The following is a 105,324-nucleotide window of genomic DNA, read 5'->3' on the forward strand; positions in this document are numbered from 1 at the left end:
AGAGAGAGAGAGAGAGAGAGAGAGAGAGAGAGAGAGAGAGAGAGAGAGAGAGAGAGAGAGAGTGTGTTGTGAGGCAGCTAAGAGGTTATGGGACCTTCTCCTTATTTATTACTTGGCTCCACTACTTTGAGATTTTTCTACCTCACCCCAGGAAGTTCATAATTGGGAAAACCTCCACTTTCTGTAAGATCCCATCAGCCTTGGAATTCTGATCACTCTCATCATCACCTTCTATCCCTCTTATTAGAGGGTGGAATTATAAACTCCAAAAGTTCCCCAGCTAGACTGTAAACTCTTTGATAGGAAAGATTATTTTCATTTTTGTCTTTGTATCCCCAATACCTAGAATAATCTAGCACATAGTAGGTACTTGTAAATGCTAATTGGATAAGTGTATGCATGTACGTATGAATATGTACCTGTATAAATACATGCACATACCTCTCTGTGTATGGATATGAATTTGGATGAAATCCAGTTAGATACGATAAGCAGAACTTGCCTCTGAACCTGGAAGACTTGAATTTAAGTCTTGCCACTAACATATACTGGCTGTGTGACCTTGGGCAAGTCATTAAACTTTAGTATTACAAATGCTTTCCTAATATAAAATAAGATAATATTTGTAAAGCAATTTGAAAAACCTTAAAGTGCTATGTAAATGCTAGATATTATTACTGTGATTGTTATGAACAACAGGTAAATTAGTAGAGGGATTTTCTCACTAAAAGTTCTCTGTACCAAGAAAAGCATAAATTAAAATATACATTTAGGTTTATATATGCTTGTAAATGTGTGTATTGTGAGCATGCATCTATATGTACACATGTATAAATGTATACATATGTAAATGTATATGTGAGTGTACAGGGATCCATCTTTTTTTTTTTTTTTAAACCCTTACCTTCCATCTTAGAAGCAATACTAAGTATTGGCTCCAAGGCATAAGAGTGGTAAGGGCTAGGCAATGGGGGTTAAGTGACTTGCCCAGGGTCACACAGCTAGGAAGTATCTACCGTCATTTAAACCCAGGACCTCCCTTCTTGAGATCTAGTACTCTATGCACTGAGTCATTTAAGCTGCTCCTACATGTATGCAATTATGCCTATACATATGCATTTGTATGTTTGTATCTACTCAGGTATCCAGCACCATTGTCCTTAAGTCCTCACTCAGATCTAGGGCTTCATTGTTCCAGAATTCTATCCCTCTGGTCTTCTTCAGGAAGTCTTTTCCCAGCACAGCTGAATTCTAGTACTTCCCCTTTCTTATTCATTTCCTATTTATCCTGTTGATAGTTTGCTTGTACATATTTGTTTGCTTCTTGTTGCCCAGATTAGATTGTGAGCTCCGTAAGGGTAAGAGCTATTTTTTGCCTCTTTTTGTATCCCTAGAGTTTAGCACAATGCCTGACACATAGTAGGTGCTTAATAAATTATTCCAACCCTCCTTCCCATCAAACCTTGTCTGTACTATATTCCAGCTCCTTAGGGTAACCCTTATAAATTAACTTATGCTGGTGCTTTAAAGAGAATCTCTCTTCTAATGGGTCTCTCTTCCAGGGAATATTGGTGTGATACAATGCTTTAATACATAGAGGGTTTTCTCTAGTGGAAGGAATTTCAGACATTTGGGTGAGAAGAGACAAGTTGGGGTCAGGAAGGGCCTTTCTATGCTGCTAAGAGTATACCAGGGCGGAGCTTCTCTCCATCACCTTGACGCCTTCCTGCTTGTGTAAAGGGCCAGCCCAAGCTGGGAAGGTCAAGATGGAGAGAGGAAACCTGGTCCAGCCAGGCTATGTTTTCTTTACCTGCCTCTGTGCTGGGGGAGGCTCCTTACAGTCTAGTCAGGTAAACAGCAGCTACTGGTGGGAGTTCTCTTTCTCACTAGATTGTCTGACCCTCTCAGGGCCAAAACCAACACCAAGTAGATTCCGGAGGCATGAGTACCGCCCATGTCTGGGCTGCTCATCTTGGGCTGACTGGTTGGCTCTTGGCCTTTTCTCACTCTTTTTCTTTCCTCTTCAGTCTTTCTTTTCTTATTTTCACTCTCCTTTTATATTTATCTACCTCTCTTTCCTTATTCTCCTCCTCCTCCTCCTCCTCCTCCTCCTCCTCCTTCTTCTTCTCTCTCTCTCTCTCTCTCTCTCTCTCTCTCTCTCTCTCTCTCTCTCTCTCTCTCTNCTCTCTCTCTCTCTCTCTCTCTCTCTCTCTCTCTCTCTCTCTCTCTCGTTCTCTTTCTCTTTCTCTCTGATTCCCAACTCTGTTCATATGCCCTCCCAACAACCTTGTGAATAAAAGTTGGAAAGAAGGAAGATGGATGAAATGGGATAACTCCCCATTTTATAGACAGCTGATGTGGACTTGGGACATAGTTTACCTAAGACCACATATCATACAGAGTCAAAACACTGGCAAAGAGAGACAAAGAGAAAAGAAAATGAGGAACAAGATAGGGAAAAGAGAAGAAAGACTCAGAGAAATGGACAGAGAGACAAATGGTCAAACTAACAAGTCAACGAAATTCAACAAACATTTGCTGAGTATCTTCTACTGTGTGCTAGGCAGTGAGGTAGCAGATGGAGATATAAAGATTCAAATAAAATAGTTTCTGATCTCGGGATGCTAACATTATTTTGGACTTTCCCAGTCTACCTCTATTGGGACGACAGTAGGGAAGGCATCATAAATAAGTAGCTAGGTTAAGATGATCTATGAATATGATCAGAATATAATGATCCCCCCACCATCCTTGAGCTGATTAGACACATGCCCCGAGAAAACCAAATCATAGGATGTAATATCTTAACCCAGCGTCCTTTCATCCTGGGAAAGGATAATTTCTTCCAAACCCCAAGTTTCTTCAGATATGCCTATTTCGAGGGGTTCCTTGATCACGACGGAATACATGGAGGTGCTATCCCACTTAGAAAACATTCTTGAGCTCCATTGTACCTTTCTGAGATGGTTGGGGAAGACTCCAGGATTAGAATCCCAGCTTTGTACTTATCTATTTGGGAAATCTTGGGAAGAAGCTCTCGATTTTTACTCTAAACCTCAGTTTCCCCCACTGGAAAGAAGGCTGCTACTACTGATGCTACGTAGTCAACTGAGGAAATGCTTATATGGATAACAAGGCTAGGGAGGAAAGAGAGCAGCAGAGCAGTTCCATTATCCATTTCCACCCCTAAACGTCATTATGTCCTTCCGTGCCATAGCCAGTTTCTACTCAAGATCTAGGAATGGGGTGGAGTGATGGTTATTTCAGGTAACCTACCACCATCACCAAGGCTGCCTGCCAACCAATGCCTTTCAGTCTCCCCATCCAGTCATAGTGGGATGTGTGTATCTAGGGGCAGGAATAGGAGCTTCTGATGGGAAACATTCCTGCCCCCCCCCCATGACTCATAGATTCTCATTGTTTTCTCATCTCACAAGACCCCTTCCCCTTCCCACCCCCCAGGAGACAACTTTCATCAGTTCTTTTGTTTACTCTGTTAGGGGGGGGGACAATGTCCTTCCCTGACCTGCCCCCCACAACCCAGCTCTATCAATCCCAGGGGCTATAGACTTCCTTGCCAAGGACTGGAGTGGGGGGTGAGTGCGTGTGTGTGTTGGGGAGGGGGGGTAGGCATGGCCGGAAAGCCAGACTCAAAATAGCCCAGCCCTCTTCTCTTACTACCCAGGAACAAAACTGGTGGTTTAGGGTAGAGGAACATTGAGTAATGATCTATTCCTGCAAATAGGGGTCTCTTAGGAGATTACATCAAGGTACTCTCTCTTGGGGCCCCAGGAGCTGGAGGGGAGAGGTGTAGATGGGGTCAGGGCGTAGGATGGAAGTGATTAGTCCGCTCCTATATAAGCACTCGTTACCAGACCATTACCTTGACTGCTACAGTAACATCTCACCAGATTTCTTCTCTCTTCTCTCTTCTAATTCACTTTTCATATCAATACCCCTAGAACTTCCTTGGGGACTTGCCATTAAGTGCAAAAATATTCAGTAGCCCCCTAATGCCAATTCCAATTTCCTTACCCTGGTACCACACTACCTTTCCGTTTTATCCTGTATTAATGATAGCATTAATATAGTGCTTTAAGATTTGCATTTTCCAAATATTTTCTGATTTGATCCCCAGAACAACCCAGGGAGGTAGGTGTCATTTTAATCTGATTTCATAGATGAGGAAATGGAGGCAGAGGTTAAGTGACTTACCCCAAGGTCTCACAGGTCTTTCTGACTATCACTCAATTCATTTTTCCAACACACAACCCCTGACTGTTTTTCCCCATTCCACCCCCTCCACAGTCCAGTCAAACTGAATTACTCTCTGTTCCCAATGCATTCCCTGTAGGAAAGTGGATGTGCTTAAAGAGATTCCTTCTTGGAGAAAGACTATGGACTAGATAACCTTTAAGGTCTTTTATTTTAACACTTATCTTCTGTCTTAGAATCAATACTTTGTACTGGTTCTAAAGAAGAAAAGCAGCAAGGGCTAAAAAATGCAGTTAAGTGACTTGCCCAGAGTCACACTGGCAGGAAGTGTCTGAAGTCAAATTTGAACTCAGGATCTCCTCAGTTCAAGTCTGGCGCTCTATCCACTGAGCCACTTGGCTATTCCCAAAGTTTGAGCCAAGTCTTGAAGAAGAGAGATTTAGAGCTTAGAGTTGGAAGAAAATATTGAAAAACTCATCTAGACTCAGTTTCTTCTTTTATAAAGAAAAAGACCTGATGGAACTCCTTTATAACCGTTCTCTTCCTTAGACGAGTGAATTCATTTCTCAGCCTGAGGTTCATTTCTTTGGCTTTGAGGGGAGGGGATCAAGGGGTTGAGGAGAGAAGCAAGGGGGGTTTCAATGCCTCTTCCTCATCTGTCAACATAATGTATTCAAGGCCAGTGGGCAAAATGTCCATTTTTGTTATTCAGTTGTTTTCCAGTTATGTCCAACTCTTTGAGACCTCATTTGGGGTTTTCTTGGCAGAGATAACGGAGTGGTTTGCCATTTCCTTTTCTAGCTCATTTGACAAGATGAGGAAACTGAGGCCAACAGGGTTAGAGGACTTGCTCAGAATCACATGCCTAGAAAGTATCTGAGTCCAGATTTGAACTTGGGAAGACGAGTCTTCCTAACTCCAGGCCTGGCCCTCTAGTCACTGTGGCTCCACCTAGCTACCCTAAGCACTAAGACAGAAACTTGAACTGCATGGAACTGAATTTCTTGCCAACACCCAACAGAGAACTGGGAAGAGGCGGTGGAAGGAATTTAGGTCTAATGGAAGGAAGTTCTATTGACACAGCTGGGAATAAATATATAGAACTCACTACACCTCCAAAGACAACGTAAGATGAAAACAAACAAGGATAGAATCACAGACTGTCGGTCAGAACAGGGAGGGACCTTAGAACACAGACTGTTCAAACAGAGCGTTGAGTGTTAGGGCTGGAAGGGTTGTTAGAATACAGATCACAACAGAAACAACAGGAATGGTATTTAAGGATCATTTAGTGATCCCCTCATTTTACAACTTTGTTTCTTAGAATCCTTAACTTCCTTCAAAGCTCAGGTCAAGTTCCAGCTCTTACTTGAGGTCTTTCCTTGGCCCCCCTCAAATGCAGTGCCTTTTCTCAATCCTGAAATTACCTATTTTCTATTTGGTATTTTGGGTGCATGGGGTATGCTGAGAGGATTAATATTTCTGTTGCAAGAGATCGCAGAGCCCTTTTCAGGGCTCCTCATCGCCCTTTTCAGGGCTCCTCATCGCCCTTTGTTGTCCACTTGTCACCCAGATCTCACCTGTGGGTGCCTCCAAGAAGCTGATGAACTAAACCAAGTTAAAAGGCTTCAAACCCATCAGTTACTTAGGGAGATGTCAACCCCAGACATGTGAAGACTTTCTCTAGTAGAATGTGCAGATGAGAACAGTTTGTTCCAATGGCCATGAAGCTGGCTGAAGCAGATGCTATGGAGAACTTACAGCTTGATCAGACCTTGAGGATGCCAAGGTCATCCTCTGCATCCCAGGCCATTGCCAATTGTCTGGACTTTTGACTTGTCACCGGACTTGGATGACTCTGGATGAGAGAGTGAGGCTGAAGACTTTGTCCAACTCTGTCTCATTTAAATCTAATTCACTTACTGGAACAACCTCCAGGAATTGATGCAGAGTGAAAGGAGTAGAACCAGGAGAACCTGATACACAGAGACTGATATACAGTGGTAAAATCAAATGTAATGGACTTCTCTACTAGCAACAATGCAATGATCCAAGACAACTATGAGGGATCTATGAGAAAGAATGCTATCCACATTCAGAGGAAGAACTACAGGAGTGGAAACACAGAAGAAAAACAACTGCCTGATCACATGGGTGAATGGGGATATAATTAGGGATATTGACTCAAAATGAGCACCCTAGCACAAATATCAATAGTGTGGAAATAGGTCTTAATCAAGGATACATGTAAAAGCCAGTGGAATTGTGAGTTGGCTATGGGAGGGGGTGGGAGGAATAGAACATGAATCCTGTAACCATGGAAAAATGCTCTAAATTAATTAAAAAACAGTATTTAAAAATAAATAAATAAATCCAATTCACTTGAGAGTCAAGATATCACCTCATGATGTCATTGATCTTCTTGGAAATGAAGAACAACAATAACAACTTGGGATTTATTTTGTATTCAACTACATGTATATGTGTTGTTTCTCTGATAGCATATAAACTCCATGACAGCAGGGACTATTGAGTTTCTATTTTTCTACCTCTAATATCTGGCCAATGCCTGGCACATAGTAGGTGCTTTATAAAGGCTTGTTGATTGATGGGAAAATTGAAATCTTGAGGTAGAAAATGATTTGCCTGATAACACATAGCAAGTGAGGGGCTAGGACCCAAATCCCTGGATTTCCAGAATGGAATCAGGAGGTAAAGGATAAAATTCTTTGAAAAACAAAAGGGTTAACCCCTGTGTTTAGTGCTATAAAACCTCTCCACAATCTGGCAGATTATTGACCTACCTTGACCAGTAGCAACCGTCTTTGGAACGGGATTTGGAATCAAGTTACTGATGAGATTAAGAGGCCTCCCTTGATGTCACCAGGAAGCAGCTGATCTGAAATATGATCATTGGAAAGTAAGCTGTAACCTTATGAGCTGTGTCATATGAAAGTGAGGTATGCCGAAATGAGAAAGGGGGATGATAAACTGATAGGAGCAAACCGAAAAACTATAGTCTTTGGATCATGGGCCTGTTGTCCCCTCTCTCAATAATCCTACTTATTTTTAGGTTCACTTCATCTTTATCAACCACCCAGTCAAGATTCTGCTGACTTTTGGCTGACGTCTTCCAGGATGCTTTCCCTTCTTTCCTCAATGAGTTTAGTGCCTGAATCACAATTTTTCTTTCTTCTTTCACTCTTGCTCCAATACCGAGGGACTCAAGTATATGTGCCGGCACTCTCTCAAACACACTAACCTGACAGTTTCTCAATTTGTTCATTTCCCATGATCCCATTCCTCTACTCCTCCTTAGCAATAGAGATCTTGCCATTAGCCACAATGCACCACTTCCAACTTTGTGAACACCTAAATTCCTTTATCTGATCACAGTTTGTTTTCATTCCATTTCTCCCTTACAAACCCAAACCCTGTTGTTTGTCCTCACTGTGAGTTCTTGGTCATCATCACCCCTGCATAGGCTATTCTCTTTCTTTCCTCATCTTGACCCTTGGTAAACCAGTACAATTTTACATTGTCATCTTCTTTCATAGTCCCCTGCCTCTTGATGCTAATGGAGATTTTGCCTTGCTAAACTTTAATCCTGGATTATTCCCACGATCCTTAGCCTTTGTTCCTACTCACATGATGCTGGATGAAGATGGCAAAAATCACAACACTATGCTGACTGAGTCATTTTTTTATGTCAATTTTATTTATTTATTTATTAGGTTCTCAGATTTATTTATCCAATTCTAACCTCTCTCCTGATCTCTATTGTTGCATCTCTAACCTCTTGGACATCACAAACTGGATGGCAAGTTTTAGACATCTTCACTTCCATATATCTGAATCTGAATTCATTATCTTTTAACACAAACCCTCCCTACTTCCTGACATCTCTATCATTGTCTAGGATACCACCATCTTTTCAGTCACTTAGATCTCTCCTTACTTTAAGAGTCAAATTTATTTACAGAATCTCAACAGTGTCCTCACTGCAGCAAAGCAATTCTTTTATACTTCCCTGATTGCCTCATTATTCCACTCACTACACAGGTGGTTTCATCCCACCTCAAAGTTCCTGTGATTCCTTCCCTCCCCCAGCTTGTCTCATTGTTGTTCAGTTCAGTCATCTCCAACACGTTCCATAGCACACTAGTCCCTTCTAATCTCCACTAACTCTTAAAGTCCATCCAAGTTCATGTCCGTTGGTTTCCATGAATCCATCTATCTATCTCATCTTCTGCCATCCTCTTCTCATTTTGCCTTCAGTCTTTCCCAGCATCAGGGTCTTTTCTAGTGAGTCCTGTCTTATGTGGCCAGAGTATTTAAGCTTCAGTCTCAGTATTTGTCCTCCCAATTAAGACCCTCCCTTCTTACACCTAGGTATCATTCTTGACTCTTAAAAAAACAAACAAACAAGAAACCCTTACCTTCCATCTTAGAATCAATACTGTGTATTGGTTCCAAGGCAATAAGGGCTAGGCAATGGGGGTTAAGTGACTTGTCCAGGGTCACACAACTAGGAAATGTCCAAGACTAGATTTCTACCTCATATTTCACTGAAATAAAAATTGAGAACATTCCTCAACATCTTCCTCCTCCTCTCATTCTCATTTCTCACCACTCAGCTCCCATTTTACTGTTTTCTTCTTCAGGAGATTGCCCCCACTATCATCCCCATTTTCTTACTTCCTGTCTAATGGCTGCTTCATTACTGTCTATAAACCCAGTAATGTCTCCCCTCTACTCAAAAAAAACCCTCACTTCAACCCATCCAAGTAAGCTATCATTTTATATCTCTTCTTCCTTTTCTGGCTAAATTCCTTGAAAAGACTGTTTATAATGGAGATTCCTCTACTTCCTTTCCTCTGACTCCCTTCTTCACTCTGCAATTTGCTTCTCTACCTTAACACTTATTAGAAATTACTGGATGATCTCTTAACAGACAAATCTAACAACCTTTTCTTAGTCTTCATCCTTTTTGATTGCTCTACATCTGACACTGTAGATCACCCTCTCTTTGATACTCTCTTCTCCTTAGTGCTCTCTCCTGATTCTCCTCTTTCTTACTAGCCAATCCTCAGTCTCTCGTTTGCTAGATTTTCATCCAGGTCACACCTACTAACTAAGAATGTCATTCAATGCTCTATCCTGAATCTTTTTTTTCTCTCTCTATGCTATTTTCACTTGGTGATCTTATCAGCTCCCATGGATTCAATGAACATCTCTTGAAGATGATTCTCAGATTTATTTGTCCATTCCTAACCTCTAGCCTGACCTCCATTGTTGCATCTGTAACCTTTTAGCCATCGACAACTGGATGTTGAGTTTTAGACATCTCCAATTCCACGTATATGAATCTGAATTGGTTATCTTTCTCCACAAACTCTCTCTACTTCCTAACTTCCCTATCATTGTCAAGGATACCATCATCTTCTCAGTCACATAGATCTCCCCTCCTTACACCTAGGTTTTATCTTTGACTCTTTTTTTAAAAATCCCTACCTTCCATCTTAGAATCAACACTGTAGACTTAAAAAAAATAAACAAACCAAGAACCCTTACCTTCCATCATAGAATCATTAGAATATGTTGGTTCCAAGGCAGTAAGGGCTAAATAAGCAGGGTTAAGTGACTTGCCCAGAATCAAATAGCTAGGAAGTGTCTGAGACCAGATCTGAGACCAGGATCTCCTGACTCTAGGCTTGACTCTTAATCCACTGAGCCACCTAGGTGCCCTCCATCCATGACTCATTCTCTTTCTCTCCAATCAATTGTCAAGCCCTATCTTTCTGCCTTAGTGGCATCTCTTGCATACCCCCTTCTTTTCTTCTGCTACTGTTACCACTCTGGTACATATTCTCATCACCTCATATCTGGACTATTGCAACACCTTGCTGGTTGGTCTTCTTGCCTCAAGATTCTCCCTATTACAATCCATCCTTCATTAAGCTGTCAAAGAGATCTTCCTAAAGCATGAGTCTGAACATGTCACATTCTACCCTCTCCACCCTTCCTAGTCCATTCACTAAATTCCAGTAGCTCCCAATTCCTCCAGGATTAAATATAAAATCCTAGGCTTGGAATTTGAAACTTTTCATAGACTGGCTCCTTCCTATCTTTCCAGGCTTTGTATACTCCCTACTGCATCCCCCAACTCTGGGTTCCATTGACATTGACCTCCTTGCTCTTACTAAACAATACTTGACTCCTTTTCTTTTCTTGTTTTAACCCTTTACCTCCCATCTTAGAATCAATACTGTGTATTGGTTCCAAGTCAGAGGAGTGGTAAGAGCTCTGCAATGAAGGTTAAGTGACTTGCCCAGGGTCACACAGCTAAGAAATATCTGAGGTCACATTTGAACCCAGGATCTCTTGTCTCTAGGCCTGGATCTCTGTCCATTGAGCTGCCCCAAAACATTTTCACTAGTGGTTTCCCAAGCCTGAAATGCTTTCTCCTCATCTTTGACTTTTAGCTTCCTTTGCTTTCTTCAGGTTTCAGCTAAATTTCTACCATCTGAAAGAAGTCTTTTCTGATCCCCTTTAATTCTAGTGCCTTCCTTCTATTGATTATCTCCAATTAGTCCCGTTCATATCTTGTTTGGTGTCTCCCCAATTAGATCGTGAGCCCTTAAGAAAAGGAATTGTCTTTTGTCTTTCTTTGTATCCTTAAGTTCTTGCATTGTGTGGCATATAGTAAGCACTTAATAAATGCTAGTGGGGGGCAGCTAGGTGGCTCAGTGGATAAAGGGCCAGGCCTGGAGATAGAAGGTCTTGTATTCAAATATAATCTCAAATATTCAGACATCCTGAATTTAACTCAACTTGCCTAGCCCTTACCACTCTTCTGCCTCAGAACCGATGGTCTTGATTCTAAGATGGAATAGGAAGGGTTTAAAAAAAAATAAATGCTAGAGACTGTATGACTAGACTTGTTGGTTCCCTCCTCATAGATTTTTCTCTTCCAGATCTGGGTTCCTTAAAAGCTGACTTTACTTTGGGAGGGAATGCAAATTGTTCATTAATCCTTAAGAAAATCAGTTTACAAGTCTATTTAGGCTCTTATTTATTTAGGTTATCATTTTTAGTTTTAAATGTTTTTCAAACTATAGATCATTATGTGGAAACATAGATGGAATTAAAATGGCAAGAAAAAATAAAAAACAAACAAACAAACAAACAACAACAAAAAAAAAACTCATGGGATGCTTGTCAACTCCAGGAGGCAGGAAAGAAGAGGGGAGGGAGACAACAAGAATCATGTAAGCACGGGAAAATAAAAATAAATAAATAAATAAATAAAGAGCTCATGGGATCAGAGACAGATAGGTGGCTCAGAGGAAAAATAGCTAAAGTTGAGATAGGAGGTCCTAGATTCAAATCTGACCTCTGACACTTCCTAGCTATGTGACTCTGGGCCAGTCACTTGGCCCCAGTGGTCTAGTCCTTACAAGTTCTGCTTTGGAACTGATACCAGCATAAAGTCTGGGGAATAGCTGGGCCCCTTCCTCTCTGGAGTCTTTCCTTTATAATCCTATTCTGTCCTTAGTTCTATGAATGGGAACCTGATCTGGACTCCAAAGGCCCTGCCTAGTGATCATATCCCACCTCCTTCATCTTTCCAGAGGCCTTTTTTGGACTCCCATCTCCCCCCTGAAGTCCTTATCAGGAGAAGACTGGTACTGCAGATTGGACAGGGATATTAATGTGATTGCTTCTTTTGAGAGTTTGCTAACACCCACACACCCACACACAACTGGAAACCCCTGAACTGGGCTTTGGAGGGATACCCCTGGGAGAAGGGGAGGGAGTGGGGCCTAGCAAATGATTCATCTGATTTGCGACCAGCCCAGTGGAGTCAGCAGCTCGGGCCTACTCGACAGGTTTGAATGTGTAATTAGAACCAGTTCAAGTTAGTCTTTCCCAGACTTCCAAGTTTTCCCCAATGAGCACCTCACTGAGTTCTTCTTTCTTTCCCTCCTCCCTTCCTCTCTCTCTCTCTCCCTGCCCCAATCCGTTTTTATCTTTCTCTCTGACTTTGAGTTTTTTTGTTTTCATCTCTCTCTTATTCCTCGATTTCTCCCTGGTTCTTGTCTATTCCCACAGAAGTTCCTTTACAGAAAAAACCAAACCTGTTCATCAGATGAGGAGCTCCCTAGTGGTGACACCCGGGCCTCCTCGGTCCCCTGCTTTGCCAATAACTGGCATCCAGGAAAGGGTGTGAAGGGCCTAATAAATCAAAATTATTTTACAGGAAAGGGAAAGAAACTGACTTCTGAAATCCTTTCCATTTATATTATGGTAGTCATTGCATAGATTACTCACTTGGTTCTCCTTCAGCTCATGTAAGCCTTTTTGTTTCTCTGAATGATCATTTCTCGTGATGACAGGTTTCCATTATATTCCCAAACTCATCTGTTAGATTATCGATTGGTTTTCAAAGTATAGTTCTTTGCTATCATGAGTGTTGTTAAGAATGTTTATAGGGCTTTTCTATGTTTGATTTCATGGGGTATATGCCCCCTAGTAAGATCACTGGTTCAAAAGGGAATGGGGGCAGCTGGGTAGCTCAGTGGATTGAGTCAGGCCTAGAGGCAGGAGGTCCTGGGTTCAAACCCAGCCTCAGCCACTTCCCAGATGTGTGACCCCCATTGTCCACCCTTACCACTCTTCCACCTAGGAGCCAATACACAGAAGTTATGGGTTTAAAGATGTAGGGGAAAAAAAAGGGAATGAACATACTGAGTGGGGAGAGGGGAGGGTTAATATCTAGAAATGACTTTGATGGAAAACAAAAAGTATTAGTAAAACTGATTGTAAGGAAGAAAGAGAAAAAGAGAAAGGAGAGGGGGAGGGGAGGGAGTGAGAGAAGGGAAGGGAGGAAGAGAGAGGGAGGGGGGAAGGAGGGAGAGAAAGAAAAAGGGGGGGAGAGAGAGAGAGAGAGAGAGAGAGAGAGAGAGAGAGAGAATGACTTAATACATGAAATAACAATCCATGATTCCTATAATACTCTCATGGGAGGAAAAGAATTATGTCTGAGCAGGAGTGGTGAATAGATATTTCATATTAACCTTGGATCTGAGCAACTCAAAGTCCAGATCCTTTTGGTCAGCCAAGATGTGGTTTGGGCTTCCATGGTCCTTTTAACTGAAGTGTGCTTTTTTTTTTTTTAACCCTTACCTTCCATCTTAGAATCAATATTATATTGGTTCCAAGGCAGAAGAGTAATAAGGGCTAGACAATGGGGGTTAAGTGACTTATCCATGGTGCCACAGCTAGAGAAGTGTCTGAGGCCAGATTTGAAATTCAGGACTTCCTGTTTCTAGGCTTGGCTCTCCATCCACTGAGCCACNAGAGAGAGAAGGAGGGAGGGGGAGGGGGAAGGGTAGGGGAAGGGAGAGAGAGAGAGACTGAGTGTAGGTGAGGATAATTGCCATCAGGATAAGAGAGGTGGAGATATCCCCAGGTGTGCTCTCCTTCCCTCTCTGGAGGCAAGGACTGCAACTTGTTGTTTTCACTCTTACCCAAGAACTCAGCACCACCCAGGTAGGAGTAAGCACTCTCCATTTATTGGGTCACAAATAAGTGGGCATTATTCCATGGTTTCTTGGGGGAAAGCTTGTTTTCTTGCCTTTTGCCTGGTACAGTACCTGGCACACATTAGATGCTTAATACATTCTACTGAATTGAAACCCACTGGAGGCAAGGAGTCCCGAATCTCTGTCCAGACTCACAGTGTGATCATGGGCAGGTCATAACTTCCCACAACAGTTTCCTCATCTGCAAAATAGGATGACTCACCCTGAACTGATGCCATATCCTCCTAGCTGGTCTCCTGTTATCTAGTCTCCTCCTTTCCTAATCCATTCTGTGTTGCCAGATGATTTTTGGCAAGACACCACTTTGATTTGTTAGTGCTTCACTCAGGAACTAATAAGGGCACCCCTTGGCCTGTGGGATCAATTCTCAGTTCCCCTATTTGGGATTCCAGGATGCCCCATCACCTGGCTCCACCTCCCCATCCAACCTTATCCTCTACTAGTTCTCTGTACTCCCTGATCTCCCATTCAGCCCAATGCCATGGTCCTCTGAATACACCTCCTTAAAAACTTAGCTCACCTCTTCCAAAAAGTGGACAGCAGGATGCCTTCCTCTTCGATTCTCCAGAGACTGAGGCTGATGGAAAGCCCCTTAAGTACAAGGACTTCATTGTTGTCTTCATATCCCAAGCACCTCACACAATTGGTACTCATTAAGTGCTTGATGGTAGATCATACCTACCCTATTCCTAATGCACTGGCTATTTTTTAGTTATTCAGTCTTTTCAGTCATGTCTGCTTCTGTGAACCCATTTGGGGTTTTCTTGGCAAAGATATAGGAGTGATTTGCCATGCCTTTCTCCAGCTCATTTTACAGATGTGGACACTAAGGCAAATATGGTTAAATGCCGTGCCCAGGCTCACACAGATGGTACGTGTTTGAGACCAAACTTGAACTCAGAAATATGATGAATCTTCCTGAATACAAACCCAGTGGTGTAAATACTGGGCTACCTAGCTGCCTTTATTGTTTAGAGCCCAGCTCAAACAAGTAGCCTTTCCTGGTTTCCATAAGCCAGAAGTGATTTTGTACATCCTCGTGCATTTTCACATTTTATACATCCTTCCTGCTAAACCCAGATCCTGCTGAGGGTAGGGGCTGTCTCTTAATCACACAATATGTGCACAATTTCCCAAGTTAACATCTTGTCATGCCACATGTCTCCTATTTCATGCCCTAATTTTGCCTACCCTTGGTACCCAGGTCTCCCAGTTTCCCAGAATTCTTAACTCCCTCCAGAAGTCACCTTTCATCCTTGACTATAGGATCATATTCCTTCATCTTCCAACCTTCCCATCGGATCCCCCCCCCCCAAATGGCAAACACAAGGCTTAACTATCCATCTCATTTTTTTTATTGAAAAAATGTTAAAATAAATTACACTTGACATTGACTTTGCCAATATTTACATACAGTGTGTTCGATTCCAGGACAGTCAGTGATAGGCAAGGTGGGATCATCAAGTGAAGAAAATGTCATGAATATCAATCATATGAAAAGATGAGGACATTCCTTCCCATCCACCTCAAACACTTGGAGTGAGGTGCGGGTAGGTGTGGGGGTGCCATGCCAGGCTCCACAGAACAGGGAGCTTCTTGGCCATTCACCCCCATGATGGTTCACATTTCTATGGTGCTTTCAGGTTTACAAAAATCACATTCCTCACAACAACCCTGTGAGATAGGTAGTGCAACTATTAATAACCCCATTTTACAGATGAATACACTTGAGCTGCAGAGTACAAGTGACTTGCCCAGGATCACACAGAAGAGTTATGTGTTGAGGGCTGGGATTAAACCCATGTCTTCAGATTCTCAAGTCCACTTTTCCACTACAAGATGCTGCCTCTCCCACCACAGAAGGACACTCTCAGAGTGTTCAATCCAAGCCCCTCTGGGTCTTAGCATCTGCTGGTGAGCTGTGGGAAACTAGGTCTCTCTTCTTTCATCATCCAGTTGCCCGCAATGGATGCTTTCCCAACCCCTAGAAGCAATCAGCAGCTTTGTAGCAATGGGTTTGGCTGAGACAATCATCAACACAGTTTCAAATGGAGTTAAGAGCTAAAAGTTACCTGGCAGATAACCAGGGAGAGGAAGATAAAACTGAGGCGGCAGAGATGGCTCTAGAAAAGTGCTCTATGTACCACTCAATCCCCTAACATGTGATACTGGCTGAAGCCCTGAGCCATGGGGAAAGGAGGAGGGAGGGAGGGAGTGGTCCATTCAGTGCTTTCCATCTAAGATGGCTTAAGACTCACTGACTTATCAGATGGGTTCTTGGGGCAACCCAAACCTTTCCCCAGACCCCCTTACTTTTGGGATATGGATTAAGATGCCATCAGTAGCCAACCACAGACTCCACCTATATATACATTTTTAAAAACTGAAAAAAAACTTTGAAAATAATAATAAAAAAATAAAATAAAAACTATCCACAGAGAGCAGAACAGGTCTGCCCCAGGGAGACATTGCACAGAAGTGTCTTGTCCCCTTCTTTCCATCCCAAAACAAAAAGGGGAATAGTTTCCTTTACAATTTAATATTCTGGCCAGGTCCCCCCATTTTCCTTAAAAATCAGAACAAAAACAGCAGCTGGGGATTCTAGAGGTTAGGTTGTAGGAAGCACTTACCCAGCACACCCTTCCCAGGCCTATGTATATGCACACCTTACTATTTCCCAAATTGGAGCTAAGATCAATGGGAACTGTTGATGGGGTGATGTGGTAGGCAGCGGGGCCGGGAGACTTGAGCAGTGCTCATTGACCAACTTCTCATCAAATGCAGGTAAGGCATGATGTGGAAGATCATCAAAATCTTTGTTCTAGGTAAGGCCTGAAGGAAGCCAGTTTTAATGAGTTAGAAATCTCAGAGACAGGGGACAAGGGGGAAAAGATGAGGAAAGGCATGGTAGCATTCTGTTGTGGGCAGTTAAGTTTCAGGGGGCACATGGAGTGTATTTTGTTATCTAGAGACTTTATTTTAACCCAAGGAAACTGGATGGGTGGAATTCCTCTTCCCCCAACCATCCCCAAAGAGTTTTGGCTCATCTAGAGCCCATCTGTCTCCTGGCCCCACAACTAAATATTCATTGATTTGTTTCTGGGGTAGCTGAAAGGGAAAAGTCTTCAGGTACAAAGAGCTAAAGTTATGGCCCAAGGTCTTCCCCTTCCACTAGAAACCTCAAGCTTTGCTGTTCAGTTGTTTCACCCCATTTGGGGTTTTCTTGGCAAAAATACTGGAGGGGCTTTGCCATTTCTTCCTCCAGCTCATTTTATAAATGAATAAATGAGGTTAAGTGACTTGTGCAGGGTTACACAGCTTAGTAAGTGTCTGAGGCCAGATTTGAACTCAGGAAAATGAGTCTTCCTGACTCCAGGTTTGACATTCTGTCCATTGTGCTATCCAACTGTCCCAGAAACCTCAAGCTAGTCCAATTCAGACCTCCCAAACAAGAACTACCTGAAACAGGTCCTAATCCTCCATATATCCCCTGAAGCACACATTCAAGTCCTTAAGGGTAGGGGATAACCTCCCTTAGCCCATGAGAAGGACTTGTGTGTCAGAGATGGAGGGGGCAAGATGTAAAGTGGAGACACAGACCTGTCCCTCTCCTGATCACTGTCTCCAAAGGTGGAGGGCTGGGGTGGGGAGAAGACGAGGATAGATATGGCAAACTAATAGGATCATGGAGCTGAAATGGAATTTTTTGCCCAATGTCACCTAGGCATTAAGTGGCAAAAGCAGGATTCAAAAGCAAGTCTCCTGGACTCCAGATTCAGCCCATATCCCACTACTCCATACCGCTTCTCCTTGTAGGGGTAATCCAGAACAGGGCAAACTGTGGGGACCCTAGACCTCCCCCACAACCCCATTGTCAATGACTCCACAAAGGGCCCCTTTGGGGAAGGCTTGGTTTGAACTGTCTTTATAAAATGTGGGGAACAAGAGCTGGGGAGCCCATGGGTTGGGTCTGGACACCACTAGGAGTGTTTTGGTTTGGGTTCTGTATTATACATTCAACCTTTGTCTTCTCCAAACCCTTAACAGTCCTTATCTCATTAGAATAGGGTTTTTTAACCTGGAGTCTATGAACTTAAAAAATAAAAAATAAAACCCAACTATATATATATATAACTGTTTCAATAGTCTAATTGGCTTCTATTATAATCCTATGTGCAGGTATCCTTTCCACATGGAGACATCATCCCCATGGTTTTGATATATGGCAGGTTGGCATAAGAAATTAAATGGGAATTTGGGGAAAGTTTTGTGGAAGCCACAGATGGCATGTGAAGGCCTGCAGATAACAAAGAAAAAGTTTAGAAATTATATATTCTGTGACCAACCACTTAACCCAAACTTCACAAAAAGGCAATATTATCAATACCCCATAAAAAAAAAAAAAAAAAAAAGACTTCTCTGGTATGAAGAGGATCAAAAATTTTTATGTGAATATTCGAGACCATGGGGGTACTATGCCCCTAGCCCCCAACAATGTGGAAGGGATACCTGTATTTTATTTTATACATCTAGAAAGATAATTCTGAGGGGCAGGTAGGTGCCTCAGGGGATAGTCAGGCCTGGAGATGGGAAGTCCAGGGCTTCAATCTGGCCTCAGACATTTTCTAGCTGTGGGACCTTGGATAAGTCACTTAACCCCAATTGCCTAGCCCTTATGCCTCTTCTGTCTTGGAACCGATACCCAGTATCAATTCCAAGACAGAAGGTATGGGATTAAAAGGAAAAAAAAAATAATAAATCTGATAATAGGTCTACAGTTTTTAGTAGACTTCCCAAGGGATCCATGACACACAAAAAAAGTTAAGAACCCCTATGTGGGTAGAGGAGGAGAGGAGTGGTGGTGGGTGGTGGTAAAGAGGAGCTTGGGAAGAAGCAGCTTGGAACACATATACAGTTTTCCTAGCATCCTTTTATGCTTCACCCACACACATGCCATTTGCTCGCATACTGCCTTATCCCATTAACTGTCTCCTGTGTGTTCACCTGGGATCCCCAGGTTGACCCTAAATCATTTTGAGGAAAAGGACAAACGGTCTCCAGAGCACCGCTTTTCAGACTCACAGTCCTGTTGCTGGGCAACATAAACTTTCAGTCAATACTTGCTAAACTGAAGTTTCTCTTATATGAATCCTCCCAGGATGGGAGATCTTTCGACACCCCAAAACTTGACGCTTTTTTTTATAGGTTTGACCATCCAATGACCTTGTCTGGCTCCAGTATCCTCTGTACCCCACCAAAATTACAAATGTAGTAAAAACAAAAAAAAGTACAAAAACCAAAATCATCTTTCAGGAACCGAATCTCTTCCCAACTTCAGGAGCAAATCTTTCAGCCATCTCACCACTGGGCATATGGGAAAAAAACCAGTCCATTCTGAAGTTGGCAGGCAGCGAGGGGGGTCTGCACGGTGAGTGGTATCTGGCCAGAGGGTTGGGAGAACTAAGGTCCCCTTTTCTCTCCCAGTTCCAAGGTCCAGGAATCTCAGCCATCGCAGGATTCTCCCCGGAGGGGAGGGGAGGGGAAGGAAGAGGCCGTAGGATTTCTGGGATAGGGTGAGGGGCACAGGGGGGTGGGGGGTCTCACGTGCCTCTCGGGCTGTTGACTTTATTATATTCGTTCATCAGCTGTTCGTAAGGCACAGAGAGCTCAGATTCTGTGCTGGTAAAGGTGGAGTCGTCGGAGGATGGGAATTCCCCCAGGTTCAGGGGCATTTCTGCCTCCGCCTCCTCCCCTTCTCCTTGTTCTTCCCCTTCCTCCCCCGCTAAGTTGTCATCCAGAGAGGACTTGGACGTGTCCTCATCAGAGAGGCCCCCTTCCTCGTTCACGAAGGTGATGTTGGCATTCTCGAAGATGAGCGGGCGGCAGTCGCGGGCATCCCACGCTTCGCTCTCCTCCTCGCTGATGCGGTCCAGCTGGTTGACAAACACCGTGGAGGTGGTGTTGGTGCCGTCCCCCGGGGGTCCCTCCCCAGCTTCCCCGCTCGGAGCCCTGGACACGTGGCCTTTCAGCCTCAGCGTCTGGGACACCTCCTCGTAGCTGGGCACGCGGGTTTTGGTGTAGATGGCCAATGGGCCCACGGGGGCAGGTGGGAGGGCAGCCCTGCCGCCCTCGGGTCCCACCGCTCTGTCGCCACCTCCCCCACTCGTCTTCAGGCCCTTCTTTCCAATCTGCTTAATAAGGTCATTGTAGGTCTCCTCCTTCTTGGATAAGAAGCTGAAAATATTGATGTCCTTGGCACCCCCACTGGCTGCCATCTGCAGGCTCTTCTTGGAGTGGGGGGAGCTTTCGAAGGACTCCTTCCTTCTCCGCCGACGTTTCTTGATGGCTTTGTGGACCTCCACAAACATGCTCACCTTCCAGTTCACAAACAGGGATAGCCAGGCTAGCCCTAGGTAAATCCACAGCTCCACAAAGTACCGATAGAGGGCATGGTAGTTGGCATCAGGATTGACCCCTGGGAGAAGGGAGAGAGCCACAAAGGTCAGAGAAAGAACAGTCAGACTTACCATTGAAAGGTATAACTCAGAAAAGACCCTGAAAACTGATTGGGGAAAACCTAATGTTCAACTTCAAATTAGAAGTAGATTTTTAGTTTAAAAAGGACACTGAAAACTGATTGGGGAAAACCTACGGTACAACTTCAAATTAATTAAAAGTACATTTTTATAGTTAAAAAAGGACACTAAAAACTGATTGGGGAAAACCTAATGTACAACTTCAAATTAATTAAAAGTACATTTTTAGGTTAAAAAATAAACTCTCCTTTTACAAATGGGAAAACCAAAGCAGAGTTTAAAGTGATTCATCTAGGGTCACGAAATGAATAAATTGAACCCAAGTCTTCCTGATAACAAGTTCAGTGCTCTGGCCAGTGTACCATTTGGCTGCCTTCAGGTTCAAAGATCAAACTTCCACTTCTCACCAATAAAGAATAAGGAAAGAGAAGTACATTCTTAAGGAGTAAAGTGCAAAGGACATGAGACTGGAGGGGTTAGAAGACCTGCCACTAACTTCCTGGATGACTTTGGGCAAGTCACTGCACTTTTCGGTCTCAGGTACTAAGTGACAAGGGCTGGGCTGATTAAATAAAGGGTAATTGCGACCGACTCTTCCAGTTTGGATGATTTTCTCATCTCTGTAAGAGTCATGCCTAGATATCCTAGGCTTTAGGTGAGACTAAATGATATGGATAAATCCAAAATGGATTGCAAAAATCTATGAATAGGGAAGGGTGGAGGGCACAGCTGGGAGGTCCTGGGTTCAAATCTGTCCTCAGACAATTCCTAGCTGTGTGACCCTGGACGAGTCACTTAGCACACCCCCAATTGCCTAGCCCTTACCATCCTTCTACCTTGGAACCAATAGTTAGTGCTGATTCTAAGATGGAAGGGTTTAAAAAAAAAAAAAAAGCTATGAATCATCCAAAAACCTCACAACTTGGCCTTTGTCCTCCACTCAACCTAAGCCAAGAATGTGAAACATTTTTTGATTAAGTTATCTCTGTTCTGAACGCCAGAGCAAAGATCTTGTATTCACAGATCTTAGGATCATAAGGCTCACCAATGACTGCTCAGTACAGATTAGGGTGGTCCCTGAAATATTTTCAGAGATTCCACAAAATAGAATTAGAAGACAGTTTTTGGCTATTAAAATGCTTTTCTACTTTCTAACTATTTATTTGTAAGAATCTGGATTTTCTTCATATACTTTAGTTTTTTTTTAGTTTGTTTTTTTTTTAAACCCTTGTACTTCAGTGTATTGTCTCATAGGTGGAAGAGTGGTAAGGGTAGGCAATGGGGGTCAAGTGACTTGCCCAGGGTCACACAGCTGGGAAGTGGCTGAGGCCTGGTTTGAACCTAGGACCTTCTGTCTCTAGGCCTGACTCTCACTCCACTGAGCTACCCAGCTGCCCCCCCCTTCATATACTTTAGTGAAAACAATTTTCCATAAAATTGAATGCAGAAGCAGATAGGAGAATCCAACTGTCTTCTGTCAAACCAGATATTAAAGAGATTTGTACAAATATGTAAAAAAAAGATGCCACCCTTCTCACTACATTCTTATTTATTTTGGAAAAGTTATTTTTAATAAAAATATTTATGTTAACAAGTAATGGACTTTTAATTGTAATTTTTAGATTAATATTGCTAATTAAAAATAAATATTTAAAAATGGATTAATTTTTATTTCTGGTAACCACTGATAGATAATCGATAAGCAAAAGCTCTTTGGGATCCTCAATAATTTTTTTAAAACCCTTACTATCTTAGAATGGATACTAAGGTTTGACTCTGGGCAAGTCACTTAATCCCTATTGCCTAGACTTATCTGTCTTAGAAACAATATACAATATTGATTATAAGACAGAGAGTAAGGGTTTAAAAAAAAAGAATCAATACTAAGTATAGGTTCCAAGGCAGAAAAGAGGCAAGGGCTGGGTGACTGGAGTGAAATGACTTGCCAAGGGTCACAGAGCTAGGAAGTGAATCCAGATTTGAACCCAGGATCTCCTGTCTCCAGTCCTGGCTTCCTATCCATTAGGCCATCTAGCTATCTCCTTAATAAAAAAATGTTTTAAAGAATAAAAAAGGGTCCTGAGCATTTGAGGAGTATGAATCTAGTTCAACCCATATCTTAAGAAGAATACTTCTCTCTAACACACACTATTGTCCTCCAGACCTGCCACCTCCCATGGTGGGAACATTTCACTTTGGTCTAAAACAGGATTATTAGAAACTTATTAATTTGTTAGGATGTTCCCCTGACATCAAGCGTCAGTCTGCTTCTCTGCTTCCTCCATTCATTACTTCTGGTTCTACCTTCTGGAGCCAAACAGAATAAATCTAATCCCCTTTACCACAAGGATAGTCCTTCAAATACTTGAAGGCAGCTTCTCTTGTCCTCCTTGAGTCTCCTTTTCTCCAGGCTAAACATCCTCAGTTCCTCTGATCAATTTTCCAATGGCTTGAGGCCTTTCACCAGACTGGTTGCCTTCTTTGCATCCTTCTCTGGGAATTTTCCCTTTCTTGCTTCCCACTTATGGAAGTGCCTCACCTCCTTCAAGATGGAACTACAGACTCCCAAAAAACTTCTCCTAAATAGCCTCTGCCTCAAGACCCTCTGCCTTTCTCTTGATGACTTAGTTTCTCTTAGATGTTTCTGAACCTGCTAATATTTACTGCTTTGCTTTTAAATAATGTATAAAAGGCCCTATCTCCTCATTAGAGGATCTCTAGTGATTACTCAGCATATACAGAGGCTAGGATTGGGTCCTTTTCAAGGGTCTCCCTATAGAGAAAATTTGGTTCTCCATCAAATGGATGAAGCTCCCTGAAGAGAACTGGAGCAAACGTTTAAAAACTACAACTTTTTTTCCCAAGCGTTTATTCTTTCCTTCCTCCACACAACCAAAAATAAAGCCACTGTGACAACTGGTCAGTGAACAGGCATTTAAGTACTTATGTTCTAGGTACTTTGCTAAGCTCTGGGGACAAAAACATATCAAGTCAAGCAGAGTAAATTATAGAAAATTAAAAATTAAAAATAAGAGTTGGAACAAACTTTAAATTTGGGGGCCATCCTAGCTGTGAAACTCAAGTGATTCAGTACTTCCTTTTCCATCCCTTCCTTAGTACTCATCCCTGATCCCTGGACTTGGATGATAATAAGCTTGTTTTGTATACTGCAGAGGGGAATCCCTGTGACAGTATAGGTTGGACTAATTGCCCTGTGAAGTACCTTCCAACTCTTTTGAGTTTCTACAGAAGTTGTGACTCAGCTGGCCTATTTCTGTCACCCTGGGCATTTAAAACTACCTTTGATAAGGAAGTCAGTTTGGTGTGGAATATTCCTTTTTTCTTTTCCCTGTTCCAAATGCCCTCTTATTCTTCCTCACTGCTCTACATGTGGCCCTTCAGAAAGGTGCCCACATTGGAAGATGCACACCCAATTAAAAAGAAAAGAAATAAATAAAAGCAACAAATGGAGACTCAATCCATAAAAACAAGCAATGAACAGATAAAGATAAAAATATGTTCTGTATAGGACAAGGGTCAAGTACATTATGGGGGGTGGTTGGGGGTGGGTGGCAGGCACTCAAGTGATTTCCTGTTGAGAGAATGGGCCCAGAGCTTGTTATCACCTGTCTGGATGGGACTAGGAAGAGGAGGGGGGTGGAGGAGGTGGGTGGGGGGAGGTGGGATAAGTGGCATTGGAAGTGACCAAGATTCTTTTATTGCAGTATGAGTACATATTCTCAGTGTCTAAGCAAAACCATTAGAAAGGTCTCTGGAACCCTTCATTTCTGGGCAGCTAGATGGTATGGTGGATAGAGTGCTGGATCTAGAAGTCAGGGAGACTCATCTTCATGAGTTCAAATCTAATCTCAGACATTTATTAGTTGCGTGATCCGAGGCAAATCATTTCACCCTATTTGCCTCACTTTCCTTATCTATAAAATGAGCTGGAGAAGGAAATAGCAAACCATTCTAATATCTTGTCAAGAAATCAAAAATGGGGAAAGGATCCACTTGTACAAAAATATTTATAGCTGCTCTTTTTTTTGGTGGCAAAAAAATTGGAAATTAAAGGGATGTCCAGCAATTGGGAATGGCTGAACAAATTGTGGCATGTAATACAGATGGAATACTATTATTCTGTAAGGAATGACGAACTGGATGATTTCAGAAAGAGATGGAAAGACGTATTTGAACTGATGAAAAGTGAAATAAGCAGAACCAGGAAAACATTGTACATAATAAAAGCAATACTGTAGAATTGATTATTGGCAATACAGTGACCCAGGACAATTCATTCCAAGGGACTTATGACAAAGAATGCTATCTACCTCCAGAGCAAGAACTGTTAAAGAGTCAGAATGCAGATGAAAGCACACAATTTTTCAGTTGTTTATTTGGGTTTATGTTTTGGGGTTTTGGTTTTATAAGATTATTCACTTATAAAAATAACAATACAGAATCACCTGCCAGCACTGGGAGGAGGAAGGGAAGGTAAAAAAGAAAATCCCAAATGGGATCACAAAGAATTGGATACGACTGAAAAACAACTGACCATTCTTAATTTATGGCAAGATAAAAAACTCCCCTAGTAAAGGACTCCAAGATTTCTTTTTATATCCCTTAGTAGGCTTTGAACCCAGGTGCTGGCATTCTGTCTGAGAGATAAGGGAAGGGAAGAAAGGTAGAAGAAGGGGATGTCAAAGGAAGAAAGGAAGAGAGAGGAGGGAATGGGGGATCTATCCAATCATACTTGAGAGGGGGGAGAGAGAGAAATGAGGTGGAAGTAGATGAGGAAAAAATAGGAATATAAAGAAAAGTTTGAGTAGGGAAATGAGGAAGGGTGAAGGAAGAAAGCAAGAATAAGAATAGAAGTGGGAGATCAGGGTCAAAGGAAGAATGTGTAAGAGAAAAAAGGAATTGAGAAGAAGAATTGACTTACCAGCCACAAAGTCTCCAAAGCCAATGGTGGAGATGGTAATGAAGGAATAGTAAAGGCCTTCAATGTAGTTCCATTCCTCAGTCACCATGAACACAAAGGGAGGGATCACTAGGTGCACTAGCACCCCCCAAATGATGAAGATGGCTGTGCAAGTTATCTGAGCCTTCCTCTGTTTAGGGGAAGAGAAAGAGAATAAGGAAGGTTCAATCTATTCAAGACCAAGAAAGTCAAGGACATGGATTCTGAGATGCTCTGAAGGGACTTACCCAGTTTGGTCTACAAAGTCTCAAGGTGGCTACTAATAAGGGATAAATCTCAGGTGGAGAAGCCCAAGGGAAAGAAGCAGGCAGGAGAATCTCTCTATCTCTTTATTCTCGGGATATACAAAGTCCTATGCTATTATTTCTGTTCTCAGCCTTAGATATATATATGGCACGTTCACCTTCTTTACCATTCCTTCCTTCAAAACTGATCTCTGGATTATTTCTACCCTTTCACATCAACTATTCAAAACCTGGATTGTAGAGTTTCTAGAGTCAGAAGATCTGGGTTCAAATCCCAGTTCTTCCACATCTCAGTTTCCTCATTTGTTAACCAAAAGGATTGGGCTAGACTATCCTCTAGCTCTAACCTTTTATAATCTTCCTACTACTGCCCCAGAAATGGGAGGTAAGTGTGGGTTGCTCCCCAGGGCTCAAGCAGGGAATGGCAAAGGGGGAACCTCCCCACCCAGTTCCCCAGGCATGCCCCAGCAAGGAGACCAGGCTCATCAGACCTTCAGGGAGGGAGTCCTGCAGAAGCATACATACCAGGCTCACACCCCTCTTGGTGAGGAACTGCCCCAGTCTTTTAGCTCGTCCCCCGAAGAACTTCCCAAGGGCACTGATCCAGGTCAAGCAGAGGGGAACCCCGAAGAGGCCATAGAAAATGCAGAAGAGGCGCCCAGCAGGTGTCTTGGGGGCTACATTTCCGTAACCTTTGGGAAGAAAAAGGAGTCAGACAAAAGTAATCCTTTTTTTTTTTTTTTTTTTTGGTGTGTGTGTGTGTGTGAAAGAATTCAGTGGGGAAGTAAGAGAAAGATTAAGAAGAATGGCAATGTGATAGGGATGATCTGAGAAGTCTCCCAAGACCTGATCAGCTCCAGCCAAGAGCTGAGTGATAGACAGGTCCTTTCCCCCTTCCTCCCCTACAATAGCTCAAGGCACACCCAGGCCTTCCTGGATTTGCACAGCCCAGGTCCACTTCTGTCTATCAGAACCTCTGGCTAAGATTTAACCTCAACACCTGCTGCTAATGATTTATTTTGATTAATTATCTCCATTCTCTGGTGGAGGAGCTCCTGGAGGATAGAGACATCATGTTTGCCTCTGTCTTTCAAATAAATACCCAATCTTAAGTTTAGTAATTCTTTGTGAGTTGTATCAGACACTCTGAGAAAAGTCTAGTCCTTGGATAGCCCTTCCTGGAAGCTCAGCTGATGGGATAGAGAGGAATGGATCCACCTAGCCCAGTGGTTCCTAAAGTTTTTTGGCCTACCGCCCCCTTTCCAGAAAAAATTACTTAGCGCCCCTGGGAAATTAATTTTTTTTTAAATTTTAATAGCAATTAATAGGAAAGATAAATGCACCTGTGGCCATCACTGCCCCCTGGATCGCTGTAGCACCCACCAGGGGGCGGTGGCACCCACTTTGGGAATCACTGATCTAGGAGATCCCCAATAACCAGGCAGGCATTGGAGGTATTGCTTGTCAGCCTAGACACAGAATGACATACCAATGGTGGTGATGACTGTGGCAGCAAAGATGACAGCATTTGGCCAGTTCCAGTTATTGAAGGTCTGGTTCCCTGTGATAGCCACACCCTGCCCAGCAGCATCAGATACAACCTGGAGGGAGAGAAGGGAGGAGAGAACAAAATCGTGAGAATTTCAAACAAGAGAGGATGGGATAGATAAGGGGAGATCAGGCTCAGGAGAAGAGCCTTACAGGAAGCAAAGTTCCTACTCCTGATACCCAGAAGCATTTTTTTGTTAAAAAGCCTCATCAGGGAGCAGCTAGATGGTTCAGTGAGTTGAGAGCCAGGCCCAGTTCAGTAAGTTGAGAGGTCCTGGGTTCAAATTTGGCCTCAGACACTTCCTTGATGTGTGACCCTGGGCAAGTCGCTTGACCTCCATTGCCTAGCCCTTACCTCGATCTTCTGCCTTAGAACCAATACACAGTATTGATTCCAAGATGGAAGGTAAGGTTTTAAAAATAAAAAAATAATAAATAATAAAAATAAAGAGCCTCATCATTTCCCTTTAAGGCCAGCAGATTTATCTCAGAGCTGGGAATTTCCTAGCCAGGTTGTAAAATTATTTGCTATTATGGGCATCTCCACTCCCATTTATCTTACTTCTAGATGCTAAATCAACAAAATTTCCACACCACAAGATGGATTTTTAATATGGTGGAAAGAGTGTCAGAAGGTGGCATGATACAAAGGACAAAGTATGCCTATGGAACCAGGTCCTGGTGTTACACAGTTAATAAACATTTTTTAGGTACCTACTACCTGTCAGAGACTGTGCAGATTGGGAAGGGGGGGTAGGGGGGATATAAAACAAGGAAAGGTAATACAGTCCAGGTTCACATTTATTAAACATCTACTAGGTGTCAGAAACTGTTAAGCAGGGGGATTCTAAGAAAGGCAAAAGGCAGTCTCATTTCTCAAGGAGCTCAGTCTAGTGTAGAAACAACTGCAAACAGAGATGCATAAATAAGATATAGACAGGATCAACTGGGGATAATCAATAGAGGAGGCACTAGAACTAAGAGGGCTAAGAAAAGGCTTCCTGAAGTTGGGATTTTAGCTGGATTTGAAGGAATCAGGAAAGTTGAAGTGGGGATGTGCAGAAAATTCCAAGCAGAGGGGGATGGCCAGTAAAAAAAACCCGATTAGGGAGACAGAATGTTATGGTAAAGGGACAGCAAGAAGACTTGAATCACTGGATCACAAAATATTGTTGGGGAATAGGGTAGTATAAAGTACGAGAATACAAGAAAAATAGAAAGGGATCAGGTCATAGAAGGCTTTAAATGCCAACAAACAATTACTACCGAATGAGAAGGGATCTGGTCAGACGTACAACCTTAGGAGCATTACATTAGTAGCTGAGTGGAGGAGGAACTGGACTGGGAGTGAATTGTGGCATGGAGCAACCAGGAACCTACTGCAATAGTCCAGGTATCAGGTGATAAGAGTCTTCAAATCTCATCTCTGATTATCTACTACCTGTGTGACCTTGGACAAATCATCTAACCTTTAGTCTTAAGTTTCCTCATCTACAAAACGAGGGGATTGAGACAGATAGCCTCTTGGGTCCTTCACTGGACAGACAGCCTTTAAGGTGCCCTCTCTCCCTAACCCCTTTTAGTTCTAGATCTAAGATCAGACTTCAGCTCTAACACTTAACTAACTGGACAGACCAGTATATTCCTTATCTATTAAAATGGAAGATTTTATTAGTTGCACCAGTTACTTCACAAAAAATCGTGCAGATATCACTCTGCAATCCTGAAGGCACTCTATTAGAGTGAGCTGTCACACTATTAATCACTGGTATTTGCCTTTTGGGAAGGTTCAGAAGTAAGCCCTGATAAGATCAAAGGTCCTTACTTCTGGGCTAGGAGAAAAGAAAGGCTTAGGTGGATCACAAGATTTACAATCTAAAAATACCTTACAGATCGTCTAGTCTAACCCTATCATTTTCCTTTAATAATAAAAATAGCTCACATTTATACTTTTGTTGTTGAGTCTGACTCTGTGACCCCATTTGGGGTTTTCTTGGCAAAGAAATGAGAATAGTTTCTTCTCTAGCTCATTTTACAGATGAGGAAACTGAGGCAAGCGGGATTAATTAAAGGACATGCCTATGATCACAAAGCTGCTAAATGTCTGAGAGCAGATTTGAACTCAGGAAGAAGAGTCTATCTACTGATCTTCTTGGCTGCCCTAATTATTTTTATGATGTTTCAGGCACTGTGCTAAATGCTTGACAATCATTATCTCATTTGGTTCCTGGGGAGGGTTTACTCCATTTTATACAAATGGAGAAAAGGAGGCTAGACAGATTAGGGTTATACTATTAGTACTTGTCTGAGATCATATCTGCACTCAAGTCATCTTGACTCCAAGTCCATTGCTGTATCCAATATACCTCCTGACTATTTCTAGTAAGGGAATGTTGAGTGGAGGACCCAGCAGGGTAAGTCTCAATTGAGAAAGGAACAAGATCTACTCCTGACTCTAGTCCCAGGGGGTCCAAGATATAAGCCCCACATCTTCCCTCATCCCATTTGCAAATAAATTAACTCAGCGAAAGCCTCCAGCCTCAAAGAGACTGGCTGAAACATGGAAGTTTAATGAAGGAAAGGGCAAGGTTAGAGGGGAGAAGGAGATGGAGGGAGGGGTGTCAAATTCAGAGCCCAGGATGAGATTGCACAGAACTTTATCATCCGTCTCCCACTACCACACCCCTAGTTTGTGTGGGCTCCAACTCCGCTGACGTTTGTTGGGGAAAAAAGCAAAAGGGTGGATTTGTTGGACTGGAATGTGCAGTTGAGAGATACCGTGAGGGAATCCATGTAAATGGATACAGTATGTTCTTTAAAGAATTTTCCAATTAGATGTGCTGGTCCAACAGGCCTTCATCACTGTCTATCATCCATTCCTCCAGAGACACAACGGGTTAGGAAGATATGAGCAGGGACAAGGGGAGGTGGAAGAGAGGCAGGAGAAGATAACTGAAATATTTAAAACTATATTTAATATAAAATTAATTTAATTCAATTTAAAATTGTTAAATTCAATGATTTCATATATTATTATATAAAATAATAACATATTAAATTAAACGTTGTTATTGTTCAGTTTTTTTTCAGTGATGCTCAACTCTTTATGACCCCATTCGGAGTTTTTTTGGTAAAGATACTACAGTGGTTGACCATGTCTTTCTCTAGCTTATTTACAGATAAGGAAACTTGAGACAAATAGGGTGAAGTGACTTGTCCAGGGTTATACATTTCGTAAATGTTTGAACTCAGGAAGATGATTCCAGGCCTGGAACTCTATCTGCTGTACCACCCTAGCTACCCTGGAAATGAAACTTATTATGTAACATTATATTAAATTTGATTCAACATAATATATAAATGTATTAGAATATATACTTATATATGATGTAAGTACACATGTAGAAAAAAAAATGTTCCCTGTCCTCAGGAAGTTCAGTCTACTTTAAAGATGTCATAGGTCAGACAACTGAGGAAAATATAAATAAATAAAATATAAACAGGTAAAAAGCAAAAGATGTTTGAAGGCCTGTTTTGAGACTGTCAGAAAGTGCTAAGTACTAGATGCTGGGCTTTTATTCACTGGAAGAGCGAGGGAGGAACCAGTCCAATGCTTGGGGCAAGTGGTACAATAGGGAAAAAGTAAAATTGCTCAGCTGTTGAGTTCCTTTCTTCTCTATCAATGAGAAGGATCTTGAGAATGGAAAAGACAGAACAAATAAGGTTAAAGAGAGAACCGAGATAGGTGAAGAGATAGCCTTAATTTAAGTCTCTAGGGCAGATGACTTCCATCCTAGGGGACTTAAAGAACTTGGCAAACAAAACTAAAGAACCACCACTTTCAGTGATCCTTAAGGAAATAGAAGACTGAATAAGGGCCAGAAGGTCAGAGATAGTGATAGTCAAATGTCCCAATTCATTGCCTTTTTGTTGTCTGCCCCTCTCTTCCCCCACCCAAACTACAGCCAGGTGGAGTTTGACTCCTAGGCAAAATTGATAACTTAATTAAATTTCTGCGAATATTTAGTCTTAGTGTTGATCAACAGGAACCAATATGGGTTCACTGAGAACATTTCTTCAGTTCCTGATGGGATTTCACTGAAAAGGGTGGGCGCTTGATCTATCAAGAGAGAATAAAACTTTTCTATATTTTACTAGTCTTTATGCTAGTGTCAGAAATTATTCACTTCTGGCTTCACTTTTCACTCTCTACTTTTTCCACCAACATGTTTCTCACTTTGGAGATGCCTCCACTCTTCAGCCTTCTCTTCTAACTGTCCATTTGCTAGCTTGGACCAACATTTCATGAGGCACATGAAATCGTCTTCACTACCAACTCCACTCCTAACTTTTGGGACTTTTTCATCTCTTTATCATCTAGCATCCCTCATCCCTGCCCAGTGATTCCTTTGCTTTCCAGTTCCCCTTTATATGCTGTCTTTTTCCATTAAAATGTAAACTGTCTTCCTTTTGCTGTTATCTGTAACCCTAGCACTTAGCACAGTGCCTAGAACAAATACGCATTGAATAAATGTTTTATCTATAACTGTGTGGCCAAGCTTCTGAGTATGAGCGAGGCTGGTCCTTGGATGAATGATACACCCACATTCCACTGCCAGGCCTGTATTTCCAGCTTGCTAGGACCTGTTGGTACTCTTCACTGGCATGGTTCCTGAGGATCCAGGACTATAATGAGGCACCAGAGGGACGGCTTTAATAGATTTCACTAAGAACAAGTCATGCCAAATGTGAAGATGGATGGTTTAGTGGAATGAACACTGGATAGTCAGAAAACATGGAGTTTAGTCTTGTGTGACCTTGGGCAAGTCACTGAGGCCCTTCCTTTGGACTAAGTTTTCTTAATTCCAAATCTAGTGCCATTACCATTAAACCATAGTGTTTTTCCATCCTTCTCACTTTACCAAGAGGTGGTTGCTTATGTGGTTAAATAGGATCGAGTATAATTTATTTCCTTCCTGCCTTGGCCATCACCCAAAGAAAAATGCCTATAGGCCAGTTCCTGGTATTTTCCTTGCCCTAGCTTTATTTGTTTTTTTGGGAACTGTCCTTAGTTTAAATTAAATAAAATTAAATTTCTCCCCTAAGAGGAATAATGCTTCAAGTTTTTAGCAGTCACTTACATGATAGTAGAAATAAATTTCAAATCATATCTCATAGCCTATTTGGTCTGGAGTCAGGGTGATGATAAGAGAGTCAGAGATCTTGAGAAAATAGAAGAGCAATTAGCCAGTAGGAAAGAATGAAGGAATTAAGAGAAATCACTGAAGATATTTAAGAGATACGGTACAGAAGAAATATAGTCAAAGGATGTGGGTTCAAATTTTAACTCTGCAACGTATTATGTTAAGTCACAAACTCTCTGGTGTTAAGTTTCTTTGCCTCCATAAAGAAGATACTGGATTAGATAGCATGACTCTCTATCCACTCACTGCCCATCAGTTGCCTTCTGATATTCGTTATATGGCCAGATTTATGATTCTAAGACTATTTCACTATTTCAAGGGCTTCCTTGCCCTTGGCAACCTGGCTGCTCATTTGACCCAGCACAGCAGAAAAAGCAGATTTGCTTTATTACCCACTTCAGCCCCTTTCCTTATCAGCCTAACACAGGCTAAAGCCTTCTCTTTGTTCTCGTTTTTTTGTCAATGAGGTTCTAAATAGGCCCCAGAGATTTGGAGAGGAATCAGGGATGAGAGTCCCTGGAAGTCACTTCTTTTTAATTTTTTAATTTGTAATTTAATTTTAAATCTCTCCTTTTAATTTTTTTAAACAGCTGTTTTTCTTGGGGGTGCCACAGTTTTCCTTCTAGTGGATGTGTGGACACACAGCTTCCCAAGAAATTGCTTCCCCACGTTGTGATCAATCCTGTGGCCCAAAGTGTGAGTGGAACTTCAGAGGAAGAAAAGACCCTTTCAGTAGGCTTTGAGGGATTCAATTCAACAAGGATCTACCTTCTTTATGACAGGCAGTGTGCTAGGCAAGGGGGATAGGAAGATGAGAACAGATGTACCTCCTGCCCTCAGGGAGCCTAAAATTCCCAGATCATAGGACTGAAAGCTGGAGGTCTGGTCTAAATGCCTCATAAAGAAACTGAGGCTAAAAGAGAAGAGATGCAACTTGTTCTGTGGCATGATCTAGGGAGTGCCAAGTAGGAAAATATAGTATGAGAGTAAATAGTAGAAGAATGAATACAGTAGATCCCCCTCATCTATGGTTTCAATTTCCCTGGTCTCAGTTAGCATCTGCCCAAGGAGGTGGTCTCTGGGAGTTAATTTTTCTGCTTTCACTTAGAAGTTTTTTTTTGTTTGGTTTTTGTTTGGTTTTGTTTTTGAGGTAGGGAAGGGGAAAGTGGGAGGCCATGGAGTGTTGAGCCAAAGGGCACGAGTGGGGAGACAGAACAAATTAATATACAGCAAAGTTAACAGGTATTAAAGCAAGGGGCAGCTAAATGGCTTAAGGGGACTAAGAGACAGACCTGAAGACGGGAAGTCCCAGATTCAGAGCTAACCTTAAGATACTTCCTAGCTGTGTGTCCCTGGGCAAGTCACTTAACCCCTATTGCCTAGCCCTTACTGCTCTTCTGCCTTACTAGTTCTAAGACAGAAGGTAAGGGCTTTTAAAAAAAAAAAAAGTTAAAAACAAAAGCTATCCATAGTTTCAGGCATTCACTGGGTAGTCTTGGAACATATTCTCCAAGGATAAGAGGGTATAGCACTGTATAATATATATGCTATATTTTATTATTACTGGATTTAATGTTAATATCTTGCATGTTTAATCTATCAAACTTTATTATATGTATGTACATAGAAGAAGATCACATTATAACATTTGTATAGCCCAGTGGAATTGCTTGTCAGCTCTGGGAGGGGAGAGGGAAAGAAAATGTATCCTGTAAACATGGAAAAATATTTTTTTGTAATTTTTTTTTTTTTAAATTTTAAACCCTTAACTTCTGTGTATTGACTTATAGGTGGAAGAGTGGTATGGGTAGGCAATGGGGGTCAAGTGACTTGCCCAGGGTCACACAGCTGGGAAGTGTCTGAGAAAAATATATATATATATTTTTTAAAATCACATATTATATATGAGGTCAAGAGATATTCACTTATATCCTGGTCAATGGGGAAGCAAACACATTTTGTTTAGTCATTTTTTAGTCACATCTGATTCTTTGTCACCCTATATGAGGTTTTCTTGGCCAAGATTCTAGAGTGGTTTTGCCATTTCTCTCTCCAATTCATTTGACAGATGAGGAAACTGAGGTAAACAGGATTAAATGACTTGTCCAGGGGCACACAACTAGTGATTTGCCATTTCTTTCCCCAGCTCATTTGATAGATGAGAAAACTGAGGTCAACAGGGGTAAGGGATTTGCCCAGGGTCGCAGAGCTAGGAAGTGTCCAAGACCAGATTTGAACTCAAGAAAGATAAGTCTTTCCTGACTCTAGGTCTGGCACTCTGTCCACTGTGCCACCTAGCTTCCCAAAGTACCATATAAATGTGACCAGTTTTTTCCTCAGCTGCCAAGGGAACCTATTTATCATCCACACTCTACTTGTAACATAGGATTTAGAACATGAAAAAAAAACCAAAAGTCATCTATTCCAACCCTTTTACTGAGAAGGAAGCTAAAACCTGGAGAATTGACATCAAAAATTCAAACAGGAAGAAAACAGCAAGCCCAGCACTAAAAACCTATGACTTGGCTCCAAAACACAGTAGTCTTATACCACATTGCCTTTGTATACATAAAGCACTCGATAAATGCTTTTTCATTTATTATTTCATTTCATTCATTCGTTTCATTTTAGATTGCAAGCTCCTTGAGGGCAGGGATTGTATCTTGCCCTTTATTGCATCCTTAGTGCATGACATGTAGTAGGGTGCTTAATAAAAGTTTCCTGAATGAATGAATCCATCCATTCCTCCATCTATCTAGAACTAGAATGTCCTGACTATTGCTTCAATCTTGAGGAATTACAGCCAGACAGCTAATATCTCAGTGTAATATCTCAGTGTAACAGATGGCCCCTGCTGTACAGACCTTCAGTCTAGTCTTTACTCAATGTTCCTTCCATTGGAAGATGAGAGAGGCACTTTTAGAAGCTCTACTGAAGATTTGGGGAAGGCAGCTAGGGGGTTCTGTGGATTGAGACCCAGGCCTGGTTGTTGGATTCAGATCTGGCTTCAGATATTCCTGTGTGATCCTGGGCAAGTCACTTAACCCGAATTCCCTCACTCTTACCGTTGTTCTACATAGGAACCAATACTTAGCTTAGTATTGATTCAAAGATAGAAGGTAAGTTTAAAAAAAAGAAGAAAAACCCATATGGGATGTTATAGTTCAGATCCTTGTTTTGTTAACTGTGTGGGAAGCTAGGCACGATGGCCCCTGCTGTACAGACCTTCAGTCTAGTCTTTACTCAATGTTCCTTCCATTGGCACCAGACTCTCTTGGAATGAAAGAGGTAACCAACCTTCACAGGAAGAAAGCCCTCTGTGAGGCTAGACAACAGGGTGGAGGGTAGAATTTGGGTGTGGAAGAAACCAGCCACAGTCAGACAAACACCCTGGAAGACAGTTTGTCCTTGCCCCAGCCCAGGCCTTGAGGTTAGAGAAGCTTCCCTCCCCAGGAAAGGGTCCAGCCAGTCCCATTCACCCAAAGCATTCTTTAACTTGGCTCTCAAAATTACACAAATCAATATTTTCATTTTCTGCACAAGCCTGGAGTTTGGACCAGGGATGGGAAAAGGGGTAAAGAGGGGGACCTCGAGACAGGCCAGGCTTAGTTTTCATTTTGGAAAGGGCTCAGACTCCTCCTTCCTTCATTTTCCAATTTTCTTTCAAGGGGCAGGGGCTAAGTTTGGGCTTGGGGTCCAAAAGGGACAGGGTACCTCTTCCCCAGCCCCTACCACAAGATCAAATCTGCTCAATGGAAACTCTTAGCTGGAGTGTAGTCAACCTCTTGGAGAGGTAGGATTTATGCCACTGCCACAGTATCACAAGGGCCAGCCCTTTCCAAAGCCAACTCCCCAGAATTTACAGACCCATCGATACAAGGTCCTAGGGACGCCGGTTTTAAATTCAAGTCTCCCTATGTCCAAAACTAGCATTTTATATCACTTTATTTTATTCATATCTGACTCTTCATGATCCCTTTTGGAGTTTTCTTGACAAAGACACCAGAGTAGTTTGCCATTTTGTTTCTCAGCTCTTTTGATAGATGAGGAAACTGAGGCCAACAGGATTAAGTGACTTGCCCAGGATCACACAGGTGCTAAGTGCTGGATTTGAACTCATGAAGATGAGTCTTCTTGATTCTAAAACCACTGCACCACCTAGCTACCCTGGCTCTAATATTGTGGAAATATAAGACTCAGGACAAGATAATATACTGATTCCCTACATCACAAGGATGAAGCAAACGAACGAATTCTCTGTAAACCTTAAAGCCCTGGTCAAATAATTTCATCTCTGTTGACCGTAGTTCCTTCCTCTGTAAAATTAGGGGGCTGGACTCCATGAACTCTAATATCCCTTCTGGCTCTAAATCTGAGGTTGTGTGATTCAGATCCTTTTTAGAGTTGTTGATAGACTACCACAGCTTGGCAGTGGCAAAAATAGGATCAGAACCCAGAGGGCAATCACCGCTCATGTCCCCACAGCACCCTTCATTTTCCCATGGAGACAGGGACTGTGTGAGGCATAAGACTCCTTCCTAATGCCAACAGAGGTGGGTAGGGCCACCATGACGCCCTTCCTAGAGGAAGAGTCCCTAACACAAATTTGTAAAGCAGATTATAGATAAAAGTAAGATTTAGAGAGGAGGAATGATTTGCCCAACCTCCCCCTAGTTTAGGGTTTTGATCCAGTGAATGCTTAAATCCAGGAGATTATTTCCCTCTATTAAGAAGTCCCATCCCACCCAGAACCCAGAGCTGAATGTCTCGGGTCTACCGTGCTTGGCTCCCCTTACACAGCCTTAGCTCCCTACATACACGAGGCACCCAAAGGCACCAACTTCTGCAGCTTTGCAGAAACAGCTGCCAGGAAAAACCAGAGTGCCTATCTTGGCTTGTGTCTCCCTAGAGAAGGCAGGCAAGGAAAATCTTTCCCTTTCTATTTGTCCTACCAGCAGTTCACATGTTCTCTAACCCCAGCTGGCCCTTGGGGGATGACATCTTTTGGCAGTTTTAGATCAGCTGAATCCAGCAGCAACAGCTCTGATAGCTTAGTATCCTGGGGTAGCCAGCAAGACTCAGGAATAGGCTGCAGTTTCTACCAGGACCCTGAGCTGCCTGACCCAGCAAGGGAGGAAGGGAGGGAGAGAGGGAAATCTAATCAGCAAATATCCCACAATGGTGCTGGCCAGGCTAGGGGATGTATGAGATGCCAAAACTAATACCATCGAGTCTCTCCATGCAGAGAGCTGGTCCCACTGGAATTGTGGAAGGAAAATGGAGCCAGGCAGGGTCAAAAGGAGAGGACTGAACAGATACAGGCAAGGTGTAGGGGGAATAAAGACCAAGAAAAAAAGGGTTGGGTCATGATGAAGCTAGAAGTAAAAGAGAAAGACTTGGGGGAGCCTGGAAGGCAAAGGATTTTGGGGGGTGGTGGATAGGGGAGGGTGGCAGGAGAAGGGTGTACAAAGAACACAAGAGAAGGACTCCAGTGGCTATGGTAAGAATTCCAGGGAAAATAAAGGGGGTTCTCCCCCAGTTTCTGAAGCCAGGGGAGACTTTATCTCCATCTTCATCTCTATCTCCATTGCCATCATCCATAAGACTAAGACCACCTACACCAAGTAGGAAGATGCTATGTGCTGCGGAAAACCTATCTGTCCCATGCAGATACTTCTAGAATTCCGGGGTGATGGCAGAGAGGTCATTCAGAACTGATAGGGGCAGAGAAAGTTGGCTTTACTCAGACTTCATAGTTCTAGAACCAGACTTGTGGGCTATTCCTTGAAGTTCTCTCTCTCTCTCTCTCTCTCTCTCTCTCTCTCTCTCCTCTCATATTTGATCAAGATGTTTGTATGTAACATCCTAGAAGGTACGGATTCTTTTTCTTTTCGTCTATTTATCTTTTGTTGTTCAGCCACCAGTTGTGGCTGACTCTTCATGACTCCATTTGGGGTTTTCTTGGTAAAGATACTAGAGTGGGTTGCTCTTTCCTTCTCCAGCTCATTTTACAGATGAGGAAACTGAGGCAGACAGGGTGAAAGGAGTTGCCCAGGAGCACACAGCTAGTAAGTGTCTGGGGCCAGATTTGAAGTACTCTATCCACTGTACTACCTAGCTGCCCTCCTTGTATTTCTAGCACCAAGCAGAGAGCCCTGAATGTAGTAGGCACTTGATAAATAATTACTGAATGGCTCTGACTTGAAGAAACAGAATATTATGGGCAACTCCATTACGTTTACCTCACAGCTTGGTCTTTCTCCAACTGCCCCCATTCTTTGTAAAAGGGTTTTGAAAAGAATGACTGCCTGATGGGTTGGAGCAAAGGCAGTATAGGAGAAAAAAACACTGGCTCTGAGGTGAGAGGATCTGCCTTCAAATCCTACATTTAAATATCACCACCTCAAATACCAAATTTAGGCTTTTCCTAAATCTGGAGCTATGAGGGGCACTCATGTAATAAGCATCAGAGGTCTGATATAAAAACAAGCCCTCTGACTTCAGAGTCAATGTCCTTTCCATTTAACTTGCAGCCTTTCTTCTTTATTCTTTGTTATGAGGGATCACTTTCTGTGAAAGGGACAGCACTAGACTAAAAAATGAATGAGAGACAGCTAGGCAGCAGAGTGGATAGAGCCCCAGACTTAAGAGTCAGGAGAAGCTAGGTTCAAATCTAGCCTCAGACACTTTCTAGCTGTGTGACCCCGGAACAAGCCACTTAACCCCTACTGCCTGGCCCTTACAACTCTTCTGCCTTAGAATCAATTCTTGGTATCAATTCTAAGACAGAAGTAATGGCTTTAAGAAAAAGAAATGAAAGTAATGTATAACCCAAAAAAAAAAAAAAAAGAGCAGCTAGGTGATGCAGTGGCTAGAGCTTTGGACTTGGAGTCAAGAAGATTCGAGTTTCTCAAATAGTTACTAGCTGGGTGACCCTGGGCAAATCACTTCCACTCTATTTGCCTCAGTTTCTTCATCTATAAAATGAGCAGAAGGAAATGGCAAACCACTCCAGTATCTTTGCCAAGAAAACTCCAAATGGGGTCATGGAGAATTGGATGTGACTGAGATAACTGAATAACATTTTTTAAAAAAGGTGTTTTTTGTTTGTTTTTTTAAAAAAAGGCTTCATAAAGAACCCTCTGGTTGCTCATGGTCTGCTGTGTCACTATGAACTCACTTGTCTACGGCTCGGAATTTGCTTATTTGAGGGCAGAAGCTGTTTTGTTTCTTCATGTTCCCGATGTCTGGCTCATAGTAGCTTAATCTAATACCTTGTCATTTTTAGGATGAAATGGTGACCCAGGAGACTAAGAAATGGTTGGCTTCCAATGATACAAGTTAGTAGCAGAGATGGGGCTCAAAATCTGTATCTTGTGTCCCCCAAATTCAGCATTCTTTCCCACTATATCATTTAAGCTCAATAGCTAACTCATCTTTCTGGCCCTGCTCCATTCTTCCATCTTTTAAAATGAGGGAGCCAGGTGGAATAGTAGTTATAGAGCGCCAGGCCTGGATTTGGGAGGACCTGGGTTCAAATCTGACCTCAGATACTTCCTGCCTGTGTGATCCTGCACAAGTCACTTAACTCCATTGGCCTAGCTCTTGCCCTTCTTTTCTTAAAGTTGTCACCAAGGCAGAAAGTAATAGTTTAAAAAATAAAATGAGGCTGCTGGGTGGAACAGTAGATATAAAGAACAACCTGAGTTCAAATTCAGCCTCAGAAAACTGTCTTCTTGTATGACCCTGGGCCAATCTCTTAACTCCATCTACCTAGCTCTTGCCCTTCTCTCTTAAAATTGTCGCTAAGAAAGAAAGATTTTAAAAAATAAAATAAAATGAAGCTACTAGGTGGAACAGTGGATATAGAGAAATGCACCTCAAGTCAGGAAGACCCGAATTCAAATTCAGCATCATACATTTCCAACTGAGTGATCTCAGATAAGTCACTTAACTTCTTTCTGTCTCATTTTTCTCAACTATAAAATAACAGCATTTATATCTCATAGGGTGGTTATGAGGATCAAATGAGATCTGTAATACACTTAGGAAATTAATAAATGCTAATTCTCTTCCCATTCCCTTTTAAAACAAAAAACTTTATAAAATTTAAACTTTGCTAGTCATCTTAAAGAAAACTGATCTCCCCTCTCACCAATCAATCAATAAACATTTATTAAGCACCAACTGTGCATGTCCCAAGCACTAGGCATAAGCACCAGTGATATAAAGAGGCAAAAAATAGCCCTTGTCCTCAAGGAACTTACCATCTAATGTAATAAGATGCAAACAAATATATACAAAGCAAGTTACAGACAGGAAAAATAAAATTAGTAATAGAGGGAAATACTACAATTGGAAGGCTTCCAGTAAAAGTTGGGATTTTCCTTGGGACTTAAAGGAAGCCAGGAAGGTCAGTAACAGGTTCAGAGGGAGGGAAAGCATTCCAGGCGGGGGGGGGGGGGGGCGCCCCCGCAGATGGAGAAAATGCCCAGAGCTGATAAAGAGTGTCTTGTTCTTGGGACAGCCAAGAGTCTGGTGTCACTGGATCATGTGTTGAGGGAATGAGGTATGAGAAGCCTGGAAAGGTAAAGGGGGGGCTAGATTATGAAGGATTTGAATGAGAGCATTTTCATTTGATTCAGGAAGCACCAGGGACCAGAAGGCAGCAGCAGATCAGGAGAACCTCCAGGTATCAGGCAGGACTCGGGGGAATTTCCCAGCTGCCACTTGGGTGATATGCCATCAGAAGAGAAAGAGCCAAGCAATTTCTCTGGGGGGAAGGGAAGGAGGTATGCGTGCAGAGGACAGCGAGAAAAGAAAAGGCGGCAGAACTCTGAGGATCAGAGATGAAGGCAATCAGAGGCTTCTGACCCAACTCGAGCCACAGGGCAACCCTGACCAGTTTCCCATCCAGCCAAGCAAGTCAGAACAGGCAGAAGCATCCAGGAAATGCCACAAACCCCGCCTCTTTAGCTGGTTTCATGTGCACTGACTGCGGGTCACTGGCTGAAGACTGGCACTGAGGAGTCCCATTCTTGGCACATGCTTGATTTGCTAATGTGCTTAGAGTTCGGGGGCCCAGTCCCCACCCCAACAGGGTCCCCACACCGACTCATGCTACCTCTCCTGATGGGCTTCCCCAGAGAAGAAAGACTGACCTCCAAAACTCTGCATTTCTAGGTGCTTTCTTCTTTTAAAACATCACCGAGGGTGAACCCCCAGAGTGAGGCAGTGAGGCTCATCCACTTTATAAGTAGAGTGAGCAATAAGGAAAGACTCTAAAGAGGAAGACCAAGGTGAAGGCCACTGGGGAAAGAAAAGAACACAATGCATTTTGAAAAGTGAGAGACAGAGTTCCCAATCACAAAATGAGTAGAAGTACTGCCGTGGGTCTGGCTGCTTACTGGCACACCAATAATGGTTTTGATTACCAAGATAAGGGCTATAGTCTTAAGAAGTCTTAGCACATAAAAGGCTTGTGTTTTGTCATTTTTATAAGTATCTTCCTACTCCCCTGGAGAGCTAGATGGTAAAATAGGCATTGGGTCTGGAGTCAAGAAGACTCAAATCTTGAGGAATTCAAGTCTGGCCTCAGATGTTTACTAGCTGTGTGACCCTGGGCAAGTCACTCAGCCCTGTCTAGGAGAGTGGGGTTATTGTGGTTAAGTAGGTTCAGTAGTGTCTTAACTCTTTGAGACTCCTTTTGCGGTTTTATTGGCAAAGATACTGGAATGGATGCTCTTTCCTTCTCCACCTCATTTTACAGATGAGGAAATTGAAGCAGAGTTAAGTGACTTGCCCAGAGTCACGCAGCTAGTGAGTACCTGAGGCCAGAATTGAACTCAGGAAGATGAATCTTCCTGACTCCAGATCCAGAATTCTATCCATTGTCCCAACCCAGATGCCCTAACACTACTGTGTATAGTAAGAAATGATGATGGGGACTCTTTCAAAGGGAACAGAATCAGGACAACAATTTATATAATGATAACACTGAAAAGACAATCAACTTTGAAAGACTTGAGAATTCTGATCAAGGCAATGACATTTATTTTTTAGAAATAGTGTAGGAATTTTGTTTGCTTGAACCTGTGTATTTTGTCACGGGGCTTTTCCCCTATCTCCCCCCCCCCCCCCCCCCCGACAGAAAGAAGGGAGAAAATAGATTTTTTGTTGATTGAAAAAAGTCTTAAGAACAGAGCAGATTAATAAATACTAGGATACAGTAGAAGGATCCTGGGCAAAATCAGCAAGTTATTGGAGCATCTTCAGTGTTTCCCCTTTCTGTACCCCATTCCCTTACTGGCACGCAATCATCTCTTCAAGTAAATAATCTCTTCATGATTTCTTTCTATATCCACTCCCTCATCTCAGATCAAATCTGACTATCAGGAAATAACCTGAAAGTAATTTATGCTTAGTAAGGTGTGTGCCTGAAGCCAATGCTAAAAGTCCCTTCCGACAAAAACAAATAGCCTCCTCTCGATCAGATACTTTTGAGATTGCCTGCAAGTCCTGCTACCCTGAGCCAAAGCCCATAATGCTTTTTTGTCTTTTCTCATGACCCTTTACCAACCCTTGTCATAACTCTTCCTACTCAAGGGATTGTTCTGCCATCACATTCCTCCCCTTCATATATATCTGAGCTCCCCATTCCCTCTTCTTTCATAACATTTCAGAACTGGAAGGAACCTCACAGATCACACACTCTTTGTTGCTGTCGTACAGTCATGCCTGACTCTTTGTGACCCCCGTTTGAGCTTTTCTTGGCAATGATACTGGAGTGGTTTACCATTTCCTTCTCTAGCTTATTTTACAGATGAGGAAACTGAGGCAAATAGGGTAAAGTGACTTACCCAAGGCCACATAGCTAGTTAGAGTCTGAGGCCAGATTTGAGCTCCAGAAGAGGAGTCTTCCTGACTCTGGGTCCTGTTCTAACCATGGTTAGGGAAGCTGAGGCTCAGGGGTTCAGAGATGGAAGTACCTTAAAGGACACCTGGTCTTCTTCTTATGTAGTGGCTAGGCAGCACAGCAGAACCAGAATGTAAATCTAGACAGACTTTCTTCACAGGTGTGAGTGGCTTCATGTCTATCTTTCTTCTCAAGCCTTAAAATAATCCCTATCAGCTCTTTCACCCTTGCTCTTCTCTGCTCCCCCAGAGGGAACCTGGCGGCACTGGCCAGAAAGGAAACAGCCCCTGGATCCCTGTCGTCACTTGAGGGCAAGCCAGGAATCTGTAGAAACAAAATCCTTTCCATTTGCTTGGACGGCCTTTAGGATTTCAATTTTCCACCTTATGAGTCTCTAAACCTAAACTGAAAACCACAGAAACTAAGACGACCACAAGCAGCACAGGGAGGAAATACACACCCCTGCATCCCCCTCGCTACCCTCCCTCCTTCATTCACTGACCTGCCCCCCTACGCCCATCACTGGCCTCTCTCCCAATTCCAGGCACTAGGGTGGAGAGGGTACAAGGAAATTCCCAGAATAGATGCTGCCTCCTCCTCCTCCTCCTCCCACTAGTTTTATCCCTGCCCTCAGCTACTTCCCCAATCTCCCTTTTGCCAACTCTTGCTCTTTAAGAGGTTAATAGGGGAAGGCAGTTAGGTGGCTCCGAGGATTGAAAGCTAGGCCTAGAGATAAAGAGTCTGGGATTAAAATTTGGCCTCAAGATACTTCCTAGCTGTGTGACCCTGGGCAAGTCACTTAATCCCCATTGCCTAGTCCTTACTGCTCTTCTGCCTTGGAATCAATATGCAGTATTGATTTTAAGACAGAGGATGTGGGAGGGAGGGAGGGAGGGAGGGAGGGAGAGAGAGAGAGAGAGAGAGAGAGAGAGAGAGAGAGAGAGAGAGAGATTGAGATTAATAGGGGAGGCTAGGCTCATACTGAGTTGCCACGTGTTTTAGGGACTCTAGCCAGCCTTGAAGTCATCTGTGGGACAAGGGTGCAAAAAACTGAAAGAATGCAGCCTCTCCTCTCTCCCTCCCCACAAATGCACTGCCACCTTTCAGCTTTCTTTTTCTGTTCTAACATTTCATCCTGACCCATCCTGTCCAGTCCTGGGTCCTCATCTCTCAGCAGAGGGAGGTTGCTGTGTCACAATCCTAGGGAATGAGTACCATGCCAGATGTGAACACTTTTTCAGCAAAAACCTCTGGATTTCCGACTTTCACATGCCTGAGAATCACGGTCCAACTTCTGGTGGAACAGAGGGGGACAAAAAAGGTGAGGTGATTCCCTCCTCAACCATTGTTCCCAGGCTTGCACAGTAACCCCTTGGCCTCTGCCACCCCTTTCCAATATCTCACTGTCCAGTGACAGGACTGAAATGGAACCTTTACTGTCAGGGGTTGACCTGGGTGGGATACAGGTTTGGGTTAAGACAAACAAAACCAGTTGGCGTTGCTTTGGGCCAGGAATGGGAAGTCAGCAGGAGTTCCCAGGCCCCTGGAGGGGGTGGAGGGAACAGGAGAAGCAGTACAAACTGGAAATCCCCAAGCATATTAACACAGGTGATCTGTCACTTTGGATCCCAGATCCTTCATCGCTACCTCCCTTTCCCTGTCCTTCAGTACACCGTCTGGGTCTGATGGAAAAAGCACTGGACTTAGGAGTCAAGAGACCTAGCTTCAAATCTGCTTTTGATACTTATTGGCTGCTAAAGCTGAGGAAAGATACTTTTGCCTTTCTAAGCCTCAATTTTGCCATCTGTAAAATGGGGATCCTAATAAGCCTCACCAGGTTGTTGGGAAGAAAGCCCATACAAAAGGTCTAGAGAAATGAGCTCCGTACAATGATCCTGTTGGATGTGAATAATCCGCACCCCCACCCCCACCCCATGACTACTTTTCTCTTCCAAAACCACCATTCCTTGTCATAATCACCCCTACCCTCTCATTTCTGACTTGTCTGGGAAGGCTCCCCAGGAATTAGATTTTCCTAAAGAGGTTGGGATGATGGGAAAGAGAAAGCTACACTGGCAGATTGTATGTTGAAAAAGGGGAGGGGGCAGGGCTGTGGTTGGGGGCTGGAATGTATAATTCTATGTATACTTCCCTAATTCAGTTTCCAGGAATCAAGCTTGATCAGTCATTTCACTCATGTTTGATTCTTCATGCTCCCATTTGGGGTTTTCATAGCAAAGATACTGGAGTAGTTTCCCATTTCCTTCTCTGGCTCATTTTACAGATGAGGAAACTGTGGCAAACAGGGTGAGAGGATTTGCCCAGGGTCACACAGCTAGTGGTTTGCTATTTTCTTATCCAGCTCAAAGTGGCATGCAATCTCCATCTTCTACGATGTTTGAGGGAGGTCTCTTCCTCTTTCTCCATGGCTTCTACCAACCAATTTAATAACTTTTGGTGGACCAGGACTATGCTAGTTGATGGGAATAACCAAGACAAACCACCTCCTGCCCCCTCCAAAGTCCAGGAGTGGGGATGTGGAGTGGAGAATGCAAAACTTAATACTTCCAGACCAGTTCCATTCCATGAAGCCTTCAGTGGTGCCATCAATTCTGGAACCACCCTTGGTTCTGATGGATCAACTTTAATCACCTCTACCCCACTCCTGGTTCCCCTTTGAGGGTTTTCCTTCCACTGAGAAGGGAAATTTTTTGAAGGCAGGGGCTCATCCTTGTTTTGCTTATATTTCTCCCCACCAAAGTGGTTAACAAGACAAGTACTGTTTGTGGTCATTTACAACTCTTCTTGAAACCCATTTGGAGCTTTCTTGGCAAAGATCCTGCAGTGGTTTGTCACTTTCTTCTCCAGATAATTTTGCAGATGAGTAAACTAAGGCAAGCAAGGATCTGAGGCCACATTTAAACTCAAGTCTTCTTGACTCCAGGTCCAATGCTCTACCTACTATGCCACCCAGCTGCCTTAACATCTAGTAAGTTTCTTTTATTGATTCCTTTATTTATTTAAACAAGGAAATACAACCAATAGAGTGAGAACCCACAAATAACTGGGGAGGGGGACTTGGAGAAGATCTCCTGTAGAAGGTGGTACTGGAACAGTTGAAGGAAGCTAATGAATTTACCAACCGGAGGTGGGAAAGGAATGGATTCCAGATAAGGGAAATCTCTTAAACAAAGAAGCCAGAGATGGAGTTCCATCAGGAAATGAGCTAGGGAGTCAATTTGGCAGGAATGGTGTGAAGGGAAGTAATAAGGAGTAAGAATGGAAAGGCAGGTGGAAGGGGGATGGGTCAGACCGTGGAAGGCTTTAAATCTCAGGCTGAAGATTTTGTGTTTTACACAAAACAAGGACATGACAACAAGGCATGATTAAAAGTTTCTGAAGAGAGATAATGTAATTCATGAACATTTTGGCAATGGGACAGAGGATGCCTTAGAAAAGGAGGAGGTGGGGAGACCAATTAGGAGACTATCACAATAGTTTAGGAGATAATCTTCCCTCCTTTCCTTTGAGAAGCTGGGGAACAACAGGTATGGAATACTGCATAAGAGGTCGGATAATTGTGATCAATTGTTGTTGGTTGGTTTTGCTTAACTTTAAGAAAAAAAATTTTTTCTTATAAGTGAAGACTCCTTGGCATAAGGAAGGGAAGAAAGGGCGTATGCTTGAAAATAACTAATACAAGCCAGTCCTGGAGACGGGAGGCCCTGGATTCAAATCTGATCTCAGACACGTCCTAGCTGCATAACCTGGACTTATCCCCAATTGCCTGGGCCTTACTGTTCTTCTGCTTTAGTATCTATTCTAAGACAGAAAAGTTAAGAGATTAAAAAAAAAGAAAATAATATAAAACCAACAAATCAATAGTATTTTTCTACACTAGATACAACTAGAAGGAACAGAATTTAAGCATATGTTAAAGAGCCACCCTGTGCCAATAGTACAGTATCATCCAGAAGATAGGAGACAAGACATATATTTTTAATTCAATGTAAAAAAAAAAAAAAAAAAAAAAAAAAAAAGATGTGCTTTGTCCTTTCCCTGTTAAAAGGCTTGGCAGAAACAGGAGAATTTTATATACAGGGACTTATACACTGTGGCACAATCCAATGTATTGGACTTCTCTACTAGTAGCAATGCAATGATCCAGGACAACTCTGATATCCACATCCAGAGAAAGAACTGCTTGATCACATGGGTTGATAGGGATATGACTGGGGATATAGACTCTATCAGTGATTCCCAAACTTTTTTGGCCTACCGCCCCCTTTACAGAAAAAAATATTACTTAGCCCCCTGGAAATTAATTTTTTTTAATTTTAATAGCAATTAATAGGAAAGATAAATGCACCTGTAGCCATCACTGTCCCTCTGGATTGCTGCAGCACCCACTAGGGGGTGGTAGCACCCACTTTGGGAATCACTGCTCTAAATGATCACCTAATTCAAATATTAATATGGAAATGGATCTTGATCAACGACAAATGTAAAACCCAGTGGAACTGCTTGTTGGCTGGGGGGGGAGGGGGAAGGACTGTAGGAGGAGGGGAGAGAAAGAACCTGAATCATGTAACCATGGAAAAATATTCTAAACTAATTAATTAAAATTTTTCAGATATAGGAAATGATAAATAAATAAGCTTGATAAGAGGCTGATGAAGCAATTGCTCTCCCTTAGGCTCTTCAGCCCCCACCCTCCCTCAAATTGAATGAAAAAGTGAGGAAATGGGTCTCTAGATCTCAGCTGATATCAGAGGGCTAAAGAGTTTCATAAACTTCACCCTGTGTTACTGGAGGCAAACATCAGTTTTTGAGTGGCCTCATCTCTTTCCCACTTCCTTTCTGGCATGTGCCCTGAACCATGCTAGGTGCAGCTGCTCTCTGTGATTCAGGAGAGGTAGGAGATGCGGTGTCTGATCTTGAGGAACTAAGCTAGAGAAGGAAGACAAAGGTAAAATACCAGAGAGGGAATCAGAGAACACAAGGGCTTATCTTTCAGAGAGCAGAGAATAAGCTAAATGATCTGGCAAGGAGGGCAGGCTGAGACCCCTGTTGTCTGTCTCTCCAAACTATGAAATCTATTTCCAATTTAAACCCCCTCCCAGACAAGGGTTTTTAAGATAATGTGGATGGAGGCTGGACAGCATTCCACCACAGCCTAAGCAAAAGTCCCTGTCCCTTCCCAAGCCTGGTCCCCATCCCTAGCTAAGGAACCACAGATCTAGTGACTTCAAAGGGCACTGTTCCAACTCCTTCAGGATCTGGGGTTTTCTTGGCAAAGATACTGGAGTGGTTTGTCAGTTCTTCCTTTGGCTCTGAGGCAAATGGTAAAATGACTTGCCCAGGATCATACAGCTAGTATATGTTTTGAGACCAGGTTTAAACTCAGGTCTTCCTGACTCCAGGTTTGGCACTCTAGCCACTGTGCCACCTTGCTTTCCCCATAAAATGGAAAGGGTTAGAGAAAATAATTAAGGATACAGAATACAAGATTAGAGACACCAGGTCACAGAAATTTCTCACTTACTCTTCTCTCCTCATGAAGGTTTAAGTCCCTAAATGATATACATTCCTCTAGTTCATTATCCATTTTATTTATTTATTTATTGGTCCCAGAGGATAGGAGTTATCCACAAATGACCTTTTCATCCTTTGATGACTCTCCTCATGGTCTCCTAACTGTGCAGTTCAGCAAACTAAATCCTACCTAATACAATATGTCTCGGGGAAGACAGTCTCCTGGAAAAAAGGCCTTAACAAAGGCAAATGGAAACTGTATTAGCTTGATCTGCAAGTTGAGGTTCATCTATGTGCCACTGTTTCTCATCCACTGGAAAGAATCTCTTCCCAAATGATTTCCCAATCTTCCAAAGCTCTGTTAATTCTTTCCTCTGTCCCTTCTCCTCCTGATCATCTGGCTTCCCAAGAAGACAGGACCAGGAAAGATGTATCCCAGATACTGGGAAGGAAGATGAGAGGGAAGGAGAAAGGTCATTCTGCTTTTGGAGACAAGGGCAGAAATGATAAGTCGTATATGTATTAGGAATGGTATGGAGACCATACCTGTAATTTCACTGGCAAACGAATCCAAGTTCTTTGAATTAAGAAACTCCCGCTACAAACAGGTCAGCACTAACTTGGCAATTTATTGTTCTACAAAGTTTCTCAGAGGTGCAGACTGATGTGTGATTTTTTTCACTTTCATTATCTTTCTTTTTTTTTTTTTTGGCAACATAGCTAATATGGAAAAATGTTTTGCATGATTTCACATGTATAATTGATATCATATTGCTTTCCTTCTCAATGGGTGTGGAAGGGACTATAGGGAGGAAGAGAATTTTGGAACTCAAATATTTTTTTTACAAGCATACTAAAATAAATAATAAATTGTTTTTAGAAAATAAAATTAAAGCTGCCCAGAGGACTGAGAAGGTAAGGGATATGCCATATCCTAAGGCACACAACCAGGATGTGTTAGATGCTGGACTTGAATCCAGACTGGCTATCAATTCACTATGGCCCTCTACATGCCATGTGTACATATGTATGTATCATGCACAAAATTATCCTAAAGGTAATCTCTCTGGGGCTACCCTGGTAATTTTTTTTTTTTTAAACCCTTACCTTCGGTCTTAGAATCAATACTGTTTATTGGTTCCAAGGTAGAAGAATGGTAAGGGTAGGCAATGGGGGTTAAGTGACTTGCCCGGGGTCACATAGCTAGAAAGTATCTGAAGCCAGATTTGAACCCAGGACCTCCTGTCTCTGAGCCTGGCTCTCAATCCACTGAGCCACCTGGCTGCCTCCTACCCTGGTAATTCTTCAGTGAGAGAATAAAGCATGAACTAGAAAACCTGACTCCCCCAAGAATCACAGGAGGAAAGGGAGAAGTGGCCCATTATAGTTTGTAGCAGTAAGATCAGACTGAGAAACTGATCTGTGCTAGGGGGCATATTGACTTAGAAAAACCACAAATCATCATTATCCTTGTTATATTGCATTTTTATTTATTTTGTTCAACATTTTCCAATTAAATTGGGCAGCTATTTTTTTTTCTTTTATTATTATTCTGTGCTGAAGTGCCTTAGGGGCCAGAGCTTTTGAGGAGAGCAAGAGCCCTTTCAAAGGGATGAGGCCTTTTTTTGAGACTCTGATGACTACTCATTTCTCAAATTCTGGGGACATGAGTGGACAGTCTCAGTCCATGACTTTACCATGAGCTGTCCTCAATCAGGATAAGCCAACAGTCACCCTAGGGCCCCAGTTGTTGGCCCTCATCTAATGGCTTTTGAATAGTTTCTCTAAATATCCAGTATGGACTAGAGGATTGGTGTTAGGTCCAGCAAAGAGCAGGGTGTAAAGAAGTCGGTCAATGCTGCACCTGCCACTTTCTGTTCTTTCCTCTATCATCTGTGACTTTCCTCCAAGGTCAAAGCCCCTAGAGGTCCTCTCCCCAGATGACTCAGCTTGCCAGTTAGACTTTGGAACCATATGAATTCCAGACAAAGGTGTAAGTGAGTGGGGAGGATGGGGAAGCCAGAAAGAATTCTGGGTTGTTTGACAAACAGGATTCTTCCAAATGCTCCAAGGCCACACTGGAGATATGAACATCAGTCCTGGAGTGCTCCTTCTAAGTCTGCCCTGGAACCCTCAGCAAGAAATTCAAAGATCTGAGTCTTCCCCCCTTCCTAACAAGGTTTGCCCACACTTTCCTGCCAAAAGCCTGTGGCTGAACTTATACATTCCTCACACAAAGATAAGGTGGGGATGAAGGCAGGGGGTTTCCACCACTTCTGTGGTTCCTCCACTCCTGAAACTACCAAACCTGGACCCTTGATACCTAACACCCAACAGCCACTAGAGCTGGATGGGTTATTTTGTTTTGTTTTGTAAATGCCTCAAGCTGGCCATGCCAGCGCCTCAACATTTCAGGGAACTTGAAGAAAAAAGTATGCTCAGTCAGGACTCCTTCCATATCAAAAGCTAAAGGAGTGGGCTATGAAGGGGAGAGCCAGTGGTGGTAGTTCTGGGTAATCAGTAACTGCTCATCCTTGAAGGCTAGGACTTATGTGCTAAGAGATTTATTAGTCCATCCCATTTATTAGTTTCTGTTATGAACACTCTAGAGGTTCAACTCTAAACCTCTCCACTGAAAAAACAAAGAAAGCCTCGCTGGAATGATGGTGTTTCCACACAGTCCTAAAGATGACTGGGAAATCAAAACATCCATTCCTGTTTATAAAACAGCCTCTAGGGGACTGAAAGGGGCAGCCAGAGGTCACCTTGGTCATCCCCCTGCCTCCATGAAAAAGAACCTCACCTAATCCTATTCCTGGCAGAGAGATTCCACAGGCTGCCTGTCTCTATCTTACTCTCCCCAAGACTCTCCCCAGGGGCTAACCACCACCTGTCAGGAAATTCTTCCTTATTGTCTAACCCAAATCCCTGAGGCTGCAATGCAGACCCATTTCCTCTGGTTCCGTCTTTGGGCAGAGAGGGATGGCAGCTGTTCTCCATTCAGCCTGGAATAAATTGTACATGAATCTATCAGATCTTCCCGTAGAGCTCAGGGAAGGCAAGATTCTTTTTTCTTTTTCTTTCTTTCTTTTTTTAAAATGAGATGGGAGTAATTGTTATCCATCATTCTCCAGACCACAGCTACAAGTCAGGAACCATAATCAATATCTTGGTTTCTTGGTTTCTTATCTCCAAGAGACAGAGGGGATCTTGACATCCTTTCCTTGTCCTTCTAGACCAGGGATGCCAACCTCAAAAAGAAAGGAGTGCAGGGCACTAAACTGTCCATAAGGATTCCTGCAGGCTTAGAAAACCACATATTAACATTACCTAGGTTCTGTTATATTTTTACTCATTTTGTTAGACATTTCCTAATTACATTTTAATCAGGTGGGGACTAAACTCAGTAGTGTTGCTGGCTGTTTGAAACCTCTGTACTAAGTAACTAGGGCCACAAAGTTTCAGCTCCATCAGCAACAACCTTGATCTTTGAAAACTACATTGAACTTTTGTAGAAAGGGCCCCCTTCCTGGAGGGTTAAGGGGGGATGTGGAATGACATAATTTATAATGGAGTCCCCCATATTTGTAGGAGTTGGGGAAAGGGAAGACAGCAAGCACAGGGAGGAATTAGGAGGTAGAGGAAGAATCTTCCTTGGTGGTTCATTATTTCCTAATACTTGTAGCTAGCTACACCTGGAACAGATGTTTGGAGAAGAGGAAAGACATATAAAATGAATTCAGACCAACGCAGGACTTGGGGTTAAAATCTGACCCTCAGATACTTCCTAGCTGCGTGAGCCTGGGCAAGTCACTTAAACCCCCATTGCCTAGCCCTTATGGTTCTTCTATCTTAGAATTGATACTAAGATGGGTTTAGAAAACAAAAGAGAACCCCACCCCCATTTCTCTACCTCCCTGTGGAATTTCAAGTCAAAGTCGCTGGGGCCATTCCATCCAGTCTGGCCCCCCATTCTGCCTGTCTCAGTAGTGGGACGTGACCAGGGTTAAGAACTATGGAGCTATCCTATGCTCATGGTGTGGAAAACTACAGCTGAGCCCTGTTCAAAGGCTGCCTGGGGGGTGGGAGTAGAAGGAGAGATAAATGGAAACCTGGTCCAGCTCTCCTACCTAACCCTTCCTCCCTCCCCCTGCCAGGCTCAGAGATTGGGGACTAAGTGGCAACAGGAAATGAAAGACATTTCTCCTTCCATGGAATCCCACTGGGAAATTTACCAGGCCAGAAGAAAAGATTTCAACCAGGAATGGTTTCTAATCTTGTGTTTAACCCTTTGCTACCCAACCCAGGTCCACAAATATTCCTTTCCAAATTTCCTAGCAAATGCAGCACCACAGTGGAGTACGAGGTTAGCAGGAGGGCTGATATAGAGAGTAGAATACTGGGAAGAGGTCTGGATTTACAAGTCAGGGAATATGAGTTCAAATCCTGTCTTTGACACTGACTTTGGACAGGTATAGGTCCTATCACTTCACTCCTGGATTACTGCAATAACCTTGCCACAAGTCTTCCCCCCTCACTGCAGTTCATCTTGCACTCAGATGTCAAATCTTCCAAAAGCACAGGTCTGAACATGACGTTCTCGACTCAATAAACTCCAGTGACTCCCTATCACTGCCAGCATCAAATAAAAAATCATGTTTGTTGTTCAAAGCTCGGAATAACCTGCAACTCTCCTCCTAAACCCCCAACATACACATCTTTCTGGGCTTCTTACAACTTATATCCCACCAAAAACTCCCTGAGATGCAATGACACTGGCCTCCTTGCTTGTCTTGCTTTTATCTTCTGACTCCAGGCATTTTTTTTTTTAACCCTTGTACTTCGGTGTATTGTCTCATAGGTGGAAGATTGGTAAGGGTGGGCAATGGGGGTCAAGTGACTTGCCCAGGGTTACACAGCTGGGAAGTGGCTGAGGCCGGGTTTGAACCTAGGACCTCCTGTCTCTAGGCCTGACTCTCACTCCACTGAGCTACCCAGCTGCCCCTTCCAGGCATTTTTTTTAACCCCTACCTTATGTCTTAGAATTGAGGCGGGTTATTTCCAAGAGAAGGGCAGTAAGGGCTGGGCAACTGAGGTCAAGTGACTTGCCTGGGGTCACACAGCTAAGACTCCCAAGCATTTTCACTAGCTGTCTCTCTCTCTCTCCTCACATCTCTTCTGGCTTCTCTGGCTTCCTTCAAGTCTGCTCCTTTGTCCTCTGACAGGAAGCCTTTTTAGATCCCTCTTAATTCTAGATTCTTCTCTCAATTGCTTATTTCCAATTTATCTTGTATATAGCTTGTTCATACATAATTATTTGCACTTTTTTTTGCTGTTATTTAGTCATTTTTAGTTGTGTTCATTCAACTCTTTATGACCCCCATAGTTTTCTTGGCAAAGATACTGGAATGGTTGGCCATTTGCTCCTCTAGATCTTTTTACAGATGAGGAAACTGAGGCAATAGTATGAAGTGACTTGCTTAGGATCATACAACTAGTAAGTATCTGAGGCCAGATTTGAGATCAGGAAGATGAGTCTTCCTGATTCTAAGCCTGATACTCTATACATTGTGCCATCCAGCTGTCCCAAAGTTAGGGAACCTGGGTTCAAATCTTGATTCCATCATTCAACTAGATGACTGGACTCTCACAAAGATCTTCTCTAGGCTTCTGTTTCCTCATCTATAAAAGGAGGACTAGATGATCCTGAAGGTCCCATCTTTTGGATAAAGATCAGACATCATTTTTAAGTAAGAATTTTTATTGCCACCATTCTCTGTCCCTACAGAGCCTTGGGATAATTATCTGTTAAATGGGTCTGGCTACTCCCTGATGATCCCATCATCACTTCCTAGTGAGAAGAGAGAGGGAGCCAGCACACAAGCACACCAGGGGAAAAAAAGGCAGGGGAATCTTTTACCTCCCCTTCCATCTCTCAGGTAGTAACCCGGGCTCTTCTCTTTTTTTATAAAGGTCATTTCTCAGAATAGTAAACAGACTAAATTCTTTTATCCGCATCTGAAGATGTGAGCACTCAGCAGAGAACATCTGGCCAGGCATCACAGTCTCCTGAACCACAAACAGAAGCCAAAAATGTGCTTTCCCTCCAGGAACTCAAAGCATGGGTAGTTCATATCCACCCAGATTCAATTCAACTAAAGTCCAGCTCAATAATGCTTATTGGCACTGAGCACAAAAATATAAGATGCAGAGTTCTCATGGAACTCAAAATCTTATTGCAGGGACAAAGCATACAGATGCCACAAATGAGAAGATGAGGTGGTGTATTAGCATGAGGGCAGCTAGATGGATGGAATGCTGAGCCTGAAGTCAAGAAGACAAATCTTCCTGAATGGAAATCTTCAAGATTTGTTCTTCAAGGTGATATGACTCGTAGGAAGGAAAGGATTTTAAGATCTGCTTCTCTTGTTCCCAAAATCCTAGTGACCTTAGGTCCTTGATTACTTCATTAGATCCAAAGTTTGCCCTTCTGCTTTGAAAAGTTTTATGTGATACAGACACTTACTAGCTGTGTGACCCTGGGCAAGTCACATCTGACTCAGTTTCCACATATGTAAAATGAATTGGAGAAAGAAGCAGCAAGCCACTCCAGTTTTTTGGCCAAGAAAACCCCAAGTGGAGTCACAAAGAGCTGGACCCAACTGAAAAAACGTCTGCTGCAAAACAATACAGCAGGGCCCCTTTATCTTCAGTTTTGCATTCTGTGGTTTTAGTTATCTGTGGTCAACCCCAAGCCCTGTACCTTGCCTGCCAGCTAAGCCAGGAAGTCCCATGAAGCTCAGCAGAGTGTGCTCCTGTCTCTTTCAATTCTCTTTTCACTCTTTTTTAGTTTTTTTTTTTCTTTTGGTGGGGTGAGGGGGGAGGCCACAGAGAACTGAACCAAGAGACAGAAGGCAAAGAGAAAACACATATATTTGGAGATTAGCAGATGTTTGCTTATATCTGTGGATTCAGTCATCCACAGTAGATCTTGGAACATATTCTCTATAGATATGACACCCTACTATATTAATATTCAAGGAGGAAAATAAGTAGTATAAATAGTTAAGCCCAGCCTCATACCCTCGCCAAAGAGTAGAAGGCAGAGCACCTAGAGGTCACCAATATGTAAAACAGGTATACCAGGGCACATATTAGTGAGGCTGGAAGTAAAAATGTTTTTTGAAAAGAAGAGGGATCCTTTGATCTCCCAGTCCACTGACGTAACCAGCATGTGCTTGGGGCAGCAGTGAATAAACCACTTTTCCTTGAGATGGGAAGATCCAAGTTCAAATCTAGCCTCAGACACTTAACAAGCTGTGTGTGTGTGGCCCTGGGCAAGTCACTTAATTGCTCTCAGCCTCAGTTTCCTCATCTGTAAAATAGGGATAATAGCATCTACCTTTTAGGACTGTTATATGAGGATAATATGAGATAATATTTGTAAAGCACTTTGCAACCCATCAGGGGCTATAAAAATGCTAGCTCTTGAGGGAAGAGGAATGTCAAGGTAATAGGAAAAATGTCTATTTTCCAGGGACAGCATCTCCCACATCCCCATGAGCCATGACTAGGGGGCTCACTCTTCAATTTTCAATCCCTTTTCACTCCTTACTCAACTTGCCCTGCTTTGGGCAGCTGCCCTACTCCCAAATTTCCTTCTCTTCAATCACCCCTAATTTTACTTCTCCTACATGGAGAAAGAGAGCAGTGAAGAAGAATTCATCATTCATGCCCAGGGAAAAGTAATGGAAGATTCCCCAAACTTTCCATTCAGACCCACAAGGAAGAGATTCTAAATCAGGGGCTTTTAACCTTCTTGGGGGTCACAGATTCCTTCTTTGAATGTTTTTTAAATTATACGTAAATATATAATGAAAAACAAAAGATTTCAAAAGAACAATTACAGTATACTGAAATAGTCACAAAATACTAACACAAACAAAAAACCCAACCCCTAAACAAAACAAAAGAAGCCAAGTCCATGGATTCTAGGTGAAGGATACTCCAAAGTAGTTATTTTCAAATTTTGTAAAACTTCTCAAACACAGGAGTCAAATGAAGCAATCTGGAACCTGAGATCATAGGACATTTAGGGATAGCAAGAGAAGCCAGATTTTAACGGGGAACCAAAACCCATCCTCTCTTGAAAGCATTGTCTTGAAGTACTACTTCCCCTGACTGCTCACCGAATAAGACTGTGTTGATTACATCAATGGGCTGGGAGGCCTTGGCCCCTTTTGACCCCTCTTCCTTCAAAAGACCTTCAAGGACAAACATTTATTACTACTCATCATGTGCTGTGTGTTTCCTTAGGGCCTGAATTTTCTTAGGTACTTCTGGAAAATACACACAACACTCAGGATAACCTGCCCAACCACCCTTTCCTGGTCTCCCAAAGTTTTACTTTGCTATAAAGAGAAATGGCAGTTGTTGATGAAGTTACCTCCAGATGGAGTAAGTGGGGAATTGCTCCCCTTCTGTCTTGAATTCCCAGGGAAAAAAAACACACTAACACCCTCAACAATCCATGCCTCAATCTTGCAATCACTTTCTAATTCTACCTTCCCACCCGACTGGGCTGAAATGATTCAGCAGCAGCTTCCCTTGCTTGATGCTAGAAGGAAATGAAGATTTCAGGAGAAAAGCTGCCATGTGGTGGGGGGATGGATTACTGAATGAAACATCTTACCATTGCAAAGCCCCATCCCATCTGCCCCTTTTCTCTCTCTCTCTCTCTCTCTCTCTCTCTCTCTGTCTTTCTGTCTGTCTCTCCTCTTCCCCACCCCCCCCTTCCATTCTTTTCCTTTTCCTTCTGTCTTGGTATCAGTTCTAAGACAGAAGAATGGCAAGAGTCAGGCAATTGGGGTTAAGTGACTTGCTCAGGGTCACAAAACTAAAAAGTATCTGAATCAGATTTCTCTGCCTTATTTCTAACCCAGGAATTCTTGTGGTCTTTAAATTTCTTTATTACTATATCAATGACTAAATTGATTTTCTTTGGAATCCTATGCATTTTATGCATTTAAATACATTTTGAGAAGGGGGTCCCCAGGCCTCACATATTAACCAGAGGAGACCATGACACAAAAATGATTTACTCTGATTGGAGAGGGGGGAAGATAAATAAGGGCACCTACGTTGGGACAATATGTTCATGCTATTTACTCCAGAGTTTTCCCTTCTCAAGTCTTCTCCAAGAAGCTCTTCCCTGACCACTGTAGGCCACATTCACCTTTCCTTTCTCTGACCCATAGCATCAATTGCCCATATTACACAATCACTATCTTGTATTTGCTCACATATTGTTCTGAGCTCCTCTCTTTTTTCTTCTCTCCCCAAACAAATTATATAAAAGTCTCAGGAAATGGACTTTGGTCTTCTGTTTTTCTTACCTCCCTGGCCTTGTTAAATAATTGACTTGAAATCTCCTTTTGGGACTCTGGAGAAAAATGCTGATTCCAACACAATGGCAAAAGGCCAAGTTAAATCTACACTTGTTAGGCTGTCAATAATAGACTTCTAATAAACAGCTCACAATTTGCTTCTTTTAAGCTCCCCAAGGCTAGAACCAAAGAAGATCCTCTAGGTGGTATCCTCATAAGATCATTGATTTAGAGCTATCAGAGGCCTTCAAAATCTAATCGAGGGGGCAGCTGGGTAGCTCAGTGTTTTGAGAGCCAGACCTAGAGACCAGAGGTCCTAGGTTCAAATCTGGCCTCAGACACTTCCCAGCTGTGTGACCCTGGGCAAGTCACTTGACCCCCATTGCCTAGCCCTTACCACTCTTCTGCCTTGGAGTCAATACTATTGACTCCAAGATGGAAGGTAAGGGTTTAAAAAAAAAAAAAGATCTAATCCAACTCCCCTCACTTTACATTTGAGGAAACAATGGCCTAGAGATGGGAAATGATTTGCCCAGAGTTAAGGAGCTAATAAATGGCAGAGCTGAAATTTAAACTCAGGTTACTAGAGAGAAGTAGCAACCAGATGATACAATGGATGGAGTACCAGACCTGAAGTCAGGAAAATCAATCTTCGGGCCTTGATTTAAATCTGGCCCTAGGAAAGTCATTGTTTGCCTCAGTTTCATCATCTGTCAAATGAGCTAGAGAAGGAAATGGCAAAGCACTCTAGGATCTTTGCTAAGAAAACCCCAAATGGGGTCATAGATGCCCTTCGATTGGGGAATGGCTGAACAAATTGTGGTATCTGTTAGTGATGGAATACTATTGTGCTAAAAGGAACAATGAACTGGAGGAATTCCATGTGAACTGGAAAGACCTCCAGGAATTGATGCAGAGTGAAAGGAACAGAGCCAGAAGAATGTTGTACACAGAGACAGATATACTGTGGCACAATCGAACATAATGGACTTCTCTACTAGCAGCAATGCAAGGATCCATGACAATTCTTTTTTTTTTTTTTTGAACCCTTAACTTCTGTGAATTGGCTCATAGGGGGAAGAGTGGTAAGGGTGGGCAATGGGGGTCAAGTGACTTGCCCAGGGTCACACAGCTGGGAAGTGTCTGAGGATCCATGACAATTCTGAGAGACTTATGAGAAAGAATGATATCCACATCCATAGAAAGAATTGTGGGAGTAGAAACACAGAAGAACAACAACTGCTTGACCACATGGGTCAATGGGGATATGATTGGGGATACTGACTCTAATCAATCACCCTAGTGATTAATAATATAGAAATAGGTCTTAATATAGAAATCAATATAGAAATAGATCTTAATCAATGACGTATGTAAAACCCAGTGGAACTGCAAGTTGGCTATGGGAGGGAGGTAGGAGGAGGGGAAGGAAAGAATATGAATCATGTAACCACGGAAAAATAATCAATAAAATTTTTTAAAAAGGGGAAAAAAACCAAATGGGGTCACAGGAGAGTCAATATAACTACAACGACTTTGGAAAGAGTACTGGATCAGGAGTCGGAGGACTTGGGTTCAAAATCCATCTGTCACTCACTACAGACATGACTGAGGACTCAACAACAACTCATTGCCCATGTGACCCTGGACCAATCCTTTAACCTGTCTGCCTCAGCTCTTCATCTGTAAAATTGGGATAATAGCACTGCTTTTCCAGGGTAGTTGTGAGGAAAATAATTCTAGCAAATAGTTGTACGGTACTTTACAAACCTTAAAATCCCTTTATTATTTCTCTGGCATTTTGGACCATTTAAGATCCTTTACTAGGTGTCAGAAGCTCTGGTCCGGTCAAAGGAAGTATTTCTTTCTTTTCTTTTTTTAAATCCTTACCTTCTGTGTATTGGTTCCAAGGCAGAAGAGCAATAAGGGCTAAGCAATGGGGGTTAAATGATTTACCCAGGGTCACACAGCTAGGAAGTGTGTGAGGACAGATCTTAACCCAGATCTCAGGTCTCTAGAACTGGCTCTCAATCCACTGAGCCAACTAGATGTCCCAAAAGAAGAGTTTCTGAAGCTGGATGTGCCTCAGTTGCTCAGCAAATAACCAACTTCAAGGGTTCTCTTCCCTGACACCAAAGCACAGATGAGTTTACATGTATAGCTGGAAGAAAGGGACAAGATGGAAATGCAATCCCAGTTTTGGACAGGCTGTCCTGTTTGCAGAGAGGACAAAGTAACCTATTTAAAACAAATCAAATAAAGAACCCTCCCTCCTTATCTCCCTCCATGGAGACCCAATGCTGCCCTTGCCCCTAAGACCCAAAACTTACAGACCCAATATTCCTAACAGTGCAGGCTTCTTCTCACAGGTGAGGAAGCTGAAATTTGAGAAGAACTACAAGTAAGAGACGGATGTCATTCAAAACAAGTTTCCTAAGGCTCATTTTCCCCCTTGTATCAGACTTATAAAACAATCATCTCCCCCATTCCCACCCCCCTCCACCAGATCCAAAATTGCTGAAGAGCACCATTCCATAGCAAACTTGCAACCTGTCCAGACATATGGAGGGAACTTCATGCCAGACAGCTGAGAGGGAACAGAGGTCAACAGAGTCAATCAAAGAAGGCTTCCTTGTGGTAAATTTTTGAAAGACAGAATTGCCTCAGAGTAAGACTGGAAAGAATTTCCCAGGTTTTAGGATGGTTTGTCTAAAGGCAGGAAATAATCATGGCAGAGTGACATAAAGCAGATTCCCTTCTTTGACTGACCTGACCCTCAGCAACCATTCATGATCATGAATTACCTTCTAACTAGATTTGGAATTAAAAGTTGTTGTTTAGTCATTTCAGTTGTGTCTGACTCTTCATGACCCCACTTGGGAGTTTTCTTGGCCAGGATATGGGAGTGGTTTGCTAATTCCTTCTCCAGCTCTTCTTTCAGGTGAGAAAACTAAGGCAAACAGGGTGAAGTGACTTGCCCAGGGTCACACAACTAGGAAGTGTCTGAGGCCAGACTTGAATTCTAGAAGATGAGTCTTATCCACTGTGTCACTCAGCTACCCAATCCTACCCAAAATTAGAGAACTGAGGTTTCAAATGCCAGCTCTTTTACATATGAGATCTATATAAGCTTGGTTAAATTACTTTAACCTCTCTGAGTTAGTTTCCTCATTTGTAAAATGAGAAAGTCACAGAAGCTGACTTGTAGCTCTCTTCTAACTTGCATTCCTATGTCCCTTCATTTTTCCCATGCCTAACACTTAGGCTATAAATCCATATGTGGTTTACAAGTCTCTGCATCAGGCACAGGGCTGGTCACAAAGCAGCCACGCCACAGATGCTCCTTCAGTATATCCTAAAGTCCTTAAGGGCAAGGACTATTTCTTTTTTATCTCTCTACATCTAGGACTTTGTATACAGCATATTCCCTATTTAGTCAAATATTACTTGGGATTACAAGACTGCTTTTTTCCCCCCAGTTAGTCAGCCAACATTTTTTAAGAGCCTACTATGTGCCAGGCACTTTGCTAAGCCCTGTGAATAGGAAGAAAGGCAAAAGACAAGTCTCAACTCTTGAAGAGCTCGTGGCCTCTATGCTTTGGCATGAGGAACATGGAAATACATATTGTACAAAGGAGCTGACATAACTATATCAGACTATTTACTGCCTCAGGCAGGAAGTGGAGAAGGGAGGGAGAGAATCTGAATCTGAAAACGTCAGAAAACAATTGTCAAAAATTGTTTCTACATGTAATTAAAAAAATTTTTAAGTTAAAAAAGAGCTTCAGTCTTCCTGGGAGAGAGAACCTACAATTACACATAAACAAGGTATAAACAGGATAAATTAGAGATCATCAGTGGAAGGAAGGAACAAGAAGGAATGGAGATTGGGAAAGTTTTTCTCTGTAGGAGGCTGGAGAAACCATGAGGAGGGAGGGTATTCCAGCCAGTGAAAGGAGTCAGGAGATAGTGTCTTATGTGAGAAATAGCAAGGAAGATATCACCATTGATCATATCGCATAGTATGGGGGGGGGGGGGAGAGACAAGAGGCTTTGAATGCCAAAGAAGAGGATTTTATTTTTGATTCTGGATCAGATCCTTGATCCTGGATGACAGGGAGCCTACCGAAGTCTGAATGAGGGAATGACATGGTTGGACAATTTAGGAAGATCATTTTTGGACATTTAACTGGAGTTGTTGAAATACTTTGACAGGTAGACATAGAAGGAGGCTCTTGCAATAGTTTAAAGATGAGAGGAGAAGAGCCTGAACTGGGGTGGTAGACAGGTCAAGAGCAGCTAGGTGGCTCAGTGGATTGAGAGGCAGGCCTTAACTTGGCAGGTCCTGGTTTCAAATTTGGCCTCAGACACTTCTTAGATGTGTGACCCTGGGCAAGTCACTTAACCCCCACTTACCACTCTTCTGTCTTAGAACCAAAACACAGTATTGATTCCAAGAGGGCAGGAGAGGGAGAGATGAGAATATATGGGAGATGTTACAAAGGTAAAGTTCACTTGACTCAGCAACTGATTGGGGGTTGAGAGTGAAGACTTAAGGATGCCTCGTAGGTGACAAGGAAGATGGTAGTACCCTGGACTGTAATAAGGAAGCTAGGAAAAAGAGAGGGTTTGAGGTAGGATGGAGGAAAGACAATGATTTAGGATACTTTGAGCTTAAAATGTCCAGATATCCAGTTCAAAATAGCCAATAGACAGTTGGAGATGCAAAAAAGGAAGTCAGCAGTGAGGTTGGATACATAGATTTAAGAATCATCAGCACAGAGATAATCATTGAATCCATGGGGCACTAATGAGATCAACAACTGAAATAGTTGGGGTAGGGTTCAAAACAGAGCCTTGGGGTACACTCAGTTTATCTGGTATGACCTACTGCAAAGGAAAATAAGGATCCACCACATAGGTAGGAGGAGGGGAAAAAATGTCACAGAATTCTAGAGAGAAAGGAGTAAGAAAGACAAGAGAGTGACCTGACAATGAAAAAGCCTGCAGAGGGATCAAGAAGGATGAGGCTGGAGAAAAAGGTGCATCAGTAAATTTGGACAGAGTAGTTGTGGAATTATAAGGTCTGAAGCTCAATTACCAATTAAGAGAATGAAAGGAAAGGAAGTAGAGGAACCACAAAAGGGAAGAGAAATATGGGACAAAAGCTATCAGGGGATAGATGAATCAAGTGAGGGTTCTTTGAGAATGGGAGAGCATTTTTGTAGGCAATAGGGAAGCAGCCAGTAGACAGGGAAAGATTGAAAGTCAAGTGAGAGATGGAATGAAATGAGATCATTTGGGTGTCTAGAGGAATTTGCCTTGGCAAGAAGGACCACCATTTCTAAAGAGACAGGGATGAAGCAGGAAATAGTGGCAGAAGGCATCTGGGTGATGTGAGATGAGGAGAGGGAAGCAGCAGCTCTTGGAGGGCCTTCCCTTATATCCACCCCTCCACTGCCCCCCCCCTTTTATGCTTTGTTATAATGTGGAGGAGAGGGATTTGAAAATGGTCATGTCAAAACAAAAGATGAATTAAAAACCTTTTTTTTCCCCCAAATAAAGGCTTATAGAATTGAATTGTTTACTGAATTAAGTTGGCTAGAACAGAGAAGGGGGTAGTGCTTGTGTTTATAGAAAGAACAACAGGTGCAAGGCCTTGAAGGCCAGGGAAATATGACACTTCCTTTCCCTTACCACTCTGGTGGTGGTACCAGATGCAAAGGGTAAGAACACAGTGCCTACTCTTCTATCCAGCACTCTGAAAAAGGGGTGGAAATCCTGAGAAGAAGAAGAAAAGGGCAGATTTCCAAAATCAACACAGTGAGGGTGCATTCCATGACCAGGGAGGTAAGGTATTTTATTTAAACAAGAGTAGCATAAAAGGATGGGACAAATCATAGAGATCCTGGGGGAAGTGGGGCAGGGTTGTGGGCAGGTACCTGCTCCCAGTGACAACCCACAGCAGAACAGGCAGAGAGCTGCAGGGCAGGAGAGTCAATAAATTCATATAACAACTAGAAATCTGGGGGGGACCAAGCAAGAAAAAACTCCCTTGGTAACTGCAAAGCAAGTAGATTTCCTGTCTCTTGGCACAGGGTTCCACGGGGACTCTGAGGTATTTAATATTTCTATGGGGGAGAAATAGAGAGATAGTTTGCACAACCTCCCAAGGCAGACCGATCCCATTAATATTTAACCCTCACGTTAAGTCCAGGAACTAAAATGTAGCAAATGGGTTTAACTTTAAATCCAGAAAATTCAACTGAAGTGACAATAAATGATAGATCCCAGGTCTCAGAGATGCACTCTCTAAAGGTCCCCTAATAAAATCATTTGAACTTTGAATGAGTATGTAGAACATTATTCCCTCAGCCTCATTCTTCCTCCCTAATTCTGTGGCAAGTATGTGGTAGCGCTATGGAAAAGATTGTACGTTAATCAGAAGACTTTGTTAACTTTGTAAAAACCTTTAGGGAATATGAATGGGGATCATTAGTAGATACTATGAGAACTTGGCAGGATGGTAGCCTAACGTCCTCATATATATAATACAGCTTCAGAGCTGAGCTTCTTGCTCAGACTTGACATATTTAAGATGATAAAAGGGGAAAAAAATTATAGAATGATAAATTTAATTAGTTTAAATTAGATAAAGTAATAATAAATGTAAATAGTATAAATAAAACAATGCAAATATTTAAATAGTTTAAATAGCGCAAAATATTTCATAATAAATGTAAATAGTTTAAATCAGGGCAAAATATTTAAATAACATGTAAATACTATAAATCAAATAATGTAAATAGTTAAATAAATTTAAATAGTAGGAATCAAGTAATGTAAACTGTTTAAGTCATAAGTTTAGATAGTTTACATTAAATAATATAAAATACTTAACTTTAAATAAAATTAAATAATAAGCATTTATTTAATAAAATTAAAAAACTTAAGAGTAAAAACAAACTATTAATTTAAACAATTATATAATCTTTACATATTATATACCCTAAAAGAATCTAATTATTTATATTTATGTGTTTGCATTTAATTTAATTAAGCGATTTAAAATATTTAAATGTAAAAAATATTTGAGGTAATAAAAAGGAAAAGATAAAAAATGTAATTTAGAAAGGCCCCCATGTCTTTCTGTGTCCCAACAGAACAGAACAGAACAGAACAGAACACCCATCAGCAAAGGAGACACAACTAATAGATTAGTAAGCTTCCTTTCAGGGCTGGATGGTATAAATGGCTGCAGAGAAGTCTAATAGACTGTCCTTGCCCTCAGGGAACCTCCAATCTGACCAGGGAGAGAACAGGCATCAGCAAGAGTTGTTCCATGTATAATAGGACATTGCTAGGTGATCCTCATTGTAATGCTAGAGAATTTATATGTGTGTGTGTGTGTGTGTGTGTGTGTGTGTGTGTGTGTGTGTGTGTGTATCTGTAGAATCTCCTGGGTGGCTCCTCCCACTCCTGCTCAGTTTCTTCCTCAAAAATTTCCCCCCTCCCTAGCCCAATGTCTGGTCACCGTGAATTTCCCAAATAGCATTTGATGCTTCCAGGAAAGGACTGTCAAAGGAATTTTTTGGTTTGTTTTTGGACTTCTTTCTGTGTATCCCCAGCTGTGGGACAGTAGCATTTAATAAATACAAGTTGAATGAAGACTCTGTGCTGCTACCCTGAAGAAGGTTGGGAGCTCACCAAGCTTCCAAATGTGGGGTTTGGAGGTCATTGACTTCATCTGCTTGTCTGAAGGCAGCATGGGGACAGGGTAAGCTGAGGGGGCTTTAGCCAGGGGGGTTCTTTGTAATGCTAAGGGAGCAATTAATAAACAGCCCATGAACTTGAGGTCACATTACCTACAAGGCTAGGAAAACAGAATCCATAAGAATTGGGCATGAAGAGATCAGTTACTATTTCAATACAACCATCACAAATCATCACTCAGTGGGAAGGGACCTCAAGAGCCACAGATGAGGAAGCTGAAACCCAGAGAGGATGAGTTGTCCAAGGATCAGAGGCAGGACTTGAAAGCAGGTCCACTGCCTCCTGAACCAGAATTCTTTCCATCATATCACCTTCTCCAAGGGTCATCTCTAACACTCTTCTAACCTCAATTCACAAAATCATAAAATAGGAACAATCCTGCCTCATGACAGCCAAATAGGTGTGAATCAGAGAAGAACAGCTGAGAAAATGCTCAACCTTCTTAGCTACTTGGTTAGCACAGTGCTTGGCACATTTGTTGTTATTGTTCAGTTGTTTTTCAGCCATGTCTGACTCTTCATGACTCCATTTGGGGTGTTCTTGGCAGAGATGCTGGAGTGGTTTGCCATTTCCTCATTTTATAGATGAGGAAACTGAAGCAAACAGGGTGGAGTGACTTGCCCAGGGTCACGCAGCTAGTATCTTTTTTAAAAAAACTAAATTTAACCTTTTTGTTCCATAAGATACCTAGATAACTCTTCTCTCCCTCTCTTCCCCTCATTCTAAAATTTGACAAAAAGACATATGTATATATAGAACTATGTCTTGCTTATTTCTATTTATCAGTTCTTTCTCTGGGGGTGGATATAATAAGTCATTTTCCAAACCCTATTTCGGTCATTGCTAGTATCTGAGGCCAGGCCAAGTGCTCCATCTACGGTGCCACCTAGCCTGACACATAGTAGGTCCTTAATAAATATTTATTAACTGATTGAGGTGGAAGATTATGGATGGCATACTATTCATACTATTAAGACATCAACGATGGCTGATTAATTTTGCTGAATGGGTTTCCCCACCTCTACCTCTTCTTTCTTTTTTATTCTTTGTTATAAGGGAGGGCTTGATGGGTAGGGAACAGGGGAGTGACACCTTCAGCAATGAAGGTGATATAAAGAACAGTTGATATCAATAAAAATAAGATAAAAATAAATTTAAATAAAGTTGGTTATTTGGGGAAGGGTTAAGAGCAGTGACACACCCCCAGTGTTTGTGAACTCCTTGCTTAGGTGACCAAGGTGACTGGTGGGGTAGATGTGACCCAAGGGACCTCTTTCCACAATAAGCAACACCCTGAAAACACTGTCTTTGTGACCAACACCCTTTGTCAGCAGCAGGTGCCCTGGTCTGATTGCAGCAGGGGAGAGGAGATGGGAACCTTCAAAACAGGGTCGCTGGCCAGGGGAAGCACCTGCTGCGAGAGGCAACAGGAACAACAGGGGACATGCCCCTGTTTACCTAGAAATGCCCCCAGCCTCTTCCTCCTCAGAAGATTCTGGAGATTAAGTATCCATTTCCCAAGGAAGGAGGATGTGGCTCTGAACTCCCCTCAACCATCCCCCATTTTCAGCCTGTTATTACTTGGTGCTCACTTTTTTTTTTAAATATCATTACTCCTTGGAGGAAATTCCCTACTCAGCACTAAGTATTCTTCCCAACAGTCCCTTCTCCCATTCCTGTTTTCCTAATCCATCAAGCAGTAAGTATTTACTATGGATCTATTGAGGTTGCAGTATAGGGCAGTGGAAAAAAACTAAAAAGCCTGATACTTGAGGGGTCCAAAGTTCCAATCTGAGGTCTGCCACTCACCCTGACCTCCTATTCTAACACGAAACAAATGCCTCAAATCAACTTCCTCATCAGTTAAGAATGATAGGGTTAGATTTCCAGTCAGTCTATTTCTTTTCTAACTCTGCCCTGCCCACCTCCATTCCCCACTCAACCTCTTTCCTCAGGAAAAAGAGTCTTGGAGGAAAAGCTTCAGGGTGATCTGCACCTAGAGCGGGAGGAAGGTCAAAGGAGATGGAGGCAGGAGCAGCTCAGTAGCACAGTGGTGGAGTTGGGAGGACCTGGTTCTCCTGATCTCACTCTCACTAGCTGTATGACTCTGGACAAATTATTCAATTCCAATTGTCTTGCCTTTGCCACTCTTCTGTCTTGAGAATTTTTACTAAAAGAGAAAGTATGGGTTATTTTTTGTTTTGTTTTGTTTTGTTTTTAAGGGAGACGGAGGTAAATCAGCACCCAGGCATCTTTTTGCCTAAATCTCTGGTGAAGTTGGGGCAGAAGAGGAAGAAGAGTGAATTTCATATAGACATATAACCGTATGAAATTTTCCTTTTGTTGGTGAGTCATTCCAGTTGTGTCTCACTCCTCATGACTCCATTTGGGATTTTCTCTGCAAAGATACTAGAATGGTTGGCCATTCCCTTCTCCAGCTCATTTTACAGAGAAGGAAACTGAGGTAAACAGAGTTAGATGACTTGTCCAAGGTCATATAGCTAGGGAGTATCTGAGGCCAGATTTGGATTCAGGAAGATAAGTTTTCCTGATTCCGGGCACTCTATCCATTGTATTACCTAGCTGCCCCTTGAAATTTACTACCTATATCTATATCTAATACCTATTTCAAGAGCTGGAAGAAACCTCAGGTCATCTAATTCAATGTTCTCATTTGATAAGAGATAGAAATTGAGGCCTGAGGAGGTTAAATAATTACCCAACCGTTATAATGACAGTTAAGCAGCAGAGTCTTATTTGAACCCAGGTCCCTTGGCATAGAGCCAGTGCTCTCTTTCCATTATATAATGTTCACTCCAGAATTAAAAAAGAGAAAAGAAAAGAAGGGAAAGGGAAAGGGAAAGGGAAAGGAAAAGGAAGAAGGAAAAAGGAAAAAGGAAAAAAAAGGAAAAAGGAAAAAAAAGGAAAAAGGAAAAAGGAAAAAGGAAAAAGGAAAAAGGAAAAAAAAGAAACAAACTCAGTACTTACAGTGGAATGCTAGCTTCCAGGGCTTTGGTGAGGGACAGAGAAAGGCAGTTGAATATTGATCTGACTGGCTATTGGGTTGGGTAGTCTTCCCATGCTTTTCCTGCCCTTAGTATACTTACCCTTTTACAAGCTCTAATCTCCAGAATCCTCCCAACCTTCATTTCTGTCTCTTGTTACTTTTAACCTGTGTGGCCTTTGGCAAGTCACAACCTCTCTGGGCTTCCTAACAGGCTCATCTGTAAAATGAATAAGGAGCTGAACTAGATAATCTTCAAGACTCCTTCCAGAGTGAAATCCTACAATCAGAAAGGGCTGTTAGTCTCCTCTATATCAGCTCTCCCCTCCCTCCTTCCCTCACAGGAAAGGGAAGGCATCAGTCAGCTCCACTTCCCTTCTAGGCTAAGGAGGCTCCCTCCTCCAGCTCCAGCTTCAGTGGCAAGCTCCCTAGGGTCTGCTATGGGTCAAGCATCAGGTCAGTGGTCTCCAAGCATTTCTATCCATCACAAGGGACTCTAGATTGCCCTTCCCAGTGATCCTTTCCCTTCCTGCCCCAGGCTGAGTAAGACTCCAGGCTCCAGGTTCTATGGTTGATTGCTGGTCTGTGAACCCAGAAGTCTACTGGGTCTACAACTATAATTTTACTTTTATAGATTTTCATTCTCAATTACCCAAATACTCCCTTCTGCTCATAAGGCACAAGTGGCCCAATAATCGCTCCAGGTTTACAACGTATTTTTCTCACAATAACTGACCAAAAAAGATGGTATAGGTATCATTAATGTAGAATTCCAGGTATACACAAATCATGAAAGTATTAAAGATGCATTCAATAGCTGACTCTTATGAGCAATATGCTCATGTACCAGACTTGAGGATATATTTCTAATATTTCAAATAATTGATTTCTGGATACTTGAACTGAATTGGGACTCCAATTTTGTGGTATTCTGACCCCTCTCCACGCCTGCAGTCCAAAGGTCAAATGAACTTCTGGGCTGGGCGCTGGCCTCCATCTCTTCAATCTTGTTGTTGTTTACCAAGCTGATGTTAAAATTCTCTACCATGTCACATGTTTGATTAACTATCTCCCATTCCCCATTCCTTGGAACTTCAATAAAAACGGTATTCACCTGTAATTTGCTCTCTTATACTAGAGGAGCTGAATGCTATGCTGATGAATCTCTGTGTCTCTATACTTTCTCTATGTCTTCTCCATCTTAATTTTTAAACCCTTCAACCCAAATTCCCTCAGTCCCCAACTTCCTTTTCAGGTGGTCAACCACTTTAGAATATTTTGTAACTGCTGGTCAGCTACAATTATTATCCCCATTCTATAAAGGAGGAATTGAGCTCAGGTCAAAGAAAAAGTGACTTGGGGCAGCTAGGTAGCACAGTGGATGAGAAGACTTGGGTTCAAATCTGGCCTCAGATTATTTTCCTAGTTGTGTGACCCTGGGGAAGTCACTTAACTCTAATTAACCCCCACTGCTCTTTCGCCTTGGAACTGACACCTAGTATCCATTCTAAGAGAAAGGGCAAGAGTTGGAGAAAAAAAAAAGGAATTAAGTGACGTATCCTTTAGTTCTCTAGTGCCAGAATCAATAAGTTGGTCAACAAGCATTAATTTAATTCCCACTATGTGTCTGGAACTGTGTTAAGAAATTGAAGAATCAAAGAAAGGCAAGGAGCTCACAGTCTAATGGGGAGACATTAGCAACTAGCTCTGTACAAACAAGCTATATACTAGATAAATTGAGAGCAATATCAAAGAGAAAGAAGATTAAAGAAGACTGGGAAAGGTTTCCTATAAAGGAAGGAGTTTAGCTAATTTGTGAAAGAAGCCAGAGAAGAAGCCAAGTTAAAAGATGGAGTGCATCCTCTGTGAGGAATAGCAAGAAGGCCAAAGACATTAGATCACAGAGTATGGGGAACCCATGAAAGGTGGAAGACTGGAAAGCTTTAAAAGTCAAATGGAGGAAGGGACCTCAACAGTCATCTGGCCTAGTCCCTTTATTTATTTATTTTTAAAGCCTTTACTTCTATCTTAGAATTGATTGTGACTTGCCCAGGGTTGCACAGCTAGGAAGTGTCTGAGGCCATATTTGAGCCCAGGTCCAAACCCCTTTATTTTACAAATGAAAAACTGAGACCCTGGGAGGGTTAAGCAATTAATCTAAGATCACAAAGAGTCATTATCTGAAACCAAATCCTCTGATTCCATAGCCAGTAAGTAGTCTTTCTATTATATTGAAGCTGGTAAGTGCCAGAATATGAACTGAGGCCTCCTGACTTCAAATCCAACCCCCTTTCTACTCCACTCCTGATGCCTGAAGAGGAACTGCTACTTGACCCCTCCTAGCAACCGTAAGTATCCTTGGCCCCTTTGTGACCACCCCTAGAGGATTCAAATATTCATGATTACTTGGCTACTATTAGTCAATTTGGGGCTTTATCACAATAATGCCAGAAGCTAATATTTATACATCTAAGATTTGCAATGTATTTTATGTCTACTTTCTCATTCAAACCTCAAAACCTGTGACCATCCACCATTTTTACTTTGTTGTTGTCCAATCATGTCCAACTCTTCCTGGCTCCATGGACCACAGCACACCAGGCCCTTCTTTCTTCCACTATCTTCCAAAGTCTAAATTCATGTTCATCACTTCCATGATACTATTATCTATATCCATCTCATCCCCTGTCGTCCCCTTCTCCGGCCTTCAATCTTTCCCAACATCAGGGTCTTTTCCAATGAGTTCTGCCTTCTTGTCAAGTGGTCAGAGTAATTAGGCTTCAGTTTCCGTCTCTAACCTTCCAATGAATAACCTGAATTGATTTCTTTAAATATTGATAGGTTTGGTTTTCTTGCTGGCCAAGGGATTCTCAAAAAGTCTTCTTCAGGACCACAATTTGAAAGTGGGAATTTTGTTAGCACTCCGCTTTCCTTAGGGTCCTATTTTTACAACTGTACATTGCTACTGAGAAAACCAGAGCTGAGGCAACTGAAGGAGTTAAATGTCTTATCTAAAGTCCTACAGCTATCAAGGATCTGAGGTGTGTCTTTCTGACTCCAAGTCCCAAGCTGTACTAAACGACATTGATTCAACCCATTCCTTCATGTGTATAAACCACCAAGTTTCCTACAATCCCAAACTGCCCTTTGGTACCAAAGCTCACCCTTTAAACATCATATTCTCTTAGGGATGCTGCATAGTTTCATATTTTGAATACCACTATTGTTCTTATATGTTAATCTATTAGCTAGTAGAAGGCAACATATCATCTATTTCTGCATTCCTCAGAGCTGTATATTGGGTATAAAGAAAGTCCCTAAGGAGACAGCCACTGATGGAGACAGACTGAATGACACCTCATTATTCCCACCCTTTTCCTTTTAGTCTGGGTCATAATTGCTCATGTTTTATTTGAACATCTGTCTAAGTTGTTCATAGATTTATTATATTATGTGTAAGTATATATGCTATATACAGATATATATTTTTATTCTATTTATATATATTATGAGCAATCTGACTATATATGTATTTCTATATATATATGTATTCTATATATAGTCATAGATATAGATCACTCAGGCAATAACGCCCTACCTTGATCCCTCGCCTTGGCAAAGTAGTCCTGGTTTCTTGTTACCAGGAAGCCAACTCTGACAAGCTCTCACTTGCAAGCATGGCATACTGGAAGGAACCCTCGGTCTGAAGCCAGGAAGACACAGGTTCAAGTTCTGCTGGACTTCCAGAGTACCATGTGGCCTTGGGTTTATTATTTTCCTGAATCCACTCCCCAAACTCCTCTATGAAAGGAAGAAGTTGGACTAAAAGATTTTGAAGGCATTCCTCTTTTAAATTTTTGCTCCTAATGACATGAATGAAATCAGTGAATTTTGAGGCAGTACATATTCGTCTCACCTGTCACAGTTGGATGTGGGAACTTCCCTGAAGGTAGGGCTGTGTAGAAATCAATCAACAAGCACCTTATTAAGTGCCTATTATTTGTGAAACACTGAAAGGCATACAAGGTTAAGCATACATACTGGAATTAAGGCTAGAAAGACAAAAGGGAAGAGAAGTTTACATTGCAAGGAGAGAGACAACCCTTCCCCTTTACCCTAGGACTGCTAGATTGCTCCCAGAGCTTGGTTGAGATCTTCTGAAAAGATGGAGAGTTGCTAGGCCTTACCTTTCAGCCCTGTCTTTGCCTCCTAATATCCTCTAAGCCACACCATCTTCCTCCAAATCCTCCTCTTCACCTTCAGACCTTTAAATATCTGTGTAACCTAAAAACTTGGGCAGCTAGCAGTCGAAGTGGATACAGCTCTAGGTCTGGAGTCAGGAAAGTCCTGATCTCAAATCTAGTCTAGATTTACTGTGTGACCTTGGGCAAATCACTTTACTGTGTTTTGGCTCAGTTTCCTCATCTGTAAAATTAGCTTGAGATAGAAATGGCCAACCACTCCATTATCTTTGCCAAGAAAAAACTAAACTGGGTCAGGAAAAAAGTCTGACTAAAACAACTGAACAACAAACTAAAAACTTTTCATCTTTCCATCTGCCCTACAGTTGGATTTTATTTTATATGTTATCTTTCCCAAATAGAATGTGAGATCCTTCTGAGCTGGGCCTGTCTCAGTTTTTTCCTTCTTATCCCCAATATGATTCTTAGCATATAGTTTTGGCTGTAGTAATAATAGCTAACAATTAAATATCATTTATTCTGTACCGGGCACTATACTAAGCACTTTATGATTATCATCTCATTTGATCTTCACAACAATCCTCAGAGGCAGGTGCTGTTATTTTCGTCTTTCACAAATGAGGAAATTGGGGCAGACAGTGATTAAGTGACTTGCCCAGGCTCACACAGCTAATAAGTGTCTTGCGACTGGATTTGGACTCAAGTCTTCCAGACTCCAAGACAGAGTGATCTTTCACTGTCCTATCTAGATGCTCCTAAATGCTTTTTTTCATTTTCATTTATATACATTCAATAAGTTTGTACAGAATGACTACAATGTAATTTGGGGAGAAGATACAATAACAGATGCTGCCTCCAATTACACTCACAGTGTACCAAATGTGAAGCAATTTAGTCTGAAGCTGGATTTGAACTCAGATCTTCCTGACTCCAGGTCAGATGCTCTATCCCAGAGCCACTCAGCTGTCCTAGGTGTGGAATAAAGGATTTCCAGAGGTGTTTTATTTGACTGTATTTGTTATAAAGAGAAAACTCTTGGAAAGACAGAGCCATTCCCTGGAAAGTTTTTTTGTTTTTAGAGGACATCAATAAAACATTTAAATGAAGAATTATTTTATTTTTTCCCTTTGTATGTAACTCTCATGGCTAGTGAGACCAAGAGTCAGTGGAATCAATGGGAAAAATAAAACTGTAACCATCCTTGATCATGACATTAGATTCTTCTCAGACCTAGAGAAAAGATATACATTTTAAAATTATTTTTCCTAGTTACATACAGAAACAAATTTTGACAACTGTTAGTTGACATTTCTCAATTCAGATTTTCTCCATCCCCCCCTTTTCCTTATCCCCTCCATTCCGCCTTCCCCAAGGAGCTAAATAATCTGGTATATAGGTTATAGCAGTACTGTCATGTAATACCCTATTTCCATATGCACTCATGCCTTGAAAGGAGATACATGTCACAATACAATAAAAAACTCAAAAAGGAAATAAAGTAAAAAATGACATGCTTTATTCTGCAATCAGACAGTAACAGTTCCTTCTTGGGCTATGGATAGCATTTTTCATCATGAGTCCTTTGCTTATCTTGGGACCTTGCTTTGCTGATAATAGTTCAGTTGATTATTGCACAATATTTCTGTTACTACATACAGTGTTCTAGTTCTGCTCACTGAACCTTGCATCCGTTCAAATAAATCTTTCAAAGTTTTTTTGAACTCATCCAGTTAATCATTTCTTATGACACAATAGTATTCTATTACCACCATATACCAAAATTTGCTCAGCCATTCCCCATTTGATGGATGTCCTATTACTTTCCAATTCTTTGCTGCTACAAAAAGGGCTTCTCTAAATAATTTTGTACAACTAAGTCCTTTTCCCCTGACAAAGAAAAGATCTCTTAACTCCCCAACAAAGCAAGACTGGGATGGAAGACAAGAGGTATTCATTGGGCTGTGTTTTCTTTTTTTAAAGGTCATCAATAAAACATTTAAATAAAGAATTCTTTTATTTTTTTTTTCCCTTTGCATGTAACTCTCAGGACTAGTTAACAGTGAGATGCCTAAAGATTCAATGGAGTCAACAGAACCCTGACCAAGACACTGGGAAATGGAGCTGTCTTAATTCTCCAACAAAGTAAGACTTGCAACCCTCCCAAGACACTAAGAGCTCCTATGAGACATGTTAGGGCTGGGGGTTTGGGGGAAGGTGCTCAGTAAAGGATAATACAGAAGCCAGGGTTTTTACAAAATTTACACAGTCCTACCTAAACACCAAAAAACCCCTAATTATTTAGAAGGAGATTTTAAAATGGGATACAAGCATCCAAACTAAGTCAGAAGGGGCTTCAGAGATTTATGATTCTAGGTATATTAGGAGAGAAGAGGTGGTTGAGAGGGTCTCACTTCCTATCAGAGGGTACTTCTGACCACAGACCAGAAAGACCAGACATGTGAGGTCACAGGGCCCCAGGACTCCCCCAGGAACAGAAGGGTTAATCCTAGCCTGAAGCAGGCCAGGCCTGGAACAGAGAAAACCTTTCATTGGCTCCTCCAGGTCACTCAGTTAGTTGGGAGGAGGCCCAGCTGGAAAGAGGGCAGAGAGATGCAAAAAGCCTCCAATTTTCCAAGGTTTTGCAAACCTTCTTTCAAGAAGAGAGAAGTTTCTCAGGAGGGAAGGGGAAAATTGTGGGTGGTTCTGTTAGACCTAAAAAAGAGGGCAGGTCAGGGAGAGGAGGTGGAACTTTACAGCCAGGACATAGAGGGTTTTATTGTTGATTTTAAAGAGGCAGCCTTCCTCATCCCTGGGATTTGACAGGGAAACTCCTGGCCCAGCAAACAGCTGATGGGGTGGAGCTGGGCCATAGTGAGGGCTGGGGGAGGGCACATATCTTCCAGTTACAAGATAAGAGACCCAGACCTATTTGTTTGACCTCTTTTCTTCCTTTCTCTTTTTTGAACCCTTATCTTGTGTCTTCCTAGCAACTCTAAGACAGAAGACTGGAGAGGGCTAGGCAATAAAGTGACTTGCCCAGGGTCACATAGCTAAAGTATCTGAAGTCAATTTGAACTCAGGTCCACCCACCTAGCTACCACTGTTCCACCTCTTTTTACAAAACCTTCCCTAGCTCTCCCTATTCCCCTGCTGATGCCCCACTCCCTCAGGCTCACCCTTCCTTTATTGCAAAGGCATCAACCCCATTCTCAGGAAGACCTGCTTCCTAAAACAGATGTTGTACTTATCATTATCTCCATTTTAAAGAAGGAGAAGGTTGAGGCCAGCCTCCCCACTCCCAAAAGAGCCTTCCCTCTTCTCTCCATTCTCTTAAGAGTTAGGACTTATTTAGAAATAATTCCACAAGAAGTTTCAGTCATCATACAATCTTCAAAAAGGACAAAGGAAGGGAGTGAGAATAATTGATTTTTCAATAGAGGGAAGATTAAATTTTTTTTTACATATCAATACAATTTTTAAAAATTATTGTTTTTAAACCCTTACTTTCTGTCTAAGACCCAAGGGCAAAGGGTCCCTTAGCAAGGAAATATCCTAGGCCAAAATAATATTTTTTATTTTTCAATTGGTGTTCTCTCCCTCTCTCCTTCCAACTCTCTGACACAGCAGGGGAAGATTTAAATTTTTAAAAACCTTATATGTACCTTCACACAAGTTACGGCATGATGAGGTCCTTGAGTCAGGAAGACCAAGCTTGGAATCTCAACAAAGGCACTTATACTAGCTATATGGCCCTAGGCAAGTCATTTAACTTTTTTCTGGACCTCAGTTTTCTCATCTGTAAAACAAGGGGGATGGGGCTTAACTAGATGACCTCTAATATTCCTTCCAGCTCAAATCAATGCTCCTATGAATTGACTTCCCCACACTGGACCTCAATTTCCTCAGCAGTGGAAAAAGTGCTAGACTTTGAGTAAGGAAGACTAATCTTCTGAGTTCAAATCTGTCCTTGGACACTTCTAAAGCTGTATGACCCTGGCCAGGACACTTAACTGTTGTTTGCCTCAGTTTCCTCATCTTTAAAGTGAGCTGGAGAAGGAAATGGCAAACTACTCCAGTTTCTTAGCCAAATGGGGTCAAGAAGAGTTGGACTGAAAACCAATAAATGTGTTAAATTGGTTGTCTAGAGCAGTGATTCCCAAAGTGGGTGCCATCATCGCCCCCTGATGGGTGCTGTAGTGATCCAGGATGGTGGTGATGGCCACAGGTGCATTTATCTTTCCTATTAATTGCTATTAAAAAATTTTTTAATTAATTTCCAGGGAGCTAAGTAATATTTTTTCTGGAAAGGGGGCAGTAGGCCAAAAAAGTTTGGGAACCACTGATCTAGAGGAATGGATAGAGATCAGTTTGGTTAGGAAGGTCTGGACCCCACTTCTGACATATAAGGAGTGTGATCAATTTTGGGCTCATTACTTAACCTTCAGTGGTCCAGACTTTAAGATTTTAAGTAACAGAATAAATACAAGTTTACATTAACAGAAGTGTTCTCGCTGGGAACTCCAGTGGGAAGTCATAGGTCTGTTCTATAATAAAATAAAACATGCTGGGAATACAAAGATCAAAATGGATATAATTCCTGTCCTTAGGGTGCTCACAGTCTAACAAGGAATGGGACCTGTATACAAATAATTGATACTAGGTAGAATGAGGCAGGGGAGCAAAGGGGAGCCAGATAAAATACTGTGGAAAATTTGAGTCACTGAGGCAGAGGCCAGGGGAGTAATCAGTCAGGTAAGCAGGTCCTGGAACCCAGGTCTCTGAGCTCCCAGATTAGCTCTCCATATATACATACAAAGTCTTCTAGTCCGATCTATAGGAGCTCCTTTAGGTGACTTTGGGCACGGAAGTCATTAGTCAAAGGAAAAGAGTTTTTAAAAAAGTTTCCGTTAGAAACAAACTGCTCAGTGATCTGGGGGAGGGGGAGAGGGAGGGAAGGAAGGAGGAGGTATCCCCACAAGGGCCTCAGCCTTGCAGAGAGATGCTGTTGGTTTATCAGCTAGTTATATTTAAAAAAGAAAAGAAAGCAAGCCAGCTGCTGATGGCAGCAGGGGTGGGAAATTACCTTGTGTTCTCACAGTGACACCTCTAGGGTGGGGGTGGGTGGGAGGGGTGGGGAGAATATTCCCACAGAAGGATGTTTTTTTGAGAGGGGGATAAACAGCCAGAGTTCAAAGGAGGGACAGCATTATAATTTCCAGGGCAGTTGTGGCTGATGAGAGAGGGAAGTAAATGAGAGACATCCATGGCCTTTCCCATTCTCCCTCACCCCTTTCCCCAAGGACTACCAAGCACTCTTTTCCTAGAAGAACAAGTTCCAACCTGATTCCTTCTCTTCATCTCCCCCTACTCCCAGACCCCAAAGACCTGGCCATTGTGGAGGGACATCCCCAGCCTTGACTGGGGAAATTCTCAAAATGCCTTTGACCCTCAGTGAAAATTCATTTCCTGTGATCCCTTCACCATATTGCATGCCTGTCCACCAACCTAATCCATCATGCCACCTCCTCTAAGGGTCCCTTCCCTGCCTCCAGACACAAAGTCTCAGTTTGAAAAGAGGGTCTCTGACACTATTCACATCCAGAGAAAGAACTATGGGATTAGAAACACAGAAGAAAACAACTGCTAGATCACATGGGTCAATGGGGACATGATTGGGGATGTAGACTCTAAGCATCATCCTAATGCAAATATGAATAATATGGAAATAGGTCTTGATCAATGACATGTAAAACCCAGTGGAATTGCTTGTTGGTTATGGAGGGGAGTGGAAGGAGGGGAGGGAAAGAATATGAATCATGTAACCATGGAAAAATGCCCTAAATTAATTAATTAAAGCGAAAAACCCATTAAACTCCCCCCCCCCAAAAAAAAAAAGAAAAGAAAAGAGGGTCTCTGGCAGGCTGAGCTCCTTGGCACCATGGGTGCCTGTCATACAAATCTTTGTTGGCAATCTCTAACTAACCCGTCCCCCTTCATCCCCACACTTCCACCACAACACCAAAGCAGGGGAAAAAAAGAGAATTCAGAGGTCTCGCCAGATCAGACAGCAACCCGGCCAAGCTCAAGATGAAAGCTCTTGGCCTAAGGTCAGGGCCACTGGAGCAAAGCATCTAAACCAGGAGATTTTGTTTCTTTTAAGTGCCAGGCTATAAATAAATCATGACCCTTTCTCAGAAGCAATATCCCCACCCCATCTATCCTCACTGGAGACAGGAACCCCACTGAGGCAGTATCAGAACAGTGGAAGGGAGGATTTGATCTGAAGTTCAGAGTTTGGGTTTGAATCTTGGTTCTATTACTTATACCTAGGAGACCTGGGGCAAACAACTTCCTTAGATCTCCATTTTCTCATCGGTAAAATGAGGATGGGGGTGGTCTTTTTTGGCTCTAAACCTAAAGATGAACTGTTTAGTCAGTTCATTTTCACACAGGTAAATACTCTTCTCAGTGTTTACCTTGGTGTTTTCCCATGTATCTGACTATGATCCCATTTATGGTTTTCTTTTCAAAGATCCTGGAGTGGTTTGCCATTTCCTATAGATGAGAAAACTGAGGCAAAGAGGGTGAAGTGACTTGCCCAGGATCACAAAACTGTAAATGTCTGAGGCTGGCTTGAAATTCAGGTCCTCCTGACTCCAAGCCAGATGCTCTACCCACTGAGCAACCTAACTGCCTCCCAGTAATTCCCTAACTGGACTTCATTAGAGAACAAAAATATCTGCAAATTCTTAAAAACTTAAAAATCAATATTTTGGGTTTTTTAAAAATAGCAAGATCTCAATTAACAAGAAAAACCTTCATTTAACTGGATTAGATTTACTCCTTGCTGCCCTCAGCTATTAAGAAATTAATGTTTCCTATTCTAAACACCAACTTATCCTATCATTACCAGATCTAAAGCCCCACAAAATGAGAATTCCTATTTAGAATGAAGAGAACTAAGGGGATAGAGTGCTGGATTTAGAGTCAGGAAGGCAAGAATTCTAATCTAGCTATGTGACCCTGGGCAAGTCACTTAAACTGTTTGCCTTAATCCACTGGAGAAGAAAATGGCAAACCACACCAGTACCTTTGCCAAAAAAAACCCCACAGTGTGGTCCATGGGGTCATGAAGAATTAGATATAACTAAACAACTGAGTAACAATTCAGAATGAAGAGCTTCCAATGTCTCTCCTAAGTCGTTTTCACGTAATATAAAAACTGGGAAACAGCCTAATGCATCATAGATTTCAACAGAGTTTAAACAACTTGCAGTTACCTAATTCACCGGAAGATCTCATTTCCTTGAGCAGTCTTTGGGAGGGATATACTCTCCATAGGGGATTTGTAACTTTTTTCTGTTACGTGAAGTGTAATCCTTTCACAAAATAGAGAATTACTGTATAAATTCTTCTAACAGGTCTATAATTTAAGTGTCCAGGGCACAAGGACACTAAGTAGCTGGCCTAAAGTATCCCAAAGACTATCAGAAGTAAACCCAACCAGTAAAATAAATAAATAAATAAATAAATAAAGATGAAGCCTCGCCTGGATCTAGGATGGTCTTTTATTTACCTGAAAATGATATATAAACTCTTTGAGGACAGGGACTATTTTATTTTTGCCTTCGTATAAGTATAGATTAGCACCAAGCCTGACACAGGGAAGTTGCTGGTGGTGTCATGGATAAAGAGCTGGGTCAGGAGTCAGAAACATTTTTGTTATTCAGTCATTTTCAGTCACATCCCACTCTTCCTGACCCCTTTTGGTATTTTGTTGGCAAAGATACTGGAGTGGTTTGCCATTTCCTTCTCCAGTTCATCTGACAGATGAGGAAACTGAGGCAAATAGGGTCAAGTGACTTGCCCAGGGTCATACAGTTAGTAAATGTTGGAAGATGCATTTAAACTCAGGTCTTCCTGACTCCAAGCCCAGCACTCTATCCACTCTAGCCACATGTTAAATATGGGGTAGGTTTTTCTTTTTTTAGGGGAAAAGAGAGGATTGAAAGATTATTAATATGTCTTCCCAGCTAATCCATGAGCCCAGCACACTATCATGGGGAAATACAAGAATTATGAGAGGCTGACTCACCCACTAAGAGTTTATAAAATCTAGCCAGAGTGGGGGCAGCTGGGTAGCTCAGTGGATTGAGAGTCAGGCCTAGAGACCGGAGGTCCTAGGTTCAAATTTGGCCTCAGACACTTCCCAGCTGTGTGACCCTGGGCAAGTCACTTGACCCCCATTGCCTACCCTTACCACTCTTCCACCTAAAAGCCAATACATAAAAGTTAAGGGTTAAAAACAAAACAAAAAATAAAACCTAAAAAAAAAAAGTTGATTATGGTGGGTTCGCTGGAGAAATCAAGGGAGAATTAGGTAGTTCCATCCAGACTTGCTAAAAGAGACATCACTAGAGAGTGAGTTCCTACTTCTGGGGAGCTTGCAAGGTGTCCCAGTTTCTCATTTACTTATTAAACACAGTCAAAGCAATTTAGAAGAACACATCAGGTGAGAACTTAACTTGGAAAGCAAGTTAATCAATCAATTCATCAGGGAAGGTTGACTGGGGCAAATCCCTTTCTGGCTCCTACCTCAGGGTAATCTCATGAGGATTTGGTCAGGGAGGACAGTTAATATATTGCAATAGCCCATTTTTCAGGTGATGAAATTGAGGAATGGAAAAGCAGAGCCACGTCTAGAAACCAGAATGTGATTTTTTCCAAATGTCCCTGCTGCCTCTTCCAAAGAGTGGGGGAGGGAAGGAAGGCAGAACACCTAAAAACTGGGAGAGGCAGGCTCTTTTTAAGAGCATGAAAATCAAGTATAAGAATATTCTAGAAACAAAGGAAATTAGGAGAACTACTCAATATAAATAAAATAAATGCTCAAACCTAGAGGCTTATTTATTTATTTTTTAAACTCTTGCCTTTTTTCTTGGAATACATACTAACAATCAGATTTTAAGGCAGAAGAGTGGGAAGGGCTAGGCAGCTGTTAAGAGACTTGCCCAGGCTCACACAGCCAGGAAATATTTGAGGCTAGATTTGAACTCTGGACCTCTTGTCTCTTAAGTCTAATTCTCTCTCCCATGAGCCACCTAGCTGTCCCAAGACTCATAGATTTAGAACTGTAATAGATCTTAAATGCAGTCTAGACTAAGCCCTTCATTTTACAGATGAAAAAAACTTATAAGTAACTTGCCCAAGGCCAGTTAACATTTCTTAAATACCTACTTAAATGTTTGGGATGCAAAGAAAAAGGCAAAAGACAGTTCCTACTTTCAAGAAGCTTACAATCTAATGGGGGAGACAACATGCAAATAATTATGTACAAACAAGATATACACAGGATAAATTGGAGATAATCAACAGAGGGAAAGCACTAGATAGAAAGAGGATTGGGAAAGGTTTCTGGTAGAAGCTAGGATTTCAATTTGGGACTTGAAGGAAGCCAGAAAGCCAGAGATAAAAAGAGGGAGAGAATTTCAGGAAAGGGAGACCTGGTGAAGAAGCTTAGCATCAAGGAAATGAATTGTTTTGTGTGAGGATCAGCAAGGAGGGTAGTATAGGTGGACAAGCACGTGGAGGGGTGGAGGGGTGTAAAAAGTGGTGGAATGGAAGTAGAAGTAAAAAGCCTGGGAAAAGCTGCTGGGGAGGGCAAATTATGAAGGCTTTTGAATGCCAAAATGAGATTTTATATTGGATCCTGGAGGTGACAGGAAGCCACTGGAGTCTGAATAAGAAGTGATACGGTCAGACCTGCTGGGTGGAGAATGAACTAGGTAAGAAATTTGTGGCAAGAAGACTGGCCAACAGATGGTTTTAATATCAGGAATGGGGACCTGCAGCAGAGCACAGGCAATGTCAGAAGAGAAGCAAGAAGGGAGTGAGGATGATTCAGAGGTTTCAAGCCTGGAAGACTAGGAGTGTGATGGTCCCCATACAGTAATAGAGAGGTTAGAAGAGAGGGAAGGTCTGTGGGGAAGGATATAATGAGTTTGATTTTGGATATATTAAGATGTCCATGGCAATCCACTATGAGATGTCCATTGCACAGTCTAAGATTCAAGACTTGGAGGTCAGCAGAATTTGAGGCCAGATAAGTAGATTTGAAGATTAGCACTGAAGTCACATTGACAATAAGTTGCTGACCTTGAGTTGAAACTAACTTTATTTCCACTACCTACATCATATTCAAATCATAGCACCAGGAAGACAGGAAAGTTCATCTAGGCGGAGGTGTATTATTTCAATTCCAAATAACCATTTGGAAAACTGTTTGCAAATCAATAAAATGAAATGCTTTATGTTGCTGAGGGCAAAACACTATTGCTACCCTTATTGCTCTTCTTGTTCATTCCCTTACCTCACCCATATTGATCTGAGGGTTATGAACTTATAGTACTTTGCATATTATAGGCACTTAATAAATGTTTCTTAAATTGACAATTACTTATACTGAGCAAAATAGCTAGTGTTTTAAGTCAGGAAGGCCTCAGTTCAAATCTTGCCTCAGATATTGGTTGTGTGAATCTGAGCAAGTCGCTTAACCACTTTCAGCCTCAGTTTTCCTGTCTGTAAAATGATAATAAATAGCACCTACTTCCTAGGATTTTTGTGAGGATCAAATGAAATACTATATGTAATGTGCTCTGCCAAACTTAAAACTCTAGATAAATGCCACTTATTGCTTATGTTTGAGATCTTCAGGATGCAATGACAGAAACCAAAACAAACAAGCAAATTAAAAAAAAAAACAACAAACAACCCAGTTCTTATCCTCAAGCAATTTCTATCCTACTGAGATATAAGAGGAACAGTTGGCTCTTGAGTACTCCTGTGTTCAGTAAATGGCTATGGGGCCAAATGGGCAACAATGCCCAGTTACCCACCCAGAGAAGAGGATTTCTTTCATTCTTTTTGTCTAAACTATTTCCCTAGCTCAGAGGCAGTGCCTAAAGTGAATATCATAATGGAGGGATAAGCAGGTTAGCACAGGGCAAACTGAAGTTGGTGAAGTGCTTCACTTGGGTCATTAATGGGAGGGTTAAGTTTGAAGGAAGAAAGGGGGTCAGTAGTGGGGGGTGGGAGGGAGAGGGGAGAAACACTGCATGTGTGGACGTGTCTATGATGTTCTTCCATCGTATTGTTCAAAGCTGGGCTGATGCCCAAATTCTTTTTCAAGTTACCTGCCCACTTTATAGAGAGGGCCTGAGCTCTGTTTACAGTCTTAGCAGGATCTCAGAATTAAGAGGCATTTTATTTGTTCAAACACCTTAGGGAAGCCAGCCAGCTGTAGTACCACCAGCAGCTGTACCCAGCTGCCTCCCCCTACAATGCCCCCCCCTTTTCCCTTCATGTTTTGAAATTTATTTTCCCACATTCAGCCTTGGATTTTTTCCTTCCTTCCCCTATCACAGTCCTGTAGCAGCTAAAAGGGAAACATTTAGAGTTGAGAACAAGGCTTTATAATCCTTTCTGGTGTGCACCCTCTCAACCACTACCAAAAACAAAAGAGGCAAAGAAAACTGCGGAAGAAACCTTGTTTTCCAGGGAAATTGTTTCCTCGAGGGAAATCATCCAGTGATACTCTCCTCCCTCTTTCCTCCCTCCCCAACCCTAAGTCAGCTGAGACACTAGTGCTGAACTTTAGAGTAACAGAATCACTTTTGGAAACCCCAGGAAATGAAGGTTAAGGGTCCCAATCATTTCAGTCATGTCCAACTCTTTGTGACCCCATTTGGGGTTTCCTTGGCAAAGATACTGGAGTGCTTTGCCATTTCCATCTCCAGCTCATTTGACAGATGAGGAAACAGGGAAAAGTGACTTGCCCAGGGTTACACAGCTAATAAATGAGGCTGGATTTAAACTCAGGTCTTCCTGACGCCAAGCCTGGTACTCTATCTCCTGTACCACCTGGCTGCCAAGCATTGGCTCCCCAAAACCTTCTTCCCCGGAACTATCCAAGGATCCTTATTTCCCCACTGACACTTTTGAAGCCCCAATTTCCATATCTAATTTCTATAGGACCTGGCACATGAAAAGGGTGTGGAACTCCTCTGGTAGGTCACCGGCACCCCAGTAGACCCAAGGAAAAGGCAGAAAGTCCTCTCTGGTTCTTTGTTTTCAGAAGGCATGTCTACACAAGCCAATTCTGCTAGTGTCTCTACTCACCCACATTGAACTGCCTCGGTCACAATGACATTAAGAAACTAGAAACTGCATTTTTAAGACTGGAAGAAGGGCAGTAGATGGTGAAATGGATAGAGTGCTGGGCCTGGAGTCAGGAAGACATCTTCCTAAATTCAAATCTGGTCTCAGATACTTCCTACCTGTGTGACTCTGGACAAGTCACCTAACAATATTTGCCTCAGGTTTCTCAACAGTCAAATGAGCTGGAGAAGAAAATGACAAACCACTGGAGTATCTTTGCCAAAAAAAAATCCTAAATAGGATCAGGAAGAGTAGGACAACTCAAAAAATAAAAAAGACTCAACAACAAAAATGGGAAGAAAAGTCTGGGGCTCCCCAACAAAACTTTCTTTCACAACCATTTCTTTCACTTTTGTGGTTCTAAGAATACCAACTGTACTGTGAAGGCGAGTTAAACGTATTCAAATTCTCTACACTTTTACAGATGGGGAACCTGAGGCTCAGTGTACCATTCGTCCAAGGCAATACCGAGGAGATATTAGAGGAAAACAAGTCTCCCGCTCAACTTCCACCCCAAAGTTACACAAACACCCCAGTCGGCTCTGCCCTCTACTTTGCATAGCCAAAGGATTATCCAGGCCCCCTTAGCCTCTTCCCCCCATTGTCTGCTAGCAAAGGGAGGGGAGGAGGAAAGGGGGAGGGCAGACCAGCAGACAGAGGTCTTTGAAAGACCCCCGAGCAGACTGCTGAAAGACCCCCAAGCAGACTGCTAATGGTCTCTCCCTGCCCCCATGCAGCACAATACGCAAGATAGCTCCCCCAAAAGATCAGCACCACCCAGAATGGGCGGCTGGCAGCTATGAACTGTGAGGTCAGCGAGATCGATGGGGTGTGTACCAACCAGAGATTAGAGTTACCCCCCATACCCCCCCCAACTTCCATTCCCGCTTTCATCCAGTGCTATCCACCCTCATTTCCCGGGGTTCTCCAAAAGAAAAGACCTGTGGAGCTATACCTGGGGCAAAACTTGGAGACTTTTAAGAGTTTTTATTTCGTTTTGGCTTTTTTGGGGGGGTGCATTTTAACCTCCTCCTTTCCGACAGTAGTACTTTTAAGCCCCGGTGTCTGGGGAAGATAAGCCACCTCGGGAAGTGAGGCCACAAACCTTTCAATCCGGCCCGCCCCGCCCCCACACACGTCTCCCCACAGACCCCATCTCCCAGAGGGTATCCTTCTTCCAACCCCAGATCCGAGCTGCTCCGGAGTTATCAAGTCACAACAGCCTACCTGCTCCCCATCTCCCTTCCCCTGAGGCCTGGCTGAGGGACTAGAGGCTTTTGGCTGGCCAGCACGTGGGGGCAAAATCGGGGAACCAGAGCCCCAAAGTCACACAGCACCCCTGCACCTCCTTACCCGGGCCTCACTGAGGAAACAGAGGAAAGAGTGCACGATTCAAAGCATGGAGTGGAGGAGTGGAGAGGGGATGCAAGAACTACCCAAGGCTGGCAGGGAGGGCTCCAAGGCACGATCGAAGGCTTTTGTCCTTCTTTCTATAGTCCTTCCTCGCAGTCGGATGGACTGGAGCACACACTAGCTCAAAAAGGGCCAATTCCAGGGTCAAGGAAGGGTCAATCTTTAGGACTCGCCAAAACGGGCCTCCAAAATCCCTAGACTCAAAGGCTCCGAACCCTTCCCGGTAAACAGTAAATAGAAAATTCCCTAAAAACAGGGGCTCCCTGGTTTTTTGCCCATCTTTGTATTCCTCCGGCTTAACTGTGTACCGGTGTGCACTGAGGGCGCTTTTAAAGGAGTTGTGCTAAATTAGTCTATACAGGCAGCAGCCCCATTTCCCCCCCTAAAAGAGAATACGAGCCCCAGAAACACAACATCCCAGGAAAGAACCATCCTTCCGCCCTACCTCCCTAGCCAAGGGGAGGAAGAATAGTTCCAGTGTAAAGGAGACATTGAATCTAGGATAAAACTATTACAGGAAAGGAAAGGAGAGAGGTTGCCCTCAACAATCCCTCTCTAAAGCTTCGAACTGTCAGCACCCCATCATCCCTACACATGTCCCGAGCCCTAGAACAGGCACTCCCAGAAGATGGAGAGGGCCACCAGGGCGGGAAATGGAGAGACTGAGTCACCTTCCCAAAAAAAGCAAGAGAAAGCCCCTGAGCTTAGCCAGGACCCCAAGGCCGGCTGGCTGCCCAGGCTTACCTGTAGGATCTTGTCCAGGCCCTCCTGCCCCAGGCACGGGAACTCCTTGAGCAGCTGGATCTTCTGCCTCGTGTAGTTATCCTTGGCGGTCCTCCAGTGCGGCTCCTCCAGCACCTCGAAGATTGCCGCCCCAATGGACAGGTAGAAGATGATGGCCGATGTCAGCAGAGGTCCCCGGTCCACCATGGCTCTGGAGGGGGCCGGCCGCTTCCGGCCCGCGCCAGGTTAAGGGCGGGTGGTGCCAGGGGCCAGCGGCCTTCCAACCCCCCGGACTCCCCACCGCCCTCCCTCGCAGCCTCTGGAAACAGCTGTTTGAATTTGGTGCTCCGCATGCGCAGTGCTCCTTTTTTCTTTGCGGAGCGCCTCTCCGAAGGCAAAGTTTCTCCGCCAAGTTGGCCCGCCTTGGGTCTCGGACTTGCTGGGTGTAGGTGGTCGATGTGGGGAAAAGTACCCTCGATTCACACAACCCAATGGGTTAAGAAGTGAAGGAGACTTTGAGGAGGGGTGGTTTTGCGTTAGGGTGAGGAGGTGGGCGCTCCAAGTCCCACTCTACTGGGAGACACGTGGGCTTCCTCTCCACCCGCCACCCGGTGCAAGCCTAGCACTGCGCTCGCCGCGCCAGCCTGCGCCTCTTTAACCAGCTGCCCCGAGCGCACTCCTCCGAGCCCGGGGAGGGGCCAGCCGGCTCACCCGCCCTCCCCAGCCTTGGACTGAGAGGAGGGAACGAGTCCGGCCCCGCCCCTCTCTAATAGGCCAGTCCGCTGGCGGCGGGAAGGGGTGGGGGGCGGTGAAGAGAAGGGAAGGTGAAATTTAGTTCTTACTGCTTAGAATTTTGGACTTGGAAGGAAGCTAAAAGATCTATTCCTTTGGCCTCCTGGAAGAGGCTTGCAAGCACCTTTCCACCAGGTTCATTACCCCTACTCTGCACTCTGTCCCGGGAGAGGGTGGAGGAGGTGGAGAGGAGTGTTGGGAGCTGTGCCGGAACCTGCCTGAGGGCAGTGGCATCCCTATTATTATTATTATTTTAATTAATGTAAGTGCTTCTAATTGTTATTATTTCGCTTCTCCCCCAAGGGGGCTGGAGACCTTCGGAAGGAAAGCCGGGGACTAAGGCCGAAGAGAGGTAGGATGGAATTGATAAAAGAGAAAGAAGAATGGGCCAGAGGAAAAGATACAGGCTGCAAGGCTGGAGAACCCAGTAGAAATGGGTGACTTCCAGTAACCCTACAAAAAATAAGCAGAACCTTGCGGCCAGTGAGGGAATTCTGTTTGACTTCCAGCTTCATTCTCAGCTTACTTTACCTTCCTTTTTGTAGCCTTTGGGAGACACATTTCTCTGCGGCAACGGTAGCGCGCCCTTTAAGCTTAACTACTTTCGGTGTGACGCTAGGCAAATCGATTACTCTGAGCCTTAATTTCTTCCTCTGTAAAATGAGAGGTCGGTGTTGTCCGGGACAGCCAGGTGGCTCATTAGATCTAGCCAGTCCTGGAGTCTGGAAGACCTGAATTCAAATTCAATCCCCTATACTTATTAGCTGCGTGACCCTGATTGCTTCAGTTTTCTCATCTGTAAAATGAACTGAAGAAAGAAATGACAAACTGCTTAAGTATCTGCTAATGAAATCTCGAATGGAGTCTTGAAGAGTGGGACAATACTAAACATCAACAGTGTTGTGTCTCTTAAACACTGGAATATATAACCTCCAAAGTCCTCATCTGCTATAAGTCCTATGATCATCTTGACCTGAACGCTTGGGGAGGAGAAAGACAGGAAAGGAAGAGAGAAGACATGAATTTCAGGGTGCTAACAATGAGGGAAACATTCCCCTCCTTCAGATCCCATTCCCAACTAGTTGCCAGGAAAGCTTTGACAGTTAGAACGACAGGTAAACATGCTGGATAGCTTCCTAGGGCATAAAATCTGGAGGACTTGACACTTTCCTTCTTATAAGTGCACCTTTTTTGTAGAAAAAATTCTTCTCTATAGGTGAGAGGATTCAGCAGCAGGAATATAAGACCCTGGACACCACCCAATAACCAGACTTTCTGGGAGATCAGCCAGCTAAATAATAGGGTTGGGGGTCAGTGGCAGTGGGATGCTCTAATGTCTTGGGTGGAAGTGTTTGTTCCTGGTGTCCGTATTGTATATCTATGCATTTATGTATGTGAGTATCTTTGCCTTTTGCTGCAAGAGGAAATGTCACAGACCCAAATACTTCTTTCTGTCTTTCTAGCCATACATCACCCACCTTCCAAATGCCTCACCTATACCACAGTGCAAGATCTTTTTTTTATGGCCTTTTATCCTCATTTCTGTGATTTAAAAGGGACGCTTCCCATTTTCTCTAAGCTTATTCCCCTTTCTGGGAGGGCAGAGCTCAGATGCATGTTTGTGAGAAACCTCAGAAGCTGGTGTGAACAGTTCAGCCCAGCAGGAGTGGGTGGGAATGCAGGGATGGCACAAATTTCATTTTTGTTCAAGAATGCCTCTTCAATGCTTTGTCCAGCTCCTGTCTCAGTTGTAGGGTGGGGTGAAGCGGGGAGCAATGTGGAGAGGGAAAGTTTTGTTTTTGTTTTTGTTGCAAAGAGATCAAAGGTATAAAGAGCATTTTTTTAAACATTTTATTGAGTCTCATTATATGCCAAGCACTGTTTATAAGTTTGGCCAGCTTTTTACTTGGCATTTTTAGTAATTATGATGACTGCCATTGTTGTGTCTCCTTATCCTCCCTATCATTTCATTTGTGTGTATTTAAACCCTTACCTTCTCTCTTAGAATTGATACTAAGAATCAGGTCTAAGGCAGAAGAGCAGTAAGGACTTGGCAATTGGAGTTAAGTAATTTGTCCACTGTCACACAGCTAGGGAGTGTTGGAGGCTAGATTTGAACCCAGGTCCTCCTGACTCCAAGCCTGGTTTTTTATCCATTAAGCTACATGCCCTATAACTAGTTTTAAGGTTTACAAAACACCTTACAAACACCAGCTCATTTGATCCTCACAACAATCCTATAAAATGGATGCTACTAACAGATGGGAAAACTGAGGCTAGAAAAAGGTTATTTGCTCAGGACCACACAGCTAGGAAGTGTGTGAGGCAGAATTTGAACTCCTCTATATGTCTCTTCCTTATTCTCCTGTTTTTCTCAATTTTCCATCTCTCCCACCTTTAGTTTTTTTCTGTCTCTTCCTTTAGTATATTTTCCTACCTAACCTTTCTTTTTTAATTTTAGTTTATTTTTTCCTACCTTTCAATAGCTTCCAATCCCTTTTGCTCTGTCTCCCCTCCCAAGTGTTATGCCTTGGCTCCAGTTTCCTGACCAGCCCCCTCTGTTCAATTACTGTATTCTACCCTGAGCTTTGCCATCTAATTTGACCTGCACATTTTCCCAGAAATGTCATCATTAACTTTACTTAGAAGAGGAGAAGGTCAAGATGGCTTCCTTATTCCCATTGCCTTGAGAGGAGGTGGAAGATTGGAGTGAGACATGTTATCAATGATCAACCAGTAGAGATATCTCCTCATATGTTGTTGAACAAGATTTCCAAATTCAGCCCAGTTAACCAAATATGAACAAAATTAGGTTCAAGGCCAGAGAAGGCCTCTCAGGGAGTATAGGCAAGAGGAGCTTGATGTGTCTGTGCGATTTGAGGCACCTGGGATAAGAATTCAATAATAATTTTTTATATGTCTTTGCTAGAGGAGATGAAATACTTTAAAAAAAATATTAAATCCTTGCCTTCTGACTTAGAATCAAGACTGTGTATTGGTCCCAAGGCTAGGCAATTGAGGTTAAGTGATCTGCCCAGGGTCACACAGGTAGGAAGTGTCTGAGGCCAGATTTGAACCCAGGACTAATGAGACACATTTTTGCATTTAAGGAAAAGACCTGTGTTCTTAGTTGCTGTGTGACTCTAGCTCTTTGAATCTCAATTTCTTCATCTGTAAAATAAAGATAATATTTCTGTCTCATAGAATTGTTATAAGGATCAAATGAGATATTAACCCTCACTAGCAGAAAGTTTTTTTCCCTCTTCAAATTTATCTCCAATTTTTTCTACCCTAACTTGACTCCACTCCAGAGATCATTAACAGGAAATCGTTCCCTTGATGGGTTTCAGAAAGTTATAGCACCTACCCAACAACCCAGAAGCCATTCTTGGGGGGACTCTTTCCTGTTCTCTTGACATGAAATAGCTTCTTATGTTAATCCCTAAAGACAGAACTTGACTGAAAAGATTCTTATACTAAATTCAGAGACAACTTATTATTCAGATTTTCAGTCATATCTGACTCTTTTTTTTTTTTTTGGCTGTGTAACTTTTTTTTTTTTTTAAGAAAACTTTTCCATGGTTACATGATTCATGTTCTTACTTTCCCCTTCAACCTCCCCATACCTGACTAGAATTTCCACTGGTTTTAACATGTGCCATTTATCAAGACTTATTTCCATATTATTGATAGTTGCATTGGTGTGGATATCTGACTCTTTCTGACCCCATTTGGGTTTTTCTTGAACAAGATAATAGTTTGTCATTTTCTTCTTCATCTCATTTTACAGTTGAGGAACTGAGGAAAACAGTGACTTGCCCAGAGTCACACAGCTAGTAAGTGTCTGAGGCTGGATTTGAACTCATGAAGATGAATTCATCTTCCCCATCCCAAGTCCATTATTCTATCCACTGCACTACTTAAGGGCACCTCAGAGAGAACTAGGGTAGCTTCAGCCATGCCTGCCATTTCTCATATGCCATCCTTATAGACCTCGGTAGCCAGTTTTTCAAACATAGCTTTCTCCCTGCCTGGGGATCTTTAATGTTAATCAAATCTTGCCTGTGATATAAGCAATAGGTCCATGGGTACAATTGTCCATTGTGTAAAGAGATAACTGGCTTCCCTTGGCTGTTGTCCTTATGTGACTCGAAGTCCACTTCCCCTACATTTACACTGACACTCCATTCACTGTCTAGAGAGCCTGGTGCAATTGGGTGAATTTTCTTTTACTCAAAAAGCCCCAGCTGTTGAATATAAGTGTTAGATAGATGATTTCTAAGTTTCCTTCCAGCTCTGACAGTCTGTCTGTGGCCTAACACTCTGTTTTAAGGACCTTCCCAGCTCTGGCATTCTACATTCTGTTTTCACATTCTAGTTCTCATATTCTGTGATTCCCCATTGTTTCCCCTGGACTTCAGGACCCTCTGACAGCTTTTTTCTTGACTCAGCTGCCTGTGCCCGCCCACCCCGGGGCCCCTACACAGCTCAGATCCTGGGGGCCAGAGGGAATCTAAGAAGACAATGGGTTACTTGTCCACTCCGAAGAAGGAGGGGAAGGAGGGAATTTACTGATTGATTGGAGGGGGAGGAGGACCAGCTGGAATGAGGACAGATTTCTGCCTAAGGAGCAAAGGTCTAAGTCTGAGCTGGGCAATAAACAGAACTTGATCATAAGGAGGACTTGGGCCTTGGATTCTGGAGCTGGACATTACTTACAGGATGAATAGTTGGGAATGTACCATGAGACTAAAAGATTTGGCAAGAAAATAGATGACTCAGAGACAGCAGTGCTACAGGCATGGGGCAGAGAGTGTCTGTCTGTCCTATAACACTCCACACGATGGAAGGATCTAGGGTTGAAAGGGGCTGGGGGATCATTTAGACCATTTCTTATTTGACAAATGAAGAAACTGAATATTAAGTAGCAGAACAATGTTTGGAATTTAGGACCTCTAATTCCAAACTGAGTGTTCTTTCCACAATTATATTTAAGGATTCAAGGAGAACCCATTTAAACCAGTATATGACTTTTTACCTAATCCCTTTAATGTCAGACTCATCTTCCTGAGTCCAAATCAGACCTCATACACTAACTAGCTGTGTGACTCTGGGCACAACACTTAATTCTGTGATCTGGACAAGTCACCTAAGCCTGTTTGCCTCAGTTCCTCATCTGTTAAATGAGCTGGAGAAGGAGATAGCAACCTATTCTAACATCTTTACCTCGAAAACTCCAAGTAAAGTCACAAAGAATCAGAAACAATTGAACAACAACAGAAAGAACCCCGAGGGAGAAACAGGAAAACACTCCTATGTGACCCCAGGCAAACCACTTAATCTTTCTGGCACCCAGTTCCTTATCTAAAAAATGAAGAGGTGGGACAAGAGTACTTCTGAGGTTTCTTCCAGTAAGATCTTTATCTCCCATTGCTCTTCTTAAGGTACCCTAGAGTCTAGCCAAACTAAATCATAGCTCACAACCCAAACAGGTAACAAGCTCTTCTACCATTCTGCCTTTATTTACACAGTTCCAATTTCAGGAATACCTTCCCCAACTCTTGACCTTCTTCCTATTCTTTAAGTCCCAGCTCAAATACTGGCTCCTCCATAAAGTCTTTTTTTTTTTTTTTTTTAACCCTTACCTTCTGTTTTAACATTGATAGAAGTATCAATTCCAAGGCAGAAGGACTAGGCAATTGGGATTAAGTAACTGCTCAGGGTCATAGCTAGGAAGTGTCTGAGGTGAGATTTGAACCCAGGACCTCCTGTTTCTAGGCCAGACTGTCTGTCTATTCATTGAGCCATCTAGCTGTCCCCAGACAGTTTTCCTTAAGGCCCTCAGGATACAATGGTTTTTCCTTCATCTGATTTCATAGTATTTTATAGCCTTTCCTGATTATCATACCTAGTTTACAGTTCTAGAACTCAACCAGACAAATGTTTATTAAAGATAGTTTCAAGGGTAGCTAGGTGGCTTGACCCTGGGCAAGTTGCCCATTGCCTAGCCCTTATCACTCTTCTGCCTTGGAACCAATGCTTAGTATTGATTCCAAGACAGAAGGTAAGGTTTTAAAAAATAAGACATGTTCAATACAGGTCCTACTACCAAACTACTTTATAATCAGGACTCCAGATAGATTATGATGCTTGTTATACCACAGCATGCTGTGTCTAGCCGCTCCAATGCTCAGCTGTTCCCTATAAAGTTTAATTTCTCTACCAGGAAGGCTTTTTGGTCAAGCAGAATAGTTGGATCCACTATAAGCAACTACGCACACTCACACATAGATAGATTTGTACCAAAACCTCAATTGAGGTCCTATTGGTTAGTCTTGCCCTTAAAATGTTTATTGATTTTCTGACTAACTACTCAGGTCTTCCTGATTCCAAGTACAGCACTCTTTTCATCCTACCACCTTCCACCTCTGATATAACCATACTCAGACCTCCTTATTGAGATTAGCCCTCCTACTAGGGGGTCCTGTAATACAGAAAAGGAAAGCTATTTACCCCAGATCACAACATAATCATGTGTGAAAATTTTGCCCTAATGTACAGTGCCCTACAGGGAAGTTCCTTTTTAAGAATGATGTCTGGGGCAGCTGGGTGGCTCAGAGGTTGAGAGCCAGACCTAGAGATGGGAGATTCTAGGTTCTGAGAAAGAGAGTTCTTTACTCTATTGTCTATCCTGAGTTAACAATAACTTAAGTACCCCTACTTAGTACCTCACTATACTGAAGACAGGATTAACTCCCCCTTATCTACTTTTGAATTGAATCAACAAAAGATTAAACACCCTCCTTAGTTCTAGGTTAGAACCTAGCCAGGTACTTAGAAAATTCATACCCTTAGAAATTCAATCAACCAGGAATCTGTGAATCTTTTTGGTGAAAACTTAACTTTCAGAAGGTGATAAATTGATCCTTCAGACACTGTCCCCTAGGCAGTGCTAGACAGTTTGGAAACTCTGAGATTGACCCCTGTGAAAAGGGGAAGGGACAAGAAGTCACCATAAAAAACAAGCCCCGAACTCCTTCAGGGCAGATTGTCTTTGAGAAGATAGTCTGAAGAAATTGTCTTCTGGAAGTAGTCTTCAAAGGAGATTCACTAGGCTTCTACTTGGACTCTGACTCTTGGATTACTTCATTGGGTGAATAAAAAGCTGACCCCTTTCCTAGCTTCCATCTTGGAGGAGGCCTGGTGGATACTCACTACCAGCCTTCCTGGTTGAAAGCTAATTAATCTCTGCCTGGATTAAGCAGACCTAGAGCAAAACATTTAGGTTGATAGCATAGATAACTTCTCTATCCTCTTCACATTACTCTTCTTTATTGTTTCCTATTTTTAAATATTTGTAAATAAATTTCTGACTCAAGATATAATAAATACTGGCGACCACATAATTTCATGTAATCATCATCCAACCATTAATTTCAAACTTTACAGTTCAAATCTGGCCTCAAACACTTCCTAGCTATGTGACCCTGGGTAAGTCATTTAACCCCCATTGCCTAGCCCTTACCACTCTTCTGCCTTGGAACCAATATACAGTATTGATTCTAAGATGGAAAGTAAGGGTTTTTTTTTTTTTTAAAGTGACCTCTAAGTTGTTATTGTTGCTGCTGGTGGTAGTGGTTGTCACTGGTTAGTTGGTGGAAGTGGTGGTATGTGTTGGAAGGGGGATAGAGAAAAAGAGACAGAGAGAGAGAGAGAGAGACAGACAGACAGACAGACAGAAAGAGAGAGGAGAAAGGGAGAGAGAGAAAGAGAGAGAGATATGAACAAGGAGAAGGAGAGAGTGGAGGAAGAAGAAGAGATAGGCTCCTTGATTCTTTTTGTCAATTCTGTCCCTCAGGTAGACATGTAACATTAAGTTATTATTATCTCTTCCAATGAGTCTGGTTTCATGCACATACTCCAAATGTGAGACTTGTGTTAGACTTAATAAAAAAATCTTACCAGCTCCCATTGATTTTGGTGCAAATGAGTTCAGTTCAGTTCCACAATTGGTCATGGAGCATGTTCTGTGTACAAAGTTCTGTGGTCAAGTTACAGAATTTACAGAGAAGTCTAAATTTTAATCCCACTTCCTATTACCACTTGAAACATCCTTGAGATTATTTCTGGGATGACTTCCCATCATGAGTTTGCCTCTCTGTAGCTAAGAGATCTCTGTCATATTGGTTATAAAACATCTACCATTGGTGCAGGGCAGGGAGGGTACTGGTTAATCTGAATAATAAAAATCTTTTTTCATGTTACACCCACAAAAATTGCCCACTGAAAACTCAGATTGGGAAGTGACATACTTACCATTAGATTACCACTGACACAGGGAGGCCTCCTTCCTGAGTTGGACCAGATCTCAGGACAAAGATAAAGTCTAAAAATCTCTCCCCCTCCCTCTCTCTGTCTCCTTCTCTACCTCTGTTTCTCTCTTCCTCTTCTTGCATACATCTACACCACTACTACCACCAGCAACATAGAAGTCACTCCTAAAAAGAGTATGGAAATCTCCTGTAGGACACTGCACATTAACCAGAATTTCAGTGCTCACATTAGTGCAGGAGTTTCACACATGATTATTTTATGTCTTGGAGTAAGTGGCTTCCCTTCTTTGTGTTACAGGATCCCCAGCAGGAGGGCTAATGTCCACAATGAGGTCTGAGCATCCTGTGAAAGCCCCCATTGTTGCTACACCAGATGCACCTAGATAGAATAGTGAACAGAGTGCTGTACTTGGAATCAGGAAGACCTGAGTAGTTGGTTAAAAAATCAAGAAAATTTATTTTGCACTTACTCTGTGCAGGGCACTAGGCTAAGTACTGGGGCTACAAATATGAAAAAACACCATCCCTGCCCTCAAGGATCTTACAGTTTAATGGAGAAAGACCCTGAAAAGGTAGGTGAAAAGGAGGTAGAAGAGAAAGTGTATGGAGGCATGGTGAAAAAGCCAGAGAAGTCTCAAAGTAGTGAAGCCAGGTGAAAAATTAGATGTTCTGAGCCATGCTCCCTCTTTCAATGGAGATTTTGGAGTTCATTTATCAGAGGAAAAGAGGCCAACGATGAGGTAGAATCTCAAGGCCGATGGGATCTGATGAGGTTTTCCCAATGATGAGTTCTCTGAGGCTGTGGTCAAGAAGTCAGAGCTGCTTCCAAAGTACTGCAGTCGGGTGAGAAATGAATACAAATTCTTGCCTCAAACGCTAGCTGGCTATGAGACTTGTTTGAGCCACTGAACTCTCTATGCCTCAGTTTCCCAGAAACAGCATAGGTTAGAGCATAATATAGGAGATAACTCTTCTGGAAGCCAAGAAGACCTGGGTTCAAATCCTGTTTCTGATACTTCACCCTATTTGCCTCAGTTTCCTCATATGAGCAGGTCATTTCACCCCATTTGCCTCTGTTTCTTCGTCTGTCAAATGAGCTGGAGAAGAAAATGTCAAACCACTCTAGTATCTTTGCCAAGAAAACCCCAAATGGGGTCATTAAGAGTCCATCATACTGAAAAAAAATAAAGTAATTACACAAAGTTATACTTGAAAACTTTAAGAATCTATAATTTCACCTGTGTGTACAGTCCTTCAGTCTGTAAAGACTACAGTCTTTCCATTCCTAAGTAGATAATTTAATCAGCTGCATCTGCAAAATCAACCTTTAGAATTGTGGTGGTGGACACTTCTAAGACTCTCTTGGACAGCAAAGAGATCAAATCAGCCCCTATTTAAAGAAATTAGTTCAGACTATTTATTGGAAAGTCAAACACTGAACTTTGGCCACATAATGGAAAGACAGGACTCATGTCATGGGGAAAGATAATGAAGTTGGGAAAGATTGAACACAAAAGGAAATGACATCAGAGGATAGGATGGAAAGATAGTGTTATGAAAACAATGAATATGAACCTGGACTGACTTAAGGAGCTAATGGAGAATAGAAGGGCCTGGCATGGGATGATCCATAGAGTTACCAAAGAGTTGGACATGACTGAGCAACTGAGCACCAAAAAGTTGCTGAAAAAAGTGTCCCTTGATCACTAAAGACCCAGACGTGATGGGGCAGCTGGGTAGCTCAGTGGATTGAGAGTTAGACCTAGAAACGGGAGGTCCTAGGTTCAAATCCAGCCTTGGACACTTCCCAGTTGTGTGACCCTGGGCAAGTCACTTGACCTCCATTGCCCACCCTTACCACTTTTCCACCTAGGAGCCAATGCACAGAAGTTAAGGGTTTAAAAAAAAAAAAAGACCTAGACGTGGTCCTCCCTGCTTTTGTCCTCAGATAAACAGTCTTCATCAAGTCTGCAGCATAATTAGTTGAAAGATTGCTGGTTTTGAGGTCCAAAGATCCAAGTTTGAATTCCCCTTCTGCTACCCAATAGTTGTATGACTATGGATAGGTCACAAAATAGGGATAAAAATATGAAGCAAGACACAAATTCCGAGTGTCTCTTCAGACTCTAAGTCTATAAATTACAGATGAAGAGATGAGTTGCCAGTCTGCATCTAATGAGACAGTATTTCACATTGAGAATTCCATTCAATAATAACATATCTTTCTTCAATAATATATTTCTTCACTGATTTCCTTTGTGAAACTTCTTGAACATAGGACATCATTGGAAATAACACTGTGCCTAAACACCTTGTGATATCATTTTTTTAAATAGCAAAATTTTTTATTTTATTTAAAATTTGGTCTATCTCCCCAAATTTGCACTTGGTTGGATTTGTTTGTTTGTTTTAATGGAGATGACTACTACCTTTCAAGGTTCTAGAGGTAACCTTGTGAGGCTGTACTTTTAAGTCTGAGGTCAATAAACCCCTGCCAGTGTGTTTTCCATTAGCAATCAGTCAATAGATACTTCCTTTTACTAAATATTTGTTCTCTTCTCTTGGCCTCAGAGATATTACACTTTCCTAGTTCTCCTCATTCTCTTATGTTTCTATTAACTCCTTGTCTGTCTCCTTTCTGAGTTCTGGACATTTTATATGAATGTTCCTCAAGGATTAGGATCATAAATTTAGAACTGGAAAGAGATTTTTAAGGCCACCTAATTCAACTTCCTCATTTTTCAGATGAGGATAAAAGCTGTTGTTGGTGGTGGTGATGGTTTGAAGGATTTCATTTTCAAAAAGGACCATTGACATCATGGAGTCTTGACTCATAAGTGAATTGGATTTAAGTGAGACAAAGTTGCACAGTCTTCAGCATCACTCTTTCTTATCCAGAGTCATTGAAGTCCAATGGCAAAGGAAAAGTCAGGAAAACTTGTGATGATCCCAGATGCAGTGAATGACGTTGGCATCTTCAGGGTCTAACCAAGCTCTAAGCTCTCTACAATGCCTCTTTTAGTTGGCTGCCTTTATGATCATTGGAACAAATTATTCTCATCTGCCCTTTTTGCTGAGGGAAGTCTTCCAATGCTTGGGGAAGAGATCTCCCAAAAGCACTGTTGGGTTTGAGGTCTGATGGTTACTCTCAACCTGGTATAGCTATCTACCAAGACAGTTTTATTGGAGTTTGGCCACTGTGCAAGCTACAGCTTCTTGGAGCCACAGATGAGAGTTAGGTGGAAGGTGGACACCAAAGGTAGATGAACAGTACTGAAAAGAGTTCAGCAAGTCCTCACACAAGAGTTACTAGTCTTTCCTAAACACCAAATATACCCCAGGGGACAAGCTAAGAGAAAGGGAAAACAGAAAAAGAACAAGTACTTTCATCTGGGGGAACTTGGGATATTCTCATGGAAGAGGTATAATATCTGAGATGAACTTTGAAGAGAAGGATTTCATTGGCAGATATGAAGAGAGAGTACTCTCCAGATATAGTGGGAGCTAATCAAGGGATCCTCTAATTTATTATGATTCCACCACAGTCAACTTGATGAGATTACAGGGCATGGACTTTTGTTGGAAGTGTGTGTGGAATTCTGGTAGAAATAGACATAAGTCCTTGCCTGTTGCTGAGAGACAGTTCTTCTGATTGGTTCACAGTGACTGGATTGCCTCCCAGACAATTTGTGACTAAGAAAAGCCAAAGGATATATGTACTCTGCATTGAAGAAATGCTCCCTCAGTGGCCTGTAAGGGCCATGAAAAATCCTTTACTCTTTTTGCTTTTCAAGTACTTTAGCTACCTTGTAGAAAAGAGTGGTAGCCTCCTACTAGACAAGTTCAGCAAGGTAGGATTTCTTCCTCTTTCCTTATCTCTCCCTACCACTGATGGAAACATAAAACAGCAACATTTTTGTTCCTTTGATTTTGAAGAGGACCAGTGACCTGGAATGATGTCTTGATTTGGAGTAAATTGGATATAAGTGAGGCAGAGTTGCACAAAAATGTCAGCCTCACTTTCTCTTCTAAAGTCATTGAAGTCCAGTGGCAAGACAAACGTCAGGAAGACTGGTGATGGCCCAGGATGCAGTGAATGACCTTGGCCTTTTCCATGCCTGGCCAATCTCTAAGTGTTCCACAGTGCTTGTTTCAGGTACCTTCATGGCTTTTGGAACAAATTGTTCTCATCTGCCCATTTTACTAGAGGGAAGTCTTCATATACTTGGGTAGACCCCATCCCTACAACTCCCCAATGCAATGGGTTTAAGGTCTATGGGTTACTCTCAACCTGGTTTTAGTCTATCTGCTGAGACAGTTTTACTGTGGTGTAGCCACTGCTCATGCTATATATAGCTTCTTAGTGACACAGGTGGGGTGGATTTGTGATTTTATGATGACCACCAGAATCATAAATGGAAACACACAGAAGCACATGGTGTGACCTGTGCTTGTTCAAGAGGTGCTCATGATCTTCAAATACTTGGCAGCCTTTAACCTTTCTCTTTCCTTTTCAAAGCATAGGTTAGAGACTAGCAGTTCTGAGAATGATTATTGCCACATTGGAAGTTAACTTTTAGGTAGTGATAAATGATTAACAACTAGTTCTTGGGGGAAAGATATATGTAAGGCATACTATTAAGCTTAATCTGCAGTACTAACATTTTCCCACCACTTTCTTAAGTCAAAGCAATCAACAAAATAATCAATCAGGCCCAGCTTTCTGAGGCATAAATGCTCACACTGATAATTTAACAAGAGGAATCTCTAGGGGGAGTTATAGCACAGCCCTCTTTTAAGTGATCTTGAGTTCATGTGTTTTCAAGAGATTTTATGGTTTTTGAGTTTCAGAGATGGGCATAAACTTACACAAGTGAGAAGTTTTCCTTAATAGCATGATTCTTAGAGAAGAAGAAAGTCACTAATAATAAGATTCTGCAACTGGAGGGCTTAAACCATATCATAGGAGACCCAGACCTGATCAACCCTGGTGCAGGGTTGAAGTGAAGAGGAAATACTTATTCAGTAATCTCGCTAAGGATCTTTCCCTTCCATGGAGGCTGAGATGTCATTTGAATGTTTTATATTTCTTATTTGTTTGAATAAACCCATGAGTCCTTTGTGTCTTTTACATTTTCTGTGGTAGAAGAAATAAAAGCTTTCCAAACTTGATACTCTTTTTTTGTGTTGAATACCCTTGTGGGAAGGACTGTTACCTATATTGGGGAAAACCTAGACAGGAGCCATGGCTAAGCTTAGCTTTAGAGATTTCCCTAGAGTTTCACTCTAAGTGTGGGCAGAGTGAAAGAGAGACATTGATCTTTGTGGTTAGCCCTCAACTTCAATGTTGTGTAGACTCCAAGTCCTTAGGAAGTCCTAGACTTATCAAATGACTAAAAGTCCAATTTGGCTAGAATGTAGAGTGCCTAAAAGGAAGTAATGTGAAATAAAACATGCAACATTATTAAACAGGGCCTTAAAAGCCATCAAAGGAAAATTCAGGATTTGATGACAGAACATAGGATTATAGATTTTTGAGCTTGACGGGACCTTTTATGTCTACCTCAAACCTTTCATTTTATAGATGAGGCCAGAGGGGGGAGGTGATTTGTTCAAGGTAACATAGTTAGTAGGTGACAAAGCTGAGTTTTGAATCCAGTTTCCTGAGCCTCAGTGGACTTGCTTTCCCACTATATCTGTTTGTAAATAGATGGGAGGGAATTAGTGGAGAGAGAGATTGAATATGCAAGAGATATCCAGTAGATAAATGATCACAGGATATAAATAATTTCCAAAAGAAGTACAAATGATCAAAAACTATATGAAATAACATTTTAAGTCATAACAACTTGGAGTTCCCACCTTAGATTTATCACATTGGCAAAAATGAGAAAAAAAAATAGCCAATGATGGAGGGACTATGGTAATGGTAGGCTCATGGTGAAGCTTTGAATAAAAACGATTTGGAATTAATTGAGAAAAGTTACTTTAAAAGTTCAAGAACATCAACAATCCAATCATTAAGTATATACCATACACAGGTCAAAAATAAAAAGGGCCGGAGTGAATCAAAATACTCAGGAAAATACTTTTTGTGATAGCAAAACCAACTAGAAATAAAGCAAGTGCCCATTGTTTTGGAAGTGGCTGAACAAATTGTGACATATAAATTAGAATTTATAAATAAATAGAATACAATTGAGCAATAAGAAAGAATTTAGAGAAACATGAAAGGAGTAGTATAAACTAGAATGGAATAGCAAAGGAAGGAAATGGTATACAATGATGGAAATAGTGCAAATGGAAACAACTAAAAAATTGCTGCATTTAGATGAAATACAAGGATCAATATTTGTTTCAATATTGGTTCCATTTCTCCCAGAGAGAAATGATAAAACAGTAAAGTAGATAAAGTGCTAAACCTAGAGTCAGGAAGATCTGACCTCAGACACTTACTACCTGTGCCACTCTGGGCAAATCACCTAAATCAGTGATGGCAAACCTATGACACGTGTGCCAGCACGGACACACATAGCCATTTTCGATGCCATGCGGCTGCATGCATCTGCATACAGAGAAGCGTGGGGCCACATGCCAACGATGAAACATTTGCTGTTGTGTAGTATAGACACTCTGTGCACTATAGATGACAATTCTACTTATATTAATTTATCTATTTTGGTTTATTAAATACACTTACATATTATAATTATATATTTTTGTTATTTAAACTATAAATATCATGAAATTATGTTTTTTTTTCTTGAAGAAACACACCGCCCGAATTATGCTCGGTTTTTTGGTGAATTTTGACACACCAACCTCAAAAGTTTGCCCATCACTGACCTAAACTACATCTGCTTCCATTTCTTCAACTGTAAGATAGGGACAATATTAGCACCTACTTCACAGGGTTGTTGTGAGGCTCAAATGAGATGATATTTGTAAAGTGTTTAGCACAGTGCCTGGCATATAGTGGTGCTTAATAAATGCCTATTCCTTGTTCTTCTTTGGGTAGAAAGTTAGAGGAGGGGTAGGGAGGGTATAAGTTCAGAATATTGTATCTAATGCTAGATAAGACCATTGTGTAGGTCAGTTTAAGTTGTTGTTTTAACAAAGAAAGGTTCTATTGGGAGGGATGAGTATCGAGAAGTATCTGCAGAATAAAATAAATAAAAAGTATTAATAAAATGTCTTGAAAAGATGCAAGAGAGAGGAGACGATTTCCAGGGCAGGTAGAAGAATCAGGCTGCTTTCTAGGCTCAGTTCAGGACTGAATACAGAGCAGGTGAACAATAAATAATTGTTCCTGTGTAATGGGGCATATGGGCAGAGTGCCTCTGAGAGTGTTACCCTACTTGAAGGTGATTTGGGATCTTACTTCCTGGAGAGGAGAGACTGTAAAGCACATGTAGATATTTTGTAATTAATTCCAGCCTGCTAATCAATCACATGCTTAGGAGAAGCTTCTTGAATTGGGTGCATAGTCAGAGCTGGCGATGCCTCTAAGGGGGCTTTGGCTAGCCTCAGCCCCATTCTGTTCAGCTGCTTGATCTTGGTGAAGCCATGATTCCTTCAATTACAGCAGCAAGGTGAGGGCCAGTGCTGTAAAAAAAGGAGAATTTGAGTCTTCTCTCCTTTAAAACCAAGTGGGCCTGTTAAAGAGAGGCCTCAGCTCTTTTACTTCAGGTTACATTTTAGGAAAAAGAAGAGTAATTTCCCAGCATCCTAGCATTCAGGCTTTGCAGCCAACTCAGCTTTAATGCCCCAAGAAACAAGGAATGACCTTTGGGACCACTGGGGAGAGAGGCAACATTTTTTTTTTAATTAATTAATTTATTTTTTTAAACATTTATTAATATACATTTTTAACATGGTTGCCTGATTCATACTCCTCTTATCCCCTTCACCCCCCCCACACTCCCCCCACCCATGGCCGATGCGCATTTCCACTAGTTTTGTCATGCCTCCTTGATCAAGACCAATTTCCAAATTGTTGGTAGTTGCATTGGTGTGGTAGTTTCCAGTCCACACCCTCAATCACCTCCACCCAGACCCATGCATTCAAGCAGTTGTTTTTCTTATATGTTTCCTCTCCTGCAGTCCTTCCTCTGAATGTAGGTAGCATCTTTACCATAAATCCCTCAGAATTGTCCTGGGTCATTGCATTGCTGCTGGTACAGAAGCCCATTACATTCAATTTTACCACAGTATATCAGTCTCTGTGTACAGTGTTCTTTTGGCTCTGCTCCTTTCGCTCTGCATCAGTTCCTGGAGGTCTCTCCAGTTCGCCTGGAACTCCTCCAGTTTATTATTCCTTTTAGCACAATAGTATTCCATCACCCCCATATACCACAGTTTGTTCAGCCATTCCCCAATTGAAGGACATACCCTCCTTTTCCAATTTGTTGCCACCACAAAAAGCGCAGCTATAAATATTTTCATACAAGTCTGTTTATCTATGATCTCTTTGGGGTACAAACCCAGCAATGGTATGGCTGGATCAAAGGGCAGGCATTCTTTTATAGCCCTTTGAGCATGGTTCCAAATTGCCAGCCAGAATGGCTGGATCAGTTCACAGCTCCACCAGCAATGCATTAATGTCCCAATTTTGCCACATCCCCTCCAACATTCATTACTCTCCCCTTCTTTCATTTTAGCCAATCTGCTAGGTGTGAGGTGATACCTCAGAGTT

At 42.2% G+C, this 105,324-nt stretch overlaps 1 protein-coding gene across 1 annotated transcript; it reads right to left on the reverse strand.

Moving 5' to 3' along the window:
• Window positions 1-18,782: 18,782 nt before the first annotated feature.
• On the reverse strand, window positions 18,783-88,092 carry KCNK5 (potassium two pore domain channel subfamily K member 5). The gene is made up of 5 exons (XM_044674424.1): window positions 87,526-88,092; window positions 27,075-27,186; window positions 26,111-26,277; window positions 25,302-25,470; window positions 18,783-20,298 (listed from the first exon to the last, which is right to left on the reverse strand). The coding sequence occupies exons 1-5, from the start codon at window positions 87,709-87,711 to the stop codon at window positions 19,424-19,426; spliced, it is 1,509 nt and encodes a 502-aa protein (XP_044530359.1). The 5' UTR covers window positions 87,712-88,092; the 3' UTR covers window positions 18,783-19,423.
• Between the last annotated feature and the right edge of the window lie 17,232 nt (window positions 88,093-105,324).

This window comes from Gracilinanus agilis, chromosome 4 (genome assembly GCF_016433145.1).
Source record: "Gracilinanus agilis isolate LMUSP501 chromosome 4, AgileGrace, whole genome shotgun sequence".
NCBI classification, from domain to species: Eukaryota; Metazoa; Chordata; class Mammalia; order Didelphimorphia; family Didelphidae; genus Gracilinanus; species Gracilinanus agilis.

What these genes read in the sequence shown, in the direction of transcription:
- KCNK5 (XM_044674424.1), bottom strand. Translation starts at nt 87,711, where the DNA reads ATGGTGGACCGGGGACCTCTGCTGACATCGGCCATCATCTTCTACCTG. An exon ending in CACAGTCATCACCACCATTG is followed by an intron (nt 26,278 to 27,074) that starts GTATGTCATTCT and finishes TTCTTCCCAAAG; the next exon opens with GTTACGGAAATGTAGCCCCC. An exon ending in CTTTGGAGACTTTGTGGCTG is followed by an intron (nt 20,299 to 25,301) that starts GTAAGTCAATTC and finishes CCCTTCTCCCAG; the next exon opens with GGGTCAATCCTGATGCCAAC.